The sequence below is a fragment of the Rhineura floridana genome, chromosome 3 (assembly GCF_030035675.1).
Source record: "Rhineura floridana isolate rRhiFlo1 chromosome 3, rRhiFlo1.hap2, whole genome shotgun sequence".
NCBI classification, from domain to species: Eukaryota; Metazoa; Chordata; class Lepidosauria; order Squamata; family Rhineuridae; genus Rhineura; species Rhineura floridana.
Genome location: NC_084482.1, coordinates 37,777,103 through 37,921,281, shown reverse-complemented (window position 1 = coordinate 37,921,281; position 144,179 = coordinate 37,777,103). Strand labels below are relative to the sequence as shown.

At 42.6% G+C, this 144,179-nt stretch overlaps 3 long non-coding RNA genes across 3 annotated transcripts; 2 read left to right on the top strand and 1 right to left on the bottom strand.

The window, feature by feature from the left end:
- The first annotated feature begins 10,423 nt into the window (after nt 1-10,423).
- LOC133379659 (uncharacterized) lies at nt 10,424-52,148 on the top strand. The gene is made up of 3 exons (XR_009761236.1): nt 10,424-10,509; nt 18,970-19,064; nt 51,724-52,148. It is a non-coding gene; the product is annotated as an uncharacterized LOC133379659 (long non-coding RNA).
- Nucleotides 52,149-60,990: 8,842 nt separating this feature from the next.
- Nucleotides 60,991-66,635, top strand: LOC133379660 (uncharacterized). The gene is made up of 3 exons (XR_009761237.1): nt 60,991-61,265; nt 62,016-62,071; nt 66,177-66,635. It is a non-coding gene; the product is annotated as an uncharacterized LOC133379660 (long non-coding RNA).
- An 11,854-nt stretch (nt 66,636-78,489) lies between these two features.
- Nucleotides 78,490-139,370, bottom strand: LOC133379658 (uncharacterized). Its single transcript, XR_009761235.1, has 2 exons — nt 138,529-139,370; nt 78,490-79,281 (listed from the first exon to the last, which is right to left on the bottom strand). It is a non-coding gene; the product is annotated as an uncharacterized LOC133379658 (long non-coding RNA).
- Between the last annotated feature and the right edge of the window lie 4,809 nt (nt 139,371-144,179).

Here is a 144,179-nt window from a genome sequence, read left to right as displayed (position 1 = left end):
GCATGGGAGCTCCTACACATACAACAAATAATTGGCAACAATGTATGCAACACTTCAAACCAATGGTTTGATTTTTTGATTTTTTTTAAAAAAGGCATCTCCCTGTGTAAAGGCATTGGATGTCTAAACCGCAGAGATTCTGTGGCTGCCTGGGCCAGAGGTTACTTTGTTTCCAGTTTATATTTTGTTGTGTTTTGTTGTGCACAATACACTGTATGGACAAATCTCTCCGTTCCTCATTTCAGTCTTCAGTTGACCTCATTTCTGCACCGGTTTGCAATTTTTCACAAAGAAGTCATATTATCTGTATGCCTTTTCATACATATTTCTAATATACACATTTCTGAATGCAAGTTTGCCTACTACATGCATTTTGCAAGCAATCCCTCGTATTATAATGTATCTTTGTTCACTTCTCATTAACAATTGCATTTTTGTGAGCACTTTCCCATAATGCATACATTTGTGTGCACGTGTCTTGGTTGGAAAACTGCATTACAAAATGTGAAGAAGCAGAAATTTCTTTTCTTTTTACTGTATTTATTTATTGTATAAGAACATAGAAGAGCCTTGAATCTGGATCAGGGCAATGTCCCATCTTGTCCAGCATCCTAATCATTATTTAATCTTTATTAATTTTCAAAATAAACAAAATATAAACATAAACATAACCAACAAAATAATACACTATGCAGATCATAATCATATTGCTTATAAAGATTACATTTTGATTATCTATAGTAAATTATTAACACAATTTTCATTCATAAATTAATACTGTTCCCTTTCTTTTTCTTTCCTGCAGGATTGTTGAATATTGTTCCTGTCCTTTCATGCAAATTTCAACTGCGTTTCAGTTTGCATATTGGTTCAGGAAGTGTGACAACAGTCAGATTTGCTTTAAAATGGGAAGAGAACAAATTTCTCCCCCATCCTTAACACAATTCCAATCCCCTCCTGCCTCTGTAGTTAAACCACCATGCTGTAAATATATATCATGACTATGTTCGGGTTATAGGATAATTATTCATACATTAAAGAACACAATCCTATGACTGAAATGCCCTGGCTGAAGGGGCTATAGAAGTCTTTGCCAAGCTGGTGCCCTCTAGATGTTTTGAATTGCAACTGCTATTAGCCCCAGCCAGCATGGCTGTATTGGCTGGGAATGATGGGTCTTGTAGTCCAGAATAACCAGAGGGTACCAGGTTGGCAAACACTGAGGTATAGGATAAAGTGGAAACCCCATTACAGGAGCAGAGGAGGATATGCTGGCACATCCCTAAAATGGTGTTATTTATTCTGCCAGTGCAGCTCTGTCAGCATTAGGCTGAAAATGGAGCAAAAATGGGTGGGTGAGGGGAGGAGTGAACTTACACTAAAATCTGCATGCCTTCAGACTTTGTTCCCATCCCCAATGATGGCACAATGTAATGTTGACCACAAGGAACATTTCACTTGTATTCAGTGTACAGGAAAAGACCCAGAGAGACTTCCCCACCTCTGTCTGCTCCAACAGTTGAGCGGAGTGTAGTATTTGCCATAACTCTATATCAAACCACAAACCACCAACATGTGTGCAGCACAGAGCTATATTTCTCATGCTCCAGGTCATGCATACTTATGAGCTTTGGTTGCAAAAATATGCATGGAACAGAGCAAACTATTACTGCATTCTAGGAATGGGTGAATCTCAGCGGCGTCACTAGGGAAGTGCAGGGGGTGCGGATCGCACCTGGTGACACCCTCAGAGGGGGTGACACCCAGAGATGCAGCAGAAGACAAAGCTGCCGCCAAAGGAGAAGGGCAAGCGGCGGGCAGGAAGAGAAAGAGCCCGAGGTGGCAGCAGCAAAGCAGTGAGGGGTGCAGGGCTGCTATGCTGGGCGAAGGCTGGAGGCACGCGGAGGTGCCTTGGAGCGAGGCTGAAGTGAAGAGAGAGAGCGTGGGAGAAGGCACAGGACCCAGCAGTAGTAGCAGCAGAAGCAGCTGACTGAACCGACTGGGCTCGCCTGCCAGGCACAGCCATCCTCTTTCCCGCCCTTGCTCCGCCTCCGAGTCAGCCGGCAGCGAGGATGATGACGATGACGAGGAGAGCCAGGCTGCCGACGGGGCGGACACCGTCATGAGTTTCATCAACCTGGGTGAGTGAACACGTGAGGAGGGCCCCTGTGGCCGGCCGCGCTCTAGTGCTTCACCCCCACCCTCCCTGGGGCTGCTTAAGAAAGGCCTTTGCCCTGAGGAACGGCAGAAGCAAGAGACGCCGGGGAGCTTGTGTCATCAGCTCCCAGTTAGCCTGAGCGGACTCTGTCACTCTACATTGTATATACTTTACTTTACTTAGTGTTTTAACATTGTAAACTGCCTTGGGTGCTTTGGTAGAGAGGTGGTATATAAATCGAGTAAATAAAATAATAAATAAAATGCCAACCTATATTTCCCCCCTGTTTAATCCAGTTTATTCTTTCCAGGAAAAACTCTGTAGCCAGTTGCCCCTTTGCCAACTAAGTCCTCATTTGGAAACACCCTGCATCTCCCAGGCAGCTGCCACCCAACTCCCTCGCTCCTTTTATTTCATGGAGGGTGTGTATATGAGGGGGGGAACACTTCTGATTTCTGATAAAAAGAAAGGTGACGCACAGGGCTCAAGCCACGTTTGTCCAAATACCCCAGGGAATTAAGATATTGAACGTGCCATGAAGGCAAACAAGTGACTGATGGGGAAAACTAATATACTATTTATTTTATTTTTGCATTTATATCCTAATCTTGTGGCCCTCCAGATATTGCTGGACTCTAATGCCTGTTCTCCCTGACCATTGACCATGCTGGCTGACAGAACTGATGGAAGTTGGAGGCCAACAGTGTTTGGAGGACCACAGCTGTTCCCCATCCCTGCTCACCTAAACTGTGGTTCAAGCATTACATGCAAATGCAGCCAATCATGTTGTTTAAAATGATATCATGCTGTGATTGGTCACTGGTGTAGATTTGTGTGTCCTGCACAGGCTCTTGCCAAGCAGTGAGAAAATCGTTAGGGTAATGATTAAAAGGCCTCCATTGGCTCTTGTCAAGTGCAACACAGGCTCTGATCCAATCTTTGCCTTAGATTTGCATGTGTGGCATTCCAGATGTGGGAAGTAGGGGGGTACATCCCCTCCTTCCCTCTCCCTGAACCCTGCAACAGGAATCTTGCCTTGTAGCTGAAATGGGCCCAACTCCCTAGAGCATTATTAAGAAGTCACAGATGGAGTAGGATTGGTGTAATATCTGATTGGCGCCAAGTGCAATTTCCAAAGGCTCTTCAGGGGCAGCCCCATGTACAGCATGTTGCAGTAATCCAAACTGAAGGTGATTGTGGTCAGATCCACTATCTCCAGGAAAGTGCACAGGTGGTGCACCTGTTGAACATGAGCATTCCTAGCCTCAGCCAGCACCTAGATATCCAGATGCAAAGCCAGATCCAGGAGCACCCCGAAGCTGCGAACTTAGTTCTTCAAACTGAGCACAACCCCTTCCAAAACAGGCTGTGCTCCCCCTCCTCAATCAGTTGGTCGCCTCTATCCTGTCCAGATTAAGCCTCAACTTGTTAGCCCACATCGTCAAGCCCAGACAGCAGTTCAAGATTTCCACAGGCTCCTGAAGTAGGACTAAATGACTGAAGCTTCCAGGGCTGTGGAGTTGGAGTCAGAGTCGTGGAGTCAGAGTCGGGAGCAATTTTGGGTGGAGTCGGAGTCGGTAGAAATGTACTGACTCTGACTTCCAAATAAATTTTGATTGACAAGAAGCAATTTTGAGTGGAGTCGGAGTCGGACAGTAGAATAATAGAGGAGCTGGAGTTGGAGTCAAAGGTTTGGCGTACCAATTCCACAGCCCTGGAAGCTTCTCACGCAGGATAAATGGCATTTTTTAAAAAAACCCTCACCATTTATCATTTAGCAAAAAAGATGCCATTTCCCCAAGTTTGGGAAGCAATGCAAGTTTAAGCCGTTTCTGAGACAACATAGGCTAGAGATACCAGGGTTCAAGTCTTCCCACCAGCTGGTGTTTCTTTGGCTAGTAACACTGTGGCTTGTTCATTTGGGCAGAATCCACAAATAGATGTAGCTTAGTCACCGTAATACCAGCATCATTGTACATCCCCTCAGAAGGCAATTATGTGACTCAAGCAAGGGTAGTGCAGCTGCTCGGCATGCAGAAAGGCCTCGGTTCATTCCCTGACAGCATGTCTACTTAGGGCTGGGAATGTCTCCTGCCTGAAACTCTGACAAGGTGCTGCCGCTCAGCGTAGACAAGATTGAGCTGGAAGGACCAAGGTGCTCAGTATAAGGCAGCTTCTTCCTATGTTTGGGAGCAAAAAACAAACAAACCAAAAACCTCTGACTCGTAATCATTCATGAGTGGGTTTCATGGTCTTACATCGCTGGCTGATCTTTAGGTGTTGGAGGACTTCTGAAATAGGCTGATCGTTTCCCAACAAAGCGCCCCCTGCCCAAATGCTTCTTCCCATCACAACTTCTAGGTGATTTCACACTACCTGCTCTGGAGACCCAGTTTGTTTCCTGGGAGGGGCAGGGGGGGAAAGAAAATTTTGATCTCAGACTAAATTAATGAAGTCTTTTTGCATAAACTCAAGGAACTAGTACATAAAACCAGCTTCATCCTCATTTCATTTTGTATAATTTATTCCCAATTTTCAAACATTCTGGAATTCTTGAAAGGGAAAGGATGATGAGGAAAACTGAAGGAATGAGAGAGGCACAGAAATATTTCAGAGTTCTTGCTCTATAAACATGAGTGCTAGAAACTTACCCTTTTTGTTTGGTGAAAGTACGTGTATATCTTGTGCTGCTGACTGTGTTTCAAAACAGAAGTATTAATAATTTTACAGTCCAGGAAAAAAAGGCCTGCTTCATTCCCATTGTTGCACAATACCACTTAAATAAATTCAGTTTTTTGTTAAGCAGATACAAAGCTTTTTCAAAGTAAAGGGAAAGTCTGCTGACATCAAATGCTACAAGTTCTAATGAATTTCTCTGCTTGTAATATATACAACAATGTATAAAAAACGGTAAAACCAGGTAATAAAATTAATTAAATACATTTATCAGTTCAAAATATCTACATATATTAATGTTCCTTAGGTTCCAGTTGAAGTAAATGTTTTGCTCTCAGGTTCTGGGCGGCCAAGGCAAAATGGGCTACCCAGTAAGTCACCCAATAGTTGGTATCAGCTAGAAGGAAATAAACTATCTGGTCTATAGTGTGGTATTCATGATAATTAATTAGAGTATTAAGAAACTTGGTTCTTGGATGGTCATAAAGGGGGCAATCCAGGAGATAGTGGGGAAGGTCTTCTACCTTTCCAGAGTGACATATACACCGTCGCTGGTCCATAGGGAGCTGCAAGTAGCGACCGGATAGATAGGCAGTTGGCATAGTTTGGAATCTTAAGGCTGTAAAGGCGAAGCATAAATGAGTTGGTAGCGGAATTGACAGATAGTGCGCCCTAATATGATCTAGTTTATACAGCCTGAACCAGGTAGAAAACTTAGAGTTTATTATTGTCAGTCTATCCATCCACTCACTATGGTATTTTATCTGAGCTTGTATTTTTACTTTAGTCAATAATAGGGGCGAATCTTGTGGAATATGATAAAGTGAGTGGATGGCTTGTAGTTTTGAAATCCAGTTAGAGTCCATGCCAATCATTTTTGAACAAGCTTTCGCCAAGATCTTAGAAGGCGAGTTTATTGAGATAGTCCAATAGATTAACAATAATTGATGAATCCGAGCACTAAGCGGCAACAAACCCACTTCAGCTCGTAACAAGGCCACCGGTGTGGAACCAGGGAGATTCAAAAGTAGTCTAATAAATTTATTTTGTATACCTTCCAGTATAGGGGAGTAGGGTACCGACCAACCCCAAATCGCCACCCCGTAGGTGATCTGGGGGAGGACCTTATTCTGGAATACTTTCAAGGCGGGGGCTACTAAGTGGCCGCCCTCAGTCCTATAGAAACGAAGAATGTTACCAACAGATCTTGCGGCTTTAAGTTTTACCACGGCAATTTGTTCTTTCCATGGTAAGGTATCTTGAAAAAGAATACCAAGATGTTTGAAAGAATGGCATTGATTTATAGGGAGATTCCCTATGGACCATTTATGCTCAGAGTATCTTTTCCCAAAGACCATGATTTTAGTTTTCTGGTGATTTACCTGTAAAGATTCTTTTTTACAGTATGCCTCTAAATTTGCCAATAACCTTCTTAAACCAACAGGGGTCAAGGAGAGAAGAGTCATGTCATCGGCGTATAATAACATGGAGAGTTTTCTAGCTCCTATTGAAGGGGGAAAATATTTGGTCCTGCTAGGTAGTTGACTATATCGTTTAAGTATAGGTTAAACAAGGCTGGAACTAAAAGACAGCCTTGTTTTACCCCTTTGTTAGTCAGTATGGGGACAGTTAGATTATTACCCACCCTGATTCTGAGACTATTATTAGTACACAGCTCTCTAATCAGAAATAGGAGGCGTCTGTCGATATTAGTACAGGCCAATTTGGCCCACAGACGATCTCTATCAATAGAGTCGAAAGCGGCCGCCAGGTCGACAAAGGCGGCATAGAGATGTTTTGTGGGTCCCTTGATTGATTTCTTAGCCAAGAAGAGCAGTGTAGCACAGTGGTCAATGGTGGACTTCCTTTTCGGAAGCCCACCTGTTCAGGATGGATAACCATATTGGCCAGTTCCCATTCTTCTAGCTTAAGTAAGAGAAATCTACTGTACAATTTAGCTCCCACATCTAAGAGACTAATAGGGCGATAATTATTAGGGTCTTTTTTTTCTCCTTTTTTAAAAATAGGGATGACAATACTTTTTTTCCAGCCCTCAGGCATAATGCCCGTGGCGTTGATAAAGGTAAATAAGTTTGCCAAAATAGGAGCCCACCAATCTGGAAAGTTGTAAAACAGGTCCGGCGGAATCATGTCGTCCCCTGGTCAATAGAGAGATAAGAGTCTTAATATGGGCTGTTGTAACTGGCGGCCAATTAGTTAGATTATCCAGGAGAGGGCATAGGGACGAGATACTGGGAGCGGCCGTTGTGGTGTAAAGTTTTGTAAAGTGATCAATCCACACAGAGGGGGTTATTTGACCAGAGTCATAATAACAAAATGCATTCGAACGATTTGATACCATATACCAGAACTGCCGTTCGTTGCCCTCCAAAAGGGCCTGATTAAGTAGCTGCCATTGTGTGCAGGCATGTCTATACTTTTTTTGTCTCAAAAGAGCCCTGTATTTGGAGCGGAGATAAACAAGTTGGTCATAGTCGAAAGAAGAGAAATCAGTTCTTCTTTTCCTTGCATAGTTAACTAATTGGCGTTTAGCCACTTTACAATCAGAATCAAACCACTTCCTGGTTTTTGGGAAAATAGATTTTTGGGGGCCTGTATGGCTCACCAGAAGTTTGAGAAGGGAAATAATATTCTGATAAGAGAGGAGAGCGTCCATCTTGCCCAGCTCCCCCATCATGGGGGAAGGGATGGTAAGACTCTCCAGTAGTTTTGTTATATCAGCTTGAAGGGTCGGGGACCATTGTAATCTGCGGTCAGCTACTTGGGTCTCCTCGGGAGGTGGCAAAGTCGGGGGGGAGCCTGAGGGAGGCAGATGAAATGCTGTCATGGTGGGGAAATGGTCACTGTCTATTCTGTCCAATACTTTAAACTTGGAAACTTCCGTAAAAAGTGTGCTGGACACCAAGGTGAAATCTATCACACTGACCCCTATGTGAGAGCAGAAGGTAAAGGTTCCATTGGATTGGTCTAATCTTGAACCATGGAGGCATTCTAGACCATGAGTCTGTATCAGTTCAACGAGTCTCAGGCCTTGTTTGTTCACTACCAGATCTTGGGAGACTCTGTCACTAGGGAAAATGTTAGGGGAGGGGTCATGATTAGATGCAGGCCGGGAAGGCCAGCCAGATCCCATCCTAGCATTAAAATCACCACATATTAACAGACTGCATGCCGGGTATTGACCTTCCAGGAGTGCCAAGTATTCCGAAAGGTGATCCCAGATACTGCCAGGAGCCGTATTTCTTGCCTTAAGAGGAGGAAGATAAACATATATAACGATCAAATCTCCTGTCACCGGACCATGCAGGTGCACTGCCTGCACACAACGATCACAATTAGGGTCAAGGGGGTAGATATCAGCCATGAGATCCACCGAGATAAATATACAAAGACCCCCCCTCCCTCTGCCCTTAAGGTTAAATTTGGTCGCCGGTAGCGTGACAGAACGGAAACCGTTTAGGTAAATAGAGGTTTCCGTCGTCAGCCAGGTTTCCTGTAAACAGATTATCCTAAATTGTTGTAGGAAGGGGGATGGATCCTCTTCTCTAAATTTATTAGACCAGCCCATAATATTCCACGAAAGTATTGACCATGTCAATTAGTGGAAGGTAATTTCATATTATTAGCAAAGTAAGTATCAGAGGTCATAGTTTGTATCACAGGAGTCTTCCTTGATGGGGGGTTCCCTCTATTGGACGCATGTTGAAAGGCGGCCGCTGGGATACTTTCACTAATAGAAGACTGAACATTCTTGGGAGACAAACTCGAGGCAACCTTTTCCTCGACGTTCAAATCTATTGGATTGAGTGTATTTCTCGTTGACTGTTCATGAATAAGGGAGAGGCGCAAAGAAAGTTGGACCAGTCTATCCAGGATTTTATCTCTTTCAGGCATTGGCAACAGACTGAAAGACTGGAACAAGGCCTGTTCCTCCTCCACCGGAGGGTTAACCTTCCAGAAGGCATGAATACATTCTTTATCCATTGAAATTTGAGGCTGGATCTGTAGATCAGGAGTTGGGCTGTTACGTCCCGAAGGTGGTGACATCCTTGAGTTTAAAGTCAAGTTATTCGAGTCCTTCAGGTATAGGCCAATTGGAGAACGAATAGCATTAGATCGGACTACAGGTTCAAGTATTTTGGGAAGGGTATATTCATTACACCATTGTTCTCGAGAGTCCAGGTCAATCAGCAATTCATAGTTTGAATGAAATGGAGACAACATGCCACCTTGGAGATTAGAACAGGGTGATATTAAACTCGTTGGAGGCGACAGGTTTTCAAAACATCTCGTAGTGAGTAAGCCTAGTTCAGTCAACTTATCTTTATAATGCCACACCTGTCCTGTTACCTCTATAGAAGAAAAGGAAACCACCGCCCTAGCACTGATGTTGTTATAATAAAGATATTCCACCTGCGCAATGTCTCTTATAGTTAAGGGCCTTATCATAACCTTGTTGATGATAGATATAAGATGAGATTTTCTGTAGTAAGAATGAATGTAGCCCCTCGGTTTAGGATAGTTTTCAAGAACCAACTTTGTTCTATTAAGCACAAGGTTCCATTGTTGCGGAGGGTCCCAGGTTGAGTTATTTTGAGGTGAGTAGGCACCCACCAAGACGTCGTTCCAAGGGTCCTGGTGTAAAGTCCAATGTGTATCCCTTGCAATATTAAGATTATTCTGTTTCTCTCTTAGACAAACCAGGGGGGACGATCTTGTTGCAGGATCAGGAATTTTTGGTGGGCACCCCTTATCTGGAGGCCTCTCTGGAGACGATGTGGTTTTCTTAGTGTCCTTTTCTTTGTTTATTGGATTTTCCAATAACTTAAAAAGTCTCTTAAAATTCATCTTGTTGTGGGTAGATTTAAAAGTTTTGATGTTTTTAATATTTTTGGTCTTTTTCTGATGAAAGGCTAGGCCCCTTTTCTTTTTCCATTTAGAATTCGAGGGGGCAGTCTCTTTGACCAAAGGATGGTTTGGTGGGTTCATCTGTGTGGGTAGCTGGCGCACCGACTGAATGTCGCGAGATAGAGCTACTAGAGTTGTTAATAATGAATTACATTCATTTAGAAAGGATTTGATATGTTCAAAGTCCGCTGCCATCGTGAGAATCGAGCCTAATAAGATATCATCTCTAGAAGAGTAGGCGGCCAGTGGCACTTGATTGTTAGACTCTTCCAAGGCTCGGCCCAGGTGATCGTCGGAGGCAGAGATAATCTCTGACGCTTTTACCACAGTGAGATGTGATTTCAAGCATGAACCAAACTGCTGGGGAGTGATCTCCTGCGTAAAGTTGTCAGGCGGGGGGTCTATGGGGGTCAGCACTGCTCCATTAGCATTACCACCTTTAGAGAACTTTAAATGATTTAAATTTTGGCCGACTGCTAGCTCAATTTCCGTGGCTAAATCCATCATAGCTGATTCACTGGTTTTATTATGTGTATAGGCCTTAATTGGAAGGGACCAATCCAAGGGTTTAGGTGCGGCTGGACATAATTCCCTCTCAGAAGATTGATGTGATGAAGTATCATAGAAGTCCGTAATTTTTAACTGCCCCTTTAATTCTTTAGAAGAATAAGGAAGGTCCTGCTTAGAAGCTTTTGGGTGAGACGTTTTCAGTCTTCTCTGATTCTTAGTCTTCAATTTTTCCTCAGGTAAGCACACTAGTGGAGGGGGGGACCAAGGCTTTCCTCTCATTTCTAGTTAAGACCATATTATAAAATATATAACTGTAAGAGATAACTGAGTGATTTAGTTATCGGCCTAGGCGATGAATTCTCGATGTTTCAAGGACAGAACGTAAAGTTGGCAGTTAGCCACCAGACAGTTTAGTCTAAGCAGGCAAAAACATGTCCTGAAACCAATCTTATTTGTTGGAGAAGTCAGTAAGGAACTTTAAGAGTAAGATAATTAAATGTTTAAATAAATTGGTTGGAGATGTAACGAAGGCTCACCCAGCGTCAAACAAACCGGAACCGGAACTAATATATACTGACTTTCATGTATCTTACACATCCAAAACACACAGCCATCGCACAAGCTGTCCACACCTATTCCCTGCAGGGCGAGTTCACGTTTGGTAGCATCTCCACAAGGAAACTTATGGGAGGCCTCTTGCACTAGAGAAATTCTGAGAACATTTTAAATTTAGGATTCTCACTAACCGCCCTGATTTCCAACGGAAACAACAGCTGCACAACACTCCTGCCTCAACCGCAAGAGCTTTGGAGACCAAATGCCAAGAGGAAACTGAGGTTGTCTTCTGGGAGTCACTTACTGTCCACAACAACTATTTTTGGGCAACACAAAAAGCTTGGGGGAGCCACCCAGTTTAATGGCTTGCTTATGTCCCAGAAACGATGGTGCTTGGCCTGCTGAACATATACAGGAGGAGGTCCATGGGGGTAACACCATGAGTTACTGCACTGGGTGACACCAACCCTAGTGACGCCACTGGTGAATCTAACAATTTCCAATTCTCTTTCTCATTTTTCCACTCTTTTAAGTCCAGTTCTTCACATTTCCACATCAGTTTGCAAATCCTCATGAAAATTCAGCAACATTTTAGCGCATTATTTTCCTAATATATACATACCTGTATTTGTATGTAATTTTTCCTAATATACAGATTTTTGCAAATCATATTTTTCCTTATATGTTATATATTATTTTCACTAATATATGCATATGATTACAGATGTTGTGAGCACTCACCATATGCTCAAAGGCATGTTACCAAATTCTTCCAAGCTACACAGGAAGTGGATTGGTCAACCCGAATTCTTTTTGCACTTTTACAAATTTGTAGGCCAGTACAATATCAGATAGGAGGTCTGGCCTCCCACTCCCCTGGCAAATTCACTATAGCTGGGCAATTAACTTGCTTTTTAGAGTTTGGTAGAAATATATGCAACTACAGGAATGTTGTTAAATGAAAGGTTTTTTTATTATAGAATCTGCCTCCTTTTTGTAACAGAGAAAAGAAATAGAATCCTTTTCCATTTTCCTAAGAATGCGTTGAATTTTTGCAGAGTTCAATGGGATTTACTCTTGTAAAATCTTGCTTACAATTACACCGTTAGATTTTGTGTGATATTTCACTCCTTTTTTCTTCAATGAGTTGCCAATCAGATTCATGCAAACCAAAATTAATAGCACGCTAACCTTTAAAACACATACTTGGGAACAAGCCCCACAATTCAGACACTTCTTTTAAAAGCAAGTTTGTAATTCAGTCCACACTTAGAAGCACAGCAACACACATAACTTCATAGATGAGTAGGAATATGTGCACACATCCCTTTCTCTGACATGCACAGACAACATCCCTCCCTCCATCACACACACACACACACAAACACATCTCTCCCTGACTCACACATACATACCTCTCAATCTCTCTCTGCCACACACAGTTGACCACCACCCCTTTCAAAAAAGCTTCTCCTTGGAGCAAAGAAAGCACCACCTGGTTGGTGGCAACAGCAGCCTGAGATGAGGCGTGAAAAATAAAACATCCTTTTTTCTTTTAAAAGTAAACAGAACTGAAAACACAGTGGAAGAGACCTGAAAACAAAGGGGGGGGGAAGAAGACAGGAAGAAAAGGAAATTAAGAAAGCAAATGCTCGCAAATATAAGGGGAAAATCTGAGCTAATTCTAGGAGAAACTGTCTCAGAGGAGGACAGGAAATGAAATTGGGACTGGTTGCTAAGCAACAACTGCTATGCTCAGCTCAGCTGTCAGTTGGAAGGTGTAGCAATAGGGTTTTTTTGAGCTTTAAGAGAGCCATTAGCCCCAACTGTCCTTTCTCAAATAGCACGTTTTACAAGAAATCCTCTGTTTCTTAAGGCTTTGATTTTCCCACCAATTTTCATGGCAACCATCTTGTTTATAGCCCTTTTACTCCCAGCTGCCATTTTGATTGTAGTTCCAGATCACAGTGATTGACTTTAATGTTAATTTTCATAAATTTATTAAAATTTAACCACTAGATTTTTTAACTTAAAAACACCAAAAGAAGTGTGTCACATGATGGGGCAATCAAATTAATAGTACTATAAGTGCTATAGTTACATCTCTGTTTTAAAATTTGAGGTAAAAAATTATGAGAACTACTCAGAAAACGTCCAAACCACTTCCTGGTTTTACATCTTTTTTTTACTTCAACTTGTGGATGCTCCCTGAGTTTTTTGAATATCATTATGAAAATTGGAAGGCATGTTAAGGAAGAGTTTCTGAGTCCAACAGTATAAGATTTATACATTTCCGTTGTCAACTGTGCTTATTTGAACCACCAGAATGGCATAGGGGGTAATTGAAGTTTAACCATTTTTTATTTCAGCTATAGATACATGCATTTCCATGCATGTATAAGAAAAGTCATGCATGTCAACTTGTGATGCGTTTACCTCCCAGTGTTGCTGTAATGATGCATGGCTTGTCTATTTAAACTATTTGTTTACAAACAGCAGGTCTCTAATTAAGGAACAGTCAAGTTAGATTATACAGCCATGAGAGTGGCTGTATACTATAGCCAGCGGGGATTTTTCACATTCCGCAATGTTAATTTGAAAATACCCCTGCATCCCATTCTGATGCTTCCCATAAGCTCATTTCAAAACAAAACCTTACAAAACTTATAGTCCTGAACTCAGACACTTGCTTAACAACCCTCTCAATTTTCCTGGTGATACACAAAACAGTCAAAGAGAATAAACAGTTCAAAGTCTAAAAAGAGAGAGAGAGAAACCCAGAGCCCTTTTGGACTTTTTTCTCTGAGAGTTCTCATAATTTGTTGAAATTCATTAAAAATCAGCCATGTTCACAGAGTACCTGTAATCCTAATACTGACCTTGCCCCATACTCTGATCTTCATCTTCTGCAGTTTAAAAGTTTTTTAAATGCCTGGCTCATTTTTAATTAATTTAATAAATTTTGTCTTGAAGCCAATGATAAGCGTGGGCATGCTCAGTAAGAACCAACTGCCAGAGTTCTAAAAGCCTCACAGCTGTTGGGCTTGGCTAATCAGGGGGCCACACCCACACCAGACTTTGATTTCATGTGAGATAGTAATGGCTTCCCTTAGAGAATCCTGGGAAGTGTAGTTTGTGAAGGGTGCTGAGAGGAGACTCCTGTTCCACTGTGAGAGCTCCAGCGGCCAGAGTGGTTTAACAGTCAGCCACTCTGATTGAAGTCTGTGAGGGGAACAGGGCATCTCCTAGCCACTCTCAGCACCCTTCACTAACTACACTTCCCAGGATTCTTTGAGAGAAGACTTGACTGTCCAAAGTGAAATAAAGGACTGGTGTGGCCAGGGACAGCTTTGGTTTAAATTTGGGTGGGAGGCTACATGTGCCTGCTGTAGAATAAAAAGGTGGGGGAAAGGCTGAAAAGCAATAATACTGTTCACAATGTTTTCCTTTTGGAAAGGAAAGGGGCTTCCCTTCTGCCTAGTGCTCACCCACCCAATCTCCTCCCCTCTCCCTCCCCTCCCTGCCCCTCCCCCTGGTCAGTGTTGGACTACAACCTCAGAGACCAGGATTCAAATCCCCACACAGCCATGAAGCACACTGTGTGACCTTGGACCAGTCACTGTCTCTCAGCCTCAGAGGAAGGCAATGGTAAAACCACCTCTGAATACTGTTTACCATGAAAACCTTATTCATAGGGTCGCCATAAGTCGGGATTGACTTGAAGGCAGTCCATTTCCATTTTCAAACATGATTACACAGACATAAATCCCACTAAAATAAAACGTATGCAAATGATCAAATCCACCCTCCCTTCTCCTCCCCCCTGTCCTCTCTCTCTTGCCCCTTCCCTCCCCCTTCCTTTGCCTCTTCCTCCCCATCCCCATCCCCTTCCAAACCCCTCCTTCTCCTTCCCCCTCCCCTTCCTCATCCCCATGGTCTGTTTTACCTATCTTAAGCATGATTGCATGGAAGTAAATGCCATTGAACTCTATAAGCATGCAAATGATCAAACCTCCCTTCCCTTCCTTTGTCCCCGTCCAATACACTCCTTCCCCTCCTCCTCCCCCTCCTCCTCCCCCATGGTCAGTTTTTCCTATCCTAACCATGATTGCACAGGAGTAAATCCCATTGAACTCAATAAACATGCAAATGATCAGACCTGCTTTTCCCCTCCTTCCCCTCTCCTCTCCCTTCCTCCTCCCCTCTTCCTTTTTTCTCCTCCCCTGTCCACTCCAGCCCTCCCTCCCCCCCTGGTCATTTTTACCTATCCTAAGCATGATTGCACGGGAGTAAATCACACTGAATTCAATAAACATGCAAAGGATCAAACCTGTCCTCCTTCCCTCCCCCTCCTGCCTGCTCCCATCCCAGTCCTCCCCTCTGCATTTCCTCCCCTCCCTCCTCCTCCTCCTCTCCTCCCCATCCTCTGTGGTCAGTTTCACCTATCCTAAGCATGATTGCAGGGGAGTAGATTCCACTGAACTCAATAAGCATGCAAATGATCAATCCATTCTCAACAAACTTGGACAGGATCCCATTTCTTACCTGCTGGATTAAAAAGCAGGGAAATTAACTAATAGGCAAAAAACCTTGCAGTTTAAGAATGTACCTATAGCCCACAGATATTTCTATCAAACTTTAAAAAGCAGGGAAATTGGGCAGCTATAGTGAATGCACCAGGGGAGCAGGAGACCTGACCTCCTCTCTGAGATATTGGACTGCCCTACAAATTTGTCAAAATGCAAACACCATTTGGCTTGGTCTTTCACAGTCCAATCCACTTGCTGTGTAGCTTGGAAGAATTTGGTAACATGTGCCTCTGAGCATATGGTGAGTGGTGGCAACACCTGCAACCAGCCCAAACAATAGAAAGAAGACATGTGCTGTGCTGATCTTGTTTTAGCAGGGAGGAAGCAACATTATTAAAACAGTTGATATTGTTCAGATGGTCACTTTAAATATGTCTGATTTACTTTGCAATTTTAGTGAAGTTTCCTATAGGAAATCATTTTATTTTGTTTCTGTTTCTGTGAATATGTGAAGTACAGCAACACTTTGCAAAATTTACACTAAAAAAACTCCAAACATAATTGTGGAATTATTTATTTATTTATTTATTACATTTGTATACCGCCCCATAGCCGAAGTTCTCTGGGCATTTTACAACAAATAATGGCACTGACTTCTCCAGAATAGTCTCCAGTGGACCTCAGGAGTGTCTCAGTTTGCACGAGATTAAACAGTGGGAGGTGAAATATATTCTAGCAAAATTCTAGGTGTGCTCTATGTTTTTAATTGACCGTGCCCACCTTGCCTTAAATAAAGTGGTTTAAACATAGTAGGCTGAAAACATGCATCCTCTTTTTTCCAACAGCTAGAGTAATTGCTTAAGGAGCAACATATTGTAATCAGTCTGATTTTACATCTACTGCAGTTTCAGATTCAACTTTTACTGCACCCAAAATAGAAATAGAACATAACCTCCAATTTGAAACACAAAAGGCTATCTTCACCATCATATGACATTGACGAATAAAAAGGATTTGAAATTAATAAAAATAAATTTGACACAGATTTCTAGGATGAATAATGAGGGAAATAAAATTTTCTAGTTTAGATTCTGTGTAGAAACAGCAGTAACACAGGAAAGAAGCAAACTAAGAAGAACACCAACAAACATACAAAAATATAATTCTCTATCTTTGGAGATGGCAGGTGTTGCCACCACTCACCATATGCTCAGAGGCACATGTTACCAAATTCTTCCAAGCTACACAGCAAGTGGATTGGACTGTGAAAGACCAAGCCAAATGGTGTTTGCATTTTGACAAATTTGTAGGGCAGTCCAATATCTCAGAGAGGAGGTCAGGTCTCCTGCTCCCGTGGTGCATTCGCTATAGCTGCCCAATTTCCCTGCTTTTTAAAGTTTGATAGAAATAGCTGTGGTCTATAGGTATGTTCTTTTTTTTTTTTTACAATAATTTTTATTCAAATTTTCATAAAACATACAAAACAAAATCATAAAACATTCAAAGACAAAAAACAAAACAAAATAAAAATGATTAAACAAAAAAATAAAATGTTGACTTCCCATTTGTCGCAGATCAAATCAGTTGTAGGTCTACAATATATAACAATCCTGTCTCTTAAATTATATTATAAAATCACTTTCCTCCAGTAGTTATCTTAATTAATCATCAAATCTCATAAACATTACTTTATTCTTTCCACAAAAAGTCAAAGAGAGGTTTCAATTCTTTAAGAAATATATCTATCAATTTTTCTCCAAATAAACATGTCGATTAATCCATCTCGTTAATAATAATAATAATCTTATTGTCATAACCATAGTCCAAATAAACATATCGATTAATCCATCTCATCAAAATCTGTTAGGTCCAATAATTTCAATAGCCATTATTCCATTATCCATATTAATTCCATCTTCCATCTTCAATAGTCCTGTTAAGTCCAGTAATTTCAGTGTCCAATCTTCCATTATCAGTATTCCATAATAATCTTGCTGTCATAGCCATAGTCATATAATAAGAGTCTGATGGGAATTTCCTCTATCCCAAATATTTTCTTGCCATCAATTCTGAATAAGTTGCTGAAATATTGTTGTAAAGTCATATCTGTGTTCTTCTTTTTTACAAAATGCACTGGCTCATCTCTTGAGAGTTTTTCCATTGTCACATGGCTGCAGTTAATTCCATAGATTTTCTCTATATCAAGCTCCATCACGTCATTCCAGTCCAGAAGATTATCCAAGCCATTGATAACTTTATCTCTAATATCTTCATTAATTTCTTCAGAGATAACGTTAAATTCCAAACAGTAGATTTTATTTCTAATATCCATAAACTCCAGATCTTTTTCCAATTCCACATTTGTTCCAATCTCCAGGGCTTGTATCTTCCCTTTATTTTTTCTTTTCTCATCTCTGATCTCATTCTCCTCTCTCACAGGATCCCCTATTTCTTTAAGCTCCTGCGTCATTTTGCTCAGTTCAATTTTCAGCTCCTTACTGCCCTGTCGCAGGGTTTGTTTCGTTATCTCAATCTCATCCATTATTTTCTGAAACATAATTACTTCCAGATTCTCAGCCACTTTCTTGATTGCCATTTTTAAAACCACAAAAACAAAACAAAACAAAACAAAAATAAAACCACTTCTTATTTCAGCAACAATTGGGTTAATATTCCAGGCTTGATGACATCACAGTATAAACAGAGCAGCCTGCCTTATCTCTCTATGTTCAAGAACACAAAACAAATTTAGTTCTCAGCATCAAGTTAGTGGCGTCATGAAGAAGCAGATTCGTCAAAATAAAATAGACCAAAAAGAGAATAGTCCCAGACAATATAATGTTCCTCGGAATAGAAATCCCTCTTCTGTTTATATCTTTAGAATGCACTTCCAGGACAGCTTTTTGCAATAGAAACAGAGATAAGCTGTTAATTTCGTGAATAACAGAGAAGAGTTATAGCTCACCCAGAAGTTCTTTAAAGCTGATTCATTTGACAAATCTCTTTTTGCTGCAACAATTTAAACCAAGTAAAAAAAATAATAGAAAGAAGGGTGCTTGCCTGTTAGTCCGTTTTCTCTTTGAAGAAAAGATAAACGTATCGCATTAATCAGATAGAGCTTGTTCGGAAGTCCGTCCGGCATTGCTGGCTGGACCTTTTCTCATAAATTAATGAAATCCAGTCCTCCCAACAAAAACAGGCTTTTGAGGTTGATCTCTACGTTTCTCCCTGCCCGGGAGAAATTTCATCAGTCAAAAAAAAAATGTTCTGACTGATTTATATCTGAATAAGCTTCTTTTGAGGCGGGAGCCCGTCTCAAAAGCAGGCACAAGCGAAGTCACCCTTCCCGGAAGTCGGCTATAGGTATGTTCTTAAACTGCAAGGTTTTTTGCATATTAGTAAGTAGTTTGTAGTTTCTAGTAAGGGTGTGTGTTGGCTCAGTGTATGGGGCAAATCAGGATGATTTGAGGGTCTTTCTCCTCTCCTGAGTTGAACCAAAATGTCAATAAACTTCTTTGCATCAGATCAGGGCCCTCACAAAGCTTCATGTTGCTCTGCCATTTCTGAGCTTTTCTGTATCATATAGCTCTATGTTTTCCTATTTCTTTCTAGGTCCATGGGCTTTGCAGAAAGTGAGGCTATCCAAAAAGCTGCCTGTAGAGCACTTAATTCCAACTTATGGCGACCCTATGAATAGGATTTTTGTGGTAAGCAGTATTCAGAATGGTTTACCATTGCTTTCCTCTGAGGCTGAGAGGCAGTGACTGGCCTAAGGTCACCCTGTGCTCTTCATGACTGTGTGGGGATTCAAACCCTGGTGTCCCAGGTCGTAGTCCAACACCCTAACCACCACTATGCTACATTCGCTCTCATAGAGCACTTAAGACCTCTGAATTGTTTTTGGTTACTGTACAGTAGTTTGTTTTTAAAGACAAAAAATATTCTGACATAACAAAGAGTCTTGTTCCTTCCTTCTGTTCTTTCTCACAGACTTTTCTGCCCCCTCCATCCACCCCCCCTCCATATCCTCACTATTGTCACAAGAGAATATTCCAGGAGAGGGGAGTATCCCTCTTATTCAAGTCATGCATCACACTCATACCTGAAGTGTTTGGAAAACTAGAACATGGTTTGGATGCTTAACCTGGAAGCCCATCCTTTGTCCAAGGCATGTGCGCACATACAGTTTAGAAGTGCTTTTGTAAAGCAAGGAACTCAGGACTTTTCATACTAAGGGTCTGAGTGCTCCCTATGAGACAAAGAGGATGGCAAACCTTTTTGGCACAAACAGAAGGTTTGTGCACTCTGTGCTTCCTTAATGCACATAGTATCAGATTTTAAATGATACCTGTCAACTGAGCATATCTCAAAGGGCAGCAGTGCTGTTCTGTTTGAACTGCTTTTCACCCTCTTGAGCAGCCCATATGATATGTGAAGTGCTGAGGGAGCTCCAAAATGCTTTTTAAATAATTGCTGGGAAGTGTGCTTTAAAAAAAAAAAGTAAAAGCTCTAAGGGAAATAATATAGCTGTGTTGACATCAATGCAAACATACCAGGGGAGGAGATACATAATACTTGGTATTACTATATATGATGTTGGAATATTTTTTAAAAATCTGAGTTAAATTTTACTTGGTCTCTCCAACACATCTCTCAATCGGATTGTTTCCCTTTTGACCTTTCAAGGGGAAACTCACGTTGGAACTGTCTGGATGGGGAAGTGATTGATGAATCATCACTCTATTGTGTGCCCTGATTGCTCTTCAACTCATCATGCACTGAGTTGAAAATTTCACCAGCTGAATGATTATATGTAACTGCCTTGCCCTTTCCTGTTACTCTTACCTCACCACACCCACCCTTTGTTATCTCTTGTCACTTCCATTTCTAAATTTAATTGTAAGCTCTTTGGGGCAGAGGGCTGCCTTTTTCTCATGTTACTCTATAAAGCACCATGTGCGTTGATGGTACTATCAAACTAACATTGATGAAATCATCATCAGTTTTCGACAGATGGGGAAGTAAGGTTGAAGGACAATGTGACACAGATCTGGCGCGATCTGCACTATACAGTTATGCCACTTTAAACAGTCATATTTAAGCAGAAATATCATACCACTTTAAACAGTCATGGCTTCCCCCAAAGAATCTTGGGAACTGTAGTTTATTAAGGGTGCCGAGAGTTGTTATGAAATACTCATTCACCTCACAAAGCTCCAGTTTCCAGAGTGGTTTAAACAGTCAATCCCTCTTCTCAGGGAACTCTGGACATTGTAGTTCTGTGAGGGGAATGGAGTCTCCAAACAACTCTCAGCATTGTTAATGAACTACAGTTCCAGGGATTCTTTGGGGGAAGCTATGACTGCTTAAAGTGGTATAATACTGCTTTAGATGCTTAATGCAGATGGGACCAAAGCTGTGTTGAGGCCATCCACTGAACTGAGGTCTAGGTGGGATCCAGTCATATGTGCATACACATTCTGTGAGTGCATCCAATTTTCCCCATTCATTTCCTCTTCAGATCAGAAGGTGCCTCCTAGAAGCAGCAAACTGCAGATGAGGATTTGCCACGAAATCATTTTAAATACACAAGCAATCTGCTGCTGGTTCACACCTGGTCTCTCCCCTCACCCAATATTTCTCTTTAAGCTACTCTCATGCCTAATCCCCCAAAGCATTTTTTGAACTTCGGGTATTTAAAGAGAAATGTGAGGGAATCTTATGCAGAGTAACTTCTGAACAGAAAAACGGGATGGTGTGCTTTTATACTCCTTTGGATCCTAGTTTTCAAATCCAGCATGTTCAGTGGGTCACACTGGAATAACATGTTGGTAAATACATGTTATGTTTATAAAGTAGGTTTTTGCACTATGCCAAGCAAAGCTCTACCCTAGCTTGTGTTGGGGCTGTTTAACAAATGAATAACACAATTTCCTGTAATAATGAGCATAGGAATGTATATTGCAGTAATTAAAATGTGTTCTAAATATTTGTTTGTGGTTGGAGAAAAATACATAATTTTACTGCCTGGGAATCTGTTGGAGCAACTGCTTCACTCCAGATAATGTACAGTTCCCAAGGGGGAAAAATGATTATCTAGCAACAGGCCTGCAAAGTTTACATATACAAATAACTCTATCCACATTTGAGTAGACCTATTGCACACAATTCTGATTCTGATGCAATGTGCAGAGAAGAATTTCCTGGCAGATTGTCATCTTGGGTTGCATGAAGCAAGACACCTCATTATTTGCAGGATTGGGGGCCAAACTGGCATGCTATGGAAAGGATTGTTGATCACTTTAAAGCTATTAGATGTCACAAGAGCATACAGCCCATAGAAGTATTGTATGCATTTATATGCAGTATTTGTCCTGGAACAGCGATGTAAAGCTCACTTCAAATGCAGCCTTTGGCCAGTGTGTCATCATGCACAAGGCTGCTGCTTCATTTTCAACATTGCAGAGAGTGACTTTTTAACAACTTTATTTAATGAGAGAGTGGAATATCTTGTGGTTGTCAGGCACCATATGCATGGTTTAGGAACAACTGGAGGGGTGGTGTAGGAGGGCTGTGAAAATGTACTGTACTTAGATCCAGCTTTCTGAATATTGAGAGAAAGAGAGAGACATTCTGAGCATGAGCAATCATGTAGCCCAGGAGGAATGGGTAGATTAGTATAATGTCCAGTACACTGGACATTAAGATGCATCCCTGTGATCCGTTCTCATGGCAATTTTGGAACTAATGTAATATTGTTGCTGTGGCATGAGGTTACCATTTATTGAAGTCCCGAATTTAACCCTAACCCTAACCTGGAACCTAACCCTAACTGTAACCTGGAACCCATCTCTTACCCTAGACCTCATCCAGAAATTAACCCTAACCCTAACCTGGAACCTAACCCTAACTGTAACCTGGAACCTAATCCTAACCCTAATCTGGAACCTAACTCTAACCCTAGACCTAACACAGAAATTAACCCTAACCCTAGCGCTAGCCCTAACCCTAACGCTAACCCTAAGAGTGATCGAAACCTAACCTGGAACTTAATGAAGAATCTAATCCTCACCTTGAACCTAGCCCTAACTCAGAACCTAACACTATCCTGGAACTCAACCCTAACCCTAACCTGGAACCTAACTCTAACCCTAGACCTAACCCAGAAATTAACCCTACCCCTAACCTGGAACCTACCCCTAACCTGGAACCTAACTCTAACCCTAGACCTAACCCTAACCTGGAACCTAACCTGGAACCTAACTCTAAACATAGACATAACCCAGATAACACTAACCCTAACCTGGAACCTAACTCTAACCCTAGACCTAACCCAGAAATTAACCCTACCCCTAACCTGGAACCTACCCCTAACCTGGAACCTAACTCTAGCCCTAGATCTAACCCTAACCCTATCCTGGAACCTAACTCTAACCCTAGACCTAACACAGAATTTAACCCTAACCCTAACTGAACTAGAGATCTTAAGAACGCCTGGTGGATAAAGAAAGCTCAAGAAATCGAGCACTTTGCAGATGCTCATGACATACAGGGCTTTTTTAATGCCACAAAGGCCATCAATGTACCAACAAATTACAGTACAAATCTCTTATGTTCAATGGATGGTACCAAACTTCTTAAGGATAAATAGTCTATTGCACTGCACTGGAAAGAACATTACCATGACCTCCTTAATCGTAACTCTATTGTGGCTGGTGAGGTCTTCTTGCAAATTCCACAACAAACTAGAGATGAGCTTGCCGTATCCCCTAACTTGGATGAAGTCAGTAAAGCCATCAATCAAATGAAGAGCAACAAAGCTAGTGGACCTGATGGGATTCCTGCTGAGGTCTTTAAAGAAAGTGGGCCTGAATTTACACAACAACTTCATAAGCTCATTGAAAAAATCTAGATGAAGGAGGAGATCCTGGAAGACTTCATAATTATCATCCTTTTTAAGAAGGGTGACAGAACAGATTGTGGGAACTATCGAGGTATCTCTCTTCTTGCTACTGCAGGTAAAATCCTTGCAAGGATCCTCACAAATCTCCTCCTGCCGATCTCAGAGGATGTCCTCCCCAAATCTCAAAATAATTTCCACTCTTCCAGGGGGACAGTGGACATGATCTTCACTGCACAAGCTTTAAGAAAAATGGCCGGAGCAGAATTGACCTTTATGTATAGCGTTCATTGATCTGACTAAGACCTTTAATACTGTGAATAGAACTGCTCTCTGGACCATCCTTCTGAAAACTGGATGCCCTGATATATTTGTGAATATTTTGCGACTCCTTCATGACAACATGACAGTGACAGTTTTGGATAACAATGGCTTTCAGAGAGAGCCATTCAGAGTTGGATCAGGCGTAAAACAAGGTGTCATTGCTCCTACCTTATTTGCTATCTTCATTGCTATGATTCTACACCTTATTGAGGGGAAGCTTCCTACTGGTGTGGTCATAAGGAGATTTGGAGTGCGTTTCCAGCAATATGCTGATGATACGCAGCTCTACTTCTCCTTTTCATCTTCTTCAGGTGAAGCTGTTGATGTACTAAACCACTGCTTGGCCGCGATAATGGACTGGATGAGAGCTAATAAACTGAGACTCAATCCTGACAAGACTGAGATGCTGTTGCTGAGCTCTCTGCCCAGATGGTTGATGTCCGACCTGCCCTAGATGGGGTTACACTCCCCCTAAAGGAGCAAGTCCATAGTTTGGGGGTCTTATTAGATCCGCTCCTGTCACTGGATGCTCAGGTAGCCTCGGTGGCACGGAATGCGTTCTACCAGTTTCGGCTGGTAGCCCAACTACGACCCTATCTGGACAGGGAGAACCTTGCTACAGTTATCCATGCTCTGGTAACCTCTAGATTGGACTACTGTAATGCACTCTACGTAGGGTTACCTCTGAAGACGGTTTGGAAACTTCAGCTGGTGCAGAATGCTGCGGCCAGAGTTCTTACCGGGACTAAAAAATATGATCATATAACTCCTGTCCTGGCCCAGCTGCACTGGCTACCAATATGTTTCTGGGCCAGATTCAAAGTGTTGGTTCTTACCTATAAAGCCCTTAACGGCATTGGACCGCAATACCTGGTGGAAGCCTCTCCCGCTATGTACCAGCCCGTTCACTGCGCCTGATGTCAAAGGCCCTTCTCCGGGTTCCAACGCATATGGAGGCCCGGAGAGTAATAACTAGAGCTAGGGCCTTCTCGGTGGTGGCCCCCGAGTTATGGAACGCCCTCCCTGATGAGATACGCCTGGTGCCTTCTTTGTTATCTTTTCGGCACCAGGTAAAGACCTACCTCTTTGCCCAGGCATTTTAAATTCTACTTTAATTTGTCTTTGTCTTAATTTTGTTTATATATATTTTTATATTGTATTGTTTTCATGTTTATTTGTTTTAACCTGTTTTTATCTTTTGTACACCGCCCTGAGAGCTTGTTGCTATAGGGCGGTTTAAAAATGTAATAAAATAAAATAAATAAATAAATCATATATCGAACAGATGGAAAGCTTTTTAATCTCAGTAGGCTAAAAGCAAAAAGTAAGGTAATGTCAACCTCTGTCATGGAACTTCAATATGCCCATGATAAGGTAGTCTCCACACATTCAGAGAAAGATCTTCAAACTATCCTAAATGTCTTTGCAGAAGTATATGGAAAGCTTGGGCTCTCACTTAACATTAAAAACCCCAAAGTGCTTCATCAACAGGTGCGAACTAGTCCCTCTGTAGCACCATCAATCCAGCTTAATGGTGTGACACTGGAGAACGTTGATCACTTCCCCTATCTTGGCAGCCATCTCTCTGTAAAAGCTGACATTGATGCTGAAATTCAACATCGTCTGAGCTCTGTGTCGCATTCTCCCGAATGAATCGTAGAGTGTTCGAGGATTGGGATATTCGCAGGGAGACCAAAATGCTTATTTACAAAGCCATTGTACTACTGACCTTACTGTACACCTGTGAAACATGGACCATTTATAAACGCCACTCCCAACTTCTTGAAAGATTCCACCAATGCTGCCTCTTGAAAATTCTGCAAATTACTTGGGAAGACAGACAGACTAATGTTAGCCTTTTGGAAGAAGCAAAGACTACCAGTGTTGAAACAATGATCCTTCAACATCAACTTCGCTGAACTGGCCATGTTGTTCGAATGCCTGATCATCGCCTTCCAAAGCAGCTGCTTTACTCCCAACTTAAGAATAGAAAACAGAATATTGGAGGTTTAAAGATGTTCTTAAATCAAATCTAAAAAAATGTAACATGAACATTGAGAACTGGGAAGTCTTAGCCCATGAACGTCCCAAATGGAGGTCAGCTAAAGGTGCTATGGACTTTGAAGAAACACGAATACAGGGCGAACGGGACAAACAAGCTAAGCGGAAGGCACGTCAAACAAATCCTCATCGTGACCATCTTCCATCTGGAAACCTATGTCCTCACTGTGGGAGGCTGTGTGGATCCAGAATTGGCCTCCACAGTCAATTACAGACCCACTGTTAAAGACCTTCTCTTGGAAGACAATCTTACTCGACCATGAGTGATCACCAATGAATGAATGAATGAAATGAATACCTTGCCATCACTTTATTTGCAGTCAAGGGGCGAAATAAAACACAGAGACATCAGCTTGGGTTGAACAAGGGCCACTTTATTAAATTACATTAAACAAAAACCCAATTTAAAGTGACCTGCAGAAGGAAAACCTAGGTGCGGGAACTGTCTATAAGCAAGTATCTTGCCACACAGCTCTCGGGCGACCAGCCTCTGCCGGAGGAAGGGCAAGCCCATGTGCTTACCTTTACCCAGGCCACACCTAGTAGGTGAGTAGGGGGGCCTTCCTACGTCATCCCCACCCGGGGCCGGATAACCCTTGGGTAGATGAGATAAGTTGGCCCCAGAGGCAGCCCATATCCTGCCCTCAAGCCGGAAAGCTCTGACACACAGGCCTCCGAAACTGCCAATCACCTCCAAAGGTGCCTAAGGGGGCCACCTAGCTGTCCTTACCTATTTCCCTTCCTGCACCTTCCCGCACTAGTGCTAAAATAATCTGCCCGGTAGGGCATTAACCTCCAATGCAAATTAGCCAAATTAGCCAAAACCACCTATTGATCGCAATGCCCCCTAACCCGATCTCCTCCCGCTCCCATAGTGTGGAGCAGGCAAAAAAACTGCCCGCCAACTAGGGTGGGCAGGATAAAAATTCCTACTCGGCCCCGAAGCGACCCCTAGGCACACCATGAAAGAGGGAGGGCGGGGTGGGCGTCGCGCGAGCAAAGAGGGGGTAGGAAAGGGCGGCTGGGCTTAAATAGGCCCTTAAGCCCCGCCCCCTCATGCTGCACATCGCGCATGCGTAATAGATGCGACATGCGACTTTGCCCTTACAGAAGATGGAGGCAGCAGCTTCGCCTCCGACTGCAACTAGGCCCCACTCATCAGTTACACGGTGAGTGAGGCTTCATATGTCTGCCTACCCTACTTTCGTTTAAGTTGCTCAACTTTCTGATGAGCATCTGCTCGTGTGCCTTTGATACCACCTAGATTTTGAGTAGACCCTGAGGATAGAAGGATCTGCCAGTTTCAGTTCTCTCAGTTTTTCATTTTTCCAATCACAGGCCCCATCTACATTGTACATTTAAAGCAGTATCATGCCACTTTAAACAGTCATGGCTTTCCCCAAAGAATCCTGGGAACTGTCATTTCTTAAGGATGCTGAGTGTTGTTTCTGGGTGAGAAATTTGATTCAGTTTGCATTTAAAACTGAATCTATCAAATTTGCACTTTTCAAAAGGATATGAGAACCAAAACACAGACATTTATTGAAATTCGTACTTATCCAAATTGTGCAATGTGGTTCTCCAACCAACGTTTACACAATTGTATATATTATGGGAAAGTGTGCATAAAAATGAATACAGTGGTGAAAATAACACACACAAAAGCATTACATTAGGATAAATGTTTGCAAAAATGTGTCAAAACTGCATACAAATATGTGTTTAGTAGAATAAATTCTCACTAAAATGCTGGAGGTTTTTCATGAGGATTTTTTAAAAAAGCGAATTGTTGCAGAGATGTGCAGAACCAAATTTAAGACTGGAAAAATGAGGAATGGAGAGGACTGAAACTTACAGATCTTTCCATCCCCAGTAGACACATGTAGGATTGCACTGTTAGAGAATGTTGTTTTGTTTTAACTTGAAACCATGCACTTAAGGGATGTGCCTTTTACATCCTTCATGCTCAAAGATCTGACAGTGCTCAAAAAGTACTCTCTGTGTTTGTAGCAATAGTATTTGAATCGTTAATTTATCTGTGATACAACTGAAAGCATGAGACTCTTTACACTGATGTATTTTGCAAAAAAGAAAAGAGGAGGAGGAGGAAGGAAACTCCTAGGATTATGACTGGACTATTTGACTTAATGGTTAAGGATCAGAAAGCATCTGCCATTTACTGTAGAGTTAACTAGGCAGCATCATATTTCTGTTCATGTGTGCTTATTGAGAGGGAGTAGTGAGTTATATTAAAAGGTTTTTATATTTAATCAAAGCAGACAGTTGGGTAATTAAAGCTATTAAAATTGATAGGGCACTAGGCCTAGATAAATTACATCTTAGTATTCAGGCAGTTAGGAGGGCCTTTGGCAATGATTTGGGTGGGAAGTGTAGAACATGATTCGAAGAAGAGATAAGAGCCGAAGTGTATGCTCAGATATATCACAGCGGTGGTGTAGAATGGAGGATAGTACCCCCCCAGGAAGGTGCATTAAAGAAATACAGTCCTTCTCCCTCCCCGCCCCGCAGTTCTCCACACCTAGCGTTTATTATTTAAATTATATTGTACTCTCAGTGGAAATGGCACTTTGGCCTTGCATAAGGAAAAAAGACAGATTGCTGCCCTGAGGACTTACAACCCCATTTTTATTTTTAATAAGGAAAGAAACAACAGAGAAAGGGAAGGAAGAAGAGGTGAGAGTAACAAAGGACAAAGATGTGCCTGTTGAGTGGCCTCTCCATAGACTTAGGGACAAACCAGAGGTATGCTTTTGCTAACTGGTGTAACCAGTTTGGTTATAAAGTGGGGGTGTTTTTTAATTTCTTTTTAATGGCACATGTAAGAAGCAGGAGTGACCCCCCCCCCAGATTTACTTCACCATGCTTGACTGCTCTCCAGACTAGCTCCCTTCTGCTATCAGATCTGGGCTGTGGGGTGGGGGGAAAATGTCTTAAAGCGGCAAGGTTTGGGGAGGCACGGTAGGGAAGGGGATGGGTTTTGCTGCATCCCCTCTGTGCTTAATTTAATATTAAAAGTTTACCCCAGCTCTGCTTAACAGCTGAACCAGTGAACACTTGTTTAGTAAACATGCACGTCTGACTTGGCCCTTAATTTCAGCGGGGATAAGAACTAAGAAAGCAACTCCATAGGGTACATTGATGTTATGATCTCTGCATTGCAAATAGCTGAAATGGGAGTGTTAGGGATAAATTGAAACCCCCAGTGCCAGTAAAACTACAATTCACTTGTCCTATCTGAACCAGCTTGGGCTTTATGGGACATAGAACCAAAGTGGCCTTTATTTGTATTTCTTATATCAAATGTCGGTTTATTTCCTGGTGACCTGACCCTTACCTACATTCCAGTGGCTCGCATAATAAAAGCCGGTTTAAGCTGGAAACTTCCCTACTATGCATTTCTGTTATCCTATTTGTGCTTATGGCCTTGCTTATTGTTACAAACGTGCATTGCATCGAAATGTCAAACGCTATTCCAATGCCCCTCATATCCTTGACTTGTACAACTCCTTTGATATGTAAGCAGAGTAATATCATGTCTGTCTCCAGTTTAGGGGGCGCCCGGTTGCAGCTGGGCCTCCCCTCAATAGTTGTCTTTGTCTGCTCCTGCATAGTGCTTATCTCAAGGACATGCGAAATATGCAGACATGGAGTCTGAAAGATAGTCTTGATGTTTCCACTTTGTCCTTCCCCCGGTACCCCTTTACCTCCTTACATATGCCCCAAAGCTATGATAGTTGGCGATTGCTTCTTTTGTATTTTGTGACGTGAACACGATATTGTAAACTTCGGGGTAAGCCTATATAAACCATTGAACACCAATAAACGAGGTTCCCATGCTGGCCTGCTTCGGCTTGTAAGTATTGGGTCCCCTTTGCAAAGGTTTTTGTCGTGTGTTACTTGATCTCTGATAGTGGGTTCATTTGCACTCAGCTCCGCACTCTTCCCGGGTGTAATAAGCGAGTTGGGGTTGACAGGACGACTTGCGTGTTGGGTTTGGACCTAACAATTGGGGGCTCGTCAGGGATCCCTTGTGCGGACCCCCTTTTTGCCATTGCACCCCTTAATTTGATAACAGGCGCCACGAGATTTTCTCGGTTATCAATAAAAGCGGGCGGCTTTGACACTTTGGGGATAAAGCACAGTTGAGGAAAACCCGTTATCAGACGTCATGGGAAATAAAGGGAGTATGCCGGTAAAGGACAGCCCTTTGGGAATCATGTGTATGCTGTGGCAAGAGGAGGAATTGCCAGTGTGAAGGAGAGGCCTGAAAAAGAGAAAGATGATAGAGCTCTGTGAGGAGGAGTGGCCGCGGATGACTGCAGTGTCGGTGCCGGGTGAACGGTGGCCGAGGGGTGGGTCCTTTGAAACCGCTCTGCTTCTGGGAGTGCGGAAACGGATTGGGGATACCCACCCGGATCAATTGGAATTTTGGCTCCTATGGAAAATAGGGTCGCAAAAATGGGATAGTCTTACTTTGATGGCAGTGAGAACTTTGTCCATTGAGGAACCCCCTCCTCATTATTTTAATGACGACACGTCAAGTAAAACAACGGTCTTGAATCGTTCTATAATACCCTCCGCTCCGGATCCGCTACCAGCTCCCAGGGGCGGGGATCCCAATCCGGAGGAAGGGACCTTTTCATTTGTATCAGATGATGAGACAGACGAAAAGGGGAAAGAGAAGGGGGCCTCAGGGGGCATGGACACGCGCAAGCGAAAAAAGGAAAAGAAAAGGAAAGAGGCAGAAGCGTTGGAGATGCCTTTGCTTGTACATGATCAGCTGTACGTGGATGGCCACGTGGGTATCCAGCGTACTGAGGTGGTTGAATTAAAGAGTTGGTTGGAATGGGACTTAAAAGAATGGAGTAGAATGGCTGGAACTTTCGGGGAACAGCCAAGGAGAATCAGAGAACTGTTAGGCAGGTTGTTTGAAAGCCACAATCCGACGTACTCGGATGTGGAGCATTTGTTGAGAAGAGTACTGACAGGTGAAGAACGCAGCAGGTTGTGGACAATGGAGACTGCTTGGGCTGCGGAAGCGGCAACAAATAGAGCTTGGTCGGACCGAGCGCAAACGGCTGCAGCTTGGGCAGCGGGAGACTGGACGCAGCCTCGCCGCACTCAGCTGCAGACCGATAGGGATAGGATTTTGACACACTTGGAGCGAATGTCACAGAAACCCCCCAACCAAGCTAAATTTATGGTGATCAAACAAGAAGCCAGCGAACCTCCCAGAAAATTCTGGTCGCGCTTGTTAGAGGGAGCACGTAGTTATACTAATTTGAACCCAGAAAACGTGCTGGACCATCCGACCCTCATTGCCAATTTTGTTCACCAAGCGCAGCCAGCGGTGAGGGATTACTTTCTGAATTTCAGACCCGGATGGGGGGGGAGGCTGTGACTGTGATTTTGGAAGTAGCAGATTTTGTGTGGGACAAAGATAAGGAGAAAAGTAGAAAGAAGGAGAAAAAGGAGGATTTTGAAATGCTGGCTCTTGCAATAAGAGGCCAGCCACCAAATAGAGGATTTCGAGGCAGGGGAAGAGGTTTTCCGAGGGGGCTGAGAGCCGGAAACCAGAGAGGAAGGGGACAGATGAGGCATTCATGGCAGGGAGATAGGGCTTGTTTCCAATGTGGAGAGTACACTCATTTCAAGAAAGACTGTCCGTGGAGGACAGGGGACGCGCAGTACACCCCTAACAACCCTTCTTACCCAGATTTTACTGGTTCGAACGCAGATTTTCCGCCCCCACCTCCACCTGCCGCTCAACAGACACCGGCTTCATGGGATCAGTACGGCGGACGCCCAGTGAACCAGCAATGACTAAATGTGGATAGGGAGGGGCTGGGAGCGGGGCTAATGAATCTTATGTCTCTGGCAGGTTTCTTTCTCTCTCTCTCTCTCCCGATCCAAGAACCCAGACTGTCCTTAAATGTGCAGGGACAACCGGTGACTTTTCTGGTGGATACGGGAGCCACGTACTCCCTGATAAATGTTGAACCTGACAATTGGTTAAGTAAAGAAGTGAAAATGACAATGGGGGTAGACAGAAACCCCACACCTATGTGCATAACGTTACCATTGCAAGTAAAATACTGTGATAAAAGGTTTAACCATGTTTTTCTCTATTCTGCTTCATGCCCTATTTCTTTAATGGGCCGTGATATGTTATGTAAACTGGAGGCTACCTTAACCTGCACACCTGACGGGGTGGGTTTATTGATGAGTGTATTGGGGGTGCCTGTGGGGAACACAATTAATCACAAACATATAGGCCACAGCTTACCAGAAGATCTCGCTGACCTGCCACCTGATTTATGGGGTACAGAGGATACGGATGTGGGATTGCTGCGATCGGTAAGCCCTGTCAGGATTCAGGTAATGCCATTCCTCCCGCCACCAAACGTTGCCCAGTATCCTCTGTCATTAGAAGCAAGAGAAGGCATACGCCCCATAATTGAAGGTTTTATTGCAAAAGGAGTCATCCGGCCGCAGCGGACCCCCTGTAATACTCCTATACTACCAATAAAGAAACCCCCAAAGAAACCCGGAGATCCAGTCCGGTGGAGATTTTGCCAAGATTTGAGAGCGGTAAACAGGTATGTGATCCCTTTACACACTGTTGTTCCAGATCCAGTGACAATCATCAGTCAGATCCCATGGGACGCGAAGTGGTTTACCGTCATTGATCTAAAAAATGCCTTTTTCAGCATCCCTCTCCACCCAGATTCGCAGCATTTGTTCGGGTTCGAATGGGACCAGCGCTCTTTCGTATGGATCCGAATTCCTCAAGGATACTGCGATAGTCCCGGGGTGTTTAGCCAGTGTCTACGGGACTACCTCGAGGGGTTCACCCCAAAAGGAGGATCAGTTCTTGTCTTGTATGTTGATGACATCTTGATTGCAAATGGACACCAGGGGGCGCTGCGAGAAGACGGTAAGGCTTTTCTGCTATACTTACATTCAAGGGGCCATAAAATCGACCCAAAGAAAATTCAGTGGCTATCAGAGAAAGTTAAGTATTTGGGGTTCATTTTAACGCCAGAGGGACGACAAATGGATCCCGGGCGCGTTTCCACCATACAGAATTGTCCACTCCCAAAGACAAAGAGACAGCTAAGAGGGTTCCTGGGACTGATTGGATTTTGCAGACCATGGCTGCCATCCTGTGGAGAATTGAGCAAACCGCTACACACACTTACTGCAAGTAAAGCTCCTGATTTGATACAATGGAGCCGGGACAATGAAAAGGCGTTTGAATTACTAAAACAAAGTGTAGCTACGTCGATGTCTTTGAAACCGCCGAATTACGGTAAACCCTTTCATTTGTTTGTTCATGAAAGGTCGGGGGTAGCTAGCGGAGTTCTAACACAACTGTACGGTCCCAGTCACTTCCCAGTGGCGTTCTATTCACAGCAAATTGACAATGTGGCTCGTGGAACTCCTACATGTACACGCACGCTGACTGCGGCAGCTTTACTTTTGACCAAGGTGAAAGGATTGACCCTCGGTCATTCCACCACTGTCTGGACTTCGCATGCACTGTCGGCTTTGCTGCGAAAAGGTACCACGCAAGTGTTTTCAGCGCAGAGGCAGCAACAGCTGGAAGCAGAGCTATTAGAGGATCCTAACGTGCGGTTTGAACGTTGCGGACCGTTAAACCCAGCCACCCTCCTGCCCGAATTGCCTCCGCCCTTCCCAGACCATGACTGCGTAGACGTTTTGCAATCCACCTTGCAGATCAGACCTGATCTGTCTGATGAACCGCTACCGGAATCAGATGTCATTCTCTTCACGGACGGCAGTTCCTACTACCAGGATGGGGTAAGATACACAGGTTTTGCAATAACAACACAATGGGATGTGGTAGAGGCGGCAGCTCTCCCAGGACGGTGGGGAACGCAAGCAGCAGAAATCTATGCGCTGGCCAGAGCGTGTCAGTTGTCAGCAGGTAAAAAGGTGACTATCTTTACAGATAGCAGGTATGCTTTCGGGGTTATACATTGTCACATTCATTTGTGGAAATACAGGGGGTTTACAACTGCAGGGGGAAAACCAATTCAACATCTGGAACTCGTGCAAAAGTTGTTACAAACTATTCTTGAACCTTTACAGCTAGCGGTGGTCCATTGCAAAGCACACACCAAGGAGCAAGATCCTGTGACACTAGGAAATGCCTTGGCAGATCAAACTGCTCGCCAAGCGGCATTGCTTCCTATAAGCATGCCGACTTTGGCGCTGGCAACCACTGCTTTTGTCCCGCCTGTATCTGTTTCAATACCCCCACAGGAATTGAAGCGATGGATGGAGCTAGGAGCGATCCTGAAACAACAGTTATGGACTATGCCCGACGGTCGAGCATGCCTTCCCAGAGCTCTGTACCACACAGCAGCGAAATGGTTCCACGACCATGGAGGCCATTATGGTACGCACGCGTTAGTGGACTCAATCACACGCTTTTGGTATGCTCCCGGAATTCAACCTGTATGTGGTGCAATAGTGAAAGCATGTCACATTTGCCAAGCAAACGGCCCAGCTTTACCAAACAGGGCCCCGCAAGGGGGTAGACCCGTACCGGCTGCACCATTCTTACACATTCTGATTGACTTTGTTGATCTCCCTAAAGCGGAAGGGAAGAAACACCTCTTGGTCATGGTATGTCCTTTAACAGCATGGGTAGAGGCATTCCCAACTACAAATGCCACTGCCACAACGGTGGCCAAATTGCTGCTGAAAGAAATGATACCGCGGTTCGGGGTTCCAGAAGTAATAGACTCAGACCGAGGAACACACTTTACAGGACAGATTTTGGCAAAAGTCGAAGAAGGTCTGGGAATCAAACATCTATTTCACACTGTTTATCATCCACAATCGTCCGGGGCGACGGAGAGACAGAACCGGGAAATTAAGACGGCATTGGCTAAGTATACTCAGGAAACAGGATTAAGGTGGCCTCAGGTACTCCCTCTCGTTCTTTTCCATTTGCGCACCCGCCCTACCCGAGCCTTAGGGCTCTCGCCGTTTGAATTAATGTATGGCAGGCCTCCCACAAAAGGGGGGAGCTTGCCAAATGTGGATGTTTCACTATTGGGGGGGGATCACATAACTGGATCCCAGTATCTTTCTCTGCAGAATAGACTCCGTGAACTGTGGAAAGCTGCGGGATCCACCAAGACGGTGCCCCTTGAGGACCAGGTGCATCCATACTGTCCCGGGGACTTTGTTTGGGCAAAGAAATTCGTGAGGGGCGATTCTTTGCAGCCAAGATACACAGGGCCACATCAAGTCCTTTTAACTACACAAGCAGCCATCTTCCTGGAAGGACGGAAGTCGTGGATACATCATTCCCACGTAAAGCCTGCTGTGGTAGCGGCACCTCCACCTCCCCAGGTCCCCAAAATACGCTTGCAGAGGAACGAAGAAACCGGTCAGTGGCAGGCAGCTCCACTCCCTTTCCAGGACGCAGACATCGAGTAAACATCAACGCAGAAATGCCCCGGCAAGGATGGAGGATGTCTGCCTACTTGTGGGTTGTGGGTGTTTTGATTCATCATGCCTGGCCCTTATGTTGCCCCTCCAATGTGAAAATATGCAGTGACAATGACTATTACTATCTGAAAGATCTTGGACGAACAATTCCGAAAACACAGGACTGTCCAGATCCCTTCCTGTATGATGTGGACCAGATAAAGGAAGGAATGGTGAAGGCTGACATTGCGGGACGTTTGTGCCATAAAGCAGCTGTTATATTGCAACATAACTACACAGGCAGCTGGATAGCACATTGTATCCGAGTGGAAATTGAATGGCCCATCAGACTTGCACTTCGGTGCAGACAGTATCGCCCTATGCCTAACTATGGTTGCCCCCCTAATGTAGATGTAAAATCCATAAGAGCAGAGTATAACATGCTTACTTTTCAGATACAAGATAATAGAATTCAGCCCAGGATAACAGAAAAACAAAAGTTTTGTGTGGGTATCAGTATACCGTCTTGCTATGCGTGGCTGAATGATAAACTGAGCGCTCAGAAACCCGTACAGAAACAGGTAACACAGGCTAAAGAGAACGTAAAGACATTAGGTGGGTTTAAACAATGAAATACAAAAATAGGCGATGGGTGGGATGGTAATACGTTTGTTGCCTTAATGGAAGAAACAGCTCCTAAGAAGGGTACTTGTTATGTCTGTGCACACACACCACCACATGGACAGGCTGGAGTCCCCTTGACTGGGGCCCCTTTGCCGCTGAAAGAATATATTTCCTTTGCCTTACATTCCAGCTCACAGGAACTAGAAGGGGGGTTGGTTCTAAGCGGGCCCATCGCCAGATCAGTCTGTGTAGGCAGCGGAAGCCAGCTGACGGGTGGGATGATGTGTGATGGCCTGATTTACTCTACAAACCCGGGTAATTGGACATTTTTGAATGGAACACATAGAGCAGAGGGCTTGACTTGGTTATCCATCTGGCAGCATCTGTTGCGGCTGACTTTTGCAGACCATCATCTGGTGCCTTTCCTCACGGACTTAGTGGACCATCAAACCCCAGCTGGACTCTGGTGGCTTTGTGGACACTCAGCGGTAAGGAAACTACCAGTATCAGGCTCCTGGACCTGCACTCTGGGAAGGGTGGTGCCAGGGCTCCGGGTTTCCCCCACTCTGCCCACTTTGCGCCGCCGTAATAAGAGAGGCACAGGGGAGGCAGTGTTGAGAGGATTTTTTCCAATGTATGGCACAGCCAAAACATACCAGGAACTCATAGAACTGTCTCAAGCCTTTGAACGTTTTATGAATGATTCGGCTATTTCCTTTTCAGATCTTACAAATGAACAAGGGCAAATTAGAACTGTAGTTTTGCAAAACCGGCTCGCCCTGGACTTTTTATTGAGCTCTCACGGGGGGGTCTGTTCGTTAATAGGGAGTGAATGTTGTACCCACATTACGGACAGCAAGGCTGATGTCATAAAACACATCAACGATATTGGGAACATTTATCATGACGTAGAGCGCATTGGGAATTTCTCTTTGTTCTCTGGGTTTTCTGACTGGTTTTCAGCATGGCCTGACTGGCACAAAATTTTATTTTATATTGTTATGGTACTTGCTTTGTTGATTTCTGTTTGCTGTTGTTTGCAATGTATTCCTAATTTGATGCAATTGGCCTCGGTCTGTTTGAGCAAGCTCACACTGTCCTTTTCCCGAAAACCACAACCGACTTACATGGAAATGGCTTTAAGACCGCTCTGGCAACCCAAGCAGGGAAATACAGCTACCTGAGAGACTAGTCAGTCTCTCAGGGCTGAAAGGGGGGACTGTTAGGGATAAATTGAAACCCCCAGTGCCAGTAAAACTACAATTCACTTGTCCTATCTAAACCAGCTTGGGCTTTATGGGACATAGAACCAAAGTGGCCTTTATTTGTATTTCTTATATCAAATGTCGGTTTATTTCCTGGTGACCTGACCCTTACCTACATTCCAGTGGCTCGCATAATAAAAGCCGGTTTAAGCTGGAAACTTCCCTACTATGCATTTCTGTTATCCTATTTGTGCTTATGGCCTTGCTTATTGTTACAAACGTGCATTGCATCGAAATGTCAAACGCTATTCCAATGCCCCTCATATCCTTGACTTGTACAACTCCTTTGATATGTAAGCAGAGTAATATCATGTCTGTCTCCAGTTTAGGGGGCGCCCGGTTGCAGCTGGGCCTCCCCTCAATAGTTGTCTTTGTCTGCTCCTGCATAGTGCTTATCTCAAGGACATGCGAAATATGCAGACATGGAGTCTGAAAGATAGTCTTGATGTTTCCACTTTGTCCTTCCCCCGGTACCCCTTTACCTCCTTACATATGCCCCAAAGCTATGATAGTTGGCGATTGCTTCTTTTGTATTTTGTGACGTGAACACGATATTGTAAACTTCGGGGTAAGCCTATATAAACCATTGAACACCAATAAACGAGGTTCCCATGCTGGCCTGCTTCGGCTTGTAAGTATTGGGTCCCCTTTGCAAAGGTTTTTGTCGTGTGTTACTTGATCTCTGATAGTGGGTTCATTTGCACTCAACTCCGCACTCTTCCCGGGTGTAATAAGCGAGTTGGGGTTGACAGGACGACTTGCGTGTTGGGTTTGGACCTAACAGGAGTCAAAATGAAAGTTCCACACAATATTTGTTTATTTTATTTATATCTTGCCCTTCCTCCCAGAAGGAGCCCAGGGCGGCAAACAAAAACACTAAAAGCAGTCATAAAGATGGCCGCGCCGTATAGTCTGTCTGCTGCCTCTCTCCTGGCGTTTTTGTCATAAGGAACTTATCTGCTACATTACGACCTATTATAAATTCTCCAACTTACAAGAACTTGGGAGAACTCTCTCCGGGGGTCAGTCTGTGGTTTTGGCCGGGTCGCTTTCATCCTTCATCAACCATTAATCTCTGATTTGGGGGAGAGGAAAGACCTTCTGTGAATGCCACGTTGGAATGATCACAAACGACCTACACCTATCTCGATAAGGAAACTTATACAACGTAATTCATGTCCTACCTCCTTGTTGAGGACAGTTATACCTGTGGCACTGCTAGGTTGCCTGATATTTTTACACTTTGACTTTTAATTAATGGACTCTATCAACTTTTTCGCCTTGTTTTCCTTTTTAAAGTCAGACTGCAGATAAAATGGTCCTCACAAGGAAAATGTACAAAGTTCTGGGTCTCCCTTTAAATGAGGAAACAAGATCGCCCTTTGGGATGACAAATCAACTAAACATCACTTCTTTCTTTTCTCGGAGTAAGGAAGGACTCGATACTTTAACTCCCCTCAAAGATAAGTTAAATGATAAAGGTAACGATTCTTTAAGGACCTCTCTCTGTGAAAATGAATCTCCGTCTGCTGATAAGGTGAACCTAGATTGGTCTATTGATATGAAAGGGAATTTTTTAGTGGACACGCCATTTCCACTCACTCTGAATTTACCCAGGAACTAGACCAGGCTGAAAGCTGGCCAAACGAACACCTAGGTAACTCTCCAGTGGTGCCAAATATTAAAGCAGCCTATAATGTGCCTACAGATTCACTCTGTTTCCCAACCTCTTACCTGCGGCATAAGTCTCTAGATCAGCATCTCTCAGATCGCATTTATCTTATACTGCGTGAAATTTTATGTATTAAATTTTTTATTATGGAATCCAATAGTCTACTCACTACTCTCACGGAGGAATTCAAAAAACTTTATACACAACATCCAACTGCCCTGTGTAGTTCCTTATCTGCAGGTCCTAAAGTTAATCCGACCTCCTCAAGGCTATGCAAACGTTGATCTAAGCAGAAAACAGCGTAACCAGGAAAAAATAAAAAATGTCAAGAACTATAAGTGACTGAGGAGCAAGAAAATGAACTTCTCCAAACTGTTTAAACTATTGGATGCATTATCAAAATCGAGGGATCCCCAAAGAAATATTTCTTCTCAACTCGAACGTCCTCGTCTCTCAAACAGGCAGCATGAAGTTCCTCCAGCCGTGGAGACCCCTTTAACATCACCCCATTTATCTAAGATAGATCCTCCGACAGTTCCAACACTCCCCACTTGTGAAAACAAAGAGCAACTGTGGAATTTAAATTACACTCAAAATAAAATCATACTGTTGAATTGCCCTAGGCTCAATTTTCGAGCTCCCCAATTCAGACTGAAGCTGCACATTCTTGACCTGTTCCACTCGATGTCTCTGAGGCAGATAACGGCGGCTGATGTCTGCAAGGTTGAATATTTGCTCAATACCAATATGTCTACTAGGGTTTTGCTTACCTTTAGAGAGCTGGCCACGGTCCGCTTTCTACATTCAAAAAAGCATATAATGCTCTCGCAGGGAATTTCCCTCCAATGGCATTTTTGAAATAATGTTGATCCGCAGCCACTCATTCCAACTTTGAAGATCTTATCTTGCTCTCGACCTGATCACGATGTCAACTTTGAATCACCGTCTTTGTCGGATAAGGACCTACCTGCTGCTACCATGTTTCAGTGATTAAAGCCCCTGCACGGTGGATCCTCACATATTCCACAACCCACTGCAGGGAACGCTGATGTTCCCCCTCCTTGGACACCGAAAATCGATCCTTCGTCCTCATTACATTTTAATCCCATGGGGCCTTCTCCCCCAAATTGGTCTTCCCATCTCAACTTTGAACATGATATGGATGCCGGCCAGCAGGAAGAAGTAATGAGTTTTTTTATAGAGGAAGAAAGAGATCTGTTCATGAACTTTAGGTCCTTGCCTGTCACTACGCAATGGGATATTATTGCAAGGCTACAAACCCTTGCCCATCGCCTGCAGTTTGAGATGATGCAAACGGAAGTCCCCCTGTAATTAAAGCCAGAAACCCAAAGGGAGTTGTGCACGAGAGGGTCCTCTTCCTCTCCCTGTAACTCCCTCCCGGAGCCAGCTACGGAGGCTCAACCTATGTTACACCAATACTGGCCACAGGCTATCTGCCCTACTTCTTTGCCATTGACTGCCAGGGAATATTTGAATTCACATACTACCCCCTCCTGGACGGACTTAAGATTTCTGGAGAATGCAGAGTTGGGTCCTTCATCAAAATGCCCTCCTATGGTGTTGGCACCCCATTTGACTTTTCCTATCTCCAGTGTTAGCAGACCAGCAGTTTTATGTGAGGTAATTAGTCATCTTAATGATTCTCAGAACCCGTTATCGCCTCAAGATAGTGCGAACGTAACTCCTCCTCAGTGACTGCTTTCTCCCCGGTCGGTCTTAAACCAGCTGGCGCTCAAGGTGACCTCGTGGAATGTAGCAGGTTAGCTCGTTAAATTGGCTGACACCTCTTTTAGAGAATTTTGTTCTCACTCCCAAATATTATGCTTGCAAGAAACCTGGGTTACTTGCCTGATTTCCCCGTCCTTTCCAGGGTATCTCTCTTTCTCCCTCCCTGTGATAAAGTCAGCTAAGGGCAGCAGACCGCTTGGAGGACTGGCCATATTAATCTCAGTAGACTTAAATTTCGCAAGTGCTTGTACCAGCTACCAATAACATTTTGGTCATTCAAACTATTTGGTCGATGAATCTAAAAATATTTCTCATCAACATTTATGCCCCTCCCTCGAAGAACAGGCCTTATTTTGGACAGAATTAGATCAGGCCCTGGCCTATATATACCAGGAAGTGTCAGATCCTCTGATCCTCTTGGCTGGGGACGCTAGACTGGGTCCAAATAATTTTGCTATAGGGGTGAAAGTGGGTCTATCTTTGGACGATTTGACTTTCTATCCATCTAGGTCCTCGCGAGACCCTGTAATAACTGCAGCGGGTTGTTCGCTCTTCACACTCCTTTACAAATATCATTTATTTATTTGTAATGGATCTCCCAACAATCTGTTTTCAGATTTACATACCTTCTATGGTCCTAGAGGAATGAGCGTGATTGACTACATGATCCTCTCACCTGCCCTAATGTCATATTTTGAGACTTTTACTGTTATGGCCAGACCGGAGAGTGATCACATGCCTATCCGTTCATTGCTTCCCAAGTCCCTAGTGGCTTTTCTCCGGAAAGCCTCTTTGTGTGGTCTGAGAAGGATCCGGTGGGAGGGGGAGCTTCAAGACGATTTGAATTTTTATCTACATTCTCCAGTCATACTTTCCCTCCATGACCAACTCTTATCCTCTGTAGATCCTCTCGACTGGTATAAGACCTTAATTGAGGATTTAAAGCCTAGGTTGACAACCGTACACCCTCGTCAGAGATGACAAGGGTGGTTTGATAACCAATGGTCAGAATTTAAAAAGAAACTCTCCAGTGCTATAAGAGCTCTAAGGAGGGAGGATTCAGCAGATAATTTTAGGTTATATATACACCTCCGCAGGGCTTATAAAAATCTATTACATGAGAAAAAAGCAAATTTCAGCCACCAACAATGGAAGGACTTGGCTCTAGCGTTAGTGGACAGTAACTCATCCAATTTTTAGACCTTAATTGCGAGAGGGTTTAAGGGAGATCATTTTTCCATAGAAAATCAAATTACGTCTGGCCAATGGTGTTCTTATTTTGAGGACTTGTTTGCTTGGCGCATGGCATCTCCCTCCACGGATACTCGATTCATTCCAGTATCCCTGATCTTACAGATGTGCAAAAACTGGGACCCCGTGGACCCGCAAGAACTCTGCCCCCTGATTAACTCCCTCCCCAATAAAAAAGCTCCAGGTGAGGACATGATCCCCGCCGAATTATTCAAAGCCAATCCTGATTGGTGGGGCCCGGTGATTGCCAAACTGTTCACCTTTATTAACCAGCATGGCAGTCTGCCGAAGGGATGGACGGTCAGCATAGTGATCCCAATATATAAACGGGGTCTAAAGTCTGATCCTAAAATTTTTTGGCCGATTAGCCTTATTGACATTGCGGCGAAGTTGTATGCTAAATATTTGTTGGGGAAACTGCTCTCTTGGGCAACTGAGAATATGAATATCGTGGAAGAGCAGGCAGGATTTGTTAAGGGAAAGTCGACCATGAACCATTGCTTCACTTGGCTCCACTTAATCCAGAAATATTCCTGTTATAACAGAAGAGGATTATTTGTTACTTTTGTCGACATCACTTCTGCCTTTGACCTCACTGACAGAGAGAGACTCTGGCAAAAACTTGCCTCTACAAACATCGATTGACGACTGCTATGTTTGTTACAAATACTTCATACCAACAAGTTCGTTAGGGTTAGGCTAGGTGCAAATGGTTTGCTTTCTGACGTTGTCCCAACAAAGAGAGGAGTACGCCAAGGTTGCCGTTTGGCCCTGTTCCTCTTCAATTTCTATATTAACAATATTGTCAGTGAACTCACTGGCCCTGCCTTTTTCCCCCCTTCGATTTTGGACTGAAAACTCTTGGTGCTGCTTTATGCAGACGATCTAGCTTTGATTTCCATCACGCTAATAGGCATGAGGAGATTATTAAGAACTTTGGGTTCCTTCTGTATGAAGGAACATTTAGAAATAAACTATTCCAAGACTAAAGTGGTAGTCTTTGGCAGGAAAAGTAAGACCCACATATGGAAATTAAATGAAAAGCTTATACAACAACAACGTACCTTTAAGTATTTGGGACTTACCTTTACCTCTTCTCTTTCATGGAAACCACAAGCCGATTCCTCCAAATTAAAGGCCTCCCACTCCACTCAACTACTACTGCGCTTTTTTAAATTTAAGGGAGGTAGTCTGGTTCCACCTGTATTGGAGGTGTTTCAAAGGAAAATACTACCTTTGCTGCTTTATGGTGCAGAGATCTGGGGCTATGCCAATATGAGTACGTTAGAGAAAGCTTCGGCTCACGTAGCCCTGGCCTCTTATTGGCTAAGACTAGCCTTCATGGATGACTCTCGGCTACCAAAAAAATGCCTACTCGAACAACTACAAAACCCTTTGCAAAAAAATTGGTTAAACAGGACTAAATCCACCCTGGCTTTCTATGGGATAAGCATAGACTCCCTTCCTTCCCATGTTTCTACCCGTGCTAAATTTCTACTGAAGGATGGAATACTTTTCTATTCTAAAAGATGGAACCTATGTGCCTCTTCGCAGTCGTCTTTCTCTTATTGGTTCCCCTTGTATAAATCTTCTTTCATTATGGAACCATACTTTTTCTTGTTGGATGTGCCCTGGCTGAGAAGAGCCTTCACCGCCTAACGGTTCCAAACAATGCCCTCAGCACTCCTCGAAGGGAGATACGAAAATACTCCTATACACCTCCATCGTTGTATTTGTAATTCAGGCGAAGTGGAGGATATTGCCCACTACTTGTTGAGTTGCCCCCTATATAAAAATTTGAGGCCTAAGTTTTTCTCTCCTATCAGCCATCTGATTGAAAATAGACCCACTTTAGAACAAGTCTGTGTCCTTTTAGCGGGCACGAATATTTTTGTAACTAGACAAGTGGCGAACTTTGCTTTTGCCGCTGGGAAAATCAGAGCTAAGTCCCAAAAAAACACAGGGTTTTGACTATTAGATATCGTACCTTTTAAAATATGACAGTATGAAGGGGTTGCTAGTGTATAAATGCTAGTGTATAAATGCTTTATTTGGCTTGTCTCTACCCACTGATTGTTTAGGATAGTATGAATATGGGTTTTTAATGTAAAATTTTAACCTTTTTATATTTAACATTGATACCTGTACCACATTTCCCCATTTGATTTTGTATTTCTATATCATTGCGGCAGCCTTTGGTCATGAGCAATAAAGTCTTATTACATTATATCTTGAAAAATGACTTTGAAACAAAACGTCTTTAAAAATATATTAAAACAAAACATCTTAAAAACATGTTTTTTTTAAAAAAAAAACAGGTTTAGAAACACCTTAAAAAGCAATTCTTTACTTTACTTAAAAGCCTTGTTGAAAGAGGAAGGTCTTCAATAGACATAACACAGATGGTCCCTGTCTAGTATTTAAGGAGAGGGGATTCCAATGTGTTGGTGCCACAACACTTAAGTTCCGCTTCCTATGTTGTGCAGAACGGACCTCCTGATAAGATGTTATCTGCAGAAGGCCCTCATCTGCAGAGCACAGTGATCGACTGGGTGTATAAAGGGTGAAGCTATCTTTCAGGGATCATGGTCCCAAGCTATATAGGGCTTTGTACACCAAAACCAGCCTCTTGAACTTGGCCCAGTAGCTAATGGGCAGCCAGTGCAGTTCTTTCAGCAGTGGGGTGACACGTTGGTGATACCCTGCCCCAGCGAGCAGGCATGCCACTGCATTTTGCACCAGCTGCAGCTTCTGGACCAACTTCAAGGGCAGCCCCATATGGAGTGCATTACAGCAATCCAGCCTGGAGTTTACCAGTGCAACAGTGGTCAGGCTATCCCGATCCAGAAACGGCCACAGATGTCTTACCAGCCAAAGCTGGTAAAAGGCACTCTTAGCCATTGAAGTCACCTGGGCCTCTAGCAACAAAGATGGATCCAGGAGCACCAATAGACTACAAATCTGCTCTTTCAGAAGGAGTACGATCCCATCCAAATTAGGCAATTGACCAATTATCTGAATTCGGGAACCACCAACCCACAGCACCTCTGTCTTCCTAGGATTCAGACTCAGTTTAGTGGCCCTTACCTACCTCATCACTGAGTCTAGGCACTGGTCCAGGGCTTGCATGACTCAGATGTTACAAAGAAATAGAGCTGGGTGTCATCAGTGTACTGCTAACACCTTGCTCCAAATCTTCTGATGACTGTTCCCAACGACAAGATAGTGCCTTGCAGCACCCTACAGCACAACTGCCAGGGGCACAAAAGACAATCACCCAGTGCTGATCTCTGAAAACAACCCTGGAGATAGGATTGGAAGCACTGTAAAACAATGCCTCCAATACCCATCTCACCAAGTTGGCTCAGAAGGATACCATAGTCAATGATATCAAAAGCTGCTGAGAGATCAAGTTAGAATAACAGGGTTGCACTCCCCCTGTTCTCCCGATAAAGGTCATCCGTCAGGGTAACCAAGGCTGATTCAGTCCCATAACCAGGCCTGAACCCAGAATGGAGTGGGTCAAAATAATCTGTTGTCATCCAAGAGTACTTGCAATAGCTGTGTCACAACCCTCTTGATCACCTTCCCTAAAAGGGGGGTATTTGCCACTGGACTGTAGTTGTCACAACCAATGAGTCCAGGCCAGGGTGGGCTTTTTAAGGAGCAGTCATATATCACTGCTTCTTTCAAGGTGCTTCTTTCAGGTAAAGACCATTCCCTTGAAAAGACACATTAACCACACCCTGGATCATTGTCACAAGCACTTTGTCCATGTCATCAGGCTGCATGAACTGAAACTCATCCCAAGAAGTTTCAGCAGATGTTGCACTGGACACTTGTGCTCCAGCCATCATCCAGCCTGTTTCATTGCCCTTAGTTCACTGGTGTACCAAGGTGCAAACCAGGCTATATTACTCAACAGTGATGGCCTTCTCCATAGCCAAGATCTTCTGATAATGTTTACTCATGAATAAGTCATGTTTATTATTTAGTTATTTTATTAAATTTATACCCTGCCCTTCCTCCCAGAAGGAGCCCAGAATGGCAAACAACAAGTGATAAAACACTAAAAACAAATTTTAAAAAATGTTTTTTAAAAAACTCTTTAAAACATTTTTTTAAAAAGCCAAGCAAGATGTTGAGCCAGGGTTCCCAACAATATTAATTAAAAGTTTCCCACTTGAAGGTTCAGTTAGTTTTATTTTTTTCTGATGAATGTGGATGGACATGATGGATGGATGATGACTAGTTTATTAGTTGCCCCTTGAATAGCCTCTCTTAATTGCTTTAGGGTCAGTTTGAGTTCTGAGGGTGGGTAAATGTTAATTACTGATTCCCCCCCCTCTCACTCTTGGCCAGGAGTGTGGTGGTGGTGAAGTAGCATCTACGAATAAGATGACTGTGCGTCTCCTTTGTGGTAACTTGGTTTGAAAAAAAGGAGGGAAAAATGCATCTTTGTATCAGCCAGACCATATTCACTGCTGCTCTCAATTAATTGAGTAATATAAAAAAGCTGATTGGCACCCAAAGAAACTAGGCACAAACAACCAAACTGCAGATGTCCATCTTTCCAACTTCCTGTTCCAATAAACACTGAGTTCAAACCAGGAATGACTCCCTGGACTTCAGGCTGTGGCCAAGAGGTATTTTTAGATCACAATTATTCAGAGGTGGTGGCTCAAGTTCATGTTTAGGCAAGTCACAGAGCAACCACATGGTGCCTGACAAGCGCAGTTGACTTGGCATGGAATACAAACCCTCATCAGGTGCTAAATGCTGAAAATCATTTATATTGCACAAGAGTGTAAACAGGGTGCTGATGGACACAGATGGAATTTGTTGAGATTATTACTGTCTTAAATTTCTTAGTGGTGTTTGTGCAAGAATGTTACAAACCTGCCCTGTCTGAAAATGTTTTTGTATAATTTTTTAAAATTAAAGTAAACGTTTATTGTGAGACCATTGGAGTCTTTTGAAGAGCTCTTACTTACCCTCTAATTTACTCAGGCTCTCCCTATCATTTGGTAAACCATATTAGATGGGTGTCAAGTTGCTCCAGTTTCTCTTCACGCATGTGATGTGTGAAGGGGAATCACACATAGAGCGGGACAGATCTACTGACGCCAGTAAGTAGGCTTTCCTTAGTGCAGGGACAGCTGAAGTGGTGCCCTCCAGATGTTGTTAGATTATAACTTCCAGCATCCCTGGCCATTGGCCATACTGACTGGGGTTGATGGGATATGAAGTCCAACAACATCTGGATGGCACCACATTGGCTATCCCTGCTTGGCTAATGTTGACATCTAATGCATGGGCCCCTTTGGGAGGAAGAGTGGAATATAAATTCAACAAGCCATAATCATGAGGGATGGCACTAGTATTCTACTGTACATGATGCCCCTTATGCATGGAGGGGTCTAAAATCCACCCTAATACACCTTGCCTCCCCACCCCCCACTAAATATCGGCAGCTGCCAACACCTACTGTGTTAAAGAACAGATATTAAGAAAGGTTTTGCTGAGATACTGTGAAATTCTGCCACCTTCCACTTTTTAAAAAAAACAACACCAACCCTATTGGATTTTTTTTACAGAAAGGGTAAAACTGGATTAAATGGAGGGGGAACTATGAACTGGCATTTTGATGGCAATGACATTGTATGGACATTGCAAAAAACGTGCATGCATGAGTAAAAATGTAAATGTCCTGCCTTCAAGTCGATTCCAACTTATGGTGACCCTATAAATAGGGTTTTCATGAGGTTGAGAGACAGTGACTAGCCCAAGGTCACCCACTGAGCGTCATGGCTGTGTGGGGATTCAAACCCTGGTCTCCGTCATAGTCCAACACCTTAACCACTATGCCACACTGGCTCTCTAGGAATGGGCGAATCTGTCAGTTTCAGATTCTCTTACTTTCTCATTTTCCAGTCTTCAGTTCTTCAGGTTTCCATATCAGTTTGGGATTTTGTTTTTTGTTTTTAAAAAGTCCTCATGAGCAATTTATCAGTGTTTTGGTGTCATTTTTTCCCCTAATATACACATTTTTGTATGCAATTTTGCCTAATATACATACTTTTTCAAAGCATTTTCCCCTAATATTTTTTGGTATGTTATTTTCACTATGGATTTTTATGCACATTTTACCCAATATATGCCTTTTTGTGCATATTACTTGGCTGGAGAGCTGCATTGGAAAATTCAGGCAAGTGTGAACTTCAAAGGCTGGCAGCGTTTCTGTTCACTTACTGTTTTGAAAAGTTGGAATTAGGTAGGTTTATTTTTAAACGTGAACTGAATCGTATTTCTCCCCCATCCCTATGCATGAGCAGCACCAACCCCACATTAAACCACCCATCTGGAGTAAACTCAGTTGCAAGTCCTGCTCTCCTTATAGGTCCCCCTCCCCACCTTTTTTTGGCAAGCTTTTCTACACAGCGGCAGATGCTGCAGTCCCTGCGTAGCCTCCCTTTGCAGCTTACTCATATGCTGGTGCCAGCTGGAGCGCCCCTGCTGACTTTTTGCTGACACATCAGAAATATATATGTGTTCGGCAGCTTTCACTATTATTATCACATTATAGCTCTTTTTGGCTCTCTTGCAGGATGGTAAACAATAGCGGTGCTTGTTGGAGGTCATGAATTCATAAATACACACACCTTCGTGTGTGGTCTTTGCCAACACCCCTTGAGTTTGCATAGAAAGAAAAAAGAGTAGATGTAAATCTAAGAAACAAGTGGACCTGTTTTGACATTGCGACCTGTTGATACCGTTTGCCATAATTTGCTGGAGTTGCACACCGGAATTCTACTACTGAATATGTTAAGAGAATATTCGTAGTATGAGCTTAGGGTGTTTTTGGAGACATTTAAGCCAGTTTGACACATTTCTCTCTCTGTTGAGGAATGCATGTGGAAAATGTTACTCTGGAATGCAATATGCATACACATTTTGCAGGAAAGCTGGAGACTACTTTCTGCCAGCTCCTGTTCATGGATATTCTCTGAAAAGAAAATCGACAAGTGAAATTCTTTCTTTCTTCTGACATAATGCTTTCTAAGCAGATTCCTTGATGTGCTTTCTTGCGTGGAGAAAACGGTTACACATTGGAACTGGCTCTTCAAGAAAAGGCAGATGTAAGATTCCAAGAGCGGTCACTGGAGGCTATTTTTGGAGAGAGGCTGTAGTTCAATGGTAGAGCACATGCTTTGCATGCTAAAGGTCCCAGGTACAAACACTGATGTTTCTAGGTAAGGAAGGGAAAGTTTCCTGTCTGGAACCCTACAGAGCTCTTTCCAGTCAGTGTAAATGCTACTAAGCTAGATGGACCAATAGTCAAAATTTGGTATAAGGCAGTTTCCTGTGTTCTACTTGTGGTATAAACCTGGCTTCATGTGACATTGAAATGATTACAGCTTACAAATGTTGAATCAGCTCCTATCCCTCCTGGAGTCCTGACCTTCTTGTGCAGCTTTCACCAACCTGATGCCCTCCAGATGTTTTGGACTACACACCCCATCTGCCCCAGTCAGTACAGTCATGCTGGCTAGAGTTGATGGGAGTTGTATTCCAAAACATTTGGAGGGCACTAGGGGTTAAGCAAGACTGCTCTTGTGCATCAGGCTGGCTGTTTTCCTGTTTTGTTTTAAAAAAACAGTCCATACATGTATTCCATTTATTATCTTCTAAATAAATAAAATAAAAATCACAAACATTTAAACAAAGTTGCTCTAGGTATTTAGGAGGATGTTCTGTCCTCATGGTGCTAGCCAACAGGCACCTTCCAGAGCTCTCTTTACACTATTTCTGGTGTGGGAACCTTTGTCACAGTTCTCCAATTAAGCAATGTTTGCAAAAATGCATATATTAGGGGAAAGTGTGCATAAAAATGAATATATTATTGACAATAACATACAAAAATGCATTATGTTAGGAGACATTGCTTGCAAAAGTGTGTACGTTAGTTAAAACTGCACACAAAAATGTGTTTAGCTGGAGAAATTCTCAATAAATGCTGAAGAATTTTCATGATTTTTTTTTAAATCACAAATTACTGCAGAAATGTGGAGAACCAAATTTAATATTGGAAAAATGAGAAACTGAGACAAATGAAATTGACAGATCCTTCCATCTGTTCAGTGGCAATCTTTATATATCACAATTTAACCTCACGTTTGTTTGTTTTACTGCTAATGTTTTACATCCTAATGTAATTTCTAGGATTTTATGTTTTTATTGCTGGCTCTAAATAACAGCAACAACTTCATCGTGAGAGCTAAGCTGAACAAACTGAGCTGAAAAAGTTCAAAACCAAACACTTAGCCTTCAGTTCGCCAACAGGAGCATTCTAAAATCTTACTTAAGCTTGTAAATCAAAAAGACCTTGCCTGCTTCTTAAGAGAAAGCAAAACAAGCAACACTCCAGATCCTGAGAGGGCCACCAACAGCTGAGATGCTGAAATGGCTACAGACCGTAAGGACTGTTACCAAAAAAGAAAAGGGAAAAAAGTTTGGCCACTGTAGCTACTGTCAGGAGGAGTTGTGGCTATAAACAGCTGCTCTCGTGGCCTGTAAACTCCACATTCCCTCACCCAGGATAGAGAAGCGTAGTTTGGCTTATCTGAATGCACAGCTTGCTTCTCATTTACCTTGTTGATGTCAATGTTAATAAGCAAGCATGATCATTTGGCTCTCACAATTTGACTATTTTTATTTTTCACATTCTCATTTCTTTTCTGTTATGTTTTTTTCTTACATTATAGCAAATCCAACTCTTTACCCTTGAGCTTTCCAAGCAACCTAGAACAGTATTTTATTCTTACGTTACATTGCATTTTTATGCCACCCATCTAACTGAATTCTCTGGGTGGTTTACATACTGTAAGTCAAAAAAATACAAAACACTTGTTGATAGGCTACATCTCCCATCATCCTTGACCACTGGCCATGCTGGCTCCAGTTGACAGAGTTGGAGTCCAGCAATATCTAGAGGGCCACTAGTTCTCCACCTTGAGTTGATTTCCACCTTGCTATGGAGCCTCATAATAAATACGTTCCCCCCGCACCACCTGTATTATTTTATTATTGAGAATGTACCTATGCCATGCACTTTGGTTGCTGATAAACAAATCTGAGGCTTACACCTTCACCCAAACACATTTTGGGACTGACAAAATTGGGAATCCTTCCTGGCATTCTTCAGTTTTTGCCCAACTCCTCTTATTTCAGGGATGATTTGGTGCTGGGTCAGTATGTGGAGGAAGAGGTTCAGTTCTTGAGAACACTGAGGGAGACTAGTGTATTTGTACAATCAGGTGCGGGAGGATCCCACCTTCCTGGGAGGAGAGTGTGGAAAGGTGCCACTCCAATCCAGGGAATTGAAGGGATATCCATCTCTTCTCTGCTGATGCTTGTGGTCTTTTAACATATTTGCATTTGCCAGATAATTTCACTCAGCATGTTCTGGCCTCTTCAGGTCTCCTGCTATTCTAGAGAGTGCCACTGAAGCAGCCTTGGGGTGCTGAGCTACAAGTAGAGACAAGAGGAGCAACCCTATGAGAGAGACAGGAACTATCGCCAAGGTGGAGGGTTCCAGAAAGGCAGATGTCTGCCAAAACAGGAGGTGTCAGGGTTGTTTTCATCACCTTATCTACTTTCCCCCTCAAATTTTAGACTGGGACTAAGGCAGCAATAAATCCTGAGCCAAACTTTAGCTGAGTAATACAGTTTAGCTGGGTAATATAGTTTTAAGTGTATGGTCCATGCAAAGAAACACCTTCATGACTTTTCACTCTCCCATAGCTTTCTCAGCACTGGATTCTGCCTTATCTTAAGAAAGAATGAAAACTGGCCCGCAATGCATATGCAGAGAGAAAGGTGGTATGCATGTTTATTGGTAATAGAAGCTGGTGCAATAAAAATGCATACCAGCTTTCCACAAATCTTCATCAGGCTGAAATGGATAGGCAGTGATTTCTATATAGCGAGAGTGCGCAGCTGGTTAGGAATGCATTTTTTTGTCATTTCAGATGGAGAGGAATCCAGCCATAACACATTTAGCTCATGGAGCTACCATGCAGAGGGGCTGCCTCCTTCATTTCCATGGAGAAAGTAGAGTTGCATGTACAGAGGCAAGTCAATGCACACCAAGGTCTACTTCCTTGGAAGGAATGGAGGAACTCCTGTGATCAGAGGGGCCTCGATGTGTACACTGGCAGTCCCACACCCATGGGAAGTCACTGAATTCGGGTTGCATGTTCCAGTGACCTACATATATTGTCCTTTGGCTTCACAGCACAGTAAATGCACTTCAGTTCCCATGAACTTCTTTCCATGGCCTCCTTTTAGAAAAAGAAACTGGAGATCACAGGTTATGTTGAGGATGCCAGCTGATTATCCACAAGGGACCATCAGTCATTGTTCCTAATTATTGTTTCCCCCATTCCCCATCTGAAATGACAATCATCTGCATTTCTGAGGATCAAAAAATTTCTAAGACATAGAGCTGTCGCTGTCCTCTGGTTTTGTTTTCACTCTGTTTGCCGTGCATCTTCTGATAGAAACAAAACAGGAAGTGATGTCACTGTTCTGCATCAGTTACTGATGTGTAAGGGGCTGGGGAGATGTACATCACAGTGACATGCCACATTATTTCCATCTGTTGTTGCAAGAAGACAAGGTTAAAGATATGGAGCCACATGTCTCTGATCACTGCCTCACCCTGATGTATCTTTCTGGGGCTAAGTATACATGACATAAGAAAAGCCCTCGTGGATCAGACCAGCATTCTGTTTCTCACTGCCAAATGCCTATGGGAAGCCCACAAGCAGGACCTGAAGGAAACAGCACTCTTCTACTCTCGTTCTTTAACAACTGGTATTCAGAGAATGCTGCCTCTGATCCTGGAGGTATTGCACAGTCTTCATGACAACTAGCAGCCATTGATACCCTCATCCTCCATGAATTTGTCCAGTCCTGTTTGTAAGCCATCTAAGTTGGTGACCATTGCCACATCTTGGAAATTCAGTTGCAGACCTTTGACTGCAACTTTAAAAACAACAACAAAAGCAGCTGTGTGTGTATTGGGGTGGGGAGAATCAGAATGAAGAAGATGCTGCGAGAGGGGACTCTTAGGCCTTTTCGTGCCCATAAGGACATAAAAGCAGAGCCTTGCCGGCTCAAGCCAAAGGCCCATCTAGTCCAACATTCTGTTCTCACAGTGGCCAGCCAGATGCCCACGGGAAGTCCAAAAGCAGGGCATGAGCACAATGTTGTTAATACAAACTCCAAACCACTCCCCCAAATAGCTTTTTGTACCCCACATTTGTGAGGACAAATGCATGCTTGTCCTCACAAGCATACCATTTGAACCCTATGAAGGGGGCAAAGCAGGTTCAGGAGAGGATGATTTGGAACAGGGAAGCTGCAGATAGGGAAAGGGTTAAATACCCACTGCTCCTGCTTTAGTCCAATTTCCGACTCCCTGCAGCTGTTTTTCTTACAGCCAGTGGAGATACTATTGCATCCAACGCACTACCCTCACTTCTCACACGAGTGGTCTATTTTCCTGAGCAGTGAGATATCTGAAGTGGGGATGCACTGGGTAGGTTCTGTTATGAGAAGTCCCATGATTAGAAGCACCTTGGGAATTCTGACAAACTGGAAAGTAGGATAGGAATTTGTTAAATAAAACAAAACAGAAACAAATCCACAAGATGTATTTCAAGATGCTCTTTTTTCACTCTCTCAAGATCTACAATGGCCCTGGCTTGGAATATCTTAAGAGCTGTCTCACTGACTCCATATAAACCCTGCCCAAATGCTGAGAATATCATTGGAACCCTTGCCCTATGCCATCCAAGGCAAGGGGGACTGAGCACAAGGGACGGGGCCTCTTCTATTGTGACATCAACAGATGGAATGCACTTCTAAGGAAGGCCTGGAAAAGTAGGGACAAAAGTACTTGGAAGCAAGCAAAGGAACAAGGAAAAATACTTGGAAGCAAGCAAACAAAAGTCACAGAAGTTGCCATTGGGAGCTTCAGTGCACCCCTACTTGGAAAACATAAAATCAGCACCGGCTCAATCCCCAAACGAACAAATGGTATCTGTGCCCTCTTACATGCATGTATAGTTATCATACATAGCTGGCTCCCTGCCCCAGTCACAATTGCTGCGTTTCGTTTTTAAAAATGTCAGATCTTCAAGATGATTTGGCTTCAGCTCCTATCACTGAGATTTATCATGCACTTTAGCATATTGCGCTGCTGGTGGGTGGAGAATCCTTGTATTTGGAATTGTCTATTATTAGGGGTGTTAACTGTTGCTATGTCGAGGAGTTGTGCTTGGAGGTCTAACATCACTTTCCAAGAGGTTACAGAAGCTGGGCCAATTGAAGGTATCAACTTCCCTGTTTTGTCACTCTCATTCTCCTGGATCAACATGATCAACAGGTGGGGTGGGCAACTAGTTCAGCACTGAAGGTCATGTCAGAAGTACATCACTGAGTTTTGGATGGCCCACCACAGCTGATTGATGTAATTTAGATGTCTGTGGGCTGGCACAGTCCTTCTCAATCTGTGTACCAGGGCACAAGTGTGTGCCATGAGAAAACAGATGTTAAAAAAATGTAAATGTACTGCCTTCAAGTCGATTCTGACTTATGGTGACCCTATGAATAGGGTTTTCATGAGGCTGAGAGGCAGTGACTGGCCCAAGGTCACCCAGAGAGCTTCATGGCTATGTGGGGATTCGAACCCTGGTCTCCCAGGTCGTAGTCCAACACCTTAACCACTATGTGCTGTAATAAATAAATAAAATAAATGAAGGCTCCTTTACGCCCAAGCACACATGCGAACACACACGAAGATGCTCGCTGTACCTCTGGACTCACAATTGTTTTTAAGTATTTTATTCTATCTTGTCAAGTCTTTTGGGGACTTTTTCTTTTGTAAAAAGTGACTGTTAAATGTAATAAATAGTGATCATAGCTAACACTAATCTAAGTACATATACAAAATGTATTTAATCCCAAGGTGCAATTCTAGTTGCTGTCCTTCCCCCATTCACCTCTTATCACTACCACTATTCATCACCTTCTCTAGCCTAATGCTAACTTGCATGCTCTCCCTGGTTCAGCAGTCTTCTGTCTTACTTTATTTTATTTATTAATTACATGCCGCCTTTCTTACACTTATCAGAATTCAAGTCAGTTAATAAAATGCTAATCAGATGTCCAAATACAATTATTAAAAAGCAAACAAAATCCATTGTAACAACTATCACTCTCCCCTCAAAAAGACACCAAATTAGGACAGCACTCTAAAACTGACACCTAAAAGCAGTATTTCAAAAAGAAAGAAAATGGCCAGCAAATCAAATCCCAAGAGAAAAGGGCAATGAAGGTGCCAGATGGATTTCCCTTGAGATGGAGTTGCATATTTGGGGTGCAATGACAGAAAATGCCCTCTCTCTGGTTGCCATATGATCTGTCTACTAACTTCCACCAGTGAGGGGGGGCATCTGTTGAAGGTCTCAGTCGTCAGACAGACTCTTACAGTCGCCTTTAATTATGTAAAATACTGAATGTACTGGTGAAATGTTCAGAAGAAAATTCTAAACACTTCTTGGATGGTCTGCATAAGAGCTGGAAATGGTCTTCTACACTCAAAAGTTCTCCAGTGCTATTCAACCATCCATTTTTAAATTTCTCAGATTCCTTCATTTTCTCTTACTCATGATTGCAATCTAAATGTCATGCTAGCCAACTACTTTGATACAAGCAAGCAGACATTGTTGTATTGTACCAAATGGTTCAGACAATCACTCTGTAATTATTTTAAGCAGGGAATAAAATCTGATCTGTTTGTTAAAGTGCCAACGTAGTACTTACCACTGGGAAATGTTCCTTTGAGGGGTAAATACCATGTTAAATTTGCGGAAAGGAGCTCCTGCAAATAGCATCAGTGATCCTTAGCATGCTTCAGTAGCTGTGAAAATATATTTATGTTGTGCTGCATGTTAATGGCATTTATCTCCAACAAATTGCCTGCCAGGCATCTGAAAGCTTCCATTGTTAATTGATTTTTACAATGTGGTTTAAAGGACATAATTAACATACAGAACCTCATCCTGCAGTGAAAGAGAGATGAAAGAGGTATTTTAAAATTCCACTTCACTTTCACCTGTTGCTATATGGGTCTCTCTCCCCACCACCACCTCCAGCTTTCCAATCCATCATATTTGGTTGCCTTTTCTTCACTCAAAAAATAAAAATCAAGGTTATACAAAATATTGATCTATAAGATCTCTATGCATTCAAGGGGATTTGATTCTAATTCTCTGTTAACATGAGCAAGAATCCAAACCAGTCCAGTAAAATGAGACGGAGCAGATTTGGGTCTGCTATTTCTGATTGATAACAGAGAAAGGGGGAAAATAATTATGATTAAAATGCTGACAGAAACTTGAAATGAAAGTTGTCTATTGTAGACAACCAATTTTCACTAATGGACTGCTCTCCATTATATTATCATTACAATGACTGCATTGCCTTTTGGTGTATAAATTACATGTGGGATTATGGCTTATTCTCAGTGGTGCATGCCTGACTCTGGTGAAACGGGAAGGAAAATATAGCTCTGTGTCATTTTCCAAGAGAGACTCTGCCCTAAGCCATTTCTCACAGTTGTCAAGACATTTTTACAGCTGACACATACAAATACCATAACATTAAAGGGGTAGGATTTAGGTATGGTAACAACCTGTTGACAGAACATTTGGGTGTGTAAAAGCCAGAAATGTGACCCTCTTGCCAGAATTGAGTAAAGCCAGATTTAGGCATGTAAAAATCAGCATCAGGATTTTCACTTAGTGAACTGTGCAGCCTACACATGAAAACCAAGGTGTCAGATTATTGAATTTGACCACAATGTACTATTATCACATCTACTTATTATTTAGAGCACTTTCACCCCACTCTTTAGATGAAAATGGCTCCCAGAGCAGCTTGCCCACACCATACATTTAAAGCACCCTTATAGCACTTCAACTGTCATGGAGAATCCTAGGAACTGTAGTTTGTTCAGGGTGCCTGGAATTGTAGGTCTGTGAGGTCAACACCCTTAACAAACCACCGTTCCCAGTATTCTTTGGAGGAAGACATGACTGTTAAAATGGCATGATACTGCTTTAAATGTATGGTGTGGCTGTGATCTAAATAAGTTTTTGTCCTCAAGACACAATACAAAAGGAAAGGGGTTTGGAAGAGAGGAGGTAGGGGAAGCAAGACCACCAGCACTGGGTAGATCAGTATTTTTAACCCACATTATAGAAAGGTGCAGAGGATAGGAGACACCAAAGCCCACCAAGTGAACTTGCAGAGCCACTGCATCCAGAGGAAGTGCCATGGCAACGAAGGCACAAGCAAGCCCAGACTGTTCATTGCCTTCCCCAGTCCTGCAGTCTGAGATCTTAAGGAGCAAACAACTGCCAGACCCAGAGTCCAGTAGACCCAACATCAACACATGATCCTGCAACCGGGAGAGTCATAAAGAATTAGGGTTGCCAGGTTCTTGGCCTGAGAGAAAGTCAGCCAAGTGCAGGTGTTCTTGCAACACTGTAATGGGAAAAACCACAAGGTGGAATTCACCCTTCCCCCTGCACAACTCTTAAAGATACAGAAGACCTCTTGGTTGCCAAAAAAATATGCAAAAAAAAACACATCATCATAAAAATAGTCTCCTATTTATTACAGAAACATGCTCAGAACCAATGTATGATTCTGATACAAGCTAAGTGGCTACCAAGTGGAGCTGTTCTTGAATCAGTCCAGTCTCCTCCCTAATTTGCTATAGTGGCTGTGTTAGAGAGGCCTCACAGGGAATAGGAGCCTTCCTAGGAGGGCTGACAAGCAAGCCGACCAAGGGGAGGGACCTCTTTGACATAGCTACACATTTGGATTAGGATTGGCTGAGTGGTACAGAGAGTTGATTGGCCAGAGAACAGTGGACTGACAGACATGTTTTGCAGAGCTTCTCTGAGTTCAAATAGAAGTATAAAATGCGTGTGGAACGAGAGTGTGTAGCTTTGAGAATTTTGGAGGATTAAAAAAAATTATTTGACATTCTTAGTAGGAATGCTGTGCCCCCATAGCCCCAGTGGATCAGCCTCCACTAGTGAGCTTCATGGACCAATGGGCTGATTCAGTATAAAGCAGCATCCTGTATTCCTGTGGAAGGAGTAGGAGTTATGCCCATTGCTTCCTTCAACAATTTGCTAAAATGAGCTAATTGTACCCTCTGGGGTGCCGTGTTAAAGAAGAGAGTAAGGAACCTCAGAAAGGTATATCACAGATAGGTAACATTAGGTCTATCCCAGCCTGAGGAAACTTTGGTCCTAGCCATACATTTAGTGGGCTTTAGGACACGGATAGGAAACTTGAAGACCTCCAGATTTGCTTGCTAATGTGGTGACCTCCAGATGGTGTTGAGCTCCAACTCTCATCAGCCTCAGCTAGCATGAGCAATGGTCATAGATAATGGGAGCTGTAGTTCAGCAACATCCAGAAGGCACCACGTTGGCTATCCTGTTATAGAGGAAGTGAGGCTATAGGCCAGGGATGGGGAACCTGTGGCACGCTAGATGTTGTTGGACTCCAGTTCCCATCAGTCCCAGCCAGTGTGGCCAATGGTCAAGGATGATGGGAGTTTTAGTCAGCAACATATGGAGGGCCACAGGTTTCCCACTCCTGATATGGGAGAAGAATGGCATGAATTGCTATTCCCTTTGCCATACAGGCTGTCCATGAGGAGTTCAGTATGCATGATGACCTAGTTTCCCCAATCTGCAAACAGAGTTGTTGTACACATACAGGTCTCCATGTGTGCATGGTGAAGGAGGACTCTTGCTGCTCCCACATCGCAAGAAAGCCCAGTGTGTTATGATGAACCAAAACAATGTATATGGTCTCACTTTAAAGTACCAGGACTGGATCCCATACTGCCAACCCCAGACTTCCCCAACCTGCCCCTCCTTGATCTTGTTGGACTTCAAATCCCATCAGCCCCAACTAGTGTGGCCAGTGGTCAGGGATGATGGGAGCTGTAGTCCAACAACATATTGAGAGCACCAAGTTGGGGGCAGAAAGGATGAAAAATCAGGGAGTTAGGGACTAGTGTATTTCTCAGAACCAGGCATTGGTCCATGGACTGAACACTGGCCCTTTAAAAGGTGGTGTGTTTTGTTGTTAGGTTTTGCTTTTGTATGTGTGGCAGGGGGGAACAGGGAAGGCCAAAAATAAACCTTAAGCAATGAAGTAAACAAGCAGGGCTGTAGAAGCAAAGCCCCAGACACCTGGGAGACAGGGCAGCTTTGTACGTCCTGCAGCAGCGGGAGCTAGTTGTCACTCATGCAGAGAGTTCTCATTTGGAAAAATGTGACTCTTCCTGAGTGGCTGTCAAGGTCAGGAGTTGGCCTAGTGCTGGTCATGCAAGCCAGCATGCTGTGGAGAGTGGGCACATTTCACAACAACAACCCCTGCCTCATTTTTAAAATATTTTCAAACATTTCACAGAAGAGGGCAGGAGAAAGAGCCTAACTTGCTCCTCCATTTTTTTTTACATTGTCCCTTATTTAATTCACTTTTGGTTTGGAGCATGTCTTTTCCTTCTCACCCTCCTCTTCCTGGCTGGCAACAGAAAACCTGCCAAAATTTGACACAGTTCAATGCCGCGAATAACATTCCAGTTGCCAATACACACAGCGTTCATTCTCAAAGCTCCACAGATCCCCTTCTCATGACACCACAAATCAACAAACCAGATTTCATTTCCACAGAAAAGTTTCGAATGGCTTTTGAAATGTGAAGTAACGGGCATGTCCCATATTCCAAATGCATGTGTGGGAAAGGCAGGTTTGCCATAGTGCTTAATGGAGCCCTTTCTCCATTGGTCCTTAGCTGGATGTGTATATATGATGGCATGCAGAGCTGCCCCTAGGCACCGGGAAGTGGGGCAGCTGACCCGGGCCCCATGTTTTGGGGGGCCCCCACGCTTGGCAATCTGCATATAAAAGCAGCAGCCGCGTCCTCCTCACGGCCACAGTAGTGAGCTGAGGGGAGCATAGAAACGAGCGGGGAGGAAGAGGTGCAGCGGCGGTCTCTTGATGGCCGCGGTAGCGAGCCGGGAAGGAGAAAACCTCGCAGTGAGAAACACTAAGCAAATCTACAACAAAGGCTGCAAAAAAAGGTAGCTGCTGCTGAAAAATACAAAGCCGCCGCCACCGCCAACGAAGGCTGCAAAAAAGGGAGCCGCAACCGCCAGCTCCTAGCAGCCAAAATACAAAGCCTCCGCCGCTGCCTGGAGGAAAGGATATATATAGAGAGAAAGAATGTGGGGGGTCCCCAACTATGCTTTTGTCCCGGGCCCTGCACATGCTAAGGGAGGGCCTGATGGTGTGTTTGTCCATTACCTGCTGTGGACCCTTACAGGCCTCCCATACCCAGTAGGACCAGGCAATCAAACTATCCATAGTAGTTATGGACTCCATAATGGCTGGCACGCTGCTGTAATACACAGGCATGTAGCTGAGTACAGATAAGGGGGTGGGGGAGGGAAGGAAAAGAACCTCCTCCTTCACTGAGACTTATCAGAATGTGTGGAAGAAAGAATTGTGCCCAATATATTCCGAGAAAATATGGCACTTTTGTCCAATCTCTGTGAATTGCTCACCTTTGGAGAGCTTAGATTGAAAAGATTTTCCATTCTGAAAATTTAACAGAAATCTGGTGAAATAAGAATGACTTTAGCAATGTTTAAAGAACAATTCTGAACTTTTTTTAAAAAAATAATAATTTAGTTCTTCTGGAGCATTTGCAAATGTGTGGATCATTTGCATAAACTCATAAAGCATTTAATAATGAAGAAAGTAATGCTAGTAACTGGACCCCTCACTTATATCATATCCCTAGTAAATCTGGAGACATGTCAAACGTGACATGTAAACAGCCTGTTTCTGCAGTAGATTGGGCGTTAGCAGCTTTTGGTCACTGTGGATGGAGTCTGAAATGAACGGTCCCCAGCTGCAACCCTGGAGTGGAGGGGGTGTGTGTGCTGCTGCTGGCAAGTGAACAAGATCTCCATTCACAACTCTCCTATTATAAAATTTGAGGACAGTGCCATTTCCAAGAGAGGCAGGTTGGACATTAACTGTGCCAGCTGCATTTGACAGATGAGCCTTGCAAAACTCAGTCTTTAAAAGATGGGCAGCCTGATCTTGTGCACATTGACTCACAAGGAAATCGTGTTGCATCCAATGAGGCTTACTCCGTGGTCAGTGTGCTTAAGACTTCAGCAGTTAACTGCTGAAAAGGGTTACAATTTAAACTCTATCTAGGGCCCACAGCAGGGTGACTTAGAAAAACAGAACTGTAGACCTGGAAGGGACCTCAAACGTCACTTGGAGGCAAAGGGGACAAGGTGGAAAAAGGAATTTCAGAAGATGCATCTCTTTATCCTGCCCTTTTGACACCTGAGATATATATTTTAGGACTCACCCATCTGATTCTCTTGCCTGTAAGTTCTTTTCAACTGATTTTAATATTGTATTCTTAAGGTGCTGAAACCCACCCTGGGACCTCCTAGTGAAAGGTGGGTATAATAATAATAATAATAATAATAATAATAATAATAATAATAATAATAATAATATAATGAGGTACCAAGGGGATAGGGGGAAGTAGTTCTTAATAAAATTCTATCATTTGCACAACTATTTGTTTGACAAGTGATTATAATAGTTCCAAAGAGTTGTTTGCAAATTTAATTGCATTGTGTTACACAGTATCTTTTTGTATCATTATAAGCTAGTTGGTAACTTGGGTTGGGATGGGAAGCAGGTATGCCTCTGCCTGATTTTTCAACAATTTCCTCCTAAACCCCCTATCCCACAGCCCACACCTTTTAGGAGAGTTCCCTGAATCTCTGGCTTATGGGAGGCACAGGAGGCTGTGGCAGAGAGGAGGGGGGCAGGAGAGGTGAGTGTACTCGGTGCAACTCTGGGCCCAACCCCTAATAAATATTAAATAGAAAGGAGTCCTTGCTTCTATCACATCTACCCAGTAGTGTAGTGGCAAATTCAGATGTGCAGGGTCCCTTTATGATAGTCACACCATGCACCCTCATAGCCACTCCCCCTTCTAAAATTACACAACCTTCTAAGATTATACAATAAAATGAGCGTTCAGTCTTTTATTTTGTTCTGAGAACTTTTCTTTAGTGATGCATTGCAACAATAAATCCAGATCTCCATGTGTTTCCTTTCAGCTAGATCTGCTATTTTCTGTGCACATACATGGGCAAATGTACTAAGATGCTGTAAGGTAAGGAACTTCCTTTGCTGAGTTTTCCTTTTTGGTTGCCATACTAAGACTAAAGGGGAGTGTGTTAGCAACTGAATATAGTCTTCTCAGTGGCTGCCTCACCTCTTTTCGCTCTGATTGGCTCCAATTAGCAGGAAAAGACACTGAAGACCTAGGGACCCTGCTCCCAAACAAAGTAGGGGGTCTAAGACTACCTGGGACCCTGGATGACCACACCCATGCTTCTGTCTAACCCAACATGCACTGTATATCTACACACACTGTTCTCTTCAGAATGATCATGCAAATCTTGCTTCTATTGCATTTATCCACGTAAAGTAGCATGCATGATAATAGACACTGGTTTTCATAACGATGAGTTTCTTCAACCTTTTTACTCTACACTAGGAGTGGGGAACCAGTGCCCATTAGCCAGGTGCGGCTCATGGAGGCCTCTTCATCCAGCCTGTAGTGCCACCTCCTTGCCACACCCCACAGTTTTAGGCTTGAAGAAAGCTTCCTGTGGAAGCCAATAGGAGCCTTCTTCTAAGCCTAATTCTGGTGTGTGGAAGTGCTATTCTCTCTCTCTCTCTCTCTCTCTCTCTCTCTCTCTCTCTCTCTCTCTCTCTCTCTCTCTCTCTCTCTCTCTCTCTGTGTGTGTGTGTGTGTGTGTGTGAGAGAGAGAGAGAGAGAGAGAGAGAGAGAGAGAGAGAGCTGGGGAGGAAAGGGTTAACTTTTCCCTCCCCATGTGCTGTGACATTTCCTGCTGAAAATGTCTACATCACGTAGCTTCAGCACCCCACCACCTAAGCCCCATACAACACACTAACACCACTTGTGGAATCAGAGAACAACACATTCTGGGAGGGTATCCATGAACCGGACCAATCATGGGCGGATGGCACACAATCCTATTGGTCCTCTTGTTGCCTTTGCCTATAAATAGCTAAATGCAACAAACCCTCTTTAGTCCCAGTGAGTAATTCTCACACCCTCCCTTTTGCCTTGCTGAGTCACAGTACTGTGCTGCATTACTTACATGGTCATTGGTCTCAAAGGAAACTTTAATACATCCAGTGAAATGTCGAGGATTGGCTGATGTTGAAAGGTATTCCACTGGCATTTCCCTTTCTCTGCAACAGATTGTGCCAACCCATTAAAAAAAAAAAAAGCTCTGGCTAATCCAGACTTGAAAATAGGTTGAGGAAATAGCTGTTTGACATAGGTAGTGGCTAATATATCGAAGGCCCTTTGAGATATGGTTGGATAACAAAGAGAGCCTGCAACAGCTCTTCCCATGCTTTAGACCCCTGCTAAGGCTGGTTTTACTCATTTTCAGTTCCTTCATTAAAGGATCTAACATGGAATTATAATAATAATATCAGTTTCTAGCCTTTCACCACAGAATTGAGCATGCTATGGATTCCATGCCAAGACATCATTTGCACAACGTTTCAACTAGAAAGGCTCCAAAGGCTCCTTCCCACTCTCACACGTTCCTTTTCCTCTCCACTAGTATAAATCTAAAACATCCTATAAAAGCCACAGCAGCAAGATGTGCAAAACATGATGCAGCATTAGTATGCTTTGAACTGAAATATTACTGTCTGGTTGAGTGAATTGTCGTGCAAGATAACTACACTTTCCCAAAAGTCAAAATAGTCTGATTAATTTAGAGATGCCTCACTGCTTGCAATCAAAACTGTTTTGTTCCACTAGAAAACATCTGGATGAAGATGAGGAATTGTCCAGAACAGAGCTTGGAAAAGTTACTTTTTTGAACTACAGCTCCCATCAGCCTAATCCAGTGGCCATGTTGCCTAGGGCTGATGGGAGTTGTAGTTCAAAAAAGTAACTTTTCCAAGCTCTGGTCCAGAAGGGGTCAGGGAACTGGAAAAGCTATGGGTGTGTGCACATATTCGGGGTGGACAAATTTGTCTATTCCCAGGCCATATTACTGGTATATGCTTTACCCACAGTTATCTTCTGTTTCTGCTTAAATCTGCAAATTAACATTTAAAGAAATTGTTTCAAGATATGTTTTTAAATAAATATTATCTCAAAAAAGGTTATTATAGGGTTGCCAGGTTCAGGGCCTGAGACTGATCCTGTATCTTTAGGAGAAGAGAAAGTCAGGCAACTGCAGGTGTTCTTGCAACACTGCAATGGGAAAAACCACAAAGTGGAATTCTCCCTTCCCCCTGCACAACTTTTAAAGATACAGAAGACCTCTTGGAGGCCTGGCTTGGCAACCAAGAGGTCTTCTGTAGCTTTAAAAGTTGTACGGGGGAAGGGAGAATTCCACCTTGTGGTTTTTCCCATTACAGCATTGCAAGAACACCTGCACTTGGCTGACTTTCTCTTCTCCTAAAGATACAGGATCGGTCTCAGGCCCTGAGCCTGGCAACCCTATTATTGAAATGTATATTGTGAAACATTTAAACTGTCAAGCATTGCATTACAACATTCTGAGAAATGCAAAATGTGGTAGACAGCAAAGCTCTGTTCTGCACATTTGTCCCAGAGGTGCAGATCAGATAATTTCATACAGGAATTCACAAAGATTCAGTTCCTCAAGCATCCCTACTGCCAATATATCTTTAAAAGAAGTCTCTCTGGCTTTCTCATTGTGACATGTGAGTCCACCTTTCCTTCACCTTCGCAATGTACTTGACGGAGGCATCAATCAAGTGATTTGAACACTGATCTCAGTTGTCTGTCTGGCTCCTTCCGCAATCTTCAAGTGGGATGTCCACTTTTTAAGAAAGAGCTGCAAAACTGCTCTGAGAATTGGCAGGGTATGACAGGTTCATGAGCTAACAAGCACCAGTCAATCAACACAGTGTGCAGCCAGATTCTTTTGAGAAGTGGTAGAATCCATTTCTTCAGAGCTCAGGGTAGAGACACACTATTGTGTCGGTTCCAGTGCGTTTCCACCTCTGTTTTCTGAAAACGGGCACACGATGCTAGTCAAACTCTGCCCCTTTTTACTGTAAAACCTGTTAAGATCAACTTGAGTGCATTTTTTTCAAATTCAGCTTCAGGCAGATTTCACACCTCATTGGTATATCAACCTGTTTGCCTTCCAGGTGTGGCCAATGGAAATGCTCTGCTGCAGGCTCACGCAGAGACAGTGATTGGCCCAACAGTTTGCTGTGGGTGGTCCTGAAAGGTCTGAAGTCAGCAGTGGGGAAGGGAGATGTTGCCAGCAGAGGGTAGAGTTGCTTCAAAATGCAAGCAGAAAAACTGTTTTGGCTGCTTTTGAAGCAAGTAGTGTACCCACAGCTTCAGCCTTGGTAAGGAACTGCCAGAGGTGATGGGAGTTGTAGTCTAACAACATCTGGAGAATCACAGGTTCCTTATCTTTTCTTTTTTTTTAGAAGGAGCTGTAGGAAAATAAAGGCCAGTGTCCTTAAGCTACTTACTCTGAAGTAGTCTCATTACTCTCTTAAGAGAAATAATTTGCAGTAATGCTTGTTTCAATATACTCTTGCCTGTTCACACAGGCTACCTTTCTGTATGTTCCTGGGACCATGAAATAATGCATTACAAATGAGTATTGATTTTATACCAAATTGATTGTGATGAATTCTGAGAATGCTGAGAATTCTAAAGAAAGGGATGGGGAGCCTGTGACCCACCAGAAGTTGTTGGACTCTAACTCCTATCTACTGACTACTGTCCATGCTAGCTGGAGCTGATGGGAGCTGGGATCCAACAATGTCTGGAGGACCGCAGGTTCCCCACCCCTGCCACAAAAGATCTCTAGCCACTGTCACCCTTACAGAACTATAGTTTCCAGAGTCCATGGTGCAATGAAGTTATTATGGAATTAGTAAATTTGTGGTTTACACACACTCATTTATGTTAGTTGATACCTGATCATTGTAAATGCAGAAAAATCTGTGGGAAGGGGTATTTTTTAAGGTAAACAAACCAGCATTGTGGCCAAATCTAGAGCTGCTTGAAGTCTCATGTGTGAAAAACACCTTTGATTTGGCATTAAAGATCCGTGGGGTATGCATGCATCAGATAGTGAATGACAGAACCATTAAAAGTTGCCTGGAGTCACTCCATTCTCATGTTTCCAGCCCAATTTCACATAACTGGTTCTAATTTTTTTCAGGACTTCTTTGAATGCTTGCACAAGAATAAAAGGAAGGCAAAATGGGCTGATCATATATCAGGGCCATCATCATGACACATACTCAGGATTAGCGTTTAAAGGAAAGTTTTTGGCCATCAGCCCTTCGTGGACATGGATACACACTTAAATATTAATCTCTGTTTTCAATAGCAATGTGTGCTTGGCAGCTCTGGGAGTGTCATATTTGCAGAACAAAGACTTAAGCCTGGTGACAGATGAGCGTACACCATGCACTGATCAATTGTCAGCACCTCCAAGTATATTTAGGGATAGTTAGCAAGCAGGAAACAATATCCTTGCATTGTAATTGCATGTTGCACATTTCTGGACCACAGCACTCTTGGGAAGGGAAGGCTTATGTTGAACTAGGGACTCATAATTGGACCTACTTGCAGTATCAGCATCAATATTTCCCATTATCTGAATCTCTGTACACTCTCTTGCAATTTTTATGACTTCCAAAGCCTCTGGGTAGGTTCACACATGCATGTGTGCTATGATAGACTTTTAAAGCTTATAATAAACTGCACAAAATCTTCCTTGTTCAGGAATTCCTTGCTCCTCACCAGCACCACTTTAACCTGGAGGTCACATTCGTACAGATACAGATGGATTAAGGTGACAGTGCCCAAGTCAGTTATAGCCTGTAGCTGCGAAGCTCAGTCTATTTGCTCCAGAAAAGTCTGAACCATGCTAACTTCAGCTGCTTCAGAATCAGTGGATTGTAGGCTGCAGTCCCCAATCATTGATATTATTAATACGCCAATAACTTATTTATTTATTAGTCACTTTTCTTTACAGAAGTGAACCCAAAGCAACTTACAATCAATAAAAAAGTTAAAACCAGTATAAAAAGATAAGCAAAATAAAACGTTAAAAAACAACCCACCCACCCACTAAAATAGGCTACAACATGAAGAGCTCCAAACATCAGTTTGCCCCAAAGTAAACAAAATGTGCTTTGCATATTCATGATTTATCCATGAAATTACCTCATGGGAATGTACAGGTGTGAAATTACCTCAGGGAATATACAGCTCCTGCCATTGATTGACATTGACATTTTTCTTTCATGTGGGCAGGGACCACGGCTCAGTGGCAGAGCACATGTTTTGCATATAGAAGGTCTCAGGTTCAATCTGTGGTAGCTTCAGTTCAAAGGTATCTGGTGATGGGAAAGACCCTTTTCTACCTGAGACCCTGGAGCACCACTGGCAATAAGGAGCAGTCAATATTGGGCTGGATTGACAAAAATATTTTGATCAGTTATACTGTAAATCAACTTCGGCTGCATAGACACCATGGCTTCCCCCTAATAATCTTCTGAACTGTAGTTTACCCCTCACGGAGTTACAATTCCCAGAACAAACTACAGTTCCCAGGATTCTTTGGGGGAAGTCATGTGCTTTCAATATATAGTGTGGACACAGCCAGGGCTGTCGCCAAAAGGCGGCCAGGTTGGGCCCTGGCTGAGGGCCCTGCAGCCCCCAGGGCCTCCTGAAGGGCCCTTTGTTAGGGTGAGGGAGTAGCGCTCCCCTTCTACGATCGGATCGCAGGGGGGAGCTGCCAACCCTCCCACTCAACCGATTGCTCACTCTCTTGTCCCCCTGCCCTCTCACTCGCTCACTTGCCCTCCTGTCCCTGCCCACCCCCGCTCACTCGCCAGCTCACCCTCCCGCCCCCCACCCGCTCACCTGCCCACCCCACTGCCCGCCCACTCGCCCACCCACTCGCCATCCTGCCCCTGCCTGCCCAGTAGGTAGGTAGGTGGGGTGTGCCAAGGGCCCCAGCATGCCTGGCGCCAGGCCTGGACACAGCCTTCCTGTATGAGTTCAACAGAGAACTGATTTTTTTCTTCCTCTCCCTCCTTTTGAAGTGGTACCTTTTGAATGTTTGATACACATTGACTCACCATATACAGTTTTGTAGGATCAGTAAGATCATCTGGGGAAATTTTACTTGTGGCACCACAGCCTACAGAATATCATAAGGCAGTGACCGGAAAGTGGGCATTTTCCTTTGTTGCCCTGCATTTTGGAATGCTCTTCCCACTGCCATATGTGAAGCATCATCAATCATTTGCTTCGGGCACCTTGTAAAGACATATCTTGTGTGTGTGTGTGCAGGCTTTCCTTGATCCATAAAATTTGACCGTGTATCACTGGATTACTCTTTTTATCTCTGTTTTTATGGTACTATTTTACTGTGTTTAGGTTAATTTGTATTGTTTGTTCACTACCTACACATTTTTTAAATATTGTGGTTTAGATATAACTGTTAACTTTCATTAACTTTGTTAATGGAAAATATGAGCAAGTAGAAAAGAGCTGCTTATATGTAAATTTTATTTATTTATTTATTTATTTATTAAATTTATATACCGCCCGACTAGCAATAGCTCTCTGGGCGGTGAACATAAAATAGCATAAAAATACAATGAATAACAAAATAATACTAAAATACAATCAAGAATCCAATACAATAAACATTTTTAAAAGTAAATCAGTGTAACTTAAAATGCTTCAGAGAATAGGAAGTTTTTGACCTGGCGCCGGAAGGAGAGCAGAGTCGGCTCCAGGCGTACTTCCTCGGGGAGACTGTTCCATAGTTCGGGGGCCACCACTGAGAAGGCCCTAGATCTTGTCATCACCCTGATCAAGTGATCAATCTACAAACATGGAAAATTCCATTTTTGTTCTTAACATCACTTGTGAAATTCCCCATTCCTTCCATTCTAACCCTAGGACTGCCTGAAGCCATTTTGCTACCTGAGGAAACGGTGTCCCTATGCCACCATCAGAAAGGCCAGCAGGCACTTCCAATAGCTGCTGAGACCAGGTCATTGCAGAGGCAGGTCACCACCAGCATGGTGAAGCAGAAGGAGTGGCTCCAAAGGATGTTTGTCCCCTTTGAGTGTCATCCCTGCAAGGTTAACACAAGGGCTGGGATGCCGCTCCATCTGGTCCATGCTTGGAGGAATAGGTTCTAGGAGGCCCTCCTACTCAGAGACCATTGAGAAAAATGCCCTATGAGAGAGCTAGGGGGCTAGGCAGCCTGTGTGGAAGAAAGGCTGCTGGCCACAGCATGTTAAATGTTTGGAAAGTTTCTTGACATAGATTATTTGAGGGGTGTGTGGAAGGGAAGGAGATATGTGGCCTTATTATGCTGCTCTCATATTGGCTGGTGTTAATAGAAGTGTATTTCTGCATATCTGCGCTTCATATGTGTGTCTTTTGCATTACTGCTGCCAGTTTTGAGGATGTGGCTAATCTAATTTACTTTTTACATCTTTGTGCTCTTGCTACAGCTGCTTTGAAGTTCTGGCTTATTGTTTAGTGCAGCCTTTCCCAACCAGTGTGCCACCAGATGTTGTTGGACCACAATTCCCATCTTTCCTGACCATTGGCAATGCTGGCTGAGGCTGATGGGAGTTGTGGTCCAACAACATCTGGTGCCCCACTAGTTGGGAAAGGCTGGTTTAGTGTGTTTTACATGCTATTGTAATTAAATTACTCTCGAAGCGGTTATTGACATTAATTAATTGTTAATTGTTTGATATGCCTATGTAATTTTTGCTGTGTGTTGCTGTTCTTTGCTTTGCTATTGTTATGTGTTGTAAGATGCTTTGGTTACAATTTGAGTGTGTGGAAAAATGGCATACAGATTAAACAACGATGATGAGGAAAATAAAATAACCACAAATAAAATGATTGATAATTTGCTGCCATTCCATGACACCCAAAATCATCTGCTTGAGGAGGCCGCTTCATCTTGCCTAGTGGTAGGGCTGGTCCACTTATTCCACTTCTAATGTGCTCACATTGTAAACTGAATCCAGCCATTTGGTTTTCAGGAGCATACAGATCTGTTTTCATTTTAAAATGAAGAGATGAAGCCCAGCGGCAATTAGGCAAGAAAGGATTAAGCAACTGGGGTTTCATCCATCTCCCAAGAAAAGAACTGCTTAAGCTACTAATAACATTAAGTCCTCCTAAATAACCCAGTTTCCTTTGTCTTGTAACTATTTGCTGTAGCCCTCATCATAAAGAGAGTCATTGAAAGAATCAGCAGTTTCTGCTGTGAAATTTGGATATTTCCTGTCATTGGATTAATTAAAATCATGTGGCATCATGCACATTTTCCATTTGACTGGATGAATAACGCTGAAATGTCATCAAAGGGAATGATATTTCACTGATGGCTGCTGATCAAATTGCAGAATAATGGCTTTCACACCCTTATTTGTGTTTCATTGTCATCAGTAACCATTGTGCTCAAATAAGCAGCAGGAGGATGCGTTGTTCAAATTGCCTCCTCATTGTTGTTAAGGGCTGCAGGCCATGCTTTCTTAAGCAATTCACAATGACCATATTCACACCAGACATTTATTCCACTATTATTCCACTTTATACAGTCATGGCTTCCCCCAAAGAATCCTGGGAAGTGTAGTTTGTGAGGGGGGTTCTGAGAGTTGTTAGGCGACCCGAGAGTGGTTTTTCAGCCATTCCCTCTTCCCAGAGAATGTTGAGAATTGTACTATAGCTCTTTGAGGGGAACAGGGGTCTTCTAACAACTCTCAGCACCCATCACAAACTACCCTTCCCAGGATTCTTTGGGGGAAGCCATGGAATAGTAGTGGAGTAAGTGTCTGGTGTGAATGTGGCCTAATGATTGGAGATGTTTCAGTTTTTTCAGCATTCACACCTTTCCATTAAGAAAACTGAAGGTGAGGAATATTTTCAATGTTCCAAGTGTTGCTAATGTAAAAGCTTCACATGTTACTTGCAAAGGTGTATAGGTAAAAGAGCAACACCAAATATGTAGTGTGTGAATGCAGTCAAGAAAAGTTTGCAAATGTGGGCATTGTAGAGGCACTTTGAAGCTAAGGTTGACCAAGATTTCCTGGCGGGTATACAGTCAATGGCAGCAAAACACAGCTTTGTGTTTCTTAATTTGTAGTCCTAACAACCAGGGTTGCGTTAGAATGGAGCACACTTAATGGCTGCCACACCATTGCTACTGATGCAGCGCAAGGGCTTGAAACCATACTTTTTATGTTGTGAGGAAGCTTTGGCAGGCAGCTATCATTAAGCCAGACTTCTCACACCTGCCTCCACCATTTGGCAGAAGTCACATCCACTTTGGGAGACAGCTGTGGCAAGGCATCAGAAGAGGTTAGGCATTCCAGATCTTCAGCTACCCACATGCAGAGCATTGCCTTCAGCTTTCACCATCAGCTTTGAACAGAAATGATTAAATCAGCACCTAGCTTGAGAAATGCATATATACTATGATTTCACATGGTGTTCTAAACACTGGGCACACCCCCACATCATTAAATTGGCACTGTGGTGAGCAAAGTTGCGTGCAGCCTATGGACATGCTTATACAAAGTGTTGCTTAATACTCCAAGCCCTGCGTTATAAATTATTGCTGGAATCCTCATCTAGCCAAGGAAATGTGTTTCAACTAGTCCTCTGCAAGACAGTGGTTTAGAGAGAACTAGCAAACACACGCTGAAAGCTTTGCTCTCTTTCACCCTCACTTTAAACATTTGTTGTAACTTCTGTGGAATTGCTTTTACTTAAGAGGTTTTGGGTTTCAACCTTTAATATTTTTATTCTTTAGTTGATCATGACATTATCAAGTTAGGACTATTATTATTTATCATCACAGTAATCAACGAGGCATTTTAATAGAAAAAATAACAAAAACCAGCCTCCCTCCTCATAACAGCCACAGGAAGCTTTGGCAGCACACTAACAATAATACAGAATCAATTCAGTCCATCAAAGGCCTGGGAAAAAAGGTAAGTTGAAAAGATGTCAGTGAAGGGACCAGGCAGACCTCACTGGGGAAAGCATTCCGCAGAGAGAGAGCCAGAACTTATTTGCTCAGCTGATTACTAATGAAATAAACAGGATGGCCAAAGTGCTTCAATTTGTCTGGATTGGTGGCCTCAGGATTCTAGATCAGGGCATGGTTGTGAAAAATGATTTGCAACCAGTATGCCATTCATCCTCTCAAATCCTTTATAATGATTGTTATTCCCACTTTTAATAAAGTGGAAACTGAGGCCAAGAAACTGGCCTGAAAACTCCCAGTGACTGATGTGAGATCTTCTAGATCCATGTCCAATATTCTGTTTGCTGTACAATACTGGCTGTACAAGCAGTGAGGGCTACATTTCTTAAAATAGGTAAATCAAATGTAGTCGTCCAGTACTGCACACATTTTGTCTGATTTAAGACGAGAACAGTACAATTGGTGTCCTTTCTAATTGTCCGCTTTGACCCACTTATTCTACAAAGGTAAAAATGTATAACTGGAGCACACCTTTATGCCTCTAAATCAGAGTTGCAACCTTTTAATACGTATAATTTTATGAATGTATTTTAAATTTGTTTTTAATCCTTGTTTTAAGCCATACTGATTACATGGTGATAGGGGATGGGCAGCACATTAATGCTTAAATTTAATGAATTACCCATTAATCAGTCAAACACAGCTTTAGATCAATCTACTAACATTTCAGCTGATTAAGCAGTGGGGCCAATTTTAATGAGCGAGGCTGAAAGTCAAGGCACCACTCCTTATTTTGGGGCAGAGGAGCTGCTTTGGTTCTGGCCTATTATTGCATTATGACATGAAAAAGAAAATATTAAAGAAAATATGGCCTTCTATCAGTAGCTTCTGTTATTGGTAGCCTCTGCTGATTAAATTCTAGATTATCCCCTACCTTCTTCAGTGTCTCAAAAAGCAACTATATTGGCATTCTGGTTTAACTCTAGTCAGAAAATGAATGAATGAATCTGTCAACAGGCTGACGATTAATAATCTAAAATACTTGAATTGGTTGACAGCCCTACAGAAAGCATGTAATTGGGAAGGCATATAAAATGCAATTACATAGCCAACCGGTGCTCTTTAAATGTTATGGGACTACAGTTCCCATCATCCCTAGCCATTGGCCATGCTGGCTGGGGCTGATGAGAGCTAGAGTCCAAAAAGATCTGGAGAGCACAATAGCTACCCCTGCTGTAGATTCTCTCCTCCTGCTTCTTCCTTCATAGGATAGCAAGGGAGTAAAATCACCACCAAGATACATTCGTCTTAAATTGCTCTTAAGCTTAAGCCCTTGCGTATTCTGAAAGTATAGAGGGCTGTACCAATGTGTTCATTGATCTAGTGCCTGGTTATTGGTGAAGAAATTCTGATCCACATCCATGTTCTTCATTCATTTCAGTGGAGTCTCTCACTCTTCATACACATGGGGATATATAGGGACAGTGATAACAGCCCTTTGATTTATTTAATAGCCCAGATGTCATTTTATTTAATACAAAAATTCATCACTGTTCAAAATGCAGTATTTTCCCACGGTGGCTTACAACACTGAACATAATTTAAACCGTATCAAATATAAAATCACAGTCACAATGACAGCAGCGAAGTATTACAGCCATCTATCCTAGCACGAGACTAAAAACAGGCTGCTGCCTATTAGACCCCCTCACTGAAAGCAATCATGAACATGATTTTAGAGCCCGTGCCTAAATGCTACCAAGGAAGGCATCTGTGTGAATGTATATCTCAGGAGAGGAAATTTCATAGCCATGGGGTCACCACGAATAAGGCCATCTCTTGTACCTGCCAGTCTTAACGGCCTTCCTAGCAGGCATACGATCATGGTTAATGTGCAGATAAAGGGTAGCGAGGCTGCACTTTTGGACCTGCCCTAAGTAGTACTCATCTGAACCCATCGACTGACCTCTGACATCCTTGCCTTGGGTGAAGGTCTGAAGGGGAAGCTGTCTGTATTCAACACAGATGACTCACATGGGGTTCCTACGTGAGAACAAGCCTCCCTTTGCTCAAACAAGTTGAAACTGGGAAGTTGGGAAGTTGATTCAGGTGAAGGAGCAACCGCAGGGCTAGATCCAGGAAGCAAGACGAGGGCTAATAATGCCTGGAGGGGGCTAATGACTTGCTGTGTTGAAATGAATGGAGAACCCTACAAAGCAGAAGTGGCCAGGGTGCTTGCATGAGCTGAAAAATAGTGCAGTCGATGTGGAGGAATGAAACAAGCAAAAGGCACCTGCTAGGTGGGTATATGTACAGGAAAATATACTTTTTAGAAAAGAAAAGAACTCTCAGCTGACATTGCAGGAGAGATACCATTGACTGTATCTGATCTACACTTCAGAGATCCAATTTTACTGTATTTGATCTACACTTCAGAGATAAAACCAGCTCCTTGAGTATACAGGGCCAAGGAGAGAAACTCTAGACTCCAGACTGAGAGGAGATACAAGAAGAATTCCTTCTAGCCTTAACAGCCACACATGATTTATTATCAAGAGGAAGCTGAGGAAAATCATTCCCCCGTAAGAACCAGCACACAAGCATTTCCTTTTTTTCAAAGAAATACTCATCAAGGCGTTATGAAGCTTTAGAACAAGAGGATAAAAATGGCATCGTGAAGAGAAAGGGGTGGGGGAATAGCAAAATGTTTTTAGCTACGGCAGGCCTTTCCTGTTTTGAGCACTAAAAATATTACGGCGTAATGGCTTTTGGGTCTGCAGCCTGCTCCAGGGTGAGGTAATGCTCTCCCCTCTGTGTGAAAGACAACAATCCACACAGAGATAAAGCCAATCATATTCACAGGCCTTGCCAAGAAAAACAGGCTGACCCTTCCTTCTCACCTCTGTACCAAGAGAAGACATTTCCAAGCCAGTAGTAGGTGGAGTAGATCTTGGAGTGAGAACATTTGGTAAACAGGCCAAGTTCCTGTGGTGAGTTGCCAGTAGCCCGAGGATGAGAGGTGGGGATGCCTGCAAGGCACAATAAGACTCAAGCAGCAGAGTCAGGTGGGAAACATTCACTTTGGTCATATCCACTTCTTAAAGCGCATGGCTTGCCCCACAGAATCCTGAGAACTGTAGTTTACCGCTAACAGAGCTACAGTTCCCAGCATCTTTAACAAACCATAGTTTGTTAAAACCACAGGATTCTTTGGGGAAAGCCAGGTGTTTCAAATGTACGGTGTGGATGTAGTATGGGTGTTATTTCCCATACCAGGCATTCAACTGACTTAATGGGACTGGTTTCTTCCACTCCTCCCTCTCTCTGATCTTTGTCACCATTTCACATTTCCTATTCCTCTGTTGGCTTCTCCGTTGTCAAAAGTCCAGTATGTAAGCTCCTTGGGGAAGGAACCTGCTTTTTTTGTTTGTTTGTTTGAGAATCTGCATGTGGATGGCTAGGAAACTATTAAGATGAACCCTGCAGATCAGTACATGGTATTCCAATTGCAGTGGTGCCACTGATTTGTATAAAGTATCTTCAATCCCTTGCCTAAAAAGCTCTACCATGGAATTTGCCATCTTCACATTTGCTGCACACTGCTCAGCTGACATGTTGATAGAGCTACCCATCACAACCCCCAGGCTCTTTCTTCACGTAATCGCTGCCAGTTTGGATCCCATCACTGTATATCTGAAGCTAAGATTCTTTTATACTTACTATGTATGTATGAAAAAAAATCAATTTAAAAATACCTAATGCTCTTCAGTGCTCTGTGATTTGAACGCAGCTCATTTTACCTGCCTTAGACATTTCCAGAGCATTGATATTTTGCAGCTGTCCAAATGTCTTTTTTCCCCTCACCCCAAGAAAGTGAGGCGCGCAAGAAACTTTGTCTATTATTTCATTTTTGATATATATTCTCAGGCTTGGTCTGGGAAATTCGGATTCAAATCTCAACTCAGTCATGATGTTCACCAAGTGACCTGGGCCAGTCACTATTTCTCAACATAATGCATCTCTGTGAGGTTGCCAACGTGGTGCCTGTGAGTGCAATAGCACTCTTGAGGACTTTCCCTGACTCCTCCAAAGCCTCTGAGGACCCACATCCACACACATTACCCCCTTCATCATGAGGTGATAAGGGTGGCGACTCCCCCCCCAGTACATAGAGCTGAAGAAAGAAGTTGGAACACTCCTTTTCACTTCCTCTTGCATCTCTATAGGCTCATCTACAAAAGGTTTTACTGTATGTCTGGTGCTACATGCATCCCCTTTTAATTTGCATGGTTCACATGACATTACTGGGGAACAGAAGCTATCACACAGTCAGGGCCAGCGCCAGACATGCCAGGGCCCTTGGGCATCAGCTTGCCCTGGGCCCTGGCACGCATGTGCGCATGCACACATACACACGTGCACGCACCCAGGGCCAACCCCAGACATGCTGGAGCCCTTGGGCAAAAGCCTGCCCCAGGTCCCAGCGCTCCCCTTCTGCGATTCACACACGGCGAGAGCTTCGGGACTCCGCCATTCCCTTGCTTAACTTACCTTGTTCTGTGGTTGCGCACGCAGCGGTGCCCTTAAGAAAGATGGTGGCTGAGGTTTCCCTAAGGAGCTGAAGCCTCTGCCACCATCTTGGTTCATGGCAGGGATGCAAGTGCGCAGCATGCATGCGTGCCATCAGCCAAGATGGCAACAGAGGCTTCAGCCCTTAGGAAAACCTGCCGCGAATCACAGAAGGGGAGCAGAGGGGCCCATCAGGGGCTCCTGTAGCCTCAGGGGCCCTCAGGCCAGTGCCCCACCTGGCCGCCCCTTGGAACCGGCCCTGCACACAGTTCCCCCCCTGTAAATCCATACTAACCAAATCCTCTGATAATCCAAAAAGGGAAGGAAAAAACATCTCCACTCTGTATCTCTAGGGCTTGCAGACTCTTTGCTCCTATGCTTTTAGGTGGGTATGTCAATCGTTCCCCTCTCCACGCCCACTCCCTCCTCCTCCCTTCTTTCATTTCATTTCCTGGGATGAAGATAAACTTCCGTTTCTCTCTCCCATTCTGTAAGCTTATGTTGTTACTGCAAACAGTGCCTTTATTTTATTTTCTCCCTAACTTGTGCACAAAAGCATAACACTGCTCAAGCAAAGATTTGTATTTCATCTGTATCGTACCAGTGAAAATACAAATAATCACACTTCTGGGTTGTTTTTCTTTTTAAATGAAACTTACTGGTAGAACAAACTGAGCATGCTTGGTTGCTAGGTAAACAGAGGGAGTGGAAATGTTAAATTAGAGGGCGTGGTCTTTAGGAAAGTGCTTAATTGATGCTTCCCCTCAAATGTGACTAGCTGACATCAATCCCTTACTGTAGACAGTGCAAACAGAAAACGGAAGTAAAAACAACATCATTAGCACAAAGTTATGCTGCCATGTGGATAAGCCCTATGTGTTTTCAAGGCTCTGATTGGCAATGCATATGAGCAGAGCTTGGAAAAGTTACTTTTTTGAACTACAACTCCCATCAGCCCAATCCAGTGGCCATGCTGGCTGGGGCTGATGGGAGTTGTAGTTCAAAAAAGTAACTGTTCCAAGCTCTGCATATGAGTGGCTGAACAGAGAGTGGAGTGACCAAGAAGGTAGGATGGAAAGTGGAGCAATCTGGGAGGTGGAGGGAAGAAAAATGGAGTGGTCGGGAGAGATGAAGGGGGAAGAAAATAGGGCGCTTCAGGAGTTTGGTGAGGGTGGGGAGAGAGATGGAACTGAGTACAAGATATTTTTTTTTATGGGTCCCTTCTCCCCCATCAAATCACAGATCACATCTTTCTCCATTGACTGAACTGTAAAAATCATGTATCTGGTGCTTTCCAGTGCTGCCATGGTACAAAACATAGATCCAAGACACAGATCCTTATGGATTCTCAAAATGTTCACAGGGGATCCCTTAAAATCACCTTCAAGTCATCAGTGTTCATATAAGTGTCATGTGATTTTTTGGTGGTTTTGTTATAAAATGGAAATGGACTGCCTTCAAGTTGATAATCTATATAAAATTCCTGAAGATCCGCAAGGATCAGTTTCTTGAGTCAATGATTTTGTGATGCTGGTAGCTCTGTGGTTTTTCCTCTACAGTTTATCAATGTAAACTTTAATTTGATGATTTTTTTAAGGAGACTCCCATGTACAATCATGCAAATTCAAGAGAATTCATTTTGTTTCTACTGGATCCAACTTTTATCCAAACCCCATGGAAAAGCACATAAAAAGTGTGAGCATGCGGTGGGGCGAGGAATAGCCCGGGGAAGAGGGAGAGAAGCAACCAGAGGGAGTCTGCTCTCTCAAAATTCAAAATGTGTCCACAGGCCCCAAAAGGTTGGCAGCCCCGATCTACCTTACAGGCTAGTTGTTGGAATGAAAAAAACAGAACTCCACACACATTATCCTGACCTCTTTGTAGGAACAGCAAGGTACAAATACAATGGGCAAACACATACATGAATAAGATTTATTTTAAATAAAAGATAAACAGTAATTTTCTGCCAGCTGTACTTTTGAACCATTTGGCACAGGGCAATTGCCAGTAATAATTGCCCTAATCTAGTTAGTGGGCCATATGTGCATAGAAGTAGATTTCTGCATGGCATCATTAGTTGATGGGGAGTTATGTGCACAAACAGGAATAACGTGTGATTCTCCAGTCTGTTCCAGCGGCTGGGGCTGCACGTGTTGCCCACAGCATATTCAGCAATAGCACTAATCAACAGCGTAGGAATGGAGAGGGTTTTTTAAAAATGGGGGCTGGCTATAATCCTTCCCATATCCTCTCCCAATCAAAGGCTTGACTGGCAGTCTTGCAGCTTATCTGACAAGATGATGCACATGCACTTTGTGATGTGGCCAGTGACAACAGTGCTCTTTAGGCTGATCTGAAGTGTTAGCTCTTTTGATATTTTCCATCTTTATTGACACTTGTGACTCTGGAATGAAGCTACTTTGATTGGTAAACTGGCAAGAGGAATAGGAATGCCCCAGCCCCACTAAAATGCCAAATAAGCCAGAAAGCACTACATTAATTCTGTCGCAGACATTGCCTTGTTGGAATTAATTGCAGGACTCAAAAGCAGTTTTGAGAAGTTAAAAAGGTAGTGTGCATTCAGTGGCACACAGAAAAGACCACCCTGTGTGGAGTGTGCAACATCTGCGGCATAGAGGCAAGTCCTGATGGTCTGCGCCAGCGTACACTCCCAGAATGACAATCAAATGCGCTCCGTGGGAATGGGGCTCTGTGGACCAACGAAAGGACAAAACAGATTAGATTCTGGAACATGTCCAGGAAGAGTCAAATGATAAAACACACTTTTCAGGACTTCCCTGCATATTTAAATGAACTTGAGATGGACCTACGATGCTCTCTGTACCTCATCAACAAAGCTGTATCCATTGCACCATCACCACCATGCCAAAACAGAGCAAGTTTCTAGCCCTTAATATTACAAATATATGCCTGGGGAAATCTCAGAAGCTGTGGAAAGAAACTCCACTTAATTTCCAATAGCTGGGGGCAGGGCATCAGTGCCCTGTATTGTCCCTCCTCATGACTAGCAGAAGCAAGGGGAAAGCATACAGTTTGAATATACGCAAACATAGTCATTGTTTGCATAATGCACAAAAGTGACCACAGTAGCTCTGCGGCACACAAGATCTTCTGATGTATACACAGGGGACTTGATAGCATCAGCTCAGAGCTACTATGGTGCATTCTCCAATATGGCTGTGAATGGGCTGCAGCCACCTCTCCTCTTATGGACATCTATGTACACATCAGAACCCCATATGAGTGGGATAATGATTTGATTAGCAGCACACTCGGCAAACTGAAGGCTTGATGATCAAGGAAACAAAGCTATGGAGTTCCACAGCAAATTCTTAAGAAGTCTGTGAAAAGCTTGGGCAAAATCTAGGATGATGTCAATCAATTGGGAGATGAGGTCTCCAGCATGATGTATGTGTATGTACCTACATATTTGATACTGCCAACTAAAAAAATTGAGATATCATCCAAGCTGTGATCTATAACATTAGTGTTGGTTTAATCTATAACATTAGTGTTGGTTTGCATCAAGAAAAAGAAGGTAAAGGTGAAGGTAAGGGCAATACTTAAAAAGAACTCATAGCCAGTTCTTCATCTGTGATGTGAATCCTGCATCCTATCAGCTTTGCAATTTGCATGACACCCATATATCAACCAAACTGAATGCTTGGTCAGCCATTAGTCTTGCTCCTCCCCACATATTTCAGGCAGGCTTCATTGTACCCTACATGTACATACTTATCTGTTCATTAAATAAAAAAAGATACATTTTTTAAAATGCAAAATTGCTCTGGGGAGGGGGGGAAGGGCCGTCACAGGTGAGAGCCAGCCCACAATAGCCAAAGATGGGTTTTGATGCAAATTTGCAAAATTGATTTAAACAAAGAAACAAAGGTTGGACTCTGAAAAGGAAAAACAATCATTTATATTAAATGCAACAAGAGTGCTTTCAACATTCATCTATGAATGTTACATCTGTCCTTACCCTCAAAGTTTTCAGAAGCAATTTAGGAAGGTGGGAAATGTCTGTCGGGAACAACAAAATATAAAGACAAAACCCAACACTTCTTATTTGCTGTTTGAGGTTGGATTGCCACTCCTTTGAAATTCAGAGGCCATCCACTGCCCAACTTCAATTTTTATCAAAAACAGATACTCACCTATGAAACCCCTCCTTTTTGCTGGGGAGATCACAGTTGAACATTGCAAGAACAATAAGGATTTTTAGGGGCATTATGACTGGGTTAGTAAAACACAGCTGCCCCTGAAAGTCCCTCATTTTTCTTGCTGCCTCTCATCCATCCATCCTGTCCCTAGAAGCTTAAGTGAACTGAAAGCTTTTGCCTTGTTTTGGCACGCTGATGATGAGACTGCGCATTTGGTATTTTGTTACCCAGCCATTTTACAAATGACCAGTCCTGCGTTAGAATTTAGCAATGAACTGCAGCATGGGAAACTTGGCAGAGTGCAGGATGTTTTGTTTTTTTAAAAAATATTATTTTGCCTTCCTGCCTGACCCAGTTTATTTCAAGGGCCGCTGGCAGATATCCATATGTGTCACTTGTCCCTTTTAGTGAGCAAACAAACAGGGAGACTACCAGGGAATACTACATTATCCTCTCCTGCATGTGGAATCTCTCAGGACAGCGATATTCAGTTGCTGTTACCATGAACCTCCCAGGGGCTCAAACTAGATGTGATGCTACACATTCAAAATATTGTTGAAAGTGGCCGCACTGCACATCAAGCTCCTTCATAACATCCGGTAGTACTAGGGATGTAAGATGCATCGATTTTCATTCCAACCAATATCTGCTGCATGCCGCATTGTTTCCATTCTGCTGCAGTCCAGCTTCTGACAAAACCATTATTTGTTTTCCTGTTTGCAGTGGCAGAATTTTACATAATTAATTACGTTATTCCGCATTTTGTTTCAATTGAAAGCCCATTCATTTCCATGTAAAGGAAACATGATGTAAACCGGGGGGGGATGTAATAAATTACATATTGTTTGTGTACTGAAAACAACAACAGCACAAATACCAATAGTATTTGCTAGATAGAATTCCATTCCGGACATAGGATGAAAAAGGAAACACTGGCAATTTCCACTCCTGTTTATGTCCAACATCCCTTAAGTAGTACTGACACATAATCAGTGTCATACTCACTGGTGGCACCAAATGATGTGGGATGTGGAAATGTGGAGGCTAATAATGGTCATGATTAGAGATGCAAAATTTCTGGAAATTTTGAACCCGTGGCAAAAAACTGTTTTCCCCCCGGATTTTTTCAGAAAAAAATGGAAATTTTTGGAAAAATTGAAAAAATGCACTTTTTACAGATTGAAAGTCACCTTGTTACTTCAGGAACATAAAATGTAATTATGTACAAGTTGGTTTGGCATAAAATTATCACATTTGGTATATTAAAAGTACATTTTATTCAAACAATTATTACAAATTGAATGTACATCTTTAAATTATTATTTTTTGTAACAAATGGATCTACAAGATCCTGAATTGTAAGATATTTCGTTTTGCCAGTTTATAATATCATTTATGTCTCCGCTAGTCCTCCACAGTGTCAAGCAGATATAAAGCATCCATTCCCATAAAAAGAACTGAGAAAAAGGGGGGAACAAGATTCAGTGAAACATTTTATTCATCATGCTAAAATAAAACATTCCATAATCCATTTTTTCTTCATTTTTTCAATTTTTTCAATTTTTTTGGGGGGGGAACAAAAAGGCTTTGAAAAAAACCGTCCGTCCCCCCTGAATTTTTCTTATTTTTTTCCGGGCCTTCACATCTCTAGTCATGATACAGGTGAGTGTTGAAGAGTGTGCATCTGCTAGGGCTGTGTGGAAAACCCTATCCCAGAAATTGCTAGTTTGCCCTATTTATTTCAAGAAGTCATTTTGGCTCCCCAAGAAGCTAGGCCATGATTTCAGGGCTTGAAATAGTTCTTTACGTTTTTTGTGGGGGGCACTTTCCATGGTAGCAGTGCCTTCTGCTCTCTCCCTCCACCTTTAAAAGTCACTGGCTAAGGCAGTGACCACAGCAGCAGCAGCAGCAGCAAGAGAGGTGCTCTGGCTGCCACCATGTGTTCTTCCCAGAATGCCCCTGGAATGGCGTCCAGGCTAGTATTATTCCAGGGACACTCTAACGTCATTGCAGGAGCATTCTGAGGAGTAAACATGGTGGCTGCCAGAGATCCACTCTGGCTACTAACAGTGCTTTAAATAGTTTGAGAAAGAAAAAGAAAAAAGAGAGGAAGTCATCATTGCCCTTGGAAGCACTTCAACATAGGAAGATGCCTTATACTGAGTCAGATCATTATCCCATCTAGCCTAGTACTAGTCAATGCAGCCTAGCCTGCATTGACTGGTTTCAAGCAATCATTCTCCCCAATCCTACCTGAAGATGTTGGGGATAAAACCTGAGACCTTCTGATGCAAAGTGGATGCTCTACCACTGAGCATGTGCTCTTCCCCTGAAACTGTTTTGGCCCCCCTGAAATCAATGCCCCCCCAATACATGAAATGCCCTGTTTGCCATGTGCAAATAGAAGTGGCAAATGTGTGTGGTATGTGTGTGTGTGAATTTTGACTCAGCCCTCAATTCTGGATTTTTCTGCCATATATTCATCTTACATTTGGTATTAAAGGTCTATGACTTCCTGATTTCAGTCTGCCCTAAAACCAGAAGTGTTTAGCACTGCTTGTCAAATTAACAACAACAACAATAATAATAATAGTTGCTTTTTACCCAAAGGTCTCCAAGCAATTTACAACATTATTAAAAGCCAAAATAAATATATAATACATAAAACAAAATAATAAAACAACTACCCCCATACAGCCACAGAAAGCTGTGGTAGCACACTAATACAAACAACATTATCTTAGTCTATCAAATGCCTGGGGAAAGAGCTAAGTCTTTACCTGGCACCAAAACGATGTCAATGAAGGCTCCAGGCGGACCCCACTGGGAAGCATATTCCACTGATGGGGAGCCACAACTGAAAAGGCCCTTTCCCTTGTCTTTACCCTCTGAACCTCCCTCAGAGGAGGGATCTGGAGAAGGGCCTCGGAAGATCTAAGGGTCTGGGTAAGTTCATATTGGGAGAGGCATTTCAGGAGATATTGCGGTCCTGAGCTGTAAAGAGCTTTATAGATCAAACCCAGCACTTTGAATTGGGTTCAGAAGCATACAGGCAGCCAATGTAACTGGATCAGAATTGTTCTTATATGATCTCTTTGCCTTAAACAGATCATATAACACAATTGGGCAGCTGTATTCAGCAGTAACTGATGCTTCCAAACCATTTTCAAAGGCATTTTCAAAGGCATTCAAAGGCATATACAGCACATTGCAATAATCCAACCTTATGGTTATCAGAGCATTAACTGTAGCCAGGTTATCTCTGTTCAGATAGGATCACAGTTGGGCCACCAGCCTGAGCTGATGGAATGCACCTCATCTGACTGCAATGGATCCAGGAGAACCCCCAAACTATGAACCTGATCTTTTAAAGGGAGTATGACCCCATCTAGAGCAGGCCACACCCTACTCAATCGATCAGAGGAGCCACCCACCAACAGCATCGCAGTCTTTTCTGGATTAAACTTTAATTTATTGGCTCTCATCCAGTCCATTATCGCAACCAAGCACTGATTCAGCACATCCACTGCCTCACCTGCAGAAGATGAAAAGGAGAAATAGAGCTGTGCGACGACGCATTTCAAAACTCCATTTGACCTCACTCAGTGCTTTCATTATGTTAAACAATATGGGGGACAGAACCCACCCCTGCGGGACTGGCAAACCCAAGGAACTGAGTAATGCTCCCCAAGAACCACCTTCTGGAGCTGGCCATCCAAGTACAAACAGAACCATTGCAGTACAGTGCCCCCAACAGCCAACTCAGACAGCTGCCCCAGAAGGATACTATGGTCGATAGTAGTGAAAGCTGCTGACAGATCAAGAAGGATCAACAGAGTCAAGCTCCCTGTCTCTCTCCTGACATAGATTATTGTACAGGGTGACCAAGGCAGCTGCCATACTAAACCCAGGTTTGTACCAAAAAGGCTTGAATGATACTGGAAATTTCTGTTGGAAGTCCCCACCAATTTATCAAACTGTCTTTTATAAGCAACGTTTATTTATATTATATTTATTTATTACACTTATATACCGCCCCATAGCCTGTAGCTTCCAGATGTACTGTATACCTTTCTGTGGAGAAATTGACTTATTTTCTGGAGGAAGAAGAACTCTACTTGCTAGGTTGCCACCGAGAGTTGCAAAAGACACTTATTGACTTTGAAATGGCAATTTGCTCAAGAATATATTGATTAAGCAAGGGTATTTGCTAATCACTGTTCTCTGAGTTGATTGATTTTTCCCTCCCTGCAAGCCCACACATGTAATTTCAATATGTATTCAGGATATAAGCTGGTGTCAAAAACATGGGGAAAGCCTGCATTGTCTTTCTCTGCAATGTAACCATTAATGTAATTTGGGCTCTTTCTGGGAGGAAGGGCAGGATATAAACAAACAAACAAGCAAACAAAAGAAGTTTCTCTGTACCCTGTGAAGTCGATAGGGGGAGTCCAGATGTCTCTCACACCTGTTGCAAGAATGCATGAGCAGATGCCAGCAACAGTGGCCAGCCAGATGTTCATGGGAAGCTTAGAAGCAGCACATCATGTGATTTCCATACTCTGTTCCACTTTCTCTGAATACAGAGATTCTATTTAATTACCAAGTAATTGATAGACCTATCCTCTGTGGATGGGTCGGATCCTTTTTAGAAGCTATCTAAGGTCATGGCCATTACCACATCTTATGGAAGCAATTTCTCTAAGCGAGTATGGCTTAGATCCAAAGGACTGTGTGTGGAATTCTGGGCATACGATGGGCCACTTCTGTCTTCCCTTCCCACTGTAGCTCCTCACAAATGCCCAAATGTCAAATGCATTGACAAATGTCAATATGGAGCAGGATTCAAAGCAGCATGAATGGCCAGCAAAACCAGTAATTCCTTCACCCACAAGCAGAAGCTTCCACACATGAGGTTCTTTAGATCCTGGACATGACATATCTGTTGTAGCCAGGGCAGGAAACCTGTGACCCTCCAGATGTTGTTGGACTCCATCTCCAATCAGCTGCTCCCTCGCTCCCCAACCAGCATCTCCCAGTCTGGGATGATGGAAATTGTGGTCCAGCAACCTCTTGTGTACTGTATGCAAAAAAGCTCCCTTTTGTCTGATCTGAACCTATTGCCAACGTTCAACCCCACTTTATCATCCAAGAAGTCTGATATTTTTATTTTTATTTTATTTAAAATATTTCTACAATAGGGCACTCAGGGTGGCTCACAATGAAATCATACACAATAAAATCACAAAAACATTAAAACAGATAAAAATACATAAAATACAATTAAGAAATCTAGGGGAGTGATATTAAAAGGGACTAAAGAGCTAAAAAGGGTGAGAAAAAATCAGTATTATAATCAGTATTATCAGTATAATCAGTATTATAATGGAAGGAGAAATATTTCTCTCCATCTACTCTACGCACACCTTTCATAATATTATAAATTTCTATTGCAACCAAGGATGTAAAAATCCAGGTACCCAATAGCCATGAGAATCTTTAAAACAAAACAAAACTGGACTTGGGAATTAACAGCTGAATTAATTGCTATTGCTGCAGAAGTCAGGAAGCAGATTTCTTCTCCTGTCTGACTCCTATAATAATAATAATAATAATAATAATACTTGATAACAGTACACTGCCCTGGGGAATCCATTTGAATGCTGGGATGTCAGTGCCTATGATACATAAATGTTACATAATGTTACATAAATGTCTCTGTTATCTTTTTGGTGCCTACTGAAGACCTTCCTCTTTCAACAAGCCTTTTAAGTAGAGACCTTATCCCATTCTGTGTCTGAGTTGGAATTGCTTTTTAATATGTTTTTAAAGCTTTTTTAAAAAGATGTTTTGTTTTAATATGTTTTTAAAGATGTTTTGTTTTAATACATTTTAACGTCTGCTTTTATGATGTTTTATAGTGTTTTAAGTGTTTTGTTTGCCGCCCTAGGCTCCTCCTTCCTGGGAGGAAGGGTGGGATATAAATTTAATAAATAACAATAATAAATAATAGTAAATAATTTTAAGCTGACCTTTTCCTGTAATTTATAAATTTAAGATACCTCTTTTCAAATGGAGGTGATCATACTGAACATAACATTCTACATTTAGGCTGTACCATTCATTTATATAATTAGAATGATGATACTTGCCAATTTATTTTCAGTCCCTTTCCCAATAAGAATTCCTAACACTGATTTGATCAATTTCACTTATTGCAGAGAAATGAGTCAATGTTTCTGGTTAATCCTCATTTCAATTCATCTTTCCTTAGTTGTAGATTCCATTAGCACCTATGTGTCACTGGGATGGCAATTAGCACTTGCGTGCATCAGTTTGCATTTACCCTTGGCTCTAGATTGAGACTATGGGTTGTATTCAAGTAAGTTCTACTGAGAGTAGGCCCACTGAAATTAATGAACCTAAGTTTGTCATGTCTATTAACTTCAGTGGGTCTACTCTCAGTAGGTCTAGCATTGAATACCACCCAAGGTTTACCTCCAGATCTGTCCCTCTGTCTGAATTCTTCAATCCAGAAGAGAGAACACTAAATGGAACAATAATGTGATTCAATATAAGGCAGCTTCATCTGGTCAAGTGAAGAGTGTTTTTTTCCTCCTCCACCTACCACACCTCTGACATCTTTGGATGTCCAATGCACATTGGCCACGGCAGCCAATATCCCAGACAAAAGACAGGAATCCTCATGATCTGGGCCTACCTACATGCATTGGATTTCACATGCTGAAACTTGGACGTTCAGGTGGGTTAGGCAGGGCGAGCATGCCTCATCAGACCCTCAATCTCATATATACCATTCTGGTGTGGTAATCTTTTAAACAATCCTGTGAAACTGGTCTTTCAGTTATAATTATTGGTACAATAAAGTCTCACCCTAAGCCAGAGAGGTTGTGTGGCTTAGGCCAGGCCTCTCAGATCCAGGTCCAGCCCATTATCTGCTGGATCACATCGACTCCTGTCAAGAGTCTACTCCAGGAAGGTCCCAAGATACAGGAACACTCCCAGGCAGCCCATTGGAGGGCTGCTTCTCACTTGACATTTTATACTAGGGTACAGAATGGATACTTGACTACACTATATACAAGTCATTCCCAGTTGCATATACCCATTTAAAATCTCCACTATTCTCCACAAAATACAGGGAAGTAGGAGCAGCTGACTGTAAGCCAGATGACAGAATATCACCAAATGGGGTGGGGGGGGTATATGTGCACATGTATGTACACATGCAAAGAAATAATTAATTCAAGATTCTACTCAGAATTCTTGCACATATTACGAGAGGTCCTGGAAAAGCAAGCATTCCAAACTCAGTTAGCTATGGTATTTATCCTCTGGAAGAACATGCTATCTTTTATTAATAGAGCCCTGTCTCAGATTTATTCTTGAAAAACATGATCAGGCTGATTATCATCTTAAACTTTATACCATACATCTCCAAGGAAACATTAAAATCAGCATTCAGTCTAAATTAGAGCATAACTTCATGGCTCAGCCCAAGTCTGCAACAGCCACGCCTTGTGGAGTGAGCAGAGCAGGAATCGCCAAAGTGCTGCCCTCCAGAAGTTGTTGGACTTCAACTCCCATCAGTACCAGCCAGAATGGCCAATTGTTAGGCATTTTAATTTTATTTAGCAAAATTTATATACCACTTCAATGCGATTTACCAAAAAAATTAAAATTATCAATAAACAGTTAAAATAAGTAATAAAAATGTATTTAAAACAATTAAAATAGCTACTAACTAAAAAATAAAATAAAACAGATCAACATCTATGTGTCTAGATAGGCTTACCCAAACAAAAAAAATTTTAAGCAGGTGCCGAAAGGAATACAGTGAAGGTGCCTGCCTGAAGTCAAGAGGCAGAGAGTTCCAAAGTGCAGGTGCTAAAAGAACAATTTCTTAACAAGTGTGGAACAAGTATTTTGTAGCATCTGTAACAGTGCCTGCTGTGCAGAGCAAAGTGCTTGAGTGGGCACATATGGGGTAAGGCGTTCTTGGAAGCAAACTGTTTCCAAGCTGTTAAGGGCTGTATATACCAGTAGTAACACCTTCATCTTCGCCTGGTAACAATTTGGTAACCAGTGCAGATCTCTGAGCAGAGGTGTGATATGCTGACAGCGTCTCACTCCCATATGCAATCTGGTTGCAGCGTGTTGCACTAACTGCAGTTTCCAGGTCAAGTGCAAGGGAAGCCCCCCATAGAGTGCAGTGCAGTAATCCAGTTTTGAAGTCACCAGTGCCTGAACTACTGTGGCCAAGCTCTCCTGGTCTAGGAATGTCACAGTTCTCACCAGGTGCAGCTGATAAAAAGCACTTCTAGCCACTGAGACTACTTGGGCTTCCAGTGATAGGATCCAGAAGCACCACCAAACTGTATATCTGCTCTTTCAGGGGCAGTGCAACCCAGTCCAGGGCAGGCAGTTGACCTATTTATCAGGCATGGGAACCATTCACCCACAACTGGGAGTTGTAGTCCAACAACATCTATAGGGTACTCTGTTGGCCATCCCTGCACTAGAGAGAAACAAAGTTGTGGCACCAGCTTGGAAGGACCCAATGTCCAATTCCTGAGCTGAACCATGTTGTGGGGGTGGGGGAACACCTCTACAAACAATCCCTTCAGCATTTGTGCAAGAAAAGAAAAAGCAACATTTTCACTTCACATTAAGCAAAAGATTAGCTTGTAGTGGGGCACTGAACAAGTTGGACTGCCAACTGGCCCTCCCTGAGGTGGGGGAGGTGGAGAAACAGCCAGCGGATGTTTTGGATTTCCAGATCAGTTGTCAATATTTATTGTGCAAAAGCCAGATGTTTGCTTTGGATTCCAGAATTCTTTGGAGCCAAAATCAGCAGTATTAGTTTCACTTGGTGTGCATCCTTTGCTGGTCTAGTTAGTAGCCAACACATCTATACTAAAGCACCCAAGGTTGTGAAACTTAGCTCCAGTATTATTCCAGATGCTGCTGCATGTGAGACTTCAGGGGCCTAAGTACACTTCCTCCATAGCTGGCTCTCTGACATGCTAATGGCCATTTAAAAACATAATCGCATGCACATGTGTCACATCTCTCATATGCACATGTCTTCCCCAAGTCTTGACCTTCTTCATTAAATGTTTTCTTCTGAATTGGTCGGTGGTCACTATTGCAGCCTTGTAGTTACTACATCCCAATTTGGAAGGAATTTCAAGTGAGCACCCTCTTATGTGTTTTCGTACATCATTCCACCGTATAGAGCAAAGAATCTGCTCAACAGACATGACCTATACTGATTAACAAAAAAATAGCAGAGATTACTGGCCTAGGATCAATGGAATTTAATTTGCCACACCAAATTAAAAGAGATAGATGGACCCTCTCAGGCTTGAGGATGGTATCCTTCCATCTTAAAACTATTTAAAACTACTTTGGATACTTCAGGACACCATCAATGGCTCCCATCAAGAAGGGCAGAAACCTGGTTCTCATGGCCAAATTAATCACAATCCTCACAAATTGGTCACATATCATGGATTTTGAATTTATCTCTGTCTCCATAAAACATGATCATTGCAAGGATTCAAATATTTTTGCTACAAATCATACAAATCATAATTCTGGAGCTCTTAGATGCAGAAAAAACACATCTTACCATGCTTAAAACAAAACAGAAATTTTAGAAAGGGAAGGGGGAATAGCTCATAATTTGGAGATAATCTTCCAGTTTCATGGCAGGCCTCAGCAAACCACTTGGACAGCACTGCTGTAGAAGTTGTTGAACATTTTTAATCATGAAACTTAGCACCACATGCATATACTTAGCGGAAGTTGTTTGAATTTTTGAAATAAAACCCTGCTATTTTGTGGTTTGTTTTTGTTGGATTTGGAGCTTTAGCAACAAAATATTTTAATAGTAAAAATAAAATGAGATACAGTATATTTTCACTGTAGCGGGAAGAATTGTAATTGTTCGTCATTGGAAAAAGATTGACTACAGTTTAATAGATTTATGGTATTCTCAGGTATGGAACATAGCTTTGATGGAAAAATTAACACAACAAAGATTGGCTGGGTGGGATCCAATTAAAAAAGACAACTCTCATATTAAATAGTTTATGTTTATAAGCTATGTAGCAGTGGGTGAGCATAATTTCTATCAGCCATCAGCTCATGCCTCGTTATGGAGAGATGTCTTTGGGTAGTCACTGGAGTTTATTGCGGCTAAATCTGTCTACCAACAGTGAATGTCTAGATCTCTACGGCATTCCATGTGTTAAAGCTTTTTAAAGCTTACATTAATCTTAGTAACTCTCTTCTCCATCTTTTTTATTTATTATTATTATTATTATTATTATTATTATTATTATTATTATTATTATTGATTTTTATGATGATGGTGATGATGATGATGTTGAAATATTTTTTTATTTTTTGTTTTGGGCTGGGTGGTTTTTCTCTCTCCCCTTTTCTTAATTTATGTATGTATATATGTTTTGATTGTATAAGCTATATGTTTTGTAACAAGCGTTTAAATTACTATGAAGATTTTGATTTGTATACTTAAGAAGTTGATTTAAAAAATAATAATTAAAGAAGTGCAGTAGACAAATGTTGAGCACCTTGGTTAAGGTTTATTGCATATGTGGGTATGTGTGTGTGTATATGTATATATGTGTGGTATATATATGTGTGTGTGTGTATAATATGTGTGTGTGTGTGTGTATACATGGATCTCTCTAAAAAAACTGTATAAGAAAACTCAAAAAGGAAAAGAGAACAATTACTAAACAAGGACAATCAACAAAAAAATAACTTTTTATATGCTGCAATGTGATTAATGCTGCTTTCCCCCCTTTTGTTGTGTGTTATGTACTGTTTTATACTGTACTGGTATTTGTATGCCAAAAAAGAAATAAAAAAATGTTGGGGGGGGGGAAGTCAACATTTTCAACTACTGGTAGATTTCTGGGCATCAAAATAAAAATGTAAACCTCAATTTGTTATAGGTAAGCAATGACCTTTTAAAAAGGGAGAAATTATTTTCTTTCAAAAATATTTTAGAATAAAATATAGTAATTTTAAAAAAGCCTGTGAAACAAATTCAAATTTTAAATTCAAAGTTTTCCAGCATTGGCAAAGCTTAAAAGTCCTATTTGAATTTTAAAGGGGAGAAGCAGTTTATATGCTTGGGACTTCTTTTTGTCTTTCAGAGTGTCTGTCTGAGCCTAGAAGGTATGGCTAATCAAACACATGACACAGATTTTTCATGTAGCTGTAAAAACAGTGTGGGAGCCCGTCATTCAAATAGCAACTTGTCTAATTCTTTCAACCCCTTTGTGATTAGCTTTATGTGAAGGGGGATTCACAGACCAAGGGAGAGGGGACAAATCAAGGAGAGACTGTACCTGTGTGACTCAGATTACATTAAACAAAACAGTGCCAATCATTCTGGAAACCATTATGTCCTGCTCTTCTTGATGAAGAGCAAAGCTCCCAATGAGTTATCTCAGGACCAAATCAAGAATGGGGAAACATTCCCTTTGTTTAAACACAGAACTGTCCAATTACGTAGGAAGTGGTGGTGGTGGGGAACTGATCTGATTTTGAACGCAAAATAGGGCACTGGCATTAGGGATGGGCAACAAATTAGATTCAGCTCACATCTCAAGCTGAATCTATCAAATTTGCACTTTCCGAAATAATATGAAAACCGAAACACAGGCATCCTTCAAAATTAACACTTATCCAAATTTTGCATTGGAGTTCGTCAACCAATGCTTACAAAAATGCATATGTTAGGGGAAAATGTGCACAAAAACAAAATATATAAGTGAAAATAACATACAAAAATTCATTACATGACGATAGATTGTTTGCAAAAATGTGTAAGTTAAAACTGCCTACAAAAATGTGTTTATTAGGCGCTATAAAAACCTGGCGAATTTTCGTGAGGATTTTTTATTTAAAAAATTGCAAATGGCTACAGAAATGTGGATAACTGAATTTAAGATTGGAAGAATGAGAAACTGAGAGAATCAAAATTGACAGATCTTCCCATCCCTAACTAGCACTGAACCTTTCCCATGCTCACTGCTACCTCACTTTATCCCCTCCCCGCAAAGGTATTTCACCCCAGTGAGGTAAACTCTGCTGTCAGAATTCAGACAATGGAAAAAGTACCTGAGGGGAGGGTGGCAGCTACACTATGGAGCGGTAAGTTGTGGGCTCTGTGCTCCTCATTTATACTTCATTTTTGCTGTTAAAAATAGAGGCCTTTCATCCTTCCCCTTGCAAGTATGCCCTGGGAACAATGCTGCCTCATGATATCACACTGCACCCATGGAATGTCACTGGCTGGCAAGACTTTTTTATTTTTCTTTGTTTTTAACATAAGGACGGCTTTCTTCCAAATATTCTAATTCAGCCATTTCACTGAAAGTCACTAAGTATCTTCCCCTCTCATTACCTGCAAGATCATCTTAGCTCTTATATACCAAGTTAATCACTGCACTCTGCAGTGCGGGCCTCCTGCAGATACCATCTCATCAAGAGCTCTGTTCTGCATAGGGTTGTCAGGCTCTGGGCCTGAGACTGATCCTGTATCTTTAGGAGAAGAGAAAGTCAGGAAAGCGCAGGTGTTCTTGCAACACTTCAATGGGAAAAACCACAAGGTGGAATTCTCCCTTCCCCTGCACAACTTTTAAAGATACAGAAGGCCTCTTGGTTGCCAGGCCCAGCCTCCAAAGAGGTCTTCTGTATCTTTAAAAGTTGTACAGGGGGAAGGGAGAATTCCACCTTATGGTTTTTCCCATTACAGTGTTGCAAGAACACCTGCTCTTGGCTGACTTTCTCTTCTCCTAAAGATACAGGATCAGACTCAGGTCCTGAACCTGGCAACCCTAGTTCTGCACAACATAGGAAACAGACCTTTAGTGTGGTGGCACCTACCCTGTGGAATTCCCTCCCATGAAATATTAGACAGGTGCCATCTCTGTTATCTATTCGGAACCTACTGAAGACCTTCCTCTTTCAACAAGCCTTTTAAGCAATGTCCTTATCCCAGTCTGCATCTGTGTTGGAATTGCTTTTTAATATGTTTTTAAAGCTGTTTTTTAAAAGCTGTTTTAAAGATGTTTTATTTTAATATGTTTTTAAAGATGTTTAATATGTTTTAGACAGCTTCTGGTCAGTGCCGGCCCCAGATATGCCGGGACCCTTGGGCTACATGCATCCCCTTTTAATTTGCATGGTTCACATGACATTACTGGGAAACAGAAGCTATCATACAGTCAGGACCAGCGCCAGACATGCTGGGGGGCCTTGGGCATCAGCTTGCCCTGGGCCCTGGCATGCATGTGCGCACACACACATACACGTGTGCGCGCACCCAGGGCCAACCCCAGACACACTGGAGCCCTTGGGCAAAAGCCTGCCCCAGGCCCCAGCGCTCCCCTTCCGCGATTCACACACGGCGAGAGCTTCGGGACTCCGCCATTCCCTAGCTTAACTTACCTTGTTCTGTGGTTGCGCACGAAGCGGTGCCCTTAAGAAAGATGATGGCTGAGGTTTCCCTAAGGAGCTGAAGCCTCTGCCACCATCTTGGTTCATGGCAGAGATGCGAGCTCACAGCATGCATGCGTGCCATCAGCGAAGATGGCGGCAGAGGCTTCAGCGCCTTAGGAAAACCTCAGGCCATCTTTAAGGGCACCGCTGCGTCCGCAACCGCAGAACAAGATAAGTTAAGGAAGGGAATGGCGGAGCTCTGAAGCTCTCGCCCTGCGAATCGCGGAAGGGGAGCAGAGGGCCCCCCAGGGGCTCCTGTAGCCTCAGGGGCCCTCAGGCCAGTGCCCCACCTGGCCGCCCCTTGGAACCAGCCCTGCTTCTGGTGTTTTTGTTTGCTCCCCTGGGCTCTTTCTAGGAGTAAGGACAGTATATAAAACAAACAAACAAATAAATGTTTGTTCAGATGAAATTTTCACACCATTTATAGCTTAAAGCACCCCCCACCCAAGAATCCTGGGAACTGTAGTTTACCTGAGCTAATTCCCAGCATCCTTAACAAACTACTGTTCCCAGGATTCTTGGGGGCAAGCCACTTGCTTTAAATGTATGATGTGTATGCAGCTGTGGTGGTTCTTAATTAAAACAACTCCTCATCCCCCCCCAAATCTCTCCTCTTTCTATATGATGGTGGCAGTTACACGTTTAAATAGATGGAACTCTTACCATCACATCTAGTTTAGCTCTAAAAAAGAACTGCTTTTAAACCACTAATATATCTCTATTCTGCAGATGGCTGGCTGCATTTCTAAATTCCCCAGCCACAATCCAACAAGAGCCTTGAAATGTGCTTAAATGGCCTAAAGTGAAGTTAACTCTTTACTGGGTTGTGGTCCTGTACTTTAAACACAACCCCAGAGTTGTGTGAGGAGATACTTGCATTAGATTTGGGGATTTCTGTAAAAGGGGAGAAGGTTCATGGGGATGCCACTTAACTAGACAGCTTACTCTTAAAAGCAAAACCAAACACTGTTGTAAATCTTTGCCAGTTCCTGTAATAATTCCACAAGCACCCAACAGAACAGCGGTTGAGGGAAAGCTTCTACTGATTCCTGCCTGGCCTGTTAACTGATTGCTACCAGCATCTAAGAGAAAGGAAAGTGAAACCAAACCAAAGCAACTGCTTTGTCCCTCAGGGGCCATGTCATAATTACTAAACTGTATAGTTATGGAACATCTCCAAAGTTCCAGATGTTAACAACACATATTCCTCATGACATAACAGTTCTGTTTTGCTGTACAATATAGATTCTGTTTCCCTTCTCCTTAGGTCAGTGGGCTTTGTTTTTGTTGTATTGCTGCCCTGGGCTCCTAATGGGAGGAAGGGCGGTATATAAATCTAACAAATAAAATAAATTATAATAATAAATAATAAAATAAATTTCTAATGTTTTTATTGTATGGTTATAGCTTTTCTTAATTTGTTGTAAACTGCTTTGATGTTTTTAACAAAATAGTGGTATACAAATATATTTATAAATAAATAGAAATAAAATAGAAATAGAAGTGATGGCCCATGGACAACCACCAGTGGACCAAAGAGTGAATCAAAGAACTCTTGAAAACAGGGATGCGACCCTTCAGATTTTGTTGGACTCCAATTCCCATCAGCCCCATCAGCCAATGGATGTGGAAATGCAGAGAACTTGCCTTAAGAATGGGAAAATGAGAAACTGAGAGAAACCAAAATGGACAGATTTACCTACACCCATCTGCCGCAGCTGGCATGGCCAATGGTCAGCGTAGGGATGAGGATGGTAGTTGTAGACCACGACTTTTGAAGGGCACCATCTCACAACTTTAGAGTGGTGACTACTCAATTTGTTGCAAGACAGTTTACTTAACAGCTGGATCACATCTTTGTATTGCCCCTGAGGCCACAAGCGACTTCGTAAGGATGCTGTAGAGCCATCATAATTATGCTGTTGCTCGGTATTTAATCACTTCAAAAACGGGTAGCTTAAGGTTATTTACTAAACAAACTGCATAGTTAACAAATCCTGGCTTGCCACTCCCTTTTGGGGTGTGTGGAAGCGGTCTGGCAGGGCAAATTGGACCCCTTAGTGGGCCACGATTGGCCCACAGTCCCAAGGTTCCTCACCCCTGTCTTACAGTGACAGACACAGTAATCTATACCGGACACTGTACACTTGACTATATTATTATTTTACACAACATACACCCAACAGCTTGTCCCAGCTTCTTTGCCCCAGTACTCTTTGGCACAACCTGAATCTTGTTGCTGCTGTTTTTGCAACCAAGCACAATCTCACCTAATTAAATCTTCATCGTACCCCTGTGTTCTGCTTTAGAAATCCTTCCAGCCAGTCTTGTTACAGTTGTTGAATTGGAACAAGTCCTATGAAGATTTATTTTTTTAAAGGGTCTAATGATTTAACCTCAGCTGGAGGGCCACAGGTTTCCACCCATTTAAGCCGTGTGCCAAAATGGCCACAAGAGCAGCTTTTTAGAATGTGGTATGTTTGGAGATACATGCATTTTGCCACATTGACAATAGTATAACTTGGTTCAATTTGTTTTGTCTTGTTCGGTTGATCAGTTGTTGTTGGTAATTTAATGTATTTGTTTACATTTTTTATATTGTGCCTTAACGTTTGATTCCAAATTAGATATATTTAATATTTATTGAAATATAATAAAAATAAAAATTTAAGATTGATTAATAAATAACCCATCAATTTAAGGTGTATAATTGTATAATAAGATACATTATGATATTATGTTTTACAATATTAGGTATCCAAATTATAACTTATATTTTAAACCATAGTATAAAATATAATTTTAAAATTACAGTTATAAAAATTGTACTTATAAGTATATAATTGTATAAGGCATATTATATTATATGTTATGATATTATGTATTCAAATTGTAATATATATTTATAAGTTATAACAGAATCTAAAAAATATTTTTTTAAAGTGTAAAAATAGTACAACTTGTCTGATTCTAGGTTGCATCCATTAATTCTGATTGTCCACACTTTAACTACAGATTTCAGAAATATATTTCAAGAAAATGTATCACTCTGAAGAATCAGAATCCTTGTGCAGAAATTACAAGTTAATTTGAAATTCAAACCAGATCATTACCAAGGACTCCATATTCTCCAGAGCTCTTTCTCCTCCAACATGCACTGGGTGTATATGGGCTGCCTTAAATTTTACTTAATATTATTGTTAAATTTATAAATAACCTTTTCACTTTTCTAGAGCTCCCAAGATAATGCAAAGGGTATAAAACATGCACACATGTTCCCACATGCGCACACACAGTACAAACCAATTATCTATATGTAAGTTAGGTTCACTCAAAAGTCAGTCTTATAGCTTTCAGTAAGATTTACCAAAATCTGAAGATTTCAGCCTTAAATTTGCTGTTACACTAAGATATATTTATGTATCTGTTTGGCTTGAAATGAACTCTAAAGCAGGTAATGGCTACACAAAAGGCATTCTAACATAATTAATAAAAATCAGATCAGCAGCAGGATTTAAAATAGTATCAACATACTTAAAAAAGTAAAAACAACCACCAGAAGCAGAAAAAGAGCAACACTCACCACCACACAATAAAACTAACTAAAATCCTTGGTTAAATAATAATAACGGTGATGCTCTTAAACAACATTTGAATTACCTAACCAAGGATAGGAGCTGATTGTATAGGTCAGAAGAGCCTATGGCCCTCCAGATGTTGTTGGACTATGTCTTCCATCATCGCCGACCATTGGCCATACTGGCTGGGGCTGATAGGGAGTTGGAAACCAACAGCATCTAGAGGACCATACACTCCCCATTCTTGGGGGTAGGTCTTTTCCACAGAATCAGAGAACCCTCCTTCCACAACAGGGTGCTGATTCCTATGGAAAAGAACACTGCCCTTGAGTCATTCATACACAACAATCATCCAGAGGAGGGCTGTTAATTGCCCCTGTGTTACAGAAGTCCAACTGGCCTTAACCAGAAGTTGGGCATTTAGTGTCACCGATCCCATGCTGTGTGGAACACTCCTCCAGGAGAGATTTGGCAGGCCAAAAAAGGCCAGAAAGAAAGAAACCTCCAGCTGCCAAGGATTCTCACAAGGATAAGTGACCCACAGGGGTGGGAGAATTGTTTAAAGAGAACCCATCTCCATGCTGATATATACAGATCAGGTGACTGCTAAAGGCACAAGAGCAGGCCCAACGTTCCTCTTCTGTCTTCTGGCTACCCTACATGGAGAAAAGGCAACACAGGGACCAATCACCGCTGCCACAGCCCTAACTCTAAGACAGTGGCTGAGATTTGTTCGCCTTTCCAATTGTATATTTACAGGTCAGGGGTTAGACAGCCTTCACATTCTGCTTCTGTGCATCTACTGTACAACATTCCATCACTTTGGGCCAGTTGGTTGTCCTAAGTAGTAGGACACATTATTTTATTGCTTGATTAATTCCCTGAAAGTCTAGACAGTTCATTTAAATTTAGCAATAGGGCCGTCTGGGTCATAAGTGGAATAAACAAATAGAAACTAATTTTTCCCCTGCACTACCAAATACAAGTCAGTAGAATATCATTAAATGTGAGAAACACTGCACAGGAGTTATCAAATGACTGTTTGCCGTGAAGAACAGATTGTTTTGGTTTATGAACAGAAAGAAGCGACATTCATTAAACCTCACAGTAAAAGCATCAAGACTGAATGATATCTGGTGCGATGTTACACAAAAGGTGAGTAAATTGAAAGATCTAAGAGTCAGATTTCCATTGCTAAACAACCACGCTCAAGATACCTTTTTGGCTGTTTGGGTGGGAAGGAGAGAGAGGACTGAAACAGTTTTGCTCCACAGATTATGATCAAAGTGAGGAACAGAAATATATGGATACAAAAACTATTTTTCTTGCTTTTTTTTTTTTTTTGAAACACACTGGCATTTCAGATCTTGCAAATCTATTCTCTTAGGGACCAGCTTGGGGTTTGTTTCTCACTTTTTGCTTTTTTAGTCTATTTCGGAAATCCTAAACAAACAAACAAACAAACAAACAAACAAACTCCCTTCCTTATCCAGCAGCTTACCATATACAGCAGTGCTTGGGGAGGTAGGGGAAAATTGCATCAGAGGGATTTGTTTCCTTGTGCCTGTAAAGCAATTTGAATGCCACAGAAGAAAATGCCAAGTATTCTTATTACTAGAGGGAGCCCACCATGTGACAGGGTGTAATAAATAGATCCTGTGTCAGTTGTCCTTATTTGTGTCAAGTCACATTTCAATTGCCAGAATTTATGGCCGGGACTTCTTGTAACTTTCCACCTCTTCAGCACAGAGTTATTCCCTTACTGGGAGCAAACACAGAGGAGGAACAAAGCCTACAGGCATGAAAAAGAACAACCCATGCATTAGTTGGATCTGCACACTTAACAACTTAGGTCAGTGTATGTTGCAACATGCCTATTATAATTAGGAAAGGACTTAAGACACTTGAGGAATGAGGCCACCATCTCGTTGAAGCTAAGCAGATCTGAGCCTGGTCAGTGCCTGGAGGGGAGACTGCTTGGGAACCACGTGTATGTTGCCTTGGGTTTCATCGTGGAAGAAAGGCAGGATATAAATGTAAAAAAGAAAAAGAAAAATACATAAAGAGGACCAAAAAAAGCAAACATGGAAACATTGTGCTATTCCCAGGAGTAGTGAGGTGCAAAGGTGTTATACATGGCAACAGGAGAAGAGGAGTAGCTTTTGGAGACTCTGGAGATCAGTTGTTGATGATACCCAGGAGCATAGGAAGCTACCTTATATAGATTCAGACCACTGATCCATCTAGCTTAGTATTGTCTACACTGATGAGCAGTGGCTTTCCAGGGTTTCAGGTGGGAATCTCTCCCAGCCTTAAGTGTAGATGCTGGGGATGGAACCCAGGACCTTCTAGGACGGAACCCTAAGTAATTGGTTCCATTGCTGTATGGCTCTAGAAACTTCCTAACTGTTAGAGCCATATGACAATGGAACCAATTACTAGAAAGGTAGTGGGCTCTCCGACACTGGAGGCATTCAAGAGGCATCTGGACAGCCATCTGTCGGGAATGCTTTGACTTGGATTCCTGCATTGAGCAGGAGGTTGGACTTGATGCCCTTATAGGCCCCTGCCAACGCTACGATTCTGTGCTTCCATGATTCTGCATGCAAAGCACTGAACTATAGCCTTTACCCAGACATTCCTTAGTTATGTTAGCTAAGCAACATAACTAGCCTTCTAAGTGGCTTAGCATACACACTCACGCACGCACGCACGCACACACAAGCAGCCCAGCCAGCAGCTGACCTCGCCACCACAGTGCCTCTCCCCCTCTCCATCCTAGTATGCAGCAGCAACTCAGCTGGATGCAGGACAGGTGAACGGCACAGCCTTACCACACCATCCACTGCTGAACATTGCTTTGTACCTGTTGCACGTCCTGACAAAGGAATAATGGGCAGGTTTGCCAAAACTCACCGCAGCTGTGCCTTCAGTTTTCGTGGCATTTCAGAGAGATACAGGACTTAACTCTGCAGCAGCCCTTAAATCATCACTGAGGGCTGTTTATGCTTTTGCTAATGAAACTAATGTGCTGGCAAGCACTAAAAAAAATAAACAAACTTCACAACAAAGCTGCATGACCCATTGGGCTGCTCCAATTGGGCCCAGAACTGTGGGAGGAAAGCCGCTGGTAGCATCAACAAACCTTAAGATTTCAATTAATTTCTGGTATGCCCACCTCATCTGTTGATGGCGAACCCTACCAGGTATTTGTGTGTGTGTGTATGTGTGGTATGAAGGGGTTTTGATTATAAACATTAGAGCAGAGGATTGTGTTGTTCTAGGAAGAAGCATCCTTTAATACAAGTGGCTGTTGTGAATGAAAATAATTGATAAATTGTGGCTGGTACTTGCACAACCCTCCTCAAAGTAATCACATGCTGTTTATTGCTAATAAATGCATGAAAAGGCACATTTTAGTCATGGAAGAAAATAAAGGCAGAGAAAGCGGGAGAGATTACATTGCCAAAAGATGGTTCACTGTAGCCTAATGTTTTTCCTCATTTCTAAATTGCATATATGATAAACAGTCTCTTCAGAGCAGAACAACCTCATGGCAAGAGTCCTACTCTTGTGTTCTCATCATCCAAATGCCTCTACGTTCTGCTTGCACAAGACCTCTTGTTATATACAGTACAAAAATCCGTCCAGCAAAGGAGACTCCGTTAGGTTATCAGCATAGTTCAAATTACTGCAGCACTCATAAAGTCCTGTGTGACATTGCACAGTTCTTGTTGTTTTGGTCCAGAACACATAAAAGTAGCAATCCCCAAGTCTTTTCCCCACAAACCCACTCTAATTGATTTGAGATACTGCAGTTCACCAGCTACATGGAAACTATAAGCACCACTATCTGTGTGAACCTTCTTCAAGTTTCTAGTTGTCATGACCATAAAGATCACAGAGCTTTGCTAGGCAACACGATGGAAAATTTAAAAAATTGCCGTAATTCTTTTCTTGTAGGCTTCCCACATGTGAACCAAATCAAACTCTCCTCCATCCCAACTAATCTGTCATGGAGAAGGATTTGGCCTACCCTTCTATCTGACATACTATATTTCCTATGCACTGGGAGATTTTTCTTTCATGGTGGAAAACTCAACCATGGAACTACAGACACATATCTGTGTTCTAAGTGCAAAACCTTGATGTTTCCATATAATAACTGCTGCTGGGAGGAAGGGCGGGATATAAATCAAATAATAAATAAATAAATAAATATATAATAACTGGGCCAAGTTCAAGGTTCTGGTTTTGGTGTACAAAGCCCTATGCAACTTGGGACCAGGATACCGGAAATATCATCTTGCCCCTTATATACCTAGTCAATCACTGTGCTCTGCAGGTGAGGGCCTCCTGCAGATACCATCTTATCAGGAGGTTCGTTCTGCACAATATAGGAAATGGACCTTTAGTGTGGCGGCAGCTACCCTGTGGAATTCCCTCCCCTTAAATATTAGGCAGGTGCCATCTGTGTTATCTTTTCGGCGCCTTTTGAAGACTTTCCTCTTTCAACAAGGCTTTTAAGTTGAGACCTATCCCAGTCTGTGTCTGTGTTGGAATTGCTTTTAAAGATGTTTTTAAAGTTGTTTTTTAAAAAGATGTTTTGTTTTAATATGTTTTTAAAGTTGTTTGGTTTTAATAAGTTGTAGTCCTTTGTTTTTAAGATGTTTTAGAGAGCTTTTAGGGTTTTGTGTTTGCCACCCTGGGTTCCTTCTGGGAGGAAGGGTAGGATATAAATTTAATAACTATATAAATAATAGTACAGGGAGTTCTTCCTCACAAATTCACCACATTTAAAGACAACAAAGAAGAATCAAATAAAAAAAAGCCCAAACCATTTCTGAATGAGACATGTTGTTGTTTTACATTGCCTGTATCTGCAATCCAAATCTAAACCTTGTATACTGGATTTAGAATTGGGTTTTGTACTTCTTATCCCACATTAACAAAACCCACAAAAACGATGCATTCTTGCCTAAAAGCTGGCCATGTGAAAATATTTTCATTGTTTTCCTGTTCTCACAAATTCTGTTCAAATTCTACCAGGGCTGACTCATGTTTTCACATTTTTAGGGCAACATTTTCATAAGGGTTATTCTAAAAGAGACCAAACATGCCTATAAACTGCAGGATGTCACCTGCCAAATTCAGCAAAAAAATTATACAAAGCAAGTCAATTACTTGCAAATAATATGGAAATTAGCATTGGTCTGCCAGTTCTCATGATCTGTTTCCCTTATGGCCTGTAAGGCTGAAACAGTTGACTTTGCCCACATTAAAAGAAAACCTTCACCTGATGAGTACAATATCAGTGGATATTCTGAATGGACCACACATTTCTTTTTTTAATAGATGGTTGTCACCACTTACTATGCATTCTAAAAACAACAGGGAAAACAACTGCAGATATTAAAAGACAGAATGAAATCCTGGTTTCTTAAATAATAGACTGACTCCCACCAGTTTTAGGAGACCTCTTCTAGATATCCTCGATATTTGCTAGATGAATATATTTCCACTCCTGTTCTCCTCTGCTTTTGAGAGACATGATATGGGCATGCACACTATATGCAGAAGAGTATAGTAATGCTGGCAATGGACCCACCACCAGCATATGACACTGCGGCTAGTTTTAAATTGGAGATCTGGCTACCAGCACAACACCATAAACTATAGCATTGTGCCAGCTTTACAGCACTGAAGCCCAACTCATTCCAGTCCTCATATTACAGGGGGCCAGAGGCAGGCCCTCCCTTAGCATGTGCGGGGCCCGGGGCAAAAGCATAGTTGGGGGCCCCCCACATTTGCTCCGGGTCACTGTCTTGGTCTTGGCTGAGTTGCCGTAGGTGCGCAGGCACCAGTCCTGGAACTGCCAGCCCAGCTTGCTGTCCCCGGGGCGGCAACCGCTCGCTGACAGCAGCAGGAGCGGTGGTGGCAGCAGCGGCTTCGGCATGGCAGGCAGGCAAGCGAGCCCCTGTCCCAGGAGGAGAGAATGAGAGTGAGCAAGCACTGCGCCCTGCCTGGCATGGCAAAGGTGAGCAGGCAGGGAGGGAGGAGCTGGCTGGTGAGCAGATCACCAAGTACGGGGGGCCCAAAGCGTGGGGCCCGGGGCAACTGCCCCGCTTCCCAGTGCCTAGGGGTGGCTCTGGCCAGAGGAGAGGCAGCACATTTACTTTTTGTGACAGCCTCCTTAGCTATTGCTTTTAGAAGGCTATGAGCAGCATGATTTGAGTAAAATTGTGGTAAGTCAGAGGGTGAAGCTAAGCCACCTACTGTTTCCCCAACTATGTGAACATCACCCCCATTCCAGCAACGCTAATGGTTAGAAAACACACAACTCTGTCCTGCTCAGCCCCTCAGCGCTGCTTGAATGGGAGGCTGCCTGGACAATAATATATAGATGCTTGGGTGATGGGGGGCATTTATAGGACGAGGGCTCTGTGTTGAGTAAAATCAACAATTTTACTCAACAAAGCCAGTGTGGTGTAATGGTTATATAGTGTTAGACTGGGACCTGGCAAACCAGGGTTCAAATCCCTACTCAGCCATGAAACTCACAGGATGACCTTGGGCCGGTCATTGTCTCTCAGCCTAACTACCTCACAGAGTTGTTGTGAGGATAAAATTGGGAAGGAGAGAACCATGTTTGCATGCCACCTTGATCTCCTTGGAGGAAAGGTGGGATATATATGTAATAATTAATAAATATAAATAAATAAACAATTTGCACATATTAAAAATACACCAGAATTTCAAATTTCAAATTCAGCCTCTTGAAATTTACATCTGGCTCACCTCTTGTCATTTGATTTGAGGGCCCCCATTAAATATTTTAAACCTTGTTGATTAATTGTAAGAAAATTATGAATATGCATATCAACTTGCCAAATTTTATACATTGCTCCCTCTAGAGCATCCCAAAATCTGGTATTTATTTATTTGTTAAAAATGTTCTCCTTCACAAGGGAGTTGCTCAAAGCAGCGTACAACTATAAAAGCAAAAGAAAAATGCAACAATGATCCGAACGCTAAAATGCAAATAACAAAGATGAAAACAGCAGCAAAAAGCTGAAATACACAAAGCAGCACCAACCATAATGACATGAAACGGCAACTAGAAATGAGGGAGAGTTCTATCCAGTTCACATTTAAAAGTGAACCTACTTAACGTGTACTTTCGGAAACAGTGCAAGAAACAGAACACAAACTTCTTTCAAAAATTGCATTTCTCTGAATTTTGCAATGCAGTTCTCCAGCCACGTAATAGGTCCAAAAATGCAGACACTGGGATATAGTATCCATAAAAATGCATGCAGAAGTGAAAATAACATACAAAATGCATTATATTAGGTAAAATTGCACTGCCAATATGTGTATATTAGGCACAATTTCATATAAACATGTGTATATTAAGAAAAATTTGCACTAAAATACTGATGAATTTGCATGAGAACTTTTTTTAAACAAAACTGATGTGGAAATGTAGAGAAATGAATGTAGACTGGAAAAATGAGAAACTGAGAGAAACTGAAACTGACAGTTTTGCATCCCCCTAGCAACAATGCAACCAAAAGTTTTTTTAAAAAATCCTGTTTAAAACAGTCGCCTTAATTGGGAACACTGAACAAACAAACAATGCATTTGGAGAACACAAAAAGTCTTTTTTTTCTTTCTCCATTTAAGTTAATTCAAGCTTGGACACATTTGCTTGAAAATATGACCTCCCCAGACTGGATTGAATCTTGCTTTTATTTGCTCCCGATTTGTTTCACTTGCCCTTCTTTGCTCTTTTAAAAGCCTTGATTGGGTGAATGAATAGAGTTTATTGCTTACAGCTCATAGGCCACCGCAGATACATGTAAACATCATATAAACAACAGAAACAACCCAATACAAACACCAGAAGTCCTGCTAAAAACACATAAAAGGTTAAAAATTAAAAATAAGACAGAAGTCTATACCAATGGAACCAACAGTATATTTACAGAATTCATAGGGTAAAGACACTGGCAGCGGGGACTGTCTTTGGGTTTTAGCTCTAATTTGTGCTGCCGCAAGGGCGAACTTAGCGACTTGGCGTGATATAAAAGGGTCATTGCCCACAAGCAGGGTGCAAACCTGTTCAAGGGGAGGCCTATCCTTAATGAGATTACTAATAGAGGATAAGAACTTAGCCCGAGGATCTTTGTAAAGGGGGCAACACAGCAAGTAATGAAAAATATCCTCCACATCACCTGAGTTGCATGGGCAGCAGCGAAGGTGAAATGGGATACGTTTATATCTCCCATCCAGAAGCGCGGAGGGCATTGATTGGAAGCGAAGGGCAGTGAATGCAGTTCTCAACCATGGTGCTTCTAGGAAGGAGAGATAGGACTCCAGTTTGAAGGATGTTTTGTATATTGAATACCAATACGAGAAAGAAGAGTGTGAGGCAGAGACCAGGTCCCATCTTGATGCATAAAAAAGAATTCTGTCCCTCAGCCGAGCCTTTGCTCTGGGGGATACGTATGATGGGGCAGTTTCAACGCTTATCCCATAAAAAGCTAAAATTAATTTGGTCCTTGCTAGCCAATTTTCTTGCCCAGGGTTCTGAAATTGCTCAAGATAACATTTCTTTGGCAGCCTTGAGTCATCCATGGCCACCAATTTTAGCCAGAAAGAAGCAAGGGCTACATGAGCCAATGCTTCTAAAGAGTGTAAGCCAGTTTCCAGCCTCAAAAGGGCGGACGGTGTCCCTTTTAGAAGAGCCAGGATCCTTCGAATAAAGGCATTTTGTAGCTTCTCTAGGGATGGGATCCTCACGTAGCCACAAATCTCGGCACCATAAAGGAGAGTTGGAATAAGTTTCTTTTGGAACACCTCGACCGCAGGGGGGACAGCCTTTCCACCTTTAAAATAGAAAAAACGGCACAGCGATTGGATGGAATAGGAAGGTTTTAAATTCATTGCTGTGATGTGTGGATTCCAGGATAGAGAAGAAGTAAAAGTGAGGCCCAAATATCTAAACTGGCGTAGCTGGAGAATGGGCTTATCATTTAGTTTCCACACATGCTGTTTGGACTTTTTCCCAAAAACTACCACCACAGTCTTGGAATGATTAGTTCTGAGGTGTTCATTACAACAATAGGAACCCAGAGAGGATAACAATCGCCTCATGCCCACCTGTGTGATGGAAATCAATGCTAGGTCATCAGCATAAAGTAATACTGACAACTTTGTGTTTAAAATTCGAGGGGGAAAGAATTCCGGCCCCGCTAAGACATTAACAATGCCGTTGACATAAAGGTTGAAAAGGAGTGGCGCCAGCAAGCAACCTTGTCAGACACCTCTCCCTGTGGGCACTGCCTCTGTTAGGGCACCACTTGGGCCAACCCTAACCCTAAGGGACGTATTAAAATGGAGTAGTTGTAGGAGGCAGAGGAGGCGGCGGTCGATGTTTGTCCCTGTGAGTTTTTGCCAGAGTCTCGATTGGTCAATCAGATCAAATGCGGAAGAGAAGTCGACGAAGGTCACAAACAGCTCTCTTCTCTTTTGAAGGGCATATTTCTGGATCAAATGCGCAAGAGTAAAGCAATGGTCTAAAGTAGACTTGCCCTTTGTAAAGCCCGCCTGTTCCTCTGCAATGCTCTTGTTCTCAAGGGCCCAGAGTTGTAACTTCCCTAACAGGTATTTAGAGCATAGTTTTGCAGCCACATCAATGAGGCTGATAGGCCTGTAATTTTTGGGGTCGGATTTGGAGCCCTTTTTGTGAATTGGGATCACAATGCTGTCAGTCCAACCCTTTGGGATAGAGCCATGCTGGTTTATGAGAGAAAATAGCTTAGCGAAAATGGGTGCCCACCAGTCAGGGGTGGCTTTGAAAAGTTCAGCAGGAATCATATCCTGACCTGGGGCTTTCTTGGAAGGGAGAGAGGTAATTAGTACAAGCACTTCTTCCAGACTCACTGGGGCCCACTCATTGCATGTCTGGAGGGCCACAGTGACTAAGTTAAGGCGGGCATCTATCAAGGGGTCCCCAGCAAAGATATCTGTGAAATGTGCATACCATTGAGAGGGGGTAATTGGATTGTCAATAGGAGAATAGCCCCCTTTGAGCCCTCTCGATATTATGGCCCAAAAGCTAGCTGAATTATGTTCGGCTAGTGCTAGGGTCAGGTCCGACCATTGTTGGCGTACAAACATTGCCTTTTTTTTCTGAAGTAGGTTTTATAAGCCCTGCGCCAAAAAATGTAAGAGTCAAGATTATCGGAGGAGTTTACTCTTCTCAGGGTTCTTATGGCGCCAGCAAGGGTTTTTTTTAGTTGTGTGCACTGGCCATCAAACCATCCACATTTCCTCTTAGATGGAGGGTGAGAGGTGGATAGCCGGGGCCTTAATGCCTCAACAAAGACCCCATAAAGGTCAAGGGGGTCAGTGGAACTTAAAAAATGTTCTCGCCAAGCAAGTAAGGCCGGGGAGTGGAGAAAAGTGATCAAATTCTCTTGAAGTCTCCCATCCCAACGTAGCCTCCTTATGCCAGTAAGGGAAAGGTTTTCTGAGAGGATACCACTGGGGATTGCTGAAGGAATAGGGAGAGAAAAGGAGGAACTTATAGGCATATGATCGCTTTCTGGTCTAGAAAGCACAGTAAAATCCAGAAAATAATATCTTAAAGCAGGGGAAAGAAACATAAAATCGATGACACTCAGTCCTCTAGGCCCGTAAAAAGTATATGAGTCTGCATATGGGTTGTTAGAACTACCATTACAAATTAAAAAATGGTATTTGATCACTAGAGCAAAAAGCGAGCAACCCGAAGATGTTATAACCTCGTCTCGTGATGACCTAGGGGGGCAAAATGACAAATCTTCCGGAGCTAAGCCCATTTTCTCCCCAATGGCCAGGTTGTTCGCCCCCAGCCGAGCGTTAAAGTCCCCAGTCATGAGAATAAGGGGATCACATACTGACTGGAATATTTCATTTAAGACCGAGTCTAATTCTGACCAGAAAGCCATGGCCTTTTGCTTATACTTGGCTGGGGGAGCGTAAACGTTTATGAGAAACACTTTCAGGTTTGAAGGCCATACCATCTGTATAACCAAGATGTCATTGGTAGCTGGAAATGAGAGCTGGGAGGTACTAAGGTTTAAATCAGAAGAGATCAGAGTGGCTAAGCCGCCTACTGATCTTCCCCCCTTAGATGATGGGGTGGCTGGGCTAGAGAAAGACTCATATCCCGGGAGGGTGGGGCAAGCTGTAGAGGTGGCCCAAGTTTCTTGAAGACATACTATCTGTGATTGCATGCAGAAATCCCTAAACAAATGGTCTGGCAACTTATTAGCCCAGCCTGCAACATTCCATGAAATAACATTTAAAGACAGGTGATTTGGGGGAAAACGGGGGCTGGATCGTCAGGGAGAAGCTGGGCCATTCAAAATTTTCTGGGGTGAGGGCAGATCTTGGGTGACGGTAGGGGAAATACATGAGTCCACTTTACATAGTTGTCTACTAGCATTTGATGTGGGGAATGGTGAAAGAGGTAGCATTGGCATTGGGCGACATTTTGATGGGGAAGCTAATTCTAAGTCCTCCAAATATCTTAGATCTGACCAAGATAGAGTCGTATGCATTCCCAATATCTCTTCACCGTCTAATGAAGATTTCCCGGGTGGTGGATGATGGATAATTACAGTATGCAAGACCGTGGGCATTGCTAAGTTACTAGTAGCCTGGGCCAGAGTCCGCCTGTCGACACCTTCTGCACATATTAATTCCCTCAAGGGAGGGGGATTGTGCACGATCAAAAGGTCACTCTTGGGTGAGCAAGGAGTGTCTTGAGGTGGGTGTTGACGAGTTGCTTCATGATTCTCCAGAAGATGAATAGATTGATCTGCAGCCTCTGGCAGCACCTGAAGCTCCATCAGAGAGTTATAGGGGTTTCAGACTGGAGCATCTTAGATTGTAACCTTTGAGCAAGCGAATGCAATCTCGAAATAATATCCCACTGGGAGGGTGCAGGGAGAAACTCAAAATTCAAAAACAGGTCCCTTTCTTCTTCTATAAAAAAGGAGTTATGGTTCAACAGGTGTCCATCATCGAGGCCGGAGGTGGCCATGCCAAAATCAGGTAAGTGGGGGGGGTCGGGGGGAAGGGATTTCGAAGGACTCGTTTGCAGAAGAGAAACCACGGCTTGTGAGCACACCGTGGAGGCAATCTGCCTTGCAGGGGGTACCGTGGGCAATAGGACAGATCGCTTTGATGAAGTGGCCTGTATCAAATGATCATTTCCCAAATTCGAGGAAGATGACATGAGAGAAATAGGTGGAGCATTGTTATAAAAATGCCTCCCTAGGTAGACTCCCCTGGCAGCCAATATATGCTTATTCAGGTGGATTGAACGCACAATGTCCAGGTTCCTAAGAGTTAACAGGACCCTTGAGTTTGCAGAGGCAACAGGAAGGTATTCAACATAACTAATGTCAGACTCCTCAATCCGTCATGAAGGGATTGCCCGGAGAAGTGCAAAGATTTGTCTCTTTCGGCGGGGTAACGGATATCTAATGTTAAGGCCAGAACAGTTCAGGAGGACAACTTTGTTAGAGCTGTACCTTAGATTCCATCCAAATTTCTGGGTTTGCGTACCAGAAGTAGTAGAAACTCTCGAAAGATGTACTGGAACTGGCTGAGATGGAGTTAAATGAAGCTCCTTTGAGTGGTTTAAAGTAGAAGAAGTTACTGCAGCTGGGGGGGTCTTCCTCTTGCGACTTTGATTGATGGAGAAGGGGGACTTGAGATAACACAGAATTTCTCTGCGGGTTGCTTTCTTTAACTAGCTGGTCCAGAACTTTAAACAGTTTGGAGAAATTCATCTTCTGTGATCTTGGGCATTTGAAATTCTTGACATTTTGGGGTTTCTTTCCCTGGGGAGCACTTCTGGACTTACAAGGGTGTTTGCTCCGTCTTGTAATGTATGTGGTCTTAACTGGTCGGAGGGAGGCCAAGTTTTGCCCAGCTTCAAGTGGAATGCAGAGTTTTTTAAATTCCTCCGTCAGAGTGGTAAGGAGGTTATTTGCTTCCATTATAAAGACCTTGATGCATGAAATTTCCTTCCGGATTAAAGCCAGGAAGGGGTCTAACTGGACTGGGTCATTAGAAGAAAGCTCATTTCCAGGAGTGTCCAGTAGAGGGGGGTCAGCCCTCCTATGAGAGACATCATGAGTCAGCGAAGCTGACATTGTAGGTCCAGCTTTGTTTACTGTCAGCTCAGGACTGGCACAAAGCTCATTTGATTGAAGTAGGGCTTCTTCTAATTCCTGGGCCAAAGACTCTGGGGTCTGGAGGTCAGGGGTCCAGACTAAATTGTCTCCCAGTTCTCTCAAATCAGCAGACCAGTCTAGGGCCTCGTTTACATCCAAAGGTGGAGTCGGAGTCAAATGGTCTGCTCCTGTGGAGGGGTTGACTTTCCCCGTTAAGTTGTTCTCTTCCAACTTAGTTGGTGAAAAAGCTTTCCCCTGGGTCTCTCTACCTCCATCCTTTCGGTAAAGGTAGGAGGTGATTTTAGTTTGGAAAGTATGGTAAGAAGAGTTCTTTATATCCTTTAATGGAGAGAGGCCCAGTTCTTTATGCATTTGTCTCGTAAGGACCATACTCAGTTACTTAAACACAGAGAACAAAGGGAACGAACTAGACCCAAGACAGGGCACTTACATTGTAAATACTCCTTGTCTGTCAGCTTGATTACACAGGCAGATCCAAATTAGTCCTCCCTGGGAGCTTTCTTTTTCCAGCGATGATTAGGCGTTATCAGTCCGGGAAGAGCCGAGCTCACCATATTTTCCTAGAAATGTCCTTAAAGGAAAATAATGTAGAGTGGTTTGAAAGCCTTCAGGCAGCCGGAGGGGAAAAGTGCTACCCTTTGAAAAAGTGTAGTGGGAGTTTAATAAGATAAAATACAAGGTAAAAAAACATTAGAAAAAAAAACAGGGGTGGAGCTTTGGAACTAGGCATCCTTCCTCCTTGATTGGATGGGTCCAATAGCTGCTTGCAGGGCAAGCACCAGGCTTGCCAGGACTGAAGGATATATGGGGGTGGAGGAAAGCAACAGCTATGGAGGGAGTTGGGAACACATGAAGAAATCAAAGGAGATGACACACCCCATATTCAAAAGGTTTTTTTAACGCAGCTTATTAATTCTGAAGTGCCCTGTTTGTTTCAGCACATTATTTCCTCTTTGCATTCAGCCACAGCTGACAGCCCGAGAGACTGTGACTGGACCAAGGTCATCAAGTGGTCTTCACGGCTAAGTGGAGATGTGGACCCTGGTCTCCCAGGTCCTAGTTGGACACTCTCACCGCTATACCACCCTGGCTCTCATTGTGGTAGTGCCACAAATGGTTCACTGATGCAGCAGCTTGTTTGTACATTTGCACAGGCAACATCCAGCATTCTCAATTGCAGCAATAGATCTCCCTAGACATGACAATGCAAGCAATGCCCAGCCCTTTGGGAAGTGCATGGGAGCTGTGTCTTCTTTTTTTAACACAAAAAAAGGATATATGTTTGAGGGGAACGGAACCCTCTTCTTCCTATCTCTGTGCTTCATTGCTCCACGGTTTTCCTCTCAGCCCAGTGCAATAGTGTTGTACTGGAACCACGCTGGGAGAAAACAGCACGAGGAAATGGCCAGTGGGGAGATAGGGATGGGGGACAATTTTCGTTCAGTTCAGCTACCTAATTTTGCACTTCCCAAAACAATCCACAAATGAAAACACAGCTATCGTTTGAAATGTACATCTCTCCAAATTTTGCAATGCAGTTTTGCAACCCGAAATGTGTAAAAAAATTGCATATATTAGGGGAATGTGCATAAAGATGCATATAATAGTGAAAATAACAAACAAGAATGTTAGAATACATCACTTGCAAAAATGTGTATACTAGTCTAATCAGAAACAAATCTAGGGTAGAAGCATTCAAATATTAAATCCCCCTCCTGCAGTCTGAAGTGATAAAATTCCAGTAATGGAATATGTAGCCTGGCTGTAAGAAACCCTTCTTAGTCTGGAATGCATTTCTTGTGAATACTGTTCCTATGGGACAGAAAGCAAGTGAGAGCCAGTTCAAAATCCAATATCCATTCTAGTCAGTATATTTATATTGCATGCATGGGAGATTCAAGAGCCTGTTTAAAGTGTTAGGGATTCGAATCAGCCCTTGGTGTCTGTATTTTTTCAGTCCATTGCAATGAATGAAGTAACTGGTGGCTCAAGAAGGTTCATGTTACAGCAGAGTAGTTCATCTTGGACAATGTACTGAATCTGGTTCAATTGTCCACTAAGCTCTGACATTCACACAAAGCTTCCTTGTGAGCAGGAGCCTATTTACATCAGTGTCAGGGTCAATTCGATATCTGAAAGTTCTCCTCTCCTGTCCAAGCATTGAGATCTTCCAGGGAGGCCATTCTCAGCATCCCACCTTCTTTGTGGTGGCTCCCTGCTTGTGGAATGCCCCTCCCCAGTAAAACGTGTCTGGCATCAACTGTTTTCATTCTGGCGCCAGATTAAAAACTGGTTATTTACTCAAGTTCTTAGTAATGGTTAATCTCACAGGGGATTAAATGGAGAAGCTCCTCCTCACAGGGGACATTTCATTTATGTACCAGTGTTCTCATGAGACCACCTGAGGATGTGGAAGAGGGTAATCCCATTTAAATCAGCAAAGAAAAAAATAGATTTAGGACTGGTGAATAGGGAATCAAAGAACTATCTGCCTTCTGGGTCTGGCTGCTACAAATGAACATATCCTGGAATCAATAGCTGTTACCAAATAGATTTTATGCAAAAAATAATTTAGTTTTGATTGAGAGACTTGTGAGCTATGCTGTCTGCCAAAACAACACACGTTTGATACAGCATAACATTCCAGACTATAGTTATCGGGCAATTAATAATATAATAAGAGATTTTCCCTAGCCCTAGATCATCCCACAGCCTAATTAAGCAGAAATAATGTGGATGTTAACTGGATTCCTTTCTGCCATGGCACAGATAAGGCAGGTATATAGCCAGGTTTAATTAGTCTCCTTAAATAACGACTAGAGCCAGTGTGGTGTAGTGGTTAAGGTGTTGGACTAGGACCTGGGAAACCAGGGTTCGAATCCCCACATAGCCATGAAGCTCACTGGGTGACCTTGGGCCAGTCACTGCCTCTCAGCCTCATGAAAACCCTATTCATAGGGTCGCCGTAAGTCGGAATCGACTTGAAGGCAGTACATTTTTTACATTTTTTAATAACGACTACTTCCTTGTGTTGTGCTCATGAACACCGATAGATAAAAATCAGAAGGGGGTGGGAACTACTCTTTTACCACTATTTAAATACCACCAGGGTTGTTAGTACAAAAGAATGATGAAAATGTGCTAAAAGGAAACAAATATATGTAAGGGTGGTCTATAGCAGTCGTTCCCAACCAGGGGGCCGGGACCCCCAGGGGGGCCGCAAAGTAATCCAGAGGGGGCTGTGAACAGTAAAGAAATGAATTATTTATTATTTTTTTTAAAAAAGTCTTCACTCCCTCGACACTGTCTGCTTTCTGCTGCCGCTGCAGATGACACCTCCCCCTTGCTCCACACGAGAGGGGAGGCCTTGTGCTGAAGCGCCAGAGCGTCTTTCAGGCGCACTAAGGGCAGGCATCTGATTACTCTCACTGATTCCCATCTCCTTGCACTGCCGCTACTGGCAACGCCCTTACTTAGAATGAGAGGAGAGGGCTTTTCATGAAGCAAAAAGAAGCAAGCCTGCAAAGAAAGGCTGCTTTCCCCCTTCCTTCCTGGCAGCCAGCCTGCCTCCCTGGGGGGAGGGGGTCACAAACAAATTTCAGCTTATAAAGGGGGTCCCGTGCTCATAAACGTTGGGAACCACTGGTCTAGAGTATATGCCCTTAATCTGATTAAATCTAAGTATTTCAGTTTAAAAGGGTAATATGTCAGGACCTGTTATCCCTCCAATCTCAGCCCATCGTTGCTCTTCTTCAAAAAAAATTCCTCTTAGTGGAATACAATATTATTCCAGATGTTCTAGCACAAGGCAAACCCATTACAATTCTGTAACAATGCCGAGAGTTTCGCAGCTTCTGGAATTTATTCCTTTCATTATTGTGCTTGCATACTTGAATTTAACTCTGTAGTTAACTTTTAATTTCATAAAGTCATATTTGGATCTTAGAAATTATATGAATTTGAAAGTTTAGGTGCAAAAGACACTTGCTCCTAATGCGGGTGGGAGAGGGGGGAGAGAAAATTAATATTGAAATCTAACTTATTGCATTATCTTAAAGCTGGCTCATCTAATTGTTGAACTTCCAAAAACATTTTGAAACCTGTTACAATTTCTTCATAAGATGGAAGGTGAACTGAATTGCCAACATTTGGCTAAAGGAAATTTGCAGCAAAGAAACGTTACAGAAATTCTTTACAGAATTCACTGATTCAGTTTAAGAGTTTTCAACAATTAATTTATTTTCAGTTCTGGGCTCAAGAACCACATCTTCAATGCTGTGAAAATCTAAGATGCTGGATTCCCGGGACTAATTCTCACTGTGGGGCATATTGTCCAACATTTCACCAGTGAAAACAGGGATATTCTTTTGTACTTATAACACTCCTAGCCAGGGATGGGTGAGAAATTTAACTCAGTTTGCATTTCAAGCCGAATCAACCAAATCCACACTTTCTGAAACAATATGAGAATCGAAACACAGCCATCTTTCAAAGTGCACGCTTATTCAAATTTACAAAAATGCCTGTGTTAGGGGAAACTGCATAAAAAGGAATATATGAGTAAACATAACAACAAAAATGCAATATATGACAAGAAATTGCTTTCAAAAATTCTGTACATTAGTCAAACTGCCTGCAAAAATGCATTTTTATTAGGAGAAATGTGGACGAAAATGCTGGAAAATTTTCATGAAATTTTTTTTTAAAGCACCAGTTGCTGCAGAAATGTGGAGAACTGAAGATTGTAAAAAGGAGAAACTGATAAAACTGAAATTGTCAAATCTTTCTATTCCTACTCCTAGCCACACACTAGGAATCACTGTCCAAGGGCTATACTCCCCCCATATATTGATAAAGGACCTTCTTTCTCTCTCCTGTTTCCATTTACTTTGCCTTGCCTTTGGCTTCTGAAGCAGTGGTGTGTTACCCAATTGACCATCACAGTTTCTTTATTATTATTAATTTACTTCTAAATTTATATCCTGCCTTTTGGCCCTCTAACTGTTCACAACACCAGTTAGTAGGAAGACGATCCCACTGAGCTCAGTGGGACTTAACCTCTGAGTAAATATGCTGGGGATCATGTCTTTTAACATGTAAGAATGTTATGTATTGATCACATAAATATTCTACCTTTCCTCACACACAGGGGATTTCAGGCCAGGATCCCTCCCACCAAGGCACTGACTAGATGCAGACATGCCCAGGTGAATCATAGGACTTCAAACAAAAAAATATGCCTAACATCACCCACCTCTCTTGTGGGACCATTTGTACTGGAGGGGGAGAAATATTCACTATATTTTGGTTGCAAATTTAAAGAAATAATACCTTTAAGTATGAGGTGGTCAACAGTTTTTATTTTCCTTCTTGTTTTTCCAAGCCTTGCCCACTCCCATATCGTTGCTGCAGCCTCAAGTAGCGGCTTAGCTGATGCTGGGCATGTCACAAGTTCCTGGGACAGAATGCCCCGGGATGATGAAGGGACATTCTTCAGGGATGGGGGCAGCCATCTTTTGCCCCCTCGAGTTTGCCCCTGGGAATGATGCTTTTTTAAAAATTAAATTTCTATCTAGTCTGTTTCTTTGTTGGAAACAATGATGTTGGAATTCTGTTGGCATTGTTTTTAGATGTTTTAATTGTTTCATCGCTTGTGTGTCTGCTGCCCCAGGCTCCTTTGAGAGGAAGGGCCGGATATATTCTGAATAAATAAATAATAAACGTCCCACCCTTCCTCCCCAAGGAGCCCAGGGTGGCAAATACCAAAATGGTAAAATAATTCAAAAAAAATAAAATAAAAATGTATTTTAAACAATAAAATGTCAAGATGAAGTGTCATTCCCGGGATAGTCAGCTCCAGAAATACAGCACGGCCAGGATCTGGCAAGCGGACACCTGAAGATTTGGCAGGACTAGTTGGGGGGGGTAGGAATTGGGGGGGTAAATAGAAAAACCTTCTGCCACCTCATATTTTAAGTTAAAATGAACATTCTTTAAAATTTGCCCATACTTCAAACACTGTGTTTTTATCATACTATCTGAAACCCACAAAATTCAGCTGGGCCAAATGCTTTGGCCTAGCACTACTTCAGATCAACCCATGAACTAGGACCAATAACATATTTAGATTCACAAGAGATTTACATAGGCTCCATATGCACTATACATTTGAAGCAGTTTTATTATATAGCCACTGTCGTCAGCATGGATTTTTTTTTGCATTTTTCGCATCCCGCAATGTTAAATTGAAAATGCCCCCCATGCCATTCTGATGCTTCCCATAAGCTCATTTCAAAACAAAAACTTATAGTCCTGAACTCAGAAATGCTTGCTTAACAACCCTCTAAATTTTCATGGTGATACACGAAACAGTCAGAGAGAATCAAGAGTTCAAAGTGTAAAAACAGAGAGAGAGAAAACAGACCCTTTTTGGACTTTTTTCTGTCAGAGTTCTCATAATTTGTTGAAATTAATTAAAAATCACCCATGTGCACAGAGTACCTGTAATTCTATTACTGACTTTGCCCCATACTCTGACCTTCATATTCTGCAGTTTAAAGGTTAAAAAAAATGCCAGGCTAATTTTTAATTAATTTAAGAAATTTAGCATGGAACTCAATGATGACGTCAGGCATGCTCAGTAAGAACCAACTGTCAGTGTTCTAAAAGCCAGACTCACAGCTTCAGGGCTTGCCTAATCAGGGGGTCACACCCACACCAAACCTTTATTCCACTTGAGACAGTCATGGCTTCCCCCAAAGAACCCTGGGACATGTAGTTTGTGAAGGATGCTGAGAGGAGACTCCTATTCCCCTGACAGAGCTCTAGTGGCCAGAGTGATTTAACAGCCGCTCTGATTGAAGCTTTGTGAGGGGAACAGGGCATCTCCTAGCAACTCTCAGCACCCTTCACTAACCACACTTCCCAGGATTCTTTGGGAGAAGCCATGATGGTCTAAAGCGAAATAAAGGTCTGGTATGGATGTGGCCAGTGACAGCTTTGGTTTAAATTTGGGTGGGAGACTACATGTGCTTGCTGTAGAATAAAAAAGTGGGGGAAACTCTGAAAAAGAATGATAATGTTCACAATGTTTTCCTGTTAGAAAGCAAAGAGGCTTCCCCTCTGCCCAGTGCCCACCCACCCAATCTCCTCCCCTCCCGCTCCCTCCTTGCTGCCCCTCCCCCAGGTCAGTATCACCAATCCTAAGCATGATTGCACAGGAGTAAATTCCACTGAACTCAAAAAGCATGCAAATGATCAAACCTGCCCTCCCCTCCTCTTCCCTATCCCCCCTCTTGTCCCTTCCCTCCCCCTTCCTTCACCCCACTTTCCCTCCCCCTTCCCCTTCCAATCTCCTCCTCCCCCCTCCTCCTTCTTCCCCTCCCCTCATTACCAAATTCTTCCAAGCTACATAGGAAGTGAAATGGACTGTGAAAGACCAACCCAAATTGTGTTTGCATTTTTACAAATTTGTAGGGCAGTACAATACCTCAGAGAGGAGGTCAGGTGTCCTGCTCCCCTGGTGCATTCACTATAGCTGCCCAATTTCACTGCTGTTTAAAATTTGATAGAAATATCTGTTGACTATAGGTACGTCTTAAACTGCTTTTTTGCTTATTGGTGAATACCACTTTAAACAGCTATGGCTTCCCCAAAGGACTCCTGGGAGCTATAGTTAGTTAAGGATGCTGAGTTGTTAGAAGACACAGAGCTGCAATTTCCAAAGTGGTTTAACTGTCAATCCCTCTTCCTAGGAACAGAAGAAAGACAAATGGAGACAATCTGCTGTGGGAAGCATTTGGATAAAGAACCTTTCAAGCATTCTCCCAGAAAAAAAGTCTGCAAACCACCATAGTGGTCCTAATTACAGCAAAAGTTAAGAAGAAGCACTTCTATAGAGCATGAAATCTGCCATTCTACCAGCTGGAAAAAAATATGAGAGTGCTCCAAACTATAACAACAATTTTCAAAACACAGTAGGGGGCTGCCATTATGACATTACTTTCCCAAACATCTGTTATATTTCGATAAGTACAGGTCATTCCCTTCTTTGTATCAGAAAGTTTGTCCCTTGAGAGTCTCTGTAGTAGGGTTGCCAGGTTCATGGCCTGAGACTGATCCTGTATCTTTAGGAGAAGAGAAAGTCAGCCAAGTGCAGGTGTTCGTGCAACATTGTAATGGGAAAAACCACAAGTTGGAATTCTCCCTTCCCCCTGCACAACTTTTAAAGATACAGAAGATCTCTTGGTTGCCAGGCCCAGCCTCCAAGACTTGAGCAACAAACCCACTTCCCACAAAGATCAAACTTTTTGCAATAAGGAAAGTGACAGAAGAATGGACTGGAAAGTGTGGGATAAACTTTGATGCATCCTCATCTTACTTCTCCACAAAGAAATCAGAATAAATAGCAAACATTGTCTAATCTCCCCACAAACAAATCAGGATGAATGCTAAAAAACAAAGTAAACAAACAAAAGGTCTGGAAGCACCCAAACTGTGAATGTTTTAAAAATAAAGTTTCAATAACTAAGCGATCAATAAGGCTGTTTTTTTGCTGAAATAAGAAGCATCCAGAGATTTGATATCCTGGAATAAAGAGTGTCTCTTTAAAATATCTGCCAAACATCATTTTTTGAAACTCTTTCCATGCAAAAGCTGTGTTTATTAGGACTTTAGTGCCAAAAGTTGTGACTGGTCTGAGATCTGCTACTATCTTCAAGATTCCGAAGAAGGCCAAACTCCTCCTTCTTGGGGAAACTATTTCATGCCTTGTGATTTTTTTTTAAATCCCTTTGCTTCTTTCATTTTCTAAAAATCAGAACTTTGTAGAAGAATGCTCAAGAGTACCTTACACACTTTAAAAGAGTGCAAAAAGGAGATTTAAAAACAAACAACATTAAAAAAATTCTCTCATGAATTTGGAAGACTTTATTTTTATGGTACCAGAATCCCCACCAGCAGCACCACAAAAAATAACCCCAACGCTATTTGGTCACAAAGAGAGAACCTGGTTCCACATTGAAAAGTGCTTCAGTGGACTCAGATTGTGCCCCCCCCCCCACGTCAGCTGAAGACTCATTCCTGGATTCCGATAGTGCTGTGGGTGAACTTGCCCATTGCAGTCAATTGTGGTGGCTCTTGCACATGCATAAGGGCATCCTACTTTGGCATGGGGCAATGACATCATCATGCCACCCCAGTAGAGAAGGCTGGAGAGAAGGATACTTAACGTCTTCTGTGTATGCTGATTCTCCCCTGCAAATCCCACCCCCAGATCGTTCTTTTTTCAGCTGACTCACTTCTGATGGAGTCTAGCTGATGGAGAAAACCTTTTAAAAGGACCGTGTGTGTATGTGTGTGCGCACACATATAAGCATGTGCATGTGGTATATTGCAAGGAAGAATCAGTAGGGAGGAGAATTATTAACCACCCCTCACTCCCCGATTATCCCGCAACTTCCACTTCAGTGTTAGGAGGGAAGGATGGAATAGGGAATTATTTGTTTCCTTTGCGATACCTAGTTTGGCTGTAAGCCAGGAAAATTTGTGCATGCTTCAGAGGATTCAGTTCCTATCACAGCCATGCCTCTGCTTTTATGCAGTGTCTTACTCAAGCCGCGGTGTGTAAAGCAAATGTTCATGCAGATCAACTCTTGCTGCTAAAATGAATGGGGAAGCCATTCCAGATGGGAGATGATTTTGTGCACATAAGGAGCCGCTTTGTTTTTATTAGATTCTTATCGCACTTAAAAAAAGCACACACACATGAACCTAAAACAAGTCTCTAGTTCTTATGAAAAAGTAAATTGCAAACCAGCAATAGATAATTTTTTTAATGTAGCATGCCACACATACACAACACATATTGTGCCATAAATTTGAAAGAAGCTTACGGCATTTTAAAAGCTTGTATCTTCCAAGGGTGGGAACTTGGCGGATCACAAAAGCAGATACTTAGCACCAAGGAGACAGCAGGGATTCAACCCGGGACCTTCTGCATGCAAAGCAGATGGTCTGCCACTGAGCTGCAGCCCTGCCTCTGTCAACTCCAGCCTGTATGGCCAACATGGAGGGTGCCAGGTTGGCGCAGGCTGATGTAGAGGTTCAAGTCATCACAGAAAGAAATGTCATTTGGATGGCTTGCATTTTTTAAAACTGAAAATCTCTCAACTGCCTTTCATCAGAAGAGACCAGGACAGTGTATAAAAGTGTGAATAAAATTATTCCCACAAAATGTAAATACAATATTTTAAAAATTAACAAATAAGATAAAAGGCAGGCTAAAAACATAAAAGTGAGGAACAGAGAAGGCTAAATTCCGGCTAAAGTTTCACCTCAAGCAGGAATGGGGAGTTCGGGCCTGGGAGCCAAATGGGGTCTCCCAGAATTCTCCATCTAGCCCTTGGGACTCTCCTCCCCAGGCCAAACCCCTCATTGGGCCTGTTCTGCACCCTCCTCAAGTGCTTTTGCGTGGCTGGCATGTGTCCCTGAACTGTGATCATGACTCTTGCTTGACTGGATGAAGACTAGCAAAGTGTATGTATGTGTGTGGGGGGGGGGGACATGTAGAAATCTTTGACTTTTGCATGGCTGGAATGCAGCCTGCTGTACAAAGGTAAGAGGCACATCCATTGCTCCACTTTTTTTGCCTCTGGCTCTCTCTTTCCACTGGCATGTGGCCCCCGAAAGGCTGCACTCTAGGGAATGCAGCCCTCAGGGAGAAAAAGACCTAAATCATCTGAAGTGCCTGGGCCATTAGGAAGGTCTTAAACTGGCACAAAAAATATTGTAATGCTGACACCAGATGTCTCCCCTTGGGGAGAGCATTCTTTCTGCTGCATTATTTATTGTAAGTTCTGTGATTTAAGCAAACAAAATGAATAAACAAACAGATAAGCAGCCATGAAGGATCAATTTTGTGAGCTTGCAGTTCCTTCTATTTCTAAAACTCTCTGGACCTTGAGCTGAAATCAAGCATTTAACATGGGGCCTGGCGCATGGGGCCTGGTATTTTGTACATGCTCATGTACACTGTCTTATCCAGTCAGTCTGCAAACCCGGAGGGGAAAAAATCTAACAAATATTCCATATGGGAGATTCAAGCTCTCAGGCCAAGCTATTCCCATCTAAAATATCTCCCAAAACTTTGCACCAGTGGACAATGACAGTGTCCTTGGGGCACAATCACGTAAAAGGGTTAACTAAAACTTCAATTGGGTTAGCTAGGATGCTCATTTGCATTACAAATACCTCTCTTCCACTTTCTCCGCCATATTAGCAATGATCAGACCTTCTGGTAAATAGCAGGGGAGGGGCTGAAAGGTGATATGAGCCTTCCATAAGAAAACACCAGTTGTTGTAAGAAGGGAGTTGATTTTGTGACATGGAAGACCAATAAATGCAAAGCCTGAGCATTCAAGCTGGAATACTAGCTAAATGCATTTCTCAGTCAATGCAGCTGATCTCTTGCCTATCCGCCCACCCTTTGCTCCAGGGATTTTATGCTTTACAGAATTATTCCTGCATATAAATAAATAAAAATCCTATCAAGCTGATCCAGGGTCCGTTTTGAAACATTGGGAAATTTCAATATATTGTATTTCCCCCATGCATTCCTTCCATCAACGGCATGTAAGCTGGCAAATTTATTCTCTAGCTTTCCCCTCCTCCCCCTGTCCATTCCTTGCTGCTAATTTGAGCCCTTATTGTGCTGATAGTTTTGTTTTAGGTCTTATAACCGATAAGATACAGTCCTTCCCCCCCCCCCGCATCCCATGAGTCAGGCCTCCCAAATATTTACCAATCCTTTCAGAATGTTGGAAATGTCACCTTTGCAGTACAATAAAACTACACAGAATTTAAGTTTTGCGCAGGTGGGGAGAAGAGAATAAGCCAGCCCTCTCCCCAAAAGTCTACCATTCTAATGAGGCAACTGCCTATCCTGACGGCTGAAGAGAGCCTGCCTACCTGCAAGGGGAGACTAGCAAAAGCAATGTCCAGTTTTGAAGGGAAAACAATGCAAAAATCCTTTATGAACAGCAAAAAACAAAGAAAATTGCAAGCTTGCTGAATGAAGGCCACTTTAAGTGCAAATGACAGAGTGCCATCAGTTTAAGAAAAAAAGCCAATTTTAGCTGTGCATGGGGGCAGGGGGATCACCTATGATTGTCAGTCGACATTCAAGCCAACCTGCCCAACTTATGTCCCATCAAGCCAAATATAGGCCACCAATCATGCACTGAGGTCTGCCAGGTGCTTTCATAGATGGCAGGCTGCAAAAACAGGAGAGGATGCCGAGAGGGCTATGCTGCAAGGCTAGTGGGCTGTGTTTCGCTTTTCAGGGACAATATGTGCAGGTCCTAAGAACATAAGAAGAGCCCTGCTGGATGAAGCCAAAGGGCCATCTAACAGTCCCACATTCTGTTCCTGTAGTGACCAACCAGGTTCCCATGGGAATTTTGCAAGCAGTACATGAGTTCAACTTCCCCATTTGCAATCCCCAGCAACTGATGTACAGAGGCATACCAATATTGGAGGGAGAACATAGCCAGCCATGGCTAATAGCCATTGACAGCCTTATCCTTCATGGCTTTTATTTAACCCATTTTAATCTACTACTCACACCCTGTGGGATTATTTCACCCAGTAATCCTTGCTAAGTGTTTGTTGGGCAAAGCTGTTCAGAATCATGGAGATTTAAAACTGACACCTGAAGCTTCTGTCCAGGCACAAAGATGAGCAGTCTAATGAGGATTTATGTTCAGTAGATCAGGATTTATTTAGTTATTTATTTATTTATTATTTGATTTATATCCCGCCCTTCCTCCTAGCAGGAGCCCAGGATAAGCAATTTGATTGGCAATTATTGCCAGCATGGGGTTACCCTGGATTATATAATCCCCAATGCGACTTTTTGTTGTTATGAATGTGTGAAGAGTCCTGAGCATCTACTGAGTGAGTATGCATACATGCACTGGGGAAATAAATTGTGTGAAGTGGGTGATCCCAGATATAGTCAGCAACAACTGCTGTCAGTGTGGAAGTTAGAAAGAAGTGTCGCTCTAGTCATGGAAATTGTTCATAAACAGTCCTGATCCAGCTAATGTTAGCTGTTACTAAGCTTATTGAAAGCCTTGGAATGAATTAGTCAGGACTAGGAATGGAAAGGTCTGTCAATTCTGGTTCTTTCAGTTTCTCATTTTTCCATTCTTCAGTTCTGGAGCAATTTGAGATTTTTTTTAAAAAGTCCTCATGAAAATTCGTCAGCATTTTAGTGTGATTTGCTCCTAATAAACACATTTTTTGTATGCAGTTTCGACTAATGTACACATTGTTGCAAGCAATTCCTCCTAATATAATGTACTTTTCTTTGTTATTTTCACTAATATATTCATTTTTGTGCACATTTCCTCTAATATATGCATTTTTGAAAACATTCTTTGGTTGGAGAACTGCATCACAAATTTCGGATAAGTGCACATTTTGAAGGATGGCTGTGTTCTGTTTTTCATATTGTTTCAGAAAGTGTGAATTTGATCAATTTGGCTTTAAATGTGAACCAAAACGAATTTCTCCCCCATTCCTAGTCAAGACTCATTTGTTTGTTTCAATGGGATTTTAGTCAGGGCTAATTTCAGCCTGGTTGTGGCTACTTCACAATACATTTCTCTATGTAAACATATGCCTTCCTACAGGCTCCAAAATGGATTGCACAAACTGGACTCTCAAGGGCACGTGGGCAATATATTACGAGCTGAAATATGACTTGTAATCATGTATTGTACTGGCTAGCTTCAAACCTGCTGTCTATGGATGGACACATTGCCTTTATTTTATAGTTCTGTCAATGGAGGGAACTGAGAAATGGAGCACTCAGTTCTGTGTACTCATGGCACAGCGAACACTGATCGGGCATCAGTGGAGTACAGATTTCCCCCCCCTGTACTGAGATTATCTTTGTCTATGAAGACTGTAATGAGAAGAGTTGCCCGTGAGACTCATTTGTACTGATCCAATTAAGAGGTAGAAGTATACACACACTATGCTTCTGCTGCGCCTGTGAATGGAAATGGATGCATTCATGCAGTTCCTCCCCACGTCTATCTGCCAAGAATGCATGCACATAACCTCAAGCGGTTCATCTGCAACACCACCAATCAGCTGTTTGGAATAGGAGTGGACTAGATTTTATTATTATAATCATCATCATCATCATCATCGGGTGATACATGCCCTGGTCTCCTCTCGCTTAGACTACTGTAATGTGCTCTACGTGGGGTTGCCCTTGAAAACGGTCCAGAAATTACAGCTGATACAGAATGCGGCGGCACGCTTGATTAAGAACAGCCGTCGCCGGGATCATATCACACCAGTGTTAGTAGATCTACACTGGTTACTAGTTTTTTACTGGGCCCAATTCAAGGTGCTGGTGTTGACCTTTAAAGCCCTATACGATTTCGGCCCAGTTTATCTGAAGGAGCGCCTCCAGCATCACCAATTATGCCGCCTGACAAGATCAGCCACACAAGACCTTTTCTCGGTCCTGCCAGCTAAAACAGCTAGGTTGGTGCGGACCAGAGAGAGGGCATTTTCGATTGTGGCCCCCACCCTCTGGAATTCCCTTCCTTTCGACCTTCGCCATGCCCCCTCCTTGATAGGTTTCCGCCGAGCCTTGAAGACTTGGCTGTTCAGGCAGGCCTACGGGATCGCTGGGGTGGGTTAGTTTTTAACGCTGTTGCTTAAATGTATGAGGGGTGATTAGTTTAATTATTGAGTGTGGTTGTATTGGTTTTATATTGTATTTTTATTTTATTATGTTGATGTACGTCGCCTAGAGTGGCCGTTAATTCGGCAAGATAGGCGACTCACAAATAAAATTGTATTATTATTATTATATTATTATCATCATCTTTATTTATACCCCGCCCTTTTTCCAAACTGGAACTCAAGGCGGCTTCCAGATAAAAGTAGGAAAATATCATTAAGAACATATAAACATATAAAACATATAAACATATAAAAATCAGCATTAAAACAGAATTAAACTATTGAGATGTTAAAACCAATTAGATTAGATTAGATTAGATTTTGATACTCTCTCCAAAGTGATGGCTGCTACACAACTGAATCAGAGCCACTGAAACGACTATCCGATAAAAGTTGATGCTGTTGTCAAACACCATAGAACCACAGAAGCAATGTTTCAGCTGGGTTTTGCATTTCCAACATCCGTATTGCCATTGTAAATGCTCACATTGGCTAGTCCTATAGTCCACAGGTAGCCAACATAGTGCTCTCCAGATGTTGTTACGCTCCGGTCAGCATATCCAATGGTCAGTGGCAATGAGAGTTGTTGTCCAGCAACCCATGGGGGGAGGGGAACCATGCTGGCTAACGCTTGATATAGTTGATTCACACAAGGTTCAATCCCACTTCCTGTGCCACACTAACAGTACTGACAGAGGTGACTCACACTGGACCAAGAAAGGGGTAGAATGCCCAGTTTGTATTGAAATAAATAAATAAACATGAAACCTTTTTAAAGCTGACACTTTTTCGTGTCCAAGCCATTCGCTCATACTGTTGCTATGCAAGAAGCCATTCCATTATCTAACGCTATAATATTTTCCTAAGCCGTCACGCTGCACCATGTGGGGGCGGGGGGTGGAGCAGCACGGTGACAAGTGAGGTGAGGGTGTAAGGGACGCAAGGATGGCTGGCATGGAGGTGGATGACCAAGTGAGCGGAGAGGCCAGGTGTGGGACGGGCAAGGTAAGTGGGCGGCTATGGGGTGGGCGAGCAAGTGAGGTGTGTGGGCAGCCATGAAGTGAGCAGGCAAGTGTCTGGGGGGCAAGTGGAGGTGGCTGCAGCCTGGGTAAGACATAGGCCCTAGGTGGGGGGGGCAGCCTAGGTGTGCTGTACGGAGCTGCGCAGTGTTGCCATTTGTCAAGGGGCAAGCAGTGGTGTGGGGCAAGCAGCAGGGGCAGCAATGCAGTGCAAGAACAAGCAAGACACATTAGCGGGCCCATGGCAGCTGGCATGTGCCAACACCGAGAGGCACTGGGGTCAATCGTGAGGAGGATTGGCAAGTGGAGTGGGGCATCTGGGAGGGCACTTGCGAGTCCCTGAGGGGTGCATTTGCAAGTGTGTGCGTTGGAGTCTCTCTGTGTGTGTGTTTGGGGGTGCCTGGGGTGTGTGGTTTTGGGGGTGGGGGTTGGAGAGCAAAGTGAGTAGGGGGACAGAATCCTCTGGTACAAATCTAAAAATGCTAACACTATAATCTGATGTTTGTCAGCTCAGAAATAAGTCCCATTGAGCTCAACGAGACTCCCAGGAAAGTGTACATGCATGCTTCAATGGGTCTTACTCCCAGGTAACACAGTGGGACTTCTGTTCAGTCTGTGAAACACCTACCATAGCCATTAGCCTGATTATGCTGGCTGGTGCAGAGAGAATGAAGAAAGCGCCCATCAAACAGCCTGCAGGAACGGTGAGACAGGGACGGGGGTTGCAACTAGGACTGGGTTGCGTAAAGGCTCTAGCATGGAGAAAAATGCAGTATCACAAGGTGATTTGTTTATTTAGATTTCGTTCTCAGTCCGGCCCAAGGACTCAGGGGTTGCACCCTTATCTCAAGGAATCCCTTGTTGTAGGAGATAGAGAGGGCTTAATTGGAGATAGGGAAAACCAGGACTTAGGTCTGGCATCTGTTTAACAAGTGGAGTAATGACAAGGCAGAACATGTTTGTGAACAAGCTAGGCCTGCAGGGAAATTTCCTAATGAGCTAGTCTGTGGCTGCCCAGCTTGCCCAAGGAGGCCAAAGGGATGCTGCACCATGGGAGGGGGGAAATTACTTTGTCTGTAATGTTTGTAGCCTTTTTCTGATCCAACCGCTCCAGAAGCCACTGCCCAACATCGGTAGAGCCAGTACCAGCTGTCAGTTGGGGAGAATTGCCCTAGTCTTACCAAAATTTAATCCTATTGCCAGCACAAGAGGATGTAGAACTGGGGTGTGTGTGGATTTGGGGTGGTATTCAGTGCTAGCCCCACCCAGAGTAGACCTATTAAAGTTAATAGACATGACTAACTGAGGTTTATTAATTTTAATGGGTCTACTCTAAGTAGGGGCAGCACCACACTTTATATTGGACATCCAATGCACACTTAAGGCATGTGACTTCCCTCCCCCCAAAATCATGGGAAGTGTCATTTGTTAAGGGTGCTGGGAATTTGTAGCTCTGTGAAGGCGAGATCAATGTTCCAAAGATTTGGGGAGGGGGAGTCACATGCTTTAAATGTGTGTTGGATGTGCTTTAAATGTATTAGTTGAATACAAACCTAGGTTAGTGGTTCTGTTATTTCCTCTCCACACACTCCCAAAATCAGAGCTTGGAAAAGTTACTTTTTTGAACTACAACTCTCATCAGCCCAATCCAGTGGCCATGCTGGCTGGGGCTGATGGGAGTTGTAGTTCAAAAAAGTAACTTTTCCAAGCTCTGCAAATGCACTAAGAAAAGAAATATGGTACCTTCAGGATGCACTTTGCACATGCTCAGAGGCATCCTATATTGACTTTTGTTTCTTTAAACTGTTTCTTGGAAGAAGGGAAAGAGTTCTTACACAAGCTCAGAGGCATTTGCAATTAGTTCTGGTTTGTTTGTTTTTTAATTGCTACGAGGAAAAGGCAACTTGTACACATTCACTGAGGCAATCAAGCTGAACTGCTAGAGTTTTGAAAACAAAAGATAGCAGCCTAATCAAATTAGTTTCAGGAGTCACTTGAGCATGAGCAGAGTGCATTTCCTGCATGGAGGAAATGTTATATTTGAAAACTCCTCCATGTGTACATGGCTGGGGATTGGGGAGGGAGGATCATTTGTCCTTATGCAGCCAAGGTTCAAAGGGCACCACTGCCCCAATGGCAGTGTTTGCATGAGCTCAAACAGCACATATTTCAGCTATTACCTGTAGACTAACCCCGCTCCCCTGCTTCTGTCATTGTACATGCATTGGGTCAGACTCCATGTGTGCCATGTGGCTCTGCCAATGAGGGTGCTCAGCTTGCTGTCTCAGTCTGAAGGAGTTGTCTGCTATCTCTGAACTGGTGCTGAGTAATAGGGCTGGCCATTTTTCAGCTGGCCCCTGCAACTGGTGCTTTTAACAGCAGCTTGATGTGTAGACATGAAGCACTGACAACCGTGTGTCTCCGGTCTCTGAAGAGCTTCCCTGCTGATTCCTGCACATCAAGATGCCAGTTAAAAAGCACATTTCTTCTTCTTCTTCTGATCAGCTGGTAGCCCTATTGAACACCTAGGGTGGCCAAGTGGCCTACTTTGCAGAGGACAGTCCTCTCTCTGAAGGGCTGTCTGGGCCAATTCAACTTTAAAGAAAAAGAACCCTAAGAAAGGAGAAGAGGGAGGGTCTTGACATTGCAATTAACACCTGGATGGACAGCAAACGGAGCAGGCACGCAATTGTGGTGAGATATATTCTATTTCTGTTTAACTTGCAGTGATTATTTCTAAATTTGCAGCTCTACATATAAATTAACAAATTCAAATTTTAGGCAAATTGGTGTCCTCTTTTTCAATGATGCATAAGTGGCCACCCTAACCACAACCAGCCCCCTCTCTGTGCCAAATCTCACCTCAATTTAAGGATTAGGGAGAAAGGCCTCCATATCAAAAGGTGTCACTTCCGCCATACTAGGGCCATAGTATACCCCATTTTAAATGAAGGCCTGGTGATAGGCCTTGATTTTTAAGACATGCCCTTTATTTTCAGCATCACCATAACACTGACTACAATGAATGGCTCTCTTTCTCTTTTAGAATGCTACTTCTCCATAACACATTTTACAAGAGACCCTTCAGATCTATGCCTCAGTCCAGAGAGCTCCCCCTTCAGCACGCCCAAGGCTTCTGCATGGCTAAAGGAGAAATTGCCAGTACCGTGCCACTCTGCTTTTGAAACTCCCCCTTTCAAAAATATACAAACTGAGGAAGGGTCCTGCGTGACTCAACATACTGAAAACAAGTTGGTCCAAAAACGTGACCTTCCCAAGATGGCTCTGCAGTTTACAAGGGAGACATGATTGTTGCATGTGTCCTGGTGTTCTACTGATATTTCTCATAGAAGGTATATAAATTAGGAACAACATGCGGAGTTAAACACCCTTGCGTGCAGATCTGGGAACCCTGGCCCAGTCTATGTTTGCCTCATAAAGGGCAAAGATGCTTTGCAGTTACATTATCTACACCAATGTTACCTTGGGTTTTCTTCAATAAGCATAAAAATACAGAGACGGGAAGCTGTTTTCCACCAGGTCAGTCAATATAGTCCATCTCTCTCCAACGTGGTGCTCTCCAGACTATGGGACTCCCATGCTGGTTGCGGCTGATGGGAGTTGGAGTCCAACAACTGGAGGGCACCACTTTAGGAAAGGCTGGTCTAGCCTAGTATTGTTTACTCCAGGGGTGGGGAAACCCGTAGCCTTCCAGATGTAGTTGGACTCTGTCTTCCATCCGCCCCGGCCTCAGGGATGATGGGAGTTGTCGTCCAACAACATCTGGAGGGCCACATTCCCCGGCCTAGGTCTACTCTGGCAGGCAACAGCTCCCGGACAGATATTCTTTGGGATCACCTGATCCTTGTTTAACGGACAGATAGCAGGGATTGAACCCAGGATCTTCTATATGTTCTCTACCACCAAGCCATAGACTATAGTCCCTGTGTTTGGAAATGCACATCTCCCTTTTACACTTTGTAGGGCTGACTCCTGAAAATGCTAACGTAACACCACTTCAGCCATGGCAAGCACTATCGCTGCATAAAGGGTGGAATGGTGCCCCATTGTATGTTTACAGATTTCCTTCGGCACCTTCTCTGTATGTCAATTTTACTGAATAGAAAGAGCATTCTCTTTTGTCCAAACATTTGCAGGCCACACAGATAAGTAAGCTCGTGATATATAACACATGTAGCCCATGTATAAAGAGTGTTTTTAAAAGTATTTTGAGTAGTGAAACTCTGAAGCGTTGTAAGCAACCAAAGTGTACCAAAGGAAAGTGCATTACGAATAAAAACATTTTAACTATCCCAAGACACTTGAATAAAAAGAGACATTATGTTTAAAATACAAATACCATGAATGAAAAGAAAGATTAAAACTGGGGGGGGGGAAACATTTCACCTCTCAGGACATTCTGTATAATTGACCTTAAGATGGCCAAAGGAACTTCAAAAGAAGCCTACAATATGAAAGATATAATTCATCAAATGGTTCAGTGCTGTCACGTGTGGATTGAATCGAGGGGAAAAGTTGCTTTTGGGTGTTTTTTTTTTAATAACACACAGATTTTTTAAATCACACCAGTGCCAGGCTATCTGTGTTGTAAACAGCAACTAGTTTAGCGGAAGGGCCGTAGCTCAGTGATAGAGCACCTGTCTTGCATGCAGAAGGTTCAAAGTTCAGTCCCCGGCATCTCCGGGTAGGGCTGAGAGAGATCCCTGCTGGAGATCCTGGAGAGCTGCTGCCAGTCAGTGTAGACAATATTGAGCCAGATAGACCAATGGTCTGACTCAGTATAAAGCAGCTTACTATGTTCCTATGACTATTGTTAATGACACAATACACAATTATCCCCATCTGTCCTCATCTACCTTTTATTTCCTTCTAACCTTGCTGTTTACAGTCGTCGTCCCCAAACCATATACCTGCAACCCAGAATAACACTTCATGTATTTGATGAAGTGGACTGTAGTCCACAAAGCTTATGCCAGAATAAAAATTGCTAGGGTGACAGCCAATTGTGGTATCCCACTTGCACATTGAGCTTCCTCGTGTGCAAAAAAGATGGACCTTTCCTGCCCTCTCCCTGAAGCTCCCTGCTCCAAAAAATGTGCTCCAGAGAATTGGGGGACTCTTCACAGCAGATGAGGGGCACGAGGAGATGCAGGTGGGAGGGGAGGAAGGGAGATCCTGTCACATGCACAATGTTGGATCTCAGCCTTAAGTCTTTAAAGTGCTACCAGATTCTCTGTTGCTTTTGCTGCAATCAGTGAATACAATGATGATATCACGTAGCATTTGGAAACAGAAGCCACAGTTGGTTTAAAAGAGAGGGAAGCCCCGAAGTATTTTATCTGAGAAAAAGGAATGCAACCTGTGTTCAGAAGCAGAGAGCTTTTCGTTCTTAAACAGAAATCTGTATTGCTCTCCCAAAGTTTTCATCTTGTCTGATTTAAGTTTTTTTGTAAAAAAAAAAAAAACCCCACCAGGATCCAGTTAGGTTCCTATGTGAAACTGATAGAAGGAGAAAATTGCCAGGCAGGGATTCCAAGAGTAAAAGGCAGCCTGGAGCACAGACAGTGTCACTGATCTCATGTGAGCTGTTCTGGCAGCCTTTTTGGCAGGGGAGGGGGCAGGGAGGGAAAGGAGGAGTGTTTCAAATAAATAAATAAATAAATAGAAAAAGCCCTCTGCATTCTATGAGAGACCATGATTTCAGAAATGGTGACGCTTCAGCAAAATATTAAACACCCCTTCCAGTAAGGGGCACCTGGCAGGAAAATGCCTTGTGTGTCAGATGTATATGTTTTACAGCTTCACCATCAGAGAGAGCAGTGGTGAAGGGGCGTGTGCGCATCATAATGCTGTGTATAGACACATAAATGGCCTGATCCAGTGATGGAAGTGATGGTATGTACATGAAGTTCTCTCATTCTCAGTGACTTCACTCCAAATGAACATAATTCCCCCCCCCCCCGCAGTGAGGGGACTCAATGTGTGGTGCCTGTCTTTTTGTTTTAATAGTAGTTTGGGTGAAGGGGTGATTTAGATTGGGAAAACAGCATGGAGGGGGAATGAGTTAAACTGCAGCATCATGGCTCTGATCAAAATCAGAGCCCCCAAAGACTGCTTTAAAGTTTAACATAGGGGATATAGAAAGTGTACAAGCGCACCCACCCACCTCCATTACTCCTGTAGTTACTTCAGGGAAAGGCACTTTTCACAAACCAAATTATAACTGACTCATAAACTGGACATTGAAAATGAAGCTGCAATCATACGCATGCTTAATTCCATCAATGTTTCTGAGAAAATATATTGTGAGAATGGGTGTTTTCAAGGGAAACACCATTATTCCTCTTTCAGAAATCTAATAAACATAAGGGACAAAGCTTCTCCTGCCATCTCTGGAAATGCAAAGTGCCCCTTCTATGACCCCCCCCCCATTATATATAGATATTTCCGGTGCTGCCAATGAGGTTAAAAATAATGATGAAATTTGTAGTTAAATCCTGTTCGTGTTTATTCAGAAGTTGTGCCACTGAACTCAAAAGGGCTTACTCCCAAGTAAATATGCATGCTTCAGGCAGGCTACAATCCTATACACAGTTACCTGAGGATAAGTCAATGGATTTTACTTCTGAGTAGACATGTATAGCATTGCTCTGTTAGTCAAGGCTCTTCTGCATCAAGTATATTTTGGCCCTCAGCCACACACTCTCCACTGAAATCAGTGGGCCTGCGTGTATTCAGGCAGCCAGTGTACAAACAGAACTCTGGATTGTTGTCAGTGGTGCAGTTAGGCAACTTAGACTCTGGACTTCATTGTCTTAGGCGCACCCCTCTCCTTTAGATGATCATGTGTATTACTTAATGTATTTCAAAATGTGGTAAGACAGTCCTGCTGCATTTGGGGGACCCTCCTGCTCATTCTGCTGATTGGGGCCCTTGACCTCTGCCCTAAAGTCCTGCCTTGACAACTCCACTGATTGGTGTATTGCACTGCAGCCCAGTAAACATTTACAGTTGCTTTTAACAGAAACATAAGCATGTGCAACTGTGTGCTAGATCATGCCCTTATGATGATGATGATGATGTTGATGATGATTAAATAGTCTACCAAAAGAAGTGGCACTCTTAAAAAGACATCTTTTCCCCATTCTGTAACCACAGCATGAGCACAATAGGAGTCCTACTATAGGAAATGGTAGTCATTCTTATAGATCTAAATAGAATATAGAATCAACACTTTTGGAGGCATTAGGACAAAAGTGGCACCAACTGATGATGTTTCCTTCCTCCACCCCCACATCCATCCCCAAAACTGGCTGTCTGTTTGCACATCTGCTTCACGTATGTGTTAAAGCTTAAGCAACAAAACTAATCAGGGAAAAGAGAGCAAGAGAAACAGATGGGGGGGGGAAGTTTAAATTATTATTTTGCTACAAGGCTAGCTGGCTATTTTGGACAGAACAGTAACTGTCATTTTCCTGTATGCCAAGCTGGAGATTATGAATGGAAATAGTATTTCGTACACATTGGAATGTATCCTTGCCTAGACCATTTTAGAGGATCCTTTTGAAATGTATGCAGTATGCAACTATTTTATTTACACTCTGTGCTAGACACATATTATTTCAGTTAGATTCATTATGTCACAAAAGTAGGCTGATACTACTTTGAAGTTCTTTTTTGTTGACATTAATAAGATTATTTGCATGAAATTATTTAGGTTTCAGACACAAAATATAGATTTCTATACCACTTTGGCAGTGAGTAGGTTTAGGATTGATATACTTTCTAATTTTATTTATTTAAGTAAATTTATATACTGCCTTTCCATCTGGTGATAGGCAGCTAATAAACAAGATTTATAAACAATCACAAATTTATATTTCTGAGTCTTAGCTAGCAAAGTAACTTTTTTAAAAAAAAAATGTTTATAAGTTAATTCCCACTGAATTCAGCAGGGCTTATTCCAAAGTAATAGCACAATCCTAACCATGTCTACTCAGAAGAAAATCCTATTGAATTTGGTGGGGTTTATTCCCCGGTATGTGGGTTTTAAGATTGCAGCCTAAACACATATAAGATTGTATCTTGCATACTTATCTGGGAGCAAGCCCTAATGAATACAGTGGGATTTATTTCCAATTAAGAATGCATAGAACTGGACAGCAGGTCTGCAATTCTGTGTGCAATGACTAGGGATCAAGTCTCATTGAATAAAGTGGGATTTTCTTCCAAGTACATATGCACTGACCCAGCTGCCAGATATATGGCAATTCTTAAAAGCAATTTGAAATTCTTTATCTGAAAAAGTAATAATAGAAATGTTATAAAATGTTTGTACCTTAATAAGAGTTATTCGAAAAGTATAGTTGCAAAGTGGAGCTCTTTAGAATCAAACAAAAAAGTGTAGAAATTGTATCTAGTTGACCTTTGAATCATTTGACATAATTTTGTTACAAGCATGTTAAATTCCAGTGTGGATAAAAAACTGGCACCTTGATCCTAAGCCGATGCATCACTTGGAAATAAATTCCCCTGATTTCAGTGACACAGTCCTCCAAATACATCCACTTAAAGTCACATTGGTGGTTTCTTAATTCAGGAGGACGTGCTTATGGTTCCTTGGCCTGATCTCAGCCTTTAAAAAAAAAAATCTTAACATATCCCCAACACCCAGTGGGCTTCACCCTCTGCAAGCTAACTTTATTTATATTATTTATTATTTAAATTTATATCCTGTTCCTTAGCAAAAAATAATAACAATAAATGGCTGTCTTGAGTTGGCTGGGACTTATGTTTAAGACTATTTACCCAAATATATATATACTTGCAATAAATCAACAGTTAGATGCATAAATGAGGACAAGTTTTTAAAAACCCATAGAAAGACTAATTTTGTTTTATTTGTGAATTGCGGTATACGCATGAGTGAATAATATACCATATGAGCTTAAATCTAATTAACAGATGGACACAAATTTGATCAGTTGTATTATCTGAACATGGAGTTCAAAGAAGGGGGAAGGGGCTGTGATGTTTTCATTGGCTGTAAAGATATAAGAAGATGAAAAATAATCAAGATCGTTTTAAAAGAAGTCTTCCTTTAAAACATTTGATTGAAGAGGGGATATGGGGGGCCCACCTTGGGAACAGATTTTATTTTTTATTTATCTGCAAAAGATTTATGTACAAAAGAGCAAGCTATAATATAGTTAAATGTCATGTGATTTCAGATAAGTATACCATAAAGTCCACGTTAGTTATGGCAAGAATAATTAATCATGTTGATTTATAGCCTGTTCTTCAGGGTTAAAATTCGGAAAGAGACTTTTAAAGGCAACAGTCCTATGCACAATTACATGTTCCTACTGAACTCAACGAGGCTTCCTTCTGAGTAACATGCATAGACGCAGCACGCACGGATACTATCCCTTTCCTCTCTAGCAATTAAATATGCCTATAACGGCATTTTAGTTAAAGACTTTCCAAATAGCACCACATACGCAAAGAGCCACCATCATAATGAATATAGGTCGCATATTTTTTAAAAGTTATATTTACAATATTAATCAAATCATACAAGACCATCTTTAAAATATGCAATTTAATTATATTATAGTAATGACGGGTGAGTGTTGTTTTTGTTTTAAATTGGCACATTATATATATATATATATATATATACACACATATACACACACACATATATACATACACACACACACACACACACACATCTCTCAATACAATAATCAGTATCATAGCTAATATATGAAATTATGATGGCCTAATATTTTTGGGCATAGAAATGCAAATCACCAGCCCATTGCTGATTTTTTTAAAAGTCAAAAGAACTATATGGAAGCAAAATATGTAGCATGTATTCTCTATTTTCTTTTTGTAATCACAGAAGTGTTTTTTTTTAAAAAAAAAGGGGGTGTGTGTGTGTGTGTGTGTGTGTGTGTGTGTGTGTGTGTGTGTGTGTGTGTGTGTGTGTGTGTGTGTGTGTGTGAAATAGCCTAGGGAAAATAAAGATTTAGATTAAGGCCTTGAACCAGATTTGATTAGCATGACTTGCAGATTTGGGAGACATAAATATCTTTTCACATGAGCATGGAGAAACCAGTTTCAGCAGAAAACAACAACAAACTTTAAACTGACAGTGATTAATACCAAGTTGATCGCATACAGAATATTTCCAATGGTAAATTAGAGAGCAAAGAACAGGTCTGGTGTCTGTTTAGGTTTTAAATTTAACATTTAATTTTTATTTTTTTGAAAGTATAACCTCTGAAAATTGGCATTTGTTCATATATCTTTTATTTCTATGTTGTTTTTGCAGGTTGGTTTTGGGATGTTCTGTACAGCTACGACAATTTGTTAAACTTGGACACGTTCAAGTCAAAATGAAGTACCATGAAGCCGCACTGAGCATCAGCTTAATTTTTCCACTAAAATAAAAGGGATCTTAAAAGAGCTTAACGATGGCTGGATCATGCCCTTGATCAATGTACCCGCCCGCATATTGTGGGGGGCGGCGGCGGCAAGCACGCCCTCCCATTGTAAGCTTTGGGGAGACCTTGTCTTGAGATCTGCATTCGGAAAGAGGCACTAGAGGAATTTAACCCCCATCCCACCCCTATCCAGCTTATAATATTGCGAGGCTCCTTTCGTCTCCCCACGTTTAAGCTTTCAGCCGCTGGGAGCAGGATCCTCCCCCTTCCCGCAGGGTGGTGGCTCAACAGCAGCAGCACCGCAACGTTAGGAGCCGAGAACTGGGACTTTGTAGGCCAGTTGAAGGCAGAAACTTCTCATCTCGCCCGCAAAGACCCAGCCCCAAACTCCCATATTATCGTCCACTCGATCGGTCACACAAGACGTTTCTCCAGGACTTAAAATAGGATTTTTGCTTTCTTTCTTTTAAAACGACTGAAAGCCAGACAACAAGACAGAAAGATCCCAGATATTACGATCAAGAAACTGGTTCAAAACTCCGGCCGCACAACTGATGTTGCAGGTCATCCTGAAATTAACCAACTGCCAGTTTCAGGACTTTGCTATTGTTCTGTTTAAAAGCCGAACGCATGCTAATTTTTAACTAGCTTCTCCCGGTTTCGGAAATGCGCTTTTAAAAATTGCATTGACACGGGCACTTCGCCAGAGTCGAGCGATACATTGCAACAGAGAGTGGGCGAGCATTTCTAAAAAGGGCTTTTTGCTTCTGAAAGGAAGACCTGCGTCCTCCACGCCATCCGACTGCAGGTTAGCCCTCAGCCAGCAAAGCAAGAGGCTGCCCTGCCCACTACGAGCATACCGACGAGACACCAACCCTAGATGTGTCCGTGCGTTCACCAGCTCAGATTGATCATCTGATTGTGTACACGATTGTTCTCAACCATTCTAAAGGGACGCGACCTCAGTCAGCTTTCCGCTCTGGTGAAATAGACAATCAGGAGGTGAAATTGATCAAGCTCTTGAAACGAACTGTGCTAAAAAGTTTAACACACACACACACACCGCACGCGTGCGTAGTTGGCCTCTTCTCCCACCCGCCCCTCCCCACTTACCTTATGTCAGGGGCAAGCGAACGAAGTGAATTCTTGGTTTAAATCGTTTGGCTTTCCTGGTCCTTTCCAGGTCTTCTTGAACTAAAGTGGAGAAAAAAAACGAAGGGGGGGGAGGTGTGGGGGAGGAAGACGCCCACCCCTCAGAAAAAATTAGAGCCCATTCGTTAAAAGACACATTTGCAACATTTCCCATGTTAAGAAGAGGGGGAGGGGGGGAAATGTCCAGAATACAGACGGTTTGAAACGTGGGAGCGGAATTCCAAAAGCAAACGGAAAGGGAACCAGGCAGAGGCACCCCCATCTGGAAAGAGGCGGCCGGATCCGTGCACCGGAACGAAGATTTCACCACCTCCACCGCCCGGCCTCCCTGCCGTTCCGATGTCACCGAACGCGTGTGTCCAAGTTGGAAGCAAGTATCCCTCGAAAGTTTTCGCGGCGCAAGGACAGCCCCACGTGTTAGATGACACATCCAGGAGCGAGAGCTGCAGCTGGGCTGGGGAATAGCAGCGGCGGCAACGTCAACGACGGCGGCCGTAGCAGCAGCAATAGCAGTCGCCCAAGAAGGAGGATCGCGGCGCTGCCTGCTTCCCTTCGCTCGCTCATTCTCCTGCCTGTTTAAGGAAGCACCCTGGTCCCCACCCACTGAAGTTAGACCGCTCTGATGGTGCAATTTCGCCTGGCAGATTTACAGGGCAGAGCAGCCATCCAAAAGAATGGACCGCCTCCCATTCCCCGATCCTCTCAGACAGGGATTGCATGATCCGCGAGGAATCTACGGGAGCGTCGCCTTGGAATCCCAATCTCCCTCCGGCAAAAATTTTCACACAACCTTCGTGTTTCCAGTATTTCCCCCCCCCTCAATCTCTCTTCTCTTCCACCCCCCCCCGTTGCTGCGATCTGAGCATTCAGATCAGGAGAATTCCTCCCCCCTTCTGTCTTGCTCCCTTTCAGCTCCAATAAAGGGGGAGAGAGCCCCCTAGTGGTGATAGCTGTAGGTATCTATGATTCCCGTAGTAATAGTGTGCCCCTCCCTTCCCGCAGCGCTAAAGTCATCTACACTGTGACCGATTCACACATCGTGTTCTGAAGACTACCAACCATGGGGAAGTCAATGCAAATAGACTTTTTTTTCTTATTGTTATGGCGTGCCCAAGGGTCGTATGAATGCGGGTGCTAAAAAATCTTCAAAAAAGAGGATTGAATCAAGAGGGCTAGTCATATTCGTAAGGGCTTTTTGTTGTTGTAGTTAACCCAAACTTCATTTTTAAACATGTATATTATGCTTTTAAAGGAACATCCTCCTCAAAGCAGCTTAGTCTTCAATTTAAAAAAATCACATTAATTCTAAGGGGTGCGAAGTGCAAGTAGAGAGCCAGTGTGGTGTAGTGGTTAGTTTATTGGACTAGGACTTGGGAGACCAGGGTTCCCATTCAGCCATGAAGCTCTGGGCCCCTGGCAGGCTCTTTCTAATCTCCCTCGCCGGGTTGTTGTGAGGAGAAAATGGGAAGGGGGAGAACCTTGTATGCCACCAAGGAAAGGTAGGGTGTAAATGTTATAGCAATCAATAAAAATATAAAATACGGTACAACTAAACAATAAACCAGCATAAAAAGTGAAGTACAGAAATAGAATACAAGTTTATGAAATGAGTCCGGTTGGATGGACCTCTCTGCAAGAAGAGCTGATAATATGATCACTCAAATAGTTAAACAGTTAGCTAAAAGATGCAAATAGGGAGAACAATAAATCAACCTCTTATTTATGGCTTACTATTGTATGCATATGTCAGTGGGTAGGAAATCTGCTTTGCATGTAGAAAGTCTCAGGCTCAATCTGTAGCATCTCTTAGGTAAGGCTGGGAGAGACTCACTGACTGAAACCCTGGAGAGCCTCTGCCAGTCAGAGTAGACAATACTGAGCAAGATGGACTGACTGGTATAAGGCAGCTTACGTTGGCTCCATAGGACAGGTAACCAAACAAGAGAGCCAATACAGATCTTTGGAATAACTAGTGGCTCTTGACACAGTCAAAGTTTGCATCCTGCTTTTTTAAGCATCAGGTTGACCAAATACAAATATCACAGCCAAGACAACCAAAATCTGAATGTTTCTGTGCGGAATTTGCAGTGCAACCCTACACACATTTACTTAGAAGTAAGTCCCACTGTCTCCAGTGGGGCTTTCTCCCTAGTAGGTGTTGTTGAGATTGCAGCCTACAATTACTGCTTTTTTGGTCTCATAAAGTCCTATATGTCTCGGGACCAGGGTATCCGAGGGGCCACCTGATCCCAAATCAACCTGCACATTTATGAAGGTTTTTAGTAGGGCCTTCAGAACTGAAGGGAAGGCCTTCTTGGTATTCGCATTCAGATCATGAAATGCTGCCCCCTTCCTGTGTGTATACTTTATTAATCGTTAGGTGCTGGGTAAAGACTGTATCATTCTCCTGAACTTTTAATAGATAATATCATCATGCTGTATTTAGTACTGTTTTGTGGAAGGTGATTTTAGGGTTGACCTTTTAGTTTTTTGTTTTTTTTAATTCTTGTTGTTTTAATTGTTGCATTTATTTTACATTGATTGTTTACATTTTCACCGCTGGACACCTTCAGCTAGGGACAGCTCCAATCAGATTAAAAGCCAAGTTAAAGTCTATTCATCTATTAAATGCTAACACAGATTAACAGTGTGATTGCCAAGCCTTGAAATGGAAGTAGGTTCAAAATGACTAGTAGACACATTCATCCACTTTTATTTGTAGCTCCCAATCCAAAGAATTCCAGATAAATTGCAACAGTTATACACAGATGAGCCAGATATTACAGAGAAACAATCAGTTTACATAAGAGTATTAACATTAAGTTTGATCCTATTAAATTAGGCCTGAATTGAGGCAATGGTTTCTTCTTTCACACAATAGGTGTTAATTAACATAGCGGTTGTAATTGATGGGTATTATCCATACATGTGAGCTTTGCATAGAAATGTTCACAGTCTGTACTTGTTGGATTTCATGGCCATTGGTTCCTGGACATTACATCTTTAACAGAAACTTTGGTACCAGAGGTAGGAATAACATGGAAGGAACAGGGATAGGTTCCTACACCACAAAAAAGAAGAGCAGTCCAACGTATTTCAGCAAACTTTTTTTCAAGAGTAACAATACGCATGTCTGAAATGAAACAACCAGGTCAGGTAAGTCTTGCATACAGACCCCCTGAAGGCTTCTTCCAAAACACATCCAGGATGCCTGCCTTGCCTTTTTTCGTTTCTCAGATAGCATCTTGCTATAGCAATCTAAAGCTTGAGCAGTTTTCCTCTCTGTACACTCAATCAGTGGGCAAAGGGCAGCCACCGCACCCCTGTGCTTGGTCTCTCTGCCATCCTTCCCCGCACTCGAGCAGATGTGTCTGCAGTCAACAGTGCTTCCAGGGCACCCAAAGCACCTGGCAAGGAGTGCCATTCCAGCCATGCATGAAAGAGCTGCCTGCAGCAGCCACAAACTAGGGGACAAGGAGCCACATTCTATGTCAGAGTGTGCATCCTCCCCATTCCCTTGCACCCAAAAAAGACTTGGTTAAAAGGAGCTTCTTTCCTGGAGGATTGGTTAACTGAGGTATTACTGTATATTTCTCTATGCCCGTATGTATGTGCGAGCACACAGCACTTCATGCATCCATGAAAGTTTATGCCCCAATAAATCCGCCACAAAACTCTTTGTGGTTAGACAAACATAGATTTTAACTGTGACTCCTTTACCATGCATAAACTTTTCACTTAAATAAGATTTTATGGGCTAGGTGTTCAAAAATGGTTTCTGTTTTATATATCTTTTAATGGGCATAAAAGGGTGAGTTGCTGGTTAATATGTGTATGCTGAAGTCCCATTGATGTTAGCAGATTTTTGGAGTGTTTAGAAGCTAGTTCTTCATATATATATAAACATTACTTCCCACCCCCCTAAACTTGCCTCCTGTGCTGGCACCTCAGCATGTGAGCTGCCATTTATTTGAAAATCACCCAGTGGCCTCTTTCTGACTGTCTTTCATTCCGGACCTGGTTTTAAGAGATCCAGCAGCAACACTGGGCATTTAAAAAAAAAAGAGAGATATTTTTATTGAAGGTTTTTCACGATATATTTTGTACAACATGCAGTCTATACATTCATGGAATCATAGAATAGTAGAGTTAAAAGGGGCTTATAAGGCCACTGAGTCCAACCCTCTGCTTAAAGCAAGAATCCAAGGTAAAGCATAACCGACAGATGGCTATCCAGCTGCCTCTTGAATGTCAGCAGTGTTAAGAGTCCACCACCTCCCTCGGTAATTGGTTCTACTGTTGTATTGCTCTAACAGTTAGGACGTTTTTCTGATGTTCAGCCAAAATCTAGCTTCTGGTAACTTGGTCTCTGTGTCCTGCACTCCGGGATGATTGAGAAGAGATCCTGGCCCTCCTCTGTTTCAAGTACTTGAAGAGTGCTATCATATCTCCTCTCAGTCTTCTGAAAGCTGAACATGCCAGTTCTTTCAGTCTCTCCTCAGAGGGCTATATTTCCAGTACCCTGATCATCCTTGTTGCCCTCATCTAAACCTGTTCCAGTTTGTCTGCATCCTTCTTAAAGTGCAGTGTCCAGAACTGGACTCAGTACTCAAGATGAGGCCTAACTAGTATTTCATGCAGTTTGAAAACTATATTTCTGTTAAAAATAGCATTTGCATTTGCTGTTTTTGCAGCTGCATCGCACTGTTGGCTCATATTGAGCCTGTGATCAACAACAATCCCAAGATTCTTCTTGTATGTAGTATTGCTGAGTCAAGTATCCCCCATCTTATAACTGTGCATTTGGTTTCTTTTTCTTTGGTGTAGAACTTTCATATAAATCATATTGATATTCTGATAAAAATAAAATAATGATTCTTCATCATCATCATCATCACTGTTTATTTGTATGCTGCCTTTCCATAACAATTTATGCACAAGGCAGCTCACAACATGAACAGAAAAAAAGTTACACAACTCACTGTAAGAAATAAATTCAAAGGGTCAATAAGTTAACAAAAACATAAAAACATAAATTGATACATCCTTATAATTCCTAATAAAATCCAACAATAAAATACAGAAGCATAATCCCAATAACAGCAAAACAAAAAAACGACCATCAGAAATCAAACTTTTACCCAAACAGAAGCCCCTAAACAACACCCCATAGTCAAGGTGGTCTCTGGCATCTTCAGGTAGTGATACCTTTTACAGCTGCAGTCAGGCAAGGCCCCACCCTTCCAGACCAGGTGGAAAGAGGCCAGAAAGCAGGGAGAGGGTCTATTCAATAAAAAAATCATATATAAAAAACCAAACTATGCTTGTCAGTTATTATTTATGATTTTGTTCACAGTGCAACTGTGCTTATAGAGTTCCTAGCAGGAGGATGGGTCTATCTTGTTTTGTATTTTTTACACCAATTAGCTAATAAACAAGCTCCATTTCTCAATCAATTGGTTGTTGTGTTCTCTTTCTTCCCATATCCTGACAAGATTTGTCAAAAAGTCAAATGGTCAAAGCAACATTTTGCATTTTTTTAATGAAAAGGTGAGAAATAATAAAAATAAAATTAAAAAAATAAACCTGTTAGTCTTGGAACCAGGAGTTGG